Source organism: Sinohyriopsis cumingii, chromosome 6 (genome assembly GCF_028554795.1).
Source record: "Sinohyriopsis cumingii isolate HCF-2022 chromosome 6, ASM2855479v2, whole genome shotgun sequence".
Taxonomy (NCBI): domain Eukaryota; kingdom Metazoa; phylum Mollusca; class Bivalvia; order Unionida; family Unionidae; genus Sinohyriopsis; species Sinohyriopsis cumingii.
This window is the reverse complement of record NC_142966.1, coordinates 61,625,679-61,747,478: the sequence shown is the minus strand read 5'-3', so window position 1 is coordinate 61,747,478 and position 121,800 is coordinate 61,625,679. Positions and strand designations below refer to the sequence as shown.

General features: G+C 36.8%; 1 protein-coding gene across 1 annotated transcript; it reads right to left on the bottom strand.

Annotated features, from left to right (window-relative positions):
- Positions 1–9,396: 9,396 nt before the first annotated feature.
- Positions 9,397–109,337, bottom strand: LOC149797064 (scavenger receptor cysteine-rich domain superfamily protein-like). The gene is made up of 24 exons (XM_089961736.1): positions 109,167–109,337; positions 104,004–104,055; positions 101,331–101,487; positions 99,068–99,228; positions 97,818–97,977; positions 95,077–95,252; positions 92,612–92,759; positions 91,903–92,063; positions 91,443–91,593; positions 88,997–89,148; positions 80,707–80,866; positions 75,502–75,662; positions 71,689–71,848; positions 48,261–48,448; positions 36,757–36,901; positions 35,065–35,222; positions 33,814–33,955; positions 30,351–30,505; positions 29,604–29,782; positions 22,604–22,760; positions 22,041–22,243; positions 17,303–17,718; positions 10,733–11,013; positions 9,397–9,695 (listed from the first exon to the last, which is right to left on the bottom strand). The coding sequence occupies exons 1-24, from the start codon at positions 109,206–109,208 to the stop codon at positions 9,634–9,636; spliced, it is 3,927 nt and encodes a 1,308-aa protein (XP_089817862.1). The 5' UTR covers positions 109,209–109,337; the 3' UTR covers positions 9,397–9,633.
- Between the last annotated feature and the right edge of the window lie 12,463 nt (positions 109,338–121,800).

Here is a 121,800-nt window from a genome sequence, read left to right as displayed (position 1 = left end):
GTAGAGTTTTAAACAAGGATTATTGATTACTGTTATATTTGTCTTTCCCTCTGCAGTGACACATATCCATGATAAATCATTGTGGACCTCCACTAAACTCTTATTCGTGTGTGCTTTTATCAGGGTTCACGCAAGAAAGCACCCATAGACCCTCAGCTTTTCAGCCTAGTGTTCTTATCGATCGCGGCTTCCCAATCCAGTACTGTTGCAGATAACTGTTCTGCCCGCAACATAAACTTATTGATAATATTTTCTGGCCATACGTTTGGTGGTGTTGTACTTTAATTAATCTGAAATAAATTTTGATTTTGCGCTAATTCTCAAATTAGATTTGAAAATTTCTTGGACTGGCTATCCAACAACCAAACTGTTTGATGTGAAAACAAATTGAATTATTGTACGTGCCTAGTTAATAAATTTCGAGATACAGAAGTGTTATACCATCCATGACTGCATGCGTGTGGATACGTAAACGATCTACATCATTATTTCGGAGAGTTACTGTTAATTAAACTACGTACGCGACATGAACAATTTTTTGAGAGGTCGTCTGGTATGAAACATACTCTGAGCCGGAAGCTAGCAGGAACATTTTGAAATTCACGGATGTGCAAGGGAAGATAAAACACTCATATGTCATTTACGCACACTCTGAATTCAAAAACGTCCCCGTGGAAACTGTTCCCTCTGTTCCATGGAATACAAGACAAGTTGGCGAACAGGTCCCATGCTTATTTACGCTGTTATCCGATGCGACAGAGTAATTGAGCCGCTTTTGTTGTACTGCAGCTCGAGGTCGGAGAAATTAAGTCTACAAAGCATTTCCCGCCAGCAAACACGATTATTACCCGCGTTGATATTTTCAAGTTCTACGCGACGACTCATTGCTGGTTTTGTGGTTGTCCCTTTAACACCAGTAAATGAGTTCATGATCCCCGTCACATCACTGGCGAGTGCAGAGAGTATCATTAGAGCTATTGTTCTGCAGCTGCTAAGTCAGCTGAGCAAAATAAGAATCCAGGCTCTGCTTCAATTCATCGAAACGACATCGATTTCAACAACAAGTATAATTCCAAACAACATCGAAACTACATTGCGTTTCAATTGGATCAAGTGGAGTTCATTCACCCATGGTAAGGTCTCAATTCCGAAAGGGATAAACTCGTCAGCACCTCTGCGGCTAGATGCAATGATCGCTCACACGTCGATAAGATCACACATTGCCCCGATGAATATGGATTTGTCAAGCTGTTTTCGTGCCAAGGAATCTACCTCTATGAATACACCAACCACCATAAGAAAATTTATAAAACTTAGTTCCCACCCATTCATGCTCCATTATGCGCCCTCATGCGAATGTATTTCCAACGACGATTCGTATGTCGAAATGCCCGTGACTACCACTACATGTATCTGTGCATTGACGTGCTGCTGCTTGCAAAATATATTTTCGTGATATATCTATGCATACGCAAGGTAATCGTAGTTATAGGTTCTTCTATTGGTTTTGGTCTGTTATAGCTTGATCCCTTGTACTCCTTTCAACTTTGGCCATGCTTTTCGGGGTTTGTTGCTGTCGAAAATTAAGATCTAGTTGGAACATCGATCGATATTTGTTTCTTGACCTTGGTATCCTTGGCGGAATTTCAATGATGATTCATCGATACGATCGTGTGAACAACTCGTGTATGGGCGGATAAGATCCTACGTTTCCGAACAGCTGCATTATTTACATCTTTTTAAACGACATAAAGATGTTGGCGATATTTCATCCTATGTGGGTATGTGACCTTTCGTGGATCAATCCGTGCAAGCGTGTGTAAAAATGGAGTACGAGAGAAACATGTGGGGGGGATGCAAGTTATCTGACTAGTGAACTTCGTTGGGTTTCTCACATTAAGACACCTCGGGATAGTTTTCTTGGCGCAGGTAGGTAAATCTGTCACAACACTTGTTTGTCCAATCATGCTTTGGCGAACCCGTAATTAACTTTTGCCGCGCTCGCCAACTTCCCAATGTCTGCATTTGCCTTGCAATAACAGCATGGACTTAATATATCATCGACATTGGCTGTTTGGATTCCATGTTTGTTTCTTGAGGTCATCTCTCCAGCTTTAAGCTTGGCTTTCATTCTTCTTCTGACAATCCCTCGATCATATTTAAGTCATGGATAAGATCCACGTCAGGGTTTGGACGTCCACGACGATCAATTGATGCATTATACGATAGATCATGTTTATAGCATGCGGTATCGACGTGGTTATTGGTTAGTCTCCTGGTTTTGGTCTGTATTTTTAATCCAGTTGTACATAGAGCCATGTTACAGGTTCCCAATAAGTTTATCCAGAGATATGTATTTCGCTATTAAATACATGCCACGATACAGTGTGCTGTTCGATATACTCGGTCACAGCACGGCGATGTTGATCTCGTCAATGAAACCAGAAATCTACATGGTTTTTTAATGACACTCACTACAGCGGCAAATCCTCCACTCTCGAGAGAGCACTTGCGCCTTTGCGACTTTATCATAGTTTGAGTGATATTCAGTCGATGCCATTTAGGAGTTTCACCACGAATAACTCGTGTTGGTCGAACTCTGGTTCAGCTTGGAAATTTGTTGGATTTCTCACAGGCGTGTATGACATTACATCAATCAATGACGTGATGCAGGGGGATTTGATTTGGTGACCGCAACGTTCCACAATTTTCGCACGTACATAAACCCATGCTCAGATTTGTAATGTCGATTGAATATTCACAGTACACCGTGGATATTGCACAGTTGTCACTGATAATGGTTCTTGGTAGTTGCAAAGATATTATAAAGATTCTTGAGCGCGAGCGAATCTTATCGCGGAATACAATATCGAAGCATGCATTGACAGAATCATATATACATATCAGGTTAATCTAGCTTGAGACGCCATAAACCGGTAGCTAATGTTCAGATGTGGAAAGCATAACTGCTACTGACATAGCCTAATAGGAATAGATAGTGTTCAGATCTGCCCAGAATGTGTCACTGATGATATATTCTCAATCAATGAAACAACGCAACACTGTGTAGATGAGTTTATATAAACAAATACTGATTCGCTGATTGCAAATTTGGCAGTGTGAAGCAAAGTTAAGTGTTGGACGGGCATGGGCGACTCTGCTGTCCGAAGAATGTATTAGACGAAAGAGATAATATGCAAATATTCACCGTTTCGAGATCGAATGAGACTTGGACGCACCTGAGTTGCGAGATCTAAGCATCTGAGATTTTCTGTATTATTTTACAGAGTCTGGATCCTCAATGACCATGGACGAATATAATTAGAAGTGCCTGACACGCGTCTAGATATGTTTTCCCGTGTGATGCAATCTTGGCAATTGATGAAAACTTGTACAAGCCGACTGTAACGATTGTGGAGACTGTACAAGGGTTTGGTTTGCCAGTATCGGCATCACGGCCTCATTCAACAACACACGTTATTCCATGGACGGAAAGGATAGCGATGCATGTTTGGACTCGACAGATCTGCGGCGTGGATTCACACGGATGGAGTCGATCATGCTGTGCATATCCTATATATTTTTAGTCAGTTTTCAATGGTTATATTTCTGGCAATTTGAAAGAGTACCATTCGAATCTGAATTTAAGGGCTAGAATTTAAACAAAAATGAAATAGTTAGTGTAATGCAGAATAAAATATACTTATGGGACTTTTAGAAATACGTTTTCATAAAGATATTACCTGACCAATCATGTAATAAAGTTATCTTAACGAAAGAAAAGAATATTACTTTTGCTTTTGGTTTAATCTTTATGCCAAAATCTCAAACCACATTAACATATATCTTAGAATATAATCTTATAGAATATAATCTTGACATTCAAAAATGGAGTTTAGTGAGGGTTTATGAGGAAAGACATATAAGTATTATTAATTGAATTATCATATATAAAGACTTACAATTGGCTGGGTGTTGCGATCGACAAACAAGAGGTCGTAGGTTCGAAATTCGCTGCGGCATCCAGATGTGTGTCACCTTTTCGCATTTTAGCTTCAAACTCTCTTTTACAATTGCTCATCCCAATTTTGTAAATTTATTTTCAACTTTTTTATGTTGCAACTTTATTTCATGAGTCCCGTTCTAGGACGGGCAAGTAAGCTAAATAAATACCCATAATTGCCTTTCCGTATGTCAAGGCTGTCAAGCATGAGGAAAATTTCAGCTGTATCCCAATCTTTTTTTTTTTTTTTGTTTTTACATTTGCAGATTTGTAACTTCAAGCAGTAATTCATTTTATAATTCATGAAACGTTTCTTCACTTTCTACATATTGTGAGATCTTATTAGCAGGCTTACATTCATTTGGGCCTAAGTTATCTTCAAGTTATCCATCTCCGAAACAACAGTTTTGTCATATAACGTTTTGCAATATTTTGTTTTTGTTATGAGAAACGTTTTGCATTTTTTCAGATTCCTCTATCAGCAATGACATCATCTCATTAGTAGAATTGCAAATGTTCTAAAGAAATATTCAGTTATTGTACCCATAGGCAAGCAGCTTGCATTGCATCAGTTTCAAACCTCTTTTTTTCTCTTTTTCTCATCAACTGCAATTTAATCTTTTATTCTCAAAAGCGTGCAGTTTATAACTACTTCTGCTATTGTATTTTTGATATATTTCATTTCAAAATAGTCTATGTTATTACCATTTTTTTCTTCAGGAAGTTTCATTGCTTCCTTATATAAAGCATATTGTACAGTGTTTCCTAAGGTAATAAGTAATATGGTCTCTACGAATAATTAAAATAATTGATCACATACTGCGCTTACGATCAAAAGGTTTGATGTGTCTTTGACATCGATGCACCAGCATATGTTTATTTTTCTTCATATATTCTTTTATTTAGTATCTTAATACTTTTCACCCTTTAATAAAGACTTATTCATTTTCCATCTTCAGTCCCTATATCTATATTCTCTTTAAATTTAAACAATAGTATTATTATAGTGCAGAAGATGCATTTAAATGTTTGATACGCTAACAAAAATCGGTTGCTTGCTATGGGTCAGAAATTTGGGGACATGAATGTAATAGGGATATTGAAATTGTGCAATTCAAATTTTGCAAACAGTACTGAGGTTTTCCTAAATGTACCAATAATGCGATTGTGCTAGTGGAGTGCGGAAGATACCCACCTTGTACTTCAAATTGTTTGCGTTGCATTAAATATTGGCTGACGGTCCTTTTATGGAGTTTATCGATTCTTGACAGATTTTAATTGGATGTGTTTCCCAATATGGTAGAAGTAGAAACGTAATCTATCAGTGGTAGTATATATCCCAAAAAATAAAGTTCAAGTGAATGGAGAGGTCGCTTCCTGAATGTGTGGTCTCCTTTAATGTTTCCGTTGTACGTACCAAATGATTCTTGAGAATTTTGTGTCTACGATTCGCCACCACGGGAACCTGCTGCTATGTATCCTTCTGACGTTCGGGTGATGCATTACAGTGTCAACGCTTCCGACTAATATGTTGTAGGTTTGGGGTATCGGGGTTTGACAAATACCATGAATGTTTTGCTTACTTTTATATTTCAGTAGGGCTGCTATATCGAGGAGTCAAGTTTTGTTAATAGCCTCATCAATATAGCTCCTTCTTTAACCTCTCCTTCTAATGTGCCTATGGAGCTTTCCGAGTCTCTTTTCAAAGGGTCGGGCTTAGAGCATATGCGCTGGTACGAACGCACATAACTTAAGGAACATTGTTGCATTACGTGTTGGGGGTGGCAGCTGGTCGGGATTCGATACAAGTCACAGGCAATAGGTTCAGAATAATGGACAATGGCCATGCTCCTCTCCGAAAGAATAGATCGAGAATCCAAAAGAGATACTGGCATTGTTTGATGACTCCAACGTAAATTTAATCGTAGGATGGAAGTTAATGGCAAATTCAAAAACTATTTAAAACTGGCAACCGTTGCGATCCACACTGAGTATATATCTTCACTGAATATGCAACAGCTTAAAGGTATAAAGTATATAGGGTCCCTCGATAAGATAAGAAGGTTTTTATCGAGTCTAACCCATGCAAATATTGTCACGCGAAGTGTTATTTTAGTGTCCTTTGCAGTCCATGTAATTGGTAGGAAGTGTTTGTTGTTGAATACAAAATTGATAAACTTGCAATGGTAATTTCTTGGCCTGGGACGTTAATAGGTGTGGAACATTATTGCGTGTCGACCGAATCTGTGGGACGCATCAGTAAAGCTGCTGACTTCACAAGTATCGTCACCAAACTTTCCACCCAGTTTCGTTCTTCCTGTTTGCCGGAAGGTCTTTCCTGCTAGACTTGTTTCTATTCCTTTTCGGGGGTTTTCCGTCCGTGACGAAACCACGTTATGGATTTCTCCGTATAACGTGGTCGGTGGAACATTTGTCGTTATGTTTGTCGATTGGTTACCTTTTGAATCTCATTACAAATGTGCTCAGTTTTCCTACATAGCTATATAGACACATATTTTGTTTTGATCGCCGTCTTCAAAGCGACGACGTTCATTATGAAATTGAATACCTACCTCCAATTTTCTCGTCTGACGGAGCGATTTAATAATATATATACATATACATAAATATATATATATATATATATATATATATATATATATATATATATATATATATATATATATATATATATATATATATATATATATAAACGATAGCTATCAATATGAACCTTTTCTATTTTTGGATACAATTAAACGTGTTTGCTCTGGAAACAATCGGCTCAATTTGGCTTGCTCTAATCCATTTTTATTTTTCCCCATTTCGTTTTAACACTACTTTCGGCATTCATTTTACAATGGGGCCCCTGAACGAAAACAAAATTTAAATATATGGCTTAGTATTAGTAGTAGTGGTTGCATTTATTTGCATAGTCACAAATTCCATCAGAGGGAGTTATTTTGAGGTTAATTGTTTTTTGAGCTTATTATAGGGGACCTTGGATGGCCGAGTGGTCTAAGGCGCTCGCACGTGACGAATGCTTTTCATCTAACTTCTGTCTTCATGAGTTCTAGTCTCGGCTAGACCACGTCGGTATGTGAGAAAGCTTGCAAGAAGTTTCCGATGGATCGGCGGTGCCTGATTTCTTCCTCCTCTAAATATTCTGTCCGCCATATAGCCGAACATTTTCTGAAAAATGTCAACCCCACAAATCCAAAACCAAAGAACCTTATCATTCCCACCGCACTACTTCAAAATTGTCTTGCTGCTTTAAAATCGTTCTAGCATTTAGTCAGTGTTATGATTATGGTTATTATAGGTGGCTACGTCACTGATCAATATTGGTCTCAAAACGGATGACACACCATGTTTATTTATCCCGTTGGTCACCTTGGGGAATTTGTGTCTGAATTGTGCTTATCCTCAAGAGAACTAGATGCCCACCTACGAAGACATTTCAAATTGATTGTGCTACTGACCTATATATGACATTAAAATTATCACCATTTATGTCAGGAAATGTACTTATGGTCGGAAGCTCCCATCAGTTATTATTACTGGTATTTCTTCAGCTAAATACGTTCTCGTGTTTGAGTCACCATGCGCTTATCAGTCTTGCCGCGTTATAACATTAAATCTTTAATTAATGTTTCCAACGTCATATTTAAATCATAGAGTTTATGACATTTTCAATATATGATGGGACACCACGCCTAATTCTCATTATGGAATTGCATATTGTGGTCTATTGGCTTTTTATAATATACAAAACTATACACATGTCATAATGTGGAATGGACGGGATGGAAAACAAGGTTTTCTAAGATATTTACTTATAAATGGTTTTACGCAGAAGACAGTGAGAAGGAAAGAAAAAAAACAAGCTTCGAATAATTTAACCACAAGTTAAACAATCAGTCAATTTATGCGTATGACACCAAAGAAAACCAAATCAGTTGAAAGCAATTATTACCTTAAAACAATGATGCCACAACTTAGAAGGATTTACTTTATGCCCTAAACGATATTACTGTGTGGCGCGTTTTATAGTAATGAGATGATGTTCAACCAGATTACAATCTAAATTAAGAAGAAATTGGTATCCACTTTAACTACTCAAACGTCCCTCTTGGGGCACACAGGTCAGCTTTTGGCGCCATATCATGGCTTTTTTATTTTGGCTTGGAGTATAAAGTCCTGGATAACCTTAAGACGATGCGAAATAAAGATGTCAAGGTAATTACATTGCAAAAGAAAATTATACGTTTGCTAATAATAATAATAATAATAATAGCAATAATGGAAAATGAATAAGCATGAGTCAACAAACATACACCGACATATGTCACTATCTATGTTACCGGGATGTAAATATAGAATATGTATGCTGATGATGTACCACCTGATAAAATCTTGGCCATGTTTAGTTAATGCGGTTAATATAATAAAATGATTCCTTGTTTGTAAGACGTTATTTACGTTACCGTATTCTTATTTTATATCTATTTTAACGAAAGTACACTCCTTTACGTTGTATATTGTACTTTGTCTGTGCAGTCTACTTTTGCATATATCGAACTTGCCTTTAGTTGGTATCATGCAACCGCTATGTGATGTTGTGATGTAAATCTATACATACATCCATGCATGCACGCACGCACGCACGCACACAGACAGACAGACAAACACACATACATGTAAACATACATGCGTACATACATACATACATACATACATACATAAATCGCCATTTTCATCGATAATATGTCATTTTCCAAACATCTAGTTCTTTCTTCACTGATTATGTGCTTTTGTATTTACTAAAGACCTATTCAATGTCCCGAATAGTTAATTTGATTTGCCAAATGAAATATATCTCTTCACACAAATGCCACTCTTTGCCTGTGCGTGTGCTTTTGTGTGTCTGTGTATGTGTGTGTGTGCCTTTGTGTATAGTCCTTTGTGTCCCATAACAAAGACTCTGCTTCAAGTGGAAACGTTCGTAAACTTTGTTATTTCATCCAGGACTAGGTCACAGCTTTTGTGTCACGTTTGTTTGTGTTTGTGTGTGTGTGTGTGTAAACTCAAACAGACAGGGTACAGTTAAACAATATTAAGATGTCATATGTTTAAAAGTGATAGTCCTCCTTGGTACTTGAAAAGTATGCATCCTTTACTATCTACAGAAACAAACAATTCAGAACCAGAAAATAACTATGCTTCTGTTTTCACCTAGAAGAAACCTAGGGTGTATTTTTAGCTTCATGGAGCATATGGTTTTTGTCGAAAATGTTTGCAATTATTGCAGATTTTACAAACAGAACAACACATAAAAATCATAAATTATTTTTTATTTTAACCTCAGAAAAAAAATTAAATATCTTAAACTGATAATAGAAGGCAAATTACATAAAAAAACAATTTAATACCTTTTTAAAACATTTACCAGATCCTCGTTTCGTTTTGTAAATCAAAACTTCTTTAATTATTATCATATCATTGACAAATAATTTCTGCATGATTTTATCATATTATTTTTTTCCATTTAATGGTTAATACCAATTTTTTTTTTATATAAAAAAAAATCGATTCGTCTATCATCGGTGTCGTGTGAATAACTTGTCAGCCTATGGTTTGTGATTTGTATCAGGAGGAGAATCCGGAATATCACGCCTTAGATCCTTTGTGCCTGGAAAAAATATAACACATAGGTTAATAAATAATCATGAAACAAAGGTTGTCATTAGTTTTAACAAATAATGTCTGTTGTAACCTGACGATAATTGTAATACATTTATTTCGCAATGTCAAACAGGTATAAGGCAAAATAAGTCATTACCTTGGGGGGTATATGTTGGTGTTTTGTTGGGGGTGGCCGTATAAAATTAGACGTATTATAAATGTGAGAACTGCGTATGAAATAAGAACTAATGGTTATTACGTGGAGAAAGATTTAACTATTGGGTATCAACGATATTCAGAATGTTAAAAAGTAATGGATAAGATTTAAGCATGACGTGCAAATGACTCTCAGAAAATCCATTAAGTAAGTGTATTTCGATCATTTGTCACACAGTACTGGCTTACAGCAACGCAACTAAATTGAGGTATATTTGGATGCTTTGATCACAGATATCTAAATCACATAAAATAAAAAAGTTTATTAAACTGAAGCAATTCTTTCACATACAAGCCGACTAAATATGAAAACTTTGGCGACACCTTGTTTGCTATCTTGTTTCAATATATAAATTAAGGCAGAAATGGTGAATTGGTGTTCACCATCTTCCTTCTGCACTATTTGATGATCATTGACGTAATACGACAACCATCAATTTGACCAAAATTGTAACCTCCTCGTCAGATCACCGAAGAAGCACATAACAGGTCGAGTTCGCTTGGAGACTTTCCTTCGAATTTGAAATTCAGTAGGGGGAGAGGGATTTATTTGGAAGAAAGGCTAAAATTACATAAATATCATTTATTATTCACAACTCACGAACATGCTTATTACATTGTTTAATAGCTTTTCTTGCATATTTTTACCTTAAAACCATTATCTACCTCACCTTATAGTTAATGTCCCGAAGATTTGTTTTGACGCATCTCCACAGGCAGTTATCATCCCCCCCCCCCCCATTCTTGAATACATATTTTCTTTAAATGTGGTTCACGCGAGATTAGGTCTAAAGCATGTGTTTGATGCTTCTATTTTCTGATAATTACCTGCGGACAATACAGCATCCGGGACATCCAGTTTTAATATCATCGTTTTGCTTTTTACTTCATACGTAGCATTTGGACCTGATTCTTGTGACGGAAGCATTGCCCGTTTTGTCGTACATCCCTGGGTACATCTGTGACTGTTGTCATTGTAAGCACATATTGAAACATTGCAATTTACCGTCAAACCGTGGCTGCTGTCCTGGAATTCAAACACTTGATACGAAAACCGTGTCTCGTGCTGTTGCGTCAAAATGAGGTGAACCATTGCGCTTGCGGGGCAACTGTAAAAGAATTAGAACGGAGAAAAGAACGGAATAAATTTAAGGCAGTGAATCTCACAAACATTAAAAGCCAGTTTAATGCTTACATTAGACACCAACGAATTAACTATTTGAAAAGGATCTGACAGTATGTTTGGACGAGATATATCCAAAAGATCCAATCTCGATGAACTAATTTTAAACTCTTCGTTCCATTTTTATAATGCCACGAGCATTCCAACGGATGAATAAAAACGCTTTCAACACATTTTTCTAAACAAAAACACTTTGGCCATGTAATGGAAGTGGAAAATATACAGCGGTTCAATAATCATTAGAGTGGTCTTTATGAACTAAAATATATGACTTGCCTATCGCATACATAAATATCAAATTAGGAACGTTTCACTTGAATGCTACACATAGTTATCGCAGAGAGAACCTGGCCATTATATTCATTCTACCAAATTGATTTCCGAAATGAATTTCATATAAGTTTGTTCCAGCACAATGTGCTTCCCTCTCATAGTTTTCTGTTTAATTAGGAATATAATTTTTATATAAAATCAAAAATAGCGTCTGCTATTTTACTTTTGCATTACCGTGAAAGGATATTTGTCTGATTTAATTTATTACTTTCAAACGAAATTTAAAGTCGATCCCTGCTTCAATATTTTCTGATGATATGCCTTATCCCATCTTCCCTGGTGCCGGGCATAAATTGACAGGTCAATGCCCAATTGAACAACCCCAGGTGGGCTGAGCTTAAAATGTAAGAAACAGTATATTCAGAAATACACAACAAAATTAGCTGTGATTCGTGCATTATGTACGAGTTATAGTTTCTGTCAGGTTTGCACAAATGTTGAGTGTCTTTGCGACACGTGAGATTATGCTAATTCATATCTAGATCATATTTTTTATTTTTTATTATGTTTTTATGTCATACGCATCGCAGAAAATGCATCCGTCGACCTGTTGTAACTTGATAAATCTTACCCCTGTTTAGTTGCAGCAGAGTTACCTTTCTTTTATGCAATTAGTTGCTGGTTCTGCCCTTGTCAAATTGGCAACTGAACATTGTTGTCTTTGACAGTGTGTGACACGAATGCTGAGGTAGGAAAGAAACTATATTTATTTCACAAAACATTAGCATTGCGGTCTATTGCAAAACAATTGGTACCGTGATACCATAATCAGTACAGTCTGTGCCACTTGATTATTTGGTCCAGTAGCTGAGTGAGTAGTAGGCCCTATATATATATATATATATATATATATATATATATATATATATATATATCAAACGAAATGGGCGCTATGCATTCAGTACTTTGACTAAACTGGAGAATGTTCGTTTTTACTAGTCTTACGAGCAACGGTAGAGTGACGCAGCTGTCATCGAATATATTATCTATTTTGTCGTATGTCCAGTGTGTGTGTGTCTGTGTGTTCATTTAACTATGAATCAGAGTAACAGAGACATACTTTACTCCTTCCAGCGCTTTCGCATCATCGCCGAAATTTGATAACATATCCATACTTTACTTTTACGAGCACTGTCGCATCATGGTCAATGGATGCCTTGAAATCGTGTACGTAATAATTTCAATGTATTTTGCAACTGAATAATTCATAGTTATGTAAACTACTTCATCGTTGACAGGGCGAGATTAATAGAATCATTCATATGCTGACGTGTAGGACAGGGCAATTCCACCCGAGAATCGTATTTTCCCGTCAGATACCAGGCTTTGCCCAGTGATGAAAGTCTTAAATCATGTACCGATGTACACTGAATAATTATATTTTGAGATGTCGGAAAATAAAAGGAGGACCAAGGTTAAAATGGTATGTTGTGAACAGGATGTAACGTTCCAACATCAAAGAACCCATTCGAAAAGTCCTCATCTTAAGATAGCATATATCATTCGGATTTCATTGAAATTCTGAGTGATATTCTCGTCCATGAATGCACTAAGCTATAATCTAATGACCGCTCCGGTGGCTTAAGTGATAGAGTGTCCGCCTTGGATGCGGGAGGTCGCGGGCTCGAACCCCGGCCGAGTGATATCAAAGACTTATAAAAGTGTGTTTGCAGCTACCTCGCTTGGCGCACAGCATTAAGAGGTTAGTGTTAGTACTAGTCGGCCTGGTGTCACTATAATATGACTGGGTGGGCCATGATGCTACATGTCCGCGGCATGATGCCCCATTATTATACATCACTATAAGCTGTCACACTGTGGACATAATAGAGTTTTGACTGAACATGTTTTAAAGTTACGTTACAAATCCAAATCACACACACATACATATGACATAATCTAGGGCTCGTTTTGTTAATGAGAGTTGGTCGTGTTTCTTTCTATTCTTCGAGCCATGGTTAGGTTTTCTGTATTGGACAAAACTGAAGTAACTGGCTCAAACAAATTAAGAATTCTGTGACTCAGAGTTACGCTCGCTTGCAGTAAAATCTACCTATAGCACACTGTTACCAAAGCATGAAGAGAAAAATATTATGAGACAAATGAAAGATCGTTTTCATAGAATAAAATCGATGCAGTTAGATTAAATTGAGTAATATAGGCAAACTGAAGAACTTGTTATTTAAAACAATGCAGTACGACAGAGCTGGAGACGAAGGATGCACATAATAAACAGGCAGCAAAGAACCAAGTCAGGGCGTGTCAGACAACGAGAAGACAAATGTGAAAATAGAAGAACACAGACGCGAACAGAGGTGAGCTCAGTAAAGACGAGTGCTTTGGATTGCTCGCCCAACCGAAGCCCAGGAAAACTAGGTTCATCCGAAAGTAATATAACTTTACATTAGAAAGATAACTTTAGTGAATAAAGGTCATGAATTTATCCTATATCTAAAATAATTATAACAGAACTACGGAGAGACCTAATAATATTCGGTCGTAAACTGAGACAAAGCGACAAATATTTACACAAGTATGGAAGAAGAAGAAATACAAACAAACCATTGTAAGAAATAAAACGGGATGCAATCCAACTAAAAGTACAAACAAAGTCTTAAAAGATGCTTGACAAAATATAAAAGAATATCCGCTAGAAAAATCCTAATGCTTAAAAGAACTTCTTAAAAGGCACGGACAAAGCTTGTATATCTTTGTTAGATGACAGGTCAATTTTTTATCAAAGGCGCATACAGTTATAATTATGGACAGCGATTTTTTTTTATAGAGGAAATATAATATAAATGTTCAATGACACGAACATGGGAATACTATCAAACCACGTAACTGATGAATAAGGACGAACAAAACTTAATTTACGAATTTAAAACATTTAAAGGTACCATTACGGCCTCCCCAAATTCCACCAAAGTAATACCTTCACCGAATTAATCCATAAGCAAAATAATAACCAGGCTTAAAACTTTAAAATGTCCACATATTATAGGAGAACCTGACAGTTGAAGCTTAAGACTAAGTCATTAGCTTGATATGATATTACAACCACTTTGCAATGAACTTCTTAGTTTCCTAATATATTATATTGATTTTCTCAGTCATTTCTCAGACATCGTGAACGAAAGATCAATATGTGCTACTTTTGATACAGTAAACCTATAGACAAATATTCTACATGATCTTGGAATAGAAGCAGTAAAATTATGGCTAAAGAAGAAAAGTGAAAGCACATATTCACGGTTCGACTTGGCTCCATCCTATGTTACATTAGTATTTGAGTACATGGATGAAACAATAGCTGACAAAATGAGGGAGAAATACTGACACGAATTATGTGATAATTTATTGCATTACAGACGAATTCTTCAACAAACTGAGTAACTCACATTCAGCTTTAAAATTCAAAAACATGAGAGTGAAATAAGTAATTTTATATTGCACATACTATTCAAATTACTGGGACTTATTTGTCTATTAATATTTATAGCAAATGCACTGATACAAGTTACAATCTTAGCTTAAATCCTGTCATGCAAACACTTTTAGTTAAATCGCTACACAATGTCGGATTACTAAATAGGCAAAATAGGCACTGGCCTAGAGACCCATCGACAACGGATCAAAATAATATTTATAAAACGTATTAGGAGATAATTTTCGAAGGGGTCCCCAAGACTTCGCCTGACTAAGGGCCTCCACAGGGTTTAATGTGGCATTGATCGCTATGATGTCTGCAGCGTAAAAATTTATAGTGATATCTAACGTAAGCTCAACATGCCTCAGACTTGTAGCATCATGTCCCATCTCACATTATCATGACACCAAGCCGACCAGTCATAACATTAAACGCTTAATACTGCTCATCAAGCGAGGCAACTGCTAGTACCATGATTCTAAACATTTGGTATGACTCAGCCGTGATTTGAACCCGCGACCTCCCGCATCTGAGGTAGACGCTCTAACCGCCCGAGCGGTCCTATTAATCTTGTACAGAGGACCAATGAATTACAGCAATTACTTGACATTCAAAAACTGCCCAGAGGAAATTATCAATCAATCAATACGAATGGTGGAAAGAAATTAACCAGTCAAGATAATAATCGTGAAAACTAGTGAACCATCATCAACTGTAATTATATTAATAACAACTTACAAGCAACACAACACTAATATGATCCCTATCGTACGAATATTTGAACAATTTCTTCGATGTAGCGATTTGGAGCGAATAAAAACTTCAAACCATATATGCAACCTAATAATTGGAAACAAATTCTTACTAGTCCTAAATTAACTTTCTTGAAAATGGAAAACAACAAACCAAATGTTTGTACGAGTAGATGTAAGGTTTGTTCTAATATAGAAAAAGAAAACGCAGTTAAATTTATAATAAGCAAGATATTAAAATATGTTATGTATGTATCGATATGTTTTAAATGCGAAGCATTCTATTTAGATCAGACGAAACACAAACTACGAAAGAGAATGACAGTATGATCGCAGCAAACAAGAAAATAATATCGCTTATTATTGAAAGTTAACAGACATCTGCACGAGTGTTCAAGAGGAAACTTCAAGGTTCTTCCCATTTAAATGAGTTGCTGATAACGAATATTTTTAGGAAATACGGAAATAAAGAACTGTATTTCATACACACTCGTCAGTTAGACGATAACAAATGTAAATAATTATTCGAGATTCTTAAAAAATGAAAGCTTGATGATTGCTACATTGCGTCAATACAATGATACGTTTTCACAACATGACCATATATTGATGCACCTTCACAACGTGCCTTACAGGTATTGTATTAAATGCTGTATTAAATGCAGTTCTGTGCAGTTTGTTTGGATTCATTTAGCGTCGGGCTATGAAGGATGCTTCATCTTTTCTAATTTGTTGCAAATATGTTTTTCTATACAAGTGTTGTATATAATTAGAGAAGTTATCTCACCCTGCAGAAAAATATGCAATTGACGTAACAACTAAGTTACTGATGTACGGATGCATTTTTAAAGTATTATATACATACCTTACGAGTATCAATGACGATGTTTGAAATTATGATATACATGCCACACGAGTATCCATGACGATGTTTGAAATTATGATATACATACCACACGAGTATCCATGACGATGTTTGAAATTATGATATACATACCACACGAGTATCCATGACGATGTTGAAATTATGATATACACACCTTACGAGTATCAATGACGATGTTTGAAATTATGATATACATACCACACGAGTATCCATGACGATGTTTGAAATTATGATATACATACCACACGAGTATCCATGACGATTTTTGAAATAATGATATACATACCACACGAGTATCCATGACGATGTTGAAATTATGATATACACACCTTACGAGTATCAATGACGATGTTTGAAATTATGATATACACACCACACGAGTATCCATGACGATGTTTGAAATTATGATATACATACCACACGAGTATCCATGACGATGTTTGAAATTATGATATACATACCATACGAGTATCCATGACGAAGATGCCAAAGCTATTGGAGGAATAAGATATGAATATATTGCTGATTTCCTCTTGTACACACACACACACACACACACGCACTGACACGCATATATATATATATATATATATATATATATATATATATATATATATATATATATATATATATATATATATATATTGTGTGTGTTACGTTACTACCATGCTATTGATATTAAAATCAATTGTCTGTATGTAAATCGTATAAATAATAATATTGATGATGATTATGTTAATGATATTGCTACTGCTACCACCACGACTACTACTACCATCACCACCACCACCACTATTACTACTATTCAACATACCCATCTTTAATCAGGGTGAAACTGCGCGATGGCGATGTTGAATCAAATACAGTGCATGTATCTACTCTCATCTTCACATTGCTGTTCTGAGAAGGATAGACGACTTTCACATACAATTCATGTCCGAATGGCACGTATGCATTGCTTATTTCATTATGAAAAGCTGGATCCGTATAAAAGTGGTATGCAAAGCTGACCCCCTGGGAGCTGCTAGTGAGATTATGGTGACCGTTATCAATAATTGAACCTGCCTGACCTTCGGACGGATGTATGCCGATTGAAGAACTTTGATCAGGGAGAGGAACAGTGCAACGCGTTTCAACTCGCCACTTGTGGTTGAATACAATAAACGGGAAATTGGGGTCAGTAATTGGCTGTATTAGTTGATTTGTGTAGATGATTTCATTGGTCGAAGTCTGGAACAGAGGAAAGATATATTTAATAGATCTTATGAAGATATTTAGTGTAGTTTTCATTAAGTGTTACACTGTCTAAAACGGTGAAATAGAGATCTACAACAATGCATTTGATAGGCACAACATCGACAACTGGTGGTTAACATTTTGAAGTGAACATGAAGTATTATATTCATCAAAACAAAATTCTGTAATTAATTCTTTACATCATTTAGTTGAAGAAAGTTTATTATTTTTTAGCAAAACAAAGAAAAACCCTTGAAATTCAATTTTAATCTGGAAGACGATTACGACACTATGACGTCGCATATTTATTAAAACGTCACAATGATGCGCTATGCATATTTGGTATACCCCATAATACATTGCCGATTTCCACTTGGCTGACAACAGGGTCTTTGTTAGAACGGTTTCCATATCCCCTTTACAACTATATGCTATATTTGACTGCGTAAATTATAACTAGTCCAGTGGCATGAATGTAATACGTATAGGTGAAGGAAACTCTTCAAATATATCACCAATTACATTTTCTCTTTGAAACTGATGAATAATTATATCTTGAATGCAACGGATCTTTTCACTTTTGATCCTATTCCTGAATAATGTAAACACGTATAAGATGACGGTATAAGATGACGGAATATATCTCAGAAGATGTGTTTTTAGTTGAAACCAATGTTTAAGAGAGCTGCTTGACATGCGATGGACAATTTTATGTAGGCCTACATTTACTGTTGTTCTGACTGAAATTATCTTAGTAATTGTTTGTGTAGAAAATCGACAAGGGTGGTAAGTTAGACATATAAAATTTACAGTTGTTACAGATGTTTGAATCAGGCCTATGTAATAATATAACCCTCTGCAATAAAGGTGCAAGCATATCAAACCTGTGCAGGCTGCTAAATCGTATTTCGATAATCTTATCCTGTTAGCTATTGAATAGTTCCTTCAGTATTGACAATGAACAAGGGAGGCAAGTTACAACGAACTTACACTGACAAACACCTTCGACCAACACAAAGTGTTACGTGTTTAAGCTCAAATAAACAGTAACACAAGAACAATATGAAAACAAGAAGCTTTAAAAAGTATAATAATTCATTTCCCTGGAAATAATTATGTACATATGACAACATATGAACTTACGGTTTTAAGAATCAAATCCAAAAATAATCCAAGAATAATCCTCAAAAGTTCACATTGATATCCACTGAATAAAAATAATTGATCTGAGCCATGGAAGACGAAAGAGTCTGACATACATTGCATCCCGGATAAAACATGTGAAACAGCTTAAACTGGCTAAAACAGCCTGTAATGGTCTTTTTATTGTATAACTAACAATTTTGAGAATCTTTATTTATTTCTATAAATGGAGGAAATATACAATTTCAGAATGTTAGTACAGTTTTGCTAAGAGAATATTAAACATTATTTGGAGAATCAAGCTATCCAAAATGAGTTTCCTCAAAATAAATTTAAAGCACAATTGTTTCAAAGAGTGTTCTGGAGATTGGATCATAGCAAATACATATTTGCAAAAGTAGTTTAAAATTCTGTATTTGATAGGTAAAATATGGTACGTTTCAAGTAAAACCTTGGGCAGTATCTTGGTTCCCAAAATCTGGCTTATATTTGGATTAAGTCTATTCGTAGGATGCTTGCAGTCCATTATACAATTGTCAACCAGAAAATATTTGATTCAAATAGAAGAGAAGAAATGAAATATGAAATAACATTTTTATTGTCTTTAAATTTGTTTTGATTTTTAAGTAGATTTTTACAGACACAACACGAGTCTTTCTGGGTTATGAATGATTCATATCAGCTGTTCTCGATACATCTTCGCTAAGCACGGTTCCGATAGCCATATCTACACTTAGTCGGATCGAAAAGTTATTTAGCTATATCAGTGCTTTGTCCTAGCGACGTCTATTCGATTTCATGTGTTGCCTCCCTTAATAGGTAGTGCCAACTAATCAATAGCGTCGTGCATTGTACATCCAGTGGGTGAAAATGATTAAGTTTTTCACCCACGAAATGAAAATATATTCGTTATACACTCGTTGCAATTAAATTTTCTTTTTAGTTTATGCTCAGACGTATTGGCTAGAAGGATGTGCTGTTTGTGTGGTCTGTAGAAAAAATTTAAAAATCATATTTCTTACCGAATCCCTCGCGATGTTCGCGGTTTACCGTTAATGTTCTGCTTTGTTTTGTGATTATTCACACGATACATGTAAACAGTTACATAATTATCCTTCCCAATTCAAAGGAAAATATCAAATAAAGAAGAAAGAAGAAAAAAACACATTTATTCACGCTTTGAATTATTCGAACTGGAGTTGGCATTAGCAAGATATACCCTTTTTATCACGCGGACCAGGATAGCATCTAAAAATAACTTCGAATGTCACTGTTATCTAGTTTACGCAGCAGTGAGCTTATTGATCTTGATTCACTCCAGTAAAGTATCACAATTATTTTACTCTGAAAATCCAGTAATTCACGATTTTGCATAACATAAACGTGGGTGTTAATTATTTTATAATATTACCATTTGTATAGCTTGATTTTAGAAGTGTACATTCTAATATAATGCATGACAGCGGATGTAAATTAAAATAATACATCAGCAAATCTTTCACCTGCAGATACATAGGCAAAAACAGCTCAACTAATGTGCATTTACTTAGTTTCATGTCCATAAGCATATTAAGAAGAACCATTTTATGTTTTGAATATGTGTACCGTAGTTTCTGGTAAATAGTGGAATATGTCTCGAATGATGGCAACTGTATTGCACCACTGGTCATTTTAATACATGCTTGAAGCAAGGTTAATAATGTTGTAGCTAATATTGAAGTATACTTGATGTTCTTGATATTTGTTTCGTTTACTTAGTTAATTTTGTAAAGAAAGCATTTTTACTTCTTGTTCTGTTTATTCGTTTTCTTCTAACTCTTTTATCCTGTTTATTTGTTTCCTTTTCTTGTTTTTCTTAGTATTGTTTTCACTTTTTGCTTCTTATTCGTGCTCATATTGTTATTATTGATATTATTATTATTATTATTATTATTATAACCCAAATGGGTGTCCATTCAATTATTAAGCCCAATTTCTGCCTCAAAGACTAACATATTGCTCATGCGGCGCTCGTAACCGAGAATGCGTTTACAATTCGGTTTACGGAACTTTTATTCTCTTGTTCTCTTGATTTAATCGAAAGCTACCACTAATCTACTCATTTGGCCGTTTCAGTGGATTTCATTTATTTATTTATTTTTGGGGTGGTGGTGGTGGAGGGGAGGGAGTTAATTTAGACAAAGACAGGAATGTTCGATGATCAAGACTGATAGCCAATGACCATTGATTATAATGTGCCCGTCTTAATTAATAATATTAAAGATTGATACCTACAGATCATTCATTTTTCTTGATTCTCACCTTAATGAGAAGTTGTATGTTTGGACATTAAATATTAAATAAAAACGTTTTGAATTAGATATTTATGGTAATTTATAAATATATAACGATTCCCTTGTGTTCGACAGTTTTTCATGAATGTATCGTTACTTATAGTACACTTCTGCTGAACAAGTCTATAGCATCATTAGTCAAGGTGCACTTAAACTATTAAATCATTTTAAGGCCAAATGCAAAGTAAATTATGTCCACGGTAGTATTACAGATCACATTTACCTGTGCGGATCAAATATCAACCATTAGAAACACTTAACGTACGTGTTATGAGAACCAGTCTGAGGCAAACGTCATAAGGACATTTTCTATTGATTGTGAAAAATCTGCGAGTTTTCTTGTGGTATGTCATTTGTAGTTTATGCTAAAACGTTGAATAAAAAGATGACGTTTGCATATGTTTTAAAATGTTAATAGTTATTGAATTGAGCATTATTACTCAAACCTGCGTCTTGGACTATTTTTTGTATTCCCCAAAAATTGACTCGTGCATCATCTGTGTCAGAAAGAACTAAATTAGTCCTTCTTGTTTTTCTAATATATTTCCATTAAAACAAAACCTTTGATAAAAAAATTCAAATGAATAATAATTTAATATTAAATTTATGAAACCCGTTGAACAATGTCCAGGTTTTTCAGCTTTAGCTCACACAAGCTGGACATTATTTAACTCATTGAATACATTCATTATTAAATCATTCCATCCTTTGAGAGCCTCCATATATTACAAAGCACATGTATTTAATTCACACGTGTGTAAATTAAACGCTCCAGCATCATCATTTGCATACATGTTGCTAATGTAAAGCTTATCAGATTTACCGTCACCTAGAAAATACCTGTGTCAGAGTGTTACACCCTGAATAGGAATGTAGGAACTGCAGTCCATCATCGACCACTTTTCCTGTGCACGACCTCAGAGTCATGTATATATCTGAAGGATTTGCGTCGGGATAAAGCATTCGTAGAATCGTAGCGTTGATCTTAATGTTCCATCCAGATGATAAGCAACCTGCTGTTAATGCATCGTCGAGTATCAGTGCTTTAAAAACAAAATGGAATGACTTATGAACAATTACGGTATGATGGGCACTTGAATCAGTAAACCATAACATTTTCTAATTAAAGTATTCAAACGAAACAAACGATTGTCTGCAGCCATCACAAAATCAGAACCAACATTGTAAATGGTAGGAGGATGGTCAGAGTATTGCAATTTACATATTTATGTCCATCTGAGTCTTTACATGTACATTCATATCGAACGAGCGTTGCAACCTATCAAACAACAATTAACGAAATGAAGACCAAATAAAATCTTTTTATTTTTATTTTAGCTTTTTCACTTTTGTCTTTAGCTTACAGGAGAACCTCATCTAATTAATTCGCACTGAATACATACGTGTCCATTGTGCCCTAAATCCTGGATGCTCATTGGAACTGTCGGAATGAAATAGAATGCCGAATTCTTTTGCAATAATTGGTCCTGTGTTTGGCCGTCCGTCCACGTGACCTTTCCAGCTATACAGTCTAGTTGTGCCAGGAAATCCGTCGCGTACCTGCCAAAATAAATTGTTTGGATTTATTTATATATGACCTGTATATATACAATTATGCTTCCCCAGGTTGGCCCACATGTTAAACTCTTTCTACATAGATACAATCCCTGTGTCTTTGAGGGGTATGGAAATAGGGCTTTTGCGTCATTTGCTACCTTGACCAACTTTCTCGCCTCCAACCCCCATGACAGTCTTTCCCTTGTGCGGTCAATGATGTTTTAGTTACTTTTTGGGGAGGGGATGGCAGTGGTGTGAACATCCACGTGACACGCGTGACACAGTCATTGGGATTAGAGTCACGTACGGCTGTCCTTGACCTCATAGGATATACTATAATGTCAAAACACCCAATTTATTCTACTCGCTATGCTTGTCTGCAGTGATTGTGAAAAGGAACAAAAATTCAGCACGGGAGAGATAGAAAGAGAGAGACAAAGAGAGAGGGAGAAAAGGGGAGAAGTTGCATGGTAGCGATTGATATACACACTGCATAATGAACATGTTTTTCATCGCTATACGCAAGTTGGCAAGCCTACTATAAGGAATGAAAAGAATGTATTATATTGACACTGCTGTGTATTCATTTTACATAGTGCGTCGTATGCATATTGTTCAGTTAATGCTGGTGAAAATTGGAAAATATAGCAGAGTTGTGAAAATAGTTTGTATTAAATGCTAAAAGTCTCTAATATTTAAAATGTTGGGTGACAGAGAAGATATTGATTGTCATAGCATTATTAATAAGTGTACTGCTGTCGCCAGCAATTACGTAATCCTGTCAAAAGATTCGAAGATCAGATATATAGCAGAAAAATATTTTTTTTTCACATTATTGTTTTCAATGCATCATATAGATTCATAAAAGAGGCCCCCATAAAAATGTTGTACAACAATTATCCGAAACAGAGCCAGAGTACACTGAACAAGTAGTAAATTTGTCACTGATCTTAGACATAGGAACAAGATAAACGTAGGTAGATTAATGATGAAAATAACGCAAAAAGAAACTGCAGAATATCGTGCATGAAACAGGTATAGCATCCAATGAAACAAGTTAACTCGCCCACTGCGTCTAAAGCGAATTACATTTTTAACGATGTCAGCGACGAAGATGGTTCAGAGCAGGTTAATTCGACATAAGGTTTAGGACCATAGGTATACGAATGACATTAGAACTCGCTTCTCTTTATACGACAGTACTATACCGACGCAGAATAGGAGAGAGAGAGAGAGAGAGGGAGAGAGAGAGAGAGAGAGAGAGAGAGCAAAAGACAGACAGACAGAGAGAGGCACATGAATCAGTTGAATAAGATTGTTGTTAAAAGTGGCGAAGCAAAAACAATTGATGAAATTACCAACGCTCTAAGACAATTGATGTAACTGCAAACAAGAGCACAACATCTGGTTGAAAACCAGGAGAAACTACTATGAGTATTGTCTTTTTCAACTGGATAAACACCTGCACGTATAACAATAGGAATATCCATGGTATTGGAACGCAACAGCCACGTTGTATTAGGAAGCAACAAATGTAAAGCAACCTGCCTTGGAAAATACGAACGTGTGGCAGGATATGCCTTTATGAGTACTGCAGAACACACACGGAAATACTGGGCTAGGGATTAGGGGCACGACGTTGTTTGTAATGTGGCACCGGAGTCAAATCGCGCATCCAACTTTATCAGTCCTGTAGATCTGTTCAAAAGTCCTATAGATTGTGCAAGACAGAAATCAAAGTCAGAAACGCCTATGGCTGCCCATGCACAAGCACAATCATATACCACCACCACAACAACAAGAACGAAAACAAGAAAAGAAATAAATACAAATATTACCAGCATTGAAGCGACCACAATGTCTGATTCTGGTAAAATAAAACAAATCATCGACAAAATTTCCAAATTTGAAACACACCTCCCCTCCCTTTAGTATAGATATGCCGATAGTGCCACGTCTTAGATATCTCGCACAGCTGAAAAGCATACGCATACCAAGTCGTATGAGAAAAGCAGACACACTTTAATTGCTGAGGCACATATTTGCCTTGTACCACAACCGCTACCACAACCAGACGTCATTGCTACTGAGCCAGCAGCAGTAACAACAGAACCAGCTGTAAAACAAGACGAGTTTGGCGCGAGCACGATATCTGAATACCCAGTGGATCAATAATAACTAACATCCTTGCGATAATAGACTCGTATGAACAAAGCCGTCTTCGTGCCGAGGAAGAACAAACACGTCGTCTCTCTTCAGCTGTGGCTACTGAAGCCAGAACATTCGTGAATAAAACATAACAATCACAAGTGCCCGCGTTCAAATTTAGAAAAGTAGTGCTGAGTTGGAAAACCACGTGGCCATTATCCTGCCCATCTACACACCAGATAAAGACACTTGAGAACTGCTAACAAATCTGATTCCTGGAATGATAGTGGTGTTACAAAACTTTGCTCACGTCCCGGAATGTACTTGGTTGTGGTCCGTCCAAAATCTTCAAACAGTCCAAATGTGACTGTGCTGCAAGATCTCAAGCACGCGATGTAAATATAATGTCTCCGAGACCGTCGAGACTTTAAGCACACGGCACACATGATCCAGCAAAAGAACCATTGGATGTACACATGCACCAAGGCGAGTGTTTACCCACTAGATATCAAGCCATGGATCATCTCTGATGACATCGACACTTATACGTTTAGTCATTGTGCTATTGTAAATGACACATGCTAATGACGTGTCTATGCAATTCCTGGTGACTGTTCTGTGTCTGCTGGAACGACTTGCACTTCCTCTCACGCAAATGCATGGATGTGAGGTATTGCTCCAATGGACGATGATGGTCCCGATCGGTATCGGGTAGGTTGTCTTGGTGTATCAATCCGTTCCGCAAGGGCACTCTAATTCGCCAAACGCATACAAATACCCAATAATCTTGTCTTCGAGCGGTTGCAACGGTACTGGCTATAAAATATTTTCTGAGTACCCATCGCAGTCTTTTGCCGAATAGCATTGGCTGGTTTTAATCGCTTCGTACCTGTGGATACCTTGTCAAATGCTTCTATGACAATTGGAAATGGGGTTACCCATTCTTGAGACCAGTCTGGTCTTATCAGCAATTTTGTGAATACTGATGACCAAATAACCGTTCTCCAAGTGTGTGATTAAACAGTTCCATAATAACTTGGTCGCGATGAACTCTGACGTCCCCGACACGTGCTCGCAAACGGTGTTGTGTCAACAATGGAACCACCGATCCTAGAACTTCTTTACCATGATCCACTTGTAACAAAGGCGGTTATGCGAGTGGGCCTTGTGCATAAATGCGCTCGAGCGCACCAGTGACACTAACAGAATATTTGAACGTCAACTTCTCTTCTTCTTTGTGTCGGCTAGCCACATCGACAAAGATGGACAAGTATTTGTAGGTGGGTAACTTACCTTGTCGATCACGGAAACGATCGTGTGGAAGAAATAACAAATTAGACTGATAAACTTCATTCAGTGTTAGGACATCAATCATCCACGCGAAGTCTTTCAGGGTATGGTAAATATATTTTCCTCAGGGTTTGTTTGGCCACCCACGCTCGGGCAATTCCATGAGTGAACTTGGCCGAACTAGCTGACAGCTTCACGGCAGATTCACCTCTCCAGTACTCAAGCATACTGTATTCTAGTTTGAATAAGTAACGGCTTTTTGTGTCTCTTGTTTATACTGGTTTACGTTTTGTTTCTAATGACAGACGCGCAAGGCAAACTTGGATTTCATACTTCTCTTGACAACACATCGTGTGATTCGTTTTCCCAGTGTTTGATTAATCGCATTCAAGTCATGGATGAGATCTACTTCGGCACAATGACGCCCATGGATATAATAGGATGTTGTATATGCAAGGTCATGTCAGTAGCACGCCGAATCGACGCGATTGTTAGGTGGTTTAACCGCCTGTTTGTCGATCTCTTATTTACGCCACGGTGTCCTGGTAACATTGTTAAGGCAGCTGCGATATCACCGACACCAGTGACATTTTTTATCTGGACCGTACACACGTGAAGTTTTTTGGCTCGATATCAAGTACAAACCCCATAACCGCAGCTCGTCCATTACGGGTCGAAAGACAAGACGCATTTCCTGTCTTGATTTTGCACCACATTGCAAACAATATGAAGACATGATTGTATTATAACAACAGACAATAATTTAATGGCAAAACGCAAAAGAAAATTCGCTGATGCTTTCAACGTCATTTATTTCTCAGCACAAGCAACGCCTAAGAATGCCAAGCATGGCGATGGTGCCTTGTTTATAAACTCAGTTTGGGCACTCATCATTGGCCCTGCGGTAATCGGTAAAACAACTGTTGCTGACCATCGTTTTACGATGGTTAACCTGGGATAGCTTGTACGTGGCTGCGTCATCAGCTGATGATCATCCGTTTTATAATGTGCACAAAGATGTTTAAAAAAAATCGTCAAGAAGCGGTAACAATGATTCTTTCGATTTCTTTTCCACCATCGACGAAGCCTCTACCATAGACAATTTTGATGCCAGAAAAACAAATCTGGTGTTGTACGATGATACGATGCTAGAGTATGAAGTGAATCTCGCACATATGTTTCATGAGGCCAGCACAAAAATACGGACGTGATTTCTTTGACTCATGTGCCTAAAGAGATACGTGACAACTGTAACATGCTGACGATATTTCGTGGCATTGATGCTCATGGTCTTGGAAATATTCAAATGAACTTGATGAGCTGCCGACCACACGTGGGATGAATAATCATGGTGTGCTAGTTGGGATTATTATAAACAAGCGCATACTGTACTTACAGAAGTAGAAACTAAAGAATGCGAAGCGTAATGCAGAGAATTGTTTCAAATTAGAGCACCACCACCACCACAAAACGCGCTAGAACAAAGTCATATGTCACGAATACCTGAACATAACAAAGACAGCGTAAACAAGAATAAGCATCGGCACCTGTCCAAAAATATCGTAATAAGGAAGAAGCAACTGAGTCGAAGATCGAACAATCGCAACTTTCTGGCCAGGCGGTAGTAAAACCTAAAATGGGAAACGGTCTGACCAAATCTGAACCGAAGCAACAACCCTAACCTGGACGTAAAACACCTCGAATAGTTAACCACAAACGTTAAGGAACAAAAGCGCAAAAACATAAACACACAGAAAGAAAAAGAATGGTAGAGATCGATGAACGAACAAGAAAATAAGGGAAGCGGCCTTGACGTGTTGGCAGAGTCTCTCAAATTTCCATACGTGCCAATGAGTCAACACTCAATTTTTGCATTGCTATATAATCTCAAATGTATGCGGCGGATATTGCACGGTCCTCCATAAGGTCAGCGTTAGGTTGGCTTGGTTACATTCCAGAGGATAAACAATTATTGCATATGGGATATCACACCTGATATTGTGGTAATTACCTTGACGAACCAAGTCAATGTAACGTTTGATGCTATCAGTAGTAGTTAGGGAAGCCGGTCCGACACGGCGGGAGTAGTAGTGCAGGGGTATATTTTGTTTGGATTGTCACCCACCGTGGAACCAGGTGATTTGATCTCGATTGTGCCCACTGGACCTGTTTATCTACAATGCCATAATACTCGGCTGACACATATTTGCTTTTCCTTGGTGGATTAAGACCGGCACGTGATAGATCTGCGGAGTGCAATATTGTCGATACAACTGTAAAAAACTGACAGTAGTGCATGGACGTATGAAGCCCATTCGCGTAGTGAAGACGTGAAAACCAGTGTACATGACCTATTATGGTGAGTTTGTTCAGAGATTATTTGGGAGCGCACCAGACACTCTCAAAGATATGACCTCGCGCTCTGCACCTGTCGCCAAGCAAATGGCCATGAGGGTCGTGGATAGTACTAACTGTGCCGCTCTGAAGCGATTAAACCAACTTGGCTTGCACGCGTCTCAGTCTATTCGAGATCGAATACGGCGATTAGTCACACCAGCACAATCACACACGACTCTAGTTACATTGCCATCGACTAAATCCATGCCGCCTGATGTTATAAAAATCATTAAGAAATCCGCTCAACAGTGGTTATAAGATTCTAAGATGGCAAACAAATAATATTCTGATAAGCTAATACCTTTGAGATATTACGTCACAATTTCCGTGAAATTTGATTTAAAAAAAAAAAAAACGTCTTGGAATTATGATGCTCAAAACTCCAAACATCGAGTGTTTCAATGTCAAGTAAGTTTTTCTTTAATTTTATTTATAAAATGGCACATCACATATTCATGTATGTGATAATGTGACACATTGGAAGGGGTGGGTAATTATCTGATAGCAGGATAATTTTGCAAAGTAAAATATGTTAAAGGGTTTCATTAAAAAAAACAATATTCCTGTAAGAATATACTCACTCCTTGTCGAATAATTGTTATATTTAGATAAAAATATTAAGTTCTTCAGCATTATGCTTAATTTAACAAACTAAAATATTGACCTTAATCGCGGGGGTTAACGGACAGACGGACACACTTAAGGTCCCCAAACTTTCATCATGGCTTTATCTTATTTTCAATAAAATAAATGCAATATTGCGATTATAGGGAAACGTATGATTTCAGACCTAACGAATTAATTATACTATTCCGCTTACATTTTCAGCTACATGTGAAATCTTGGTTATCCTACAATCAATTTCTAAATTTAAAACTATGCTTCAATTAATTCACATAATTCCAGGCAATAAAAGTTCATATTGCAACTGCGTGATGCAATTTGACTAAATATTGTAGCAAAAGGTCGATTAATTGCATCGGAATGTATGCATTCGTGTTTGTTATTTACCTGAACCTCATCTCCTTCATTACCTAGGCCCATCAAATCGAAACTCAATTTGTACAGACTCGATCTTGAAGGTTCATATGGTCGTATAATGTAAAGACAGCTCCAGTTTGGTGGATAATATGATGGATAATTTGGAGATACCAACGTGCCCGTAGTGTTGTTATATTCGTAAAGACATTCTGAAATTCAAGTAAAAGACGTAACAAAGGAGTTATTACAATTACCGAAAACCATTAATGCAGTAAAATACATATCTCAGCGAAAAACGATCTCCCTTATGAAATGCAATATTTAAATTGTGTCACAGTCTGCTTGACCACATAGTGCATATGTATGGTATATCGCACATACATTTGGTACCGTACGCCGAAAACAAATTAGAATACTAAACACGCACGTTAGCCACACAATGGTTACCAAATAGTCAACACTTGCATTGATATTTTAGGCAGAAATAACATAATTCTAGAAACTCAGCAAAACAAATCTGCACAATCAAGTTCCATATATTTGTCATGATATTTTTCCGCCATTCAATGTTATGCATGCAGTGTTTTCAAATAGGTTAGGCCTCAGATATAAGCTTTCTAAAGGTAAATGATGTCCAGGAAATGAATTTCAATCATTTAAATTGAATCTGTACTTGTGGTGTATTCTTCTCTATTTCTGTAATTAAGACAAACATGTACTTCATGCTGACAAATCTGTGTATATTGTCAGTAAGAAAATTAGTGAAATCGTACTCACTCAAACAATTAACCGCAGCATAGCCACAGTTTACTGGTGGATTTTGTAACCGACATTGGCCGATATGATCTTCCCATCCACTGCAATCTATTGATCTGTAATCGGTGGCTGAAACTCCATTACTTAGAGTCACATTTGTTGTTGCAACGGCCACACTGTAATAATAATGATGATAATGATGATGATAATGATGATGATGAGGAGGAGGAGGATATCCTTACCGATAAAGACGAGTTCAAAACATATACTGGTATTATTACTAGTACTACTTATTATGAGTATTAGTACAGCGCTTTGTTTACTACAATCATGTAATAGACGAAGTTAAAAAAAGCATAGATGTATGTGTCTGCAAAACATCCATACCCGCGCATTGCCGTTTTGATCTCTACACTGAAGCAAAAACTTACTGAGTAGGTCCCTGACTCTTGAAAAACTATAAAGTACAACAAAAGACAGTCATGGGGAAAATATCAGACGGGAACATAAGTTTGTCTTTTCATGCCCAAAAAATCTGGGATAATGATCTTAATAATTTCCATTTAAATTGTGAGTTGCATGAATAAAATTAGTCTTTTCATGTAAAGTAAAAGGATATATGGCCATAGGGTAGCAATCTGAATAGTTTCGATGTTAGTTCATCTGGTGACTCATAACACTGTGACATCACATACGTGTCCAACTCAAAAATGTGTTGCCACTGAGGCAATTGATAATTTATATACATATCATACATACAAATCATGATTTAAAGGAATCGTGTAACGTGTTTGAACAATCAACAACCGTGAGACTATCATTGGCCTAAGTATAATGTGTCACGTTTAAACTTTATAAGATGAATTTAAGGGCATTTGATATGTACTTCTATCCGTACGAACGTACATAAAACGGATGGAAGAAATATATCACAATACCCTTACACTGTATTGAAAGAGCCGGTATAATAACATACTGTGTTTTTAAAGACAACCAAATTTTATTAATAGAAAAATAATATAATTCCTAGAAAAATCGTCAAACTAAAAGACCGTAACATCCATACTGCCACCAATCATAATAATATTTATATTAATAATAATAATAATAATAATAATAATAACAATAATGACGATGATTATGACCACAATGATCATGATGATACTAATTATGCAGAATACGAATTCAATAGATAGTGCCTCTACTGCAAAACCTAGTGATATTACTGCAAATACTACAACTATCATCAATGCTATAAGAATGATTATGTTTCTTTACGTACAACAAGCATGTTAATAATCAAGATTCAAATTCAAAACATGCACCACTAAACTTCAGTCGATGAAAATCACATTTTAATCGTCAACCCGACGATTGGGCCCGCCGAGAATTGTCAGTATGGTAAGTGCATTTGTTCTTGCATTCCCAATAAGCATGACCATGACTATATCGTGGGTATCCAGATTGTCACGACCAACTAAGTCCCACATTGCAGTGAGGATTGACATAGTGACAAATGTCAATTTCATGAATCACTTTAGATCTTTTAATGCAGTAAATATATTTGCATATAGGGCATGGAAATCAGTAAAGAAGCAGAGGCCATACTATTATATGACATGGAACAACACTTAACAAATACCAAATAAGATTCAAATACGACTGAAAATACAGGTCGGACTTGGTCAAGATTGTTTGATAATCTTCTAGTGGTTTGGAGTATCAGCCATGTGTTGATGTATTACAATAAGACAGTAATACACATTTATGTATGAAATGAAAGATTCATAACTAGCTGAAGGATTTGAAATCATGACTTATAGACTCATGTCATTCAAAGGCAGAATATCGTGGTATCACGCATACAAATTCCTCCAACAAATTTATTAAACTTGAAGTGTGCCTTACCAATCTATCGAATTTGAGATCGTCGCTTATCTAGTCTCGATCTGGTTGTTATTTGTCAGTTACCACGCGAACAACAGATTAATGATGCCATAATATCGCGAGGCTCACTTTAATGATGATACTGAATATGTTTGCAAGTAGGGGGCATCATTAATTTCATGGAATGCAGAACTTCATCTTCTCTGAAGAGCGAGTGGGCGAGGAGTTGAATTACTTGTATTCCCTTCGACTGATTAACGTAGAAGACAATTAAGGTAACCTTTGAACAGGATTTTCTTATCATAACACTAAAACCACAGATACGCCCACACACTCCATCACACTCATATATATATATATATATATATATATATATATATATATATATATATATATAAACACTGCAAATATAGTGATAACTGATTTTATCTTTCATTCCTACACTGGAAAATCATATTTCATCATAAATCCGGAACTGTTCGAAACAAATGCAATTGAGGACCTGTCTTGTAAATACGCCTGACACATCTAATTTTCTGTTACTTACATTTGTGCTGTTATCCTTTGTACAGCCATCTTCACTTACCAACCACCTAATTGTGACCTCTTATCTATGGCTTTTTTAAAACAGGACTTAAATATGCGATACTATGACAAGGTACATGAGAAGGACTTGGACTTAATACTAATGAGGCTATGAGCTTGTTTAAACATCACGTTTTATAATTCTTTCCAAAAGACCTTAAAGGCATTGCTACAGATCCAATTCAATAGGTGTTTACCCTTGACTGACGATTTTAAGCAGTATTTTTACATCTCCTAAACTTAAATTTAAAAATGAATTAAAACGACCATTGTATTAGATATCCTAATGATATAAAATAAATGCGTGGTTTTGGATAATAATCCCCAATACGTGCGGTACAACAAAACAGCTTTTGTACGTTTATGATTTTTTTTAAAATTTAGAAGGTAGCTGTGACAGATACGTTTTTTTTTTTTTTAAAAATCCATGCACCAGAATCATTAAGTTGATTACATAACAACAGATTTCGTTTCCAAACGAAAGTCATGTAATGGTTTGTTTCAAACTGTGATGATCTGTAAGATTGTCAGATAGAATTCGTTACCCAAATCAGATAAAACAATTTTTGTATTTGTAGCCACATTAAAAATAAAGTCAGTCACATGTTATCTAATGCAGGAATAAATATGTTATACTGCACCCGTGTTTAGATTGCCTAAATTAATGTTTAACTTATGATTAATGGGAAGCTGAATGTCGACGAAATTGCCTAATGCAAACTATATTTAAATTGTTTTTGGATATTGATACGATTTGTACCTATTCGGGAATATACTATGTCTGCTATAGATACGATATATACTGAACGATGATTCATCCAGAATTTACAATCTAGATGATGAAGATCTAGTTGATATAGTTGAATCCTTCATATTTAGAACGATTACATCATTTCGCTTTTTAAAGAGTTTCGAGAATAATTAGTAAAGCAGTCCATATTGCTCAACTAATGGTGATGATGCATTTATTAGGTACATTTAAACGTTCACAGGCAAAAACAAAAAGCCATACCTGAATCCAAGAGTTCTGCAGAAAACGGCTGCTTCTTCGTTGTTCCATCCTGAGGAACAGATTTGTTTCCAGCTTCCGTTTTCCTGCAGCTGAGCGTAACCCATAGACGAGTTACCCCCAGTCAGTCGTGCTTGCAATCCGTCTAGAAGAAAATGGAAATTAAATAACATTTACTAATTAAATAATTAGTTATTCTGGATCGTGTGTTGAAGATATGTAAATGTAATATATTCATATCAAGCTCTAAAGGTGCAAGTTACCAAATACAGTTTTAGTAAAACCCAGATTTCAACCTAAACTACAGACTGTATTTTAATAGCCACATTTAACAAAATTGTCCAGTTCTCATAAGATCAGACAGTAAAATAAGAACAAAGCAATGTTTGGTATCAATGATTAAGAGCTGTATAGCATTTATTCAAAAGGAGGTGAGACCGTTAAATCTATTTCGGCCCATGGATCATATTAATGAAGGTTGATATTAGGGGCTTCAATTTGAAAATGACTTAAGACGTAAACATTATTATAGGTCAGCACCCTCTGATAGATAAGGCCTTTACTATTTTCAGCTTTTCTCTCGGCCTGTCTGTCCCTTTCCCCTAAGCGATTGGTATGTAGAATAGGCCTAGTGCACCCGCACATATATAGTACCATACACATAATCGAGACGACAGCTGCATTTGTTAGCATGCCGGACATGTGACGAAAATGGTAGGAGTTCCGATTATACGATAGGATCAGTCTGGCTCGGATACTGTGCTGTGTTCTTGGACAAAGTATATTACTATGATAAATAACCTATATGTGTTGATGTGGCATAAAATACCAGACCAAACACCCCCACTTTATCTGTCTCTACAGCAGGAGTTAAGATCCATCGTGTGCAAATATTCGAAATCATTTCTAATCATCAATACAGATCTGTAACACCTTGTTTGAATCAACGAAATTAGTATATTCGACCGAAACTATGGTTTAAATATACAGATTTCTGAACTTCATAATTAGCCTTTAAGTTTGTAAGTGTACAATAAGAATCACCAATGACTGTGAAACAAATCACAAACCAGTCCTCAGAAACTTGCAAAACAAAATCTAATTTTTATTCCCATATACCTAATCTTATCCTAGAAAGATATGTACAAGTACACATACGCAAATAATGCAACAACTAGACGAAAACTGTGTTTGTCCATATATGGGGTTCAAATTTCTAAGAATGAGTGCTCGACTCTTTTCGTCACAACCTACCCGAACAATCGATTCCCACAACCTGATCAGTACAGTTTTCTTTATCCAGAAAAGCCTTACAGAGCCCGACGTCTGTTTCGTTACCATGACACTGAAGATCTCCAATTAGTATGGTCGTACTTGTGCCATGGAAGACGTAGTGATTTGGTCTTGATGAGCTACGTGACGAAAAACGTATATGTCTCTATTTGAATAGTAATAAGAATGCTAATTAAGACACTGTAATACTATTTCTCCATAATATGAACCGTTATTTTACCACTAGAATAATCTGCGACCTTGTATGCTCAGGCCTTATGACTTTGTCCTCAACTGCCAGTGAATTGGGTAAAAATAGTTGTGCACCATTTACTTCGTGATACAACCGATCACTTATCAACAAGCAAGAGGAATAGTCAATTCATATATTTATTTCCAGCCTTCCTCGACCTTGACTGATATAAGGTCTAGTTTTTAATTTATTTCGCCTTTGTTTATCATATTTGATGTATGAGATATAGTATATGAAATGTTTACTTTAGTAAGTGCTTTAGTCTAATATGGGAGTATCTGATAATATTAGACACGATGATAACTGATTGACATTATTTTGCCGCATCTTGCGAACCATACAATATGCCAGACATATTGTTAAAAATCGCTCCCGTTGATCACTTCAGGTGGAATCACAGTACTAAGAAGAAAGTATTACAGTATATTCAAGTATTTGAAAATGATGACTAGCTATGATTTTAATAAACTGTAAATTTTAAAAAATTAAAATAGCTGATATTCATATTGGGACGTATGAAACATTGAGACTTTTGGTAAGGAATTTGTCATGTTAACGTATTATGAATAATGAAAACTTGGTAATTTTATTTAACACTTTGAATAATCAGAATTTCTAATATTTGTACAATGTTCAAATTTTCATATTTATCTACAAGCATTGAAAGGTGAATGATCTTTGCCTAATTTTCAAAAGGTAGAACTTTCGAGTATTACCTTTTTTCCCAACTACCGGTATATTTCTGTGCAAGATTTTTCAACGTCATTTATGTCATACGTTTGTTTCAGAAAAGTTGATTGATATGGGAGAAAAGAAATTGTCATGGTTATTATTTATCTTAAAGAACAGAAAATTGCATGAAGGTTTAGATAACCTTATTTAAAAAAGGCAAATGGTCGTTTTTATGAAGATCGAAGATTACGAACTCAAAATGAAACGAAAACGAAACAAACACCACCATAATTAGGGCCGATACCTGCATTAACGGTAATAATTATCTCGTGAAGGTACATTATGACTTTCTAATAGTAAATACGAACAAATGTGAGAACGTAACACTGTATTAAAGACCAACGGTTGCCGTGTATTGATACATATTTTTGTTATAGGTCACACAAATAACGAAATCAATGGTCTACCAAATAATCCGAGAAGAAATAAAGAGCTATAATGAGATTTTAGGTAATGCGATATAGATTTGTGATGGAAAAAGATCATATTGAAGGAAATAATATGCAGAACTCCTCTGTGTAATCAGTTAACCGTGACCTTAGAAAATGTTTTCCAATTGGAAAGTAGGTTAACCCAAACGATAAGCATATATCAAATATTAAAGATAATAAGCTTTAGGTGACACAAGGATATTTCGCTGAAAATATATATTTGATTCTTCATGTAAACTATTTACAATCCTGACTTACTTGTACAACATCATTCGGCATACAACATCTGTATTCCTTTGGCTCCATGACTTCATGCATACTCCACCCCATTGGTTGTTATAAAATACTTCCAACTTTCCCTTCCATGGACCCGGTCCGTAAGCAAGACGTATTTTGTTCCTTCCTGGCAAAATATTCGTCAAATGCATAAAAAAGGTATAAATGAAACACTAGAACTAACAGAGACATAGTGAAATTATGATCAAATATCTTGTATAAAAGGTAAAAGCATTACTTCGGTTGTAGATTTAGAATATACGTTTAAATATTATCAAGTCACTCCAAAAATAAGAGACACGTAAAAAGGAAACAAAATCCCACAATAATGAATACTTTAAATGGTGGAAACAACAAGCAGCATAGCTTTCATGAGCACTGTGATAATGTCCTTGATAATACAATAAATTGTGTCATGCTTAGGAAGTGTTCTTTGTTACACTTCCATATGCTTTCCGCTTTATGTGCAAAACTTTGTCATCAAAGATAGAAAAATTATGAATCCAAAATTTTCAACAATGTAAGCTTTTAAATATTTTAATAGCTTTTATCAAGAGTCGATCAACATGGCTGATGCTCTACTGATTAACACGACTTTACTGGAGTCTACGATAAACAGCTGATTTGTCCATTCGTTCTTTTGAACTGCTGATTATTGAAATTGCCTCTAATATTCCAGAGAAACTCATACATGTTCGAATTATCACGTTCACAAGACACGTTTAAGTGCAGTATAATATTATTTGCCATTGTTTTAATTTTTAACATAATATCCTGGAAAGAAGATCATGGTACCTAATCGACTCCATCATTATTAAGATACCCCAACATGACAGTTATGATCAAATCCATACTTATTTATTTTCGCTGGGGAAAATTCATATTAAGCGATCGAAATGGCGCCATTCACGCATGTATATCCACAATATGTATTTAAAAAAGTAAGTTCATACTTGTTTATGTTATCAAATAGGTTAGATGAACACAATTTTCATTTAGAACTATGTAAATGTTCCGTCCTAGGATGAGCATTTTTAAAAATTTAAACAATCACAAAAAATATTTAACAAATAAAATGAGCGAGTTTGAAAGAAATTTTGAAGTTAAAAGTACACAACGTAGAAGAAATCTGGGATGTCACCACGAGGTTTGAACTTGTGAACTTTTGCTTGAGAGCGGTTCCATAGCAAATGATAAATGTGGGTCTTGATATACAAGACAAGATACAAATTGGTATTCTGCTATTAGTGAAGCCCATGTCAATATGACCAGAAGAGGTAGACGGAATAACGTTCTTAAGATGGCCGTCAAGACAGACAGTTTTATGATCATCATCTTCAATTTAGCATAGGAGCAAGTACATACTGCAAGTTGAAGTGTTGTATTTTAAATGTTGGTATGACCATCTGTTAAGGAAAATACCTATGACGAAATGTTTCAATTCTCGGAAGGTTCGGTCCACATCATTTAGATGAAGGACCAACTACATAAAATTAGAAGTGTTTTAATGAAAGACTTTTTGTCGATATGACCAGTCTTAAAGATGCAAAAGTAGTACATGGCAGAAATAACTAGAAATCTGATCAGCACCATTAGAACCTTCTAAACATCATAAGAAGTGTTTAAGTGAAATCCCCATGCCTCAAAATAATCAGTTAACAAGCAAAAGCGACAAGGTTTTTAATATGGCCGCCATGGAAGTGATATTGTATGTCAGATCAGCACCGTCTTTTGAAGTTTCAACTCGACCTCAATAACCGTCTTAAAGTACAATATTCGTGCCTCTAGATTCGTGCATTCAGACGAATCAGCGAAAACACCTTTTTGGTAGCAGTTTGAAGGACAGAATCGCACTTTATAATTATTTTCAAACTAGACGTCATAATAGGTCATTTTTAAACATCCCACATCGATACGACCATCTTAAAAAGGGTGGTGGTACCACACTTTTCAAGTTAGCCACTGTGTTTCTCCTATTGGATGACCAAGGGGTACCAGTTTTATTTGGCACCAGCTAGATTTGTGGTTGAATGTTTAGAAGGAGTATAAATGAATGTTACTGACGGCCGAGAAGAAATTTCATAAAATGTTCTGTTCAATTATAAGTACAACTAATACTTCTTATATCCCCGGGGCATGTCAGAACTGATTACAACCATGGTTAAGTCTAATGTTTGTAAGATTAATTTATAACTACACACTTATGTAGAGTCATGCTGAACTATGTAACACCCGATGTATTTACATAATTAAATCCTAATTGTACATAGCGAACTTTTGTTGTTACAATTTGGATAAAAATATATAGTGTTGGTGCATACGGCTACTGTAAAGTTGACATCTGAATATGATGTGTTACTGCTGTTTTGTATTGTCAATATTAAATGACGAGGCTGAACCATAAGTAGGAGGGTTTGTGCTTTTCCTTTAGTCTGAATTTTGCTTTCTTAGAGAAAGCAGTGTCGCATGATAAGATTGGCAAATAGACAAACAAAATTGAAGCGATTGCAAGATGAAGTTTAGCAAGTAATTAATCACATGTCACTTTTAACAATTTGATAACGAGACAAATTACACCACTATTCTGCACCCCATTTTCTTCTCACACACTGCTTGTTCCATCTGCACAACAAATATTAAGTCACAAGTAACACGTGCTATATTTAGCCTACTAGCGAACGACCGGTTTTTGGGAAATCGACCATAAAATATGCAGATCAGCAATAGCACAATGAGGAATATCACGGTCCAAATTTTTAGATGTTCCTTGATAACGATTTTTCATATTACATTACTTAGAATTTCAGTAAGCAAATTTACAAGAAAAACAAAATAAAGAACGGAACTTTGTTTAATCAAGATTGTTGCTAGATGTACTCAACTATAAGAATGTAATGCATCGGTACTGTAGAACACATTGATATATCAATTTCACGTTGAGCTAGAGTTAGTACTCTTTGTTCCAGGGTCTTTATTTTGTAAGTACATGTAAACTACGACAATTTGTATTATTCCACCTAGTACATACGGATTCCTACACATAATGTATGCGGTGCAATAAATGCTGTAATATTCTTCGTGGACAGTTTTAATTTCCACCATATTGTATTATAGAAAGTAAACACGTATTAATATTGCTTGCTAATATATCATTATTATATAATTATACAATATATTTTCACAACCATAAAATCCAGCTAAGAAAAGGATTAGAGAAATGTCATAGTTTCGTTATCTTCCTGATTATAATAACCACAATGTTTGTTTCCTTATGAAACTGTGTTAAACACAAAAATGTCGCATCCCCTTACATACACATATACAAAGGAAATTAAGGCTTTGTGGAACATCAGTTTTTACGGAAACGATCTGCTCATGGTTCACATTCTGGTAACCGGTAAATTACTATTGTAAATGTATGTGTGGTGTTTGTTTGATTATCTTTTACTACTGCTATTTGGTATTCAGTTTAAATATGGCACAATATATATATATATATATATATATATATATATATATATATATATATATATATATATATATATATATATATATATATATATATATATATATATATTGTGATTTTCACTTAATGTTGGAGGGTGGATAAGTCTGAAAATAAATGAGTGATATAACATTGGGAAAAGCTTCTTTTACAATTATGTTACATTCAGTTTTTCGTTTCTCTTGTGAACCTAAAAATACATACAATGCTGATGATTGCATTGTAATGTATTACAAATGGTGTATTTTTATACGATAGGGTAGTGTCAGGGGCACCTACCTTGACAGGCTTTATTTAGCGCAACTACAGGAGTGACAAAGGTGGACCACCACGAATATGTCAATTCTTCCTCAAATCACTCACAATCCCAGACCCATACCACACACACACACACACACACACAACCCCATCCCGTCTCCCTTTTAGTGGACAGTATTGTCAAGTTGGTCAAACGTGCCTCGCTCATTGTGGTCCAAAAATATATCTTAATTACTTTGATGTTTGAAAAGCTCCTCTCGCAGGTAGCTATGCTGCACACATTGTTATAATATGCGTAGTACAATGGTGTGGTTTTGGTGATTTTCTGCGTACCCCACTTGGCAGTCTAATGTAAAAGTTCCTATGATTCCCAGTGTTTAGCGTCCTTGCCTATAATTACCTTCTAACTAATTACGGCTGAGTAAGAATTGCACTTGCATTACGAATTTCTCATTATTTGCAGGAATAATACAATGGTCAAATTGTGTGAGAAATCAGAATTTAAGATGATTTTTGCGCAGTTGCCTGAGATTTACACTTATTTTTCTCATGATGATGATCGATAATCTATATGTGTTCGCGATTAATTTCTTGTTGCCAAATTAGTCCAACATTGTCATCCTTTTCCTAAAACATTCTACGTGTTTTCTGAACATGATGTCCTGTACTTAAATCACTGTCTTTTCAAAAACATTCAGAGGTTGTCTGGCCTTCGTAATTAGATTGTCTCCATCTTCGTTGAATTATATACGTATGTCGTTCATCTTAGTTGCGCAACGATCCATTCCGATACCTTTTGTTTGTAGATGCTTCTGTGTTTTGTCTATTTCTCCCAGTATGACGTTCCACAATACAGATATGATATGAAGGAGCATGAAAATGTTACAGGAGTAGATGCGTCACTTTTGGTTTCAGCTGTCACTGATTCCCCATATCTTAGCTCCCCTGGAAATTAAACAATTTCAAGAAAATGTGAAGCAACAGCCTCCACAATGTTATTTTTTTTGTTGCAATTTTTCTGCATCAACTACAACTAAATTTAAGCTATGGTTTGTGCATGGAATAAATATTTCTTCATGGTTTAACTGCACAATTAGCTGCTTAACTCTAGTCTGAAATCCCTGCCTCTGCAGTCTGACAAATTTAGAATATCCTCTTCAAGTTTTGTCACAATTCGATCCGTTACAGCAACAGCTGTCTTTTCATCAAGATGAAATAAATCAATACAAGACTCTTAATCTCCATCTCTCTTTCATTAATATGGACATAACGAAGTATATGACACAATAGGTCGACACGTGAAATATCGAGAGCACCATCAAACATGATACCGGCACCTCCTTAAGGCAGCGGCAACATCAAGGTTGGCATCACCCAATTTTCATGATAGTATCCTCTTTTACCACCTATCTTTCCTTTTCTTTCCTTTTCCTTTCTTTGATGCACTTTTTAATTTTTTCTTTGCTTTTCCTGTATTGTCGCCCTTACAAATGTGCCACCAGGCCGATTTGCCCAAGTTGCCTTTATTCGGTACACCAGTGTTTACATCTTTGTTTTTTTCTACCTGTCAAACAACGCAAACCAGGAATGAACCGGTATGGGATATATATTTGGCGTTTAGAGTACTACAAGGATTGTTTCGAGTCAAAAGGATGTAACCAAACAGACTTTTGTAAATGCTATTTAAAACAGCAATTTAAATAGCAGTAAAATGACTTCCTAAAATATCGATTACCTGTCTTACGTATCAATAATGGATGTTAGGCCATATATCACCTGATTTTGTTATCACTTGAGCTAGCAATAATTTTAACTCAAACTTTATGTCTTTTTCACCATGCTATATTGCTGTTATCAGCACTGTGATTCTGAAATCATATGTGAAAAGTTTACCTTCATTAATTATTGTATAACGTTACTTGGCCTTTACAATTGTTACGTATATTTAATTTGTACTGTATGGTTGACCTTTGTCAGTAATTGAGTGCACAAAGTTTGGCCTACCTGACTACCTTCATGTTTTTTGCTGTGTTTGGAAGCTATAAATAACTTGTTTACTAATATTTTATTTACAAACTGAGAGTGTTATAGAAGAGACATTTTGACCCACGTTCAGGTTATTGTATTCAGTTTTTGGTTTTCAAATAAGAATTATTAATTACGGTTTTAATTTTGGACTATGTAATACCTTTGCTGTCGTGTTCAGATATAATTTGATATGAATCACTTATGCAAATTAATCGTTGGAAACACAAAGTGCTCATTGACGTTTTGGCTGAAGCAATAATTGAGAAATATTGTAAATTCATTCAGTGACATTGTGGATTATGTCATTGTAATGCCGCAAGACTTTTGGTGCACACACCTATTCGACAATATTGGTACATTAAACATTGAAATTCATTCTTATTTTGGATGTCTGATATAACGTTTATGATTTTGGGAGATTTAATTCAAAATAACGTAAGTTCTTTTTAGCGTTTCACTTTTTATTCGATAGAAATATATTGTTTGTTAAATTTTACAACAATAGTCGTAACGCTGTCATTTTTCAAAATCGAATCTAAAGATTTCCTACCTTTACGTTGATGTAGTACTGTATGTAGTATGTAAAACATCTCCGTTGATATTCATATATAATTAATAGTTTTACCATGCTAAAGTTGTGGCACTTCACGGTGAACTCGCACGTAGCTAACTCTGTATATTTAAATCATCCACTAAAAGTACAGTTAACGTAGCGAAGGATCCAATCATGAAGTGGATATTTTAAAGTTATTATTATTTGTTGCTGTTCTCTATTCCTATTATTATTATTATTATTATTATTATTATATGGATGTACGACTAGATATACACTTCGATGCACTGGGTATCTGGAAAATAAACCCTAGCAGCTTAATGCAAAACTATTACTTAAAGGCTTATAGAAAATCTACTGTCAAAAGTGTATTTCATGCTTTTAAGTATAGTGTTACAAGCCAAGTGTCTTTACTTGACCAAGCGGTGTCAAATCCTTGCGTGATTCCAGCTAGAAGTTACCCCAAATTTCCAGAGACTTCCATACATAAATTTGTATATAATAAGTTCAAGATCACAGATATATAATATCAACCTCATATCTGCATGTTTCTCTGTATTAGGTTTTCGTACCGCCAGCAGTTCACGCAGTAGAAACTATAAAACTAACCCTTAACTCAGAGAACTATTTTAACCACGCCACCTTTGGCCAGTAAAACTATGGTGTTTGGCACATTTCGCCGGTACAACTGCTTCATATTTGCCACCATGGCGACATAAACGGTATCTGCCGAGTCCCTTCTTATTGATTCCATTGTGTAATTTAACGGTTTCTTACCGTAAATACTGCCACTGCAGTCACACCACGAATGTACAGCACTAGATTTTAATATGGACTTTGTTATTTCAATGACACTCATTTGGTTTGGACCTCAGTTGACAACTAGTGAACCACGACATCATGAAAACCCACTCACGCTTTACTCCGTGAAGTTTGCTCTAAGTAACTGGCTAATTGTTTTGGGCAAAGGAATATTCCTATTGCACCTGATTCCAATAACTAGACTAGTAATGACAAAAGTCTAAGAATTCCTTAAAACGGGGCGCTATAATAATAAGCATGCTCCAGATTTATTAAAATATTTACATTTCACGTTTCTATACTTTTTGTCAAACTATAACAGATGCCGGAATTAAGACAAGTTTTAGTAAAATTCTGTTTAGTTAATTTATAAAGACCAATACTTAGCACACATTAGATATTTGCAACTTTGAAAGTCAATGTAGCCTTAACTCAAGCTAGGAAGTACATTAATAATACACGAAAAGCTATGTTCTATTGGCCATGTTTTGGAATGCACGAGGAGGTCACGATAATATTAGCATAGATGACTGGCATTTATACATTGTTTACATTTACAAAGTTTGTTATTTCTTACTCAGGCGGACTAACTTGATCCACAAGTAAAACGCGTTTTAAATAATAATTGTCATCTCTACATAACAATAAATATGATTGACTATGTGGAGATTTTTTCTCAGGGTGGAATGCAATAGTTTATCATAAAAATTGAATAGGGGCCCTGAGTGGCGGGGTGGTCTAAAGCGCTCACCGTTCCGGATCACTGCAATCTCACCTCTGTCTGCGTGGGTTCGATTCCAAGGCTGGGCTAACGTGGGTATGTGGGAAAGCCTGCCAGTAGCTTGTCCTGGGTCGGTGGTTCTTCCCTGGGTTTTCCAGGGTTCTTCCTAAACCAGTTATACTGGCCGCCAAGTATAAACTATTCTGTGCTGAAAAATGGCGTAAAACCCTAGAGCTACAACATAAATAATAATTGAATAAGATGATTACAGTATTCACTGATGATGATAAGATGACCCATGAAGCCATTGTTATATGTAGAAAATTGGACCATTTTCACTGTTATAAATCTGTAGTGAGTGTTGGTATATAATATTAATGAAAGATGATAAGCTTCTTAACTGATACACTCATTCTTTATAGACCTTATAAACAATAATGATACATCCACGTCACAAAGAATCATTATAAGATTCAAAGAAATATAATGATCATTTTGTCCTCATAGAAAACTGTCTCACTTGTAACATAGTTATTTCAGATAGATCACTGCTCTGCAAGCTATATCCAAACGTTTGGGAATGTTAAACGTTTGGGAATGACACATACCACCAGCAATAATTCAATCGCCACATTTAAATAGTTAGCTCTTCATTTTGTGGTAATGTTTGAAATACAACTATCAATAGTTGTACATTCGTACTTATATAATATAAGGGCCTAACTTGGAAGGTGACTTGTGTTTTTAATCTAACATTCTAGAATGTTAGAAATCGATACGTCACTCAGAACCACTTAAAACGTATTATTGTGGTATAGCCGGACCTATGACATTATATTTAAAAAGAAAGGTGAGTGCATTATCTCTGTTACATTTTGATATAAATATAGTTGAACGTGCATTTGCGAAAACGTTATTGTATGAAGTTCATATTTTTTGTTACATGGGTCTCTTGTAATGAGAGAGAAAGAACCTAAATCCACATTTCAAAGACCTTCACAGGGGAGTTTACTGTTCCAAATAGTCAAATCTGGTAGATAAAATCAAGATCAACACCACTACAACAACTGCTAATACTACCACGACTACTACTACTACTACCACCACTACTACAACAACTACTACCACTACTACTAATAATAATAATTTCATTTAAAGAGGGTAATACAATTGGCTGGAGAACTACATTGAAACCTTCATACAAAAGAAACTTATAAATATAAAAACGCACACATACATACATGATAGATAGATAAATAGATAGATAGTTAGATAGATCGATAGATAGATAGATAGAGAGAGAGAAAGAGAGAGAGATAAATAGATAGATAGGCAGGCAGGCAGGCAGGCAGGCAGGCATGCAACCGTCCATCCATCTTCCATCCATCCATCCATTCATTCATCCATCCATCCATCCATCCATCCATCCATCCATCCATACATACATACATACATACATAGATATATACATACATACTACAAACATACATACATACATAGCAATATATTTACATTCGACTAGTTCCCTCCACCATACAAGCACTGAAGAATAAATATTGAACCCAAACAGTCAATAGAGCTGCAATATGCAATTGGCGTAAACTAGATGGGTAGTATACTTTTTGATGACCAGAGGCATTCATCAATACCAATACAGTTGTTTTTGTTCTCTTTTTAAATACATATCTCAAGTCACTGGTAAGACTGAGAATGGAAGAAGAAACTGAGTGGACATTTGTAATCACATCTGGAATACTATTCCAAGGCAAAATTCCAGAGTGTAATAAAACCTTTCTAGACAACCCTAACAATTCCTGGAATGCTATACTGTTTGGTAGATATAAATCGCAGGTGGTGAGTATTGCTAGGCTGCCTATACTGGAATAGTGACTGATCGTCTTATACATTAGCTTAGCCTTTCGTAAATGGATCCAGTCTTTAGAAGTTAATATTTTTAACTTGCCAGTTAAGTTATCCATGTTCTCTCTTTGCACTGATATTTGCCCGAATGCTCTCTTTCGAAGAGTGATAACTTTGCATCTGTATTACCCTGTATTATATTACAGTAAGTTTCATCAAGGTTGTATGTAAATATCAAAAGTATCATGTGTGTTTCTGGGAGAAAATGTATTATCGAACTGAGGAGCCATAAACTTGAATTAACTTTATTTACTGACAAATTGTTTATATTCAATTCATGATATATTTATCATCTACAAAACACAAAATTAAGTACTCTATCATGACTGAAAATTGACAAATTTGTACCTTTCCATATTAGACAAAGTTAATGTCTATCAAGATTTGATCATTTTTTCCGTACTGAGATAAGTAATAATTTAGTTTTATCAGTACTAAAAAGTAATCCATTGCTAGTACACAAGTTGTCCAGTTCATTTAGGACTGCCTATAAAGAAATCTCAAAATCCATGATTTGTGTTTTAGATGTATGCTATATAAAAATGAGTAGATGGATAAATGTGGCAGGTCATTAATTAGAACTATAAATGGTAATGGACGTTGAATTGAGCCTTGTCGTACTCTTTATATAACTGTTCCATGTTCATAAACAACCTCATTTATATATACATATTGTGGTCTCTTATTTCAGTGTGACGTGAACCATTTAGTTGTGTTGTCATCTTACTCGTACATCGTAACTTAGCTCAAAAGGATTTCATGATCCACCATGTCAAAGACGCTCCTGAAATCTATAAGTACGGATCATTTCAATCGACATTGATCAAGTGCTTGAATCCATTGATCACATATGGAGATCAAGGCAGTCTCGTGTGAATTGTTCTGGTTCTGATCGATTGAAACGATTTTGAGAAAATGCAACAATTGTGACTATTGATGTAAAGTTGACATTACATTGTGACAGATACACATTATACGCATACAGTTTTAACGCCTTTAAGATGTGCTTACAACAATTTGGTCGACCTTTGCAAGTGGGTTTGCGATACAACCATACATACACATGTTTGCTATTGTAGCCACGCCGGTGACATTACAAGCTAAGTGTATACAATTTCGACGCATTTTGTACATTCAAGAGAGAGGTATGCTGTCCTGCAAATTCAGTTACAAATTCAGTCCCAATTAAGAGAGCACGCTGCTTTATAACGTGGTTCAAAACGTTACAATTTTAGCCAGAGCCACCATGTTTGATATCAAAGGCTTCGTTGTATAACACAAATATGTCTATGCAAACATACATTTTATCTGCCATACGGGTCAAGAGGTTTTATTCATAACCTGGATAAACGTTGTTTGTGGTTTGAAAACATAATCGTTCCTAGGTTGTACTCTTAATAATATCGGCCATCGGTTATTAAAGCTCAGCCTCATTTGTGAGGAAACAAAACTTTTCAATGCCATCAATACTGGAAAAAAGAGGTTCATATTACTTCTACCATTTTTGTACAGATTAAAGAAAGTTTTTGGTTTGGACATTGATGGGCTCAATCTTGGCCCTTAAATTGTCTTACGAATTATATCAAGGGTTTATGTTATATGTTGTTCTGAATATCTCTTATTTCAAGTTCTTTATACACAGAGAAACTTTATATACTGTGCAATGCATTTGTATGTACATCAAGACGTTCGTGACTTACCAAGAGATATAGAAGTACATCTGACACCAGCATCCTTTGAATGAGGACAGGAAGTATAATCCCAGGTGTAGGCTGTCCGACATTCAAATATTGACCTCTCATCGCCACTACAGTATGGATTAACGGCTGTAGACGGCACCGATCCCTGACCAAACCATGCATTCCTATATGCTGTAGATGATGAAACCCTGTTGATAATGAAAGAAATAAAAGAGTCATCATTTACTTATACTTTCATCGCACGCCAAGTTAAAAGGCTATATTGTTAAACAATGGCAAGGGATAATCATGGAGACATATGTTATTAAGATATAACAAATAACCATCCCCAGATTGTCATCTGAGTAGAACACTAACTAAAGCTTCAGAGTATCAGACACTATGGCATTAAGTGCAGTAGAACATTACGATCTTTGATGCTATATGTTTTCGCATCTACGTCGGAATTAATTTTCTCCTTCAATATTCCTTCACGTCCTCCTCTCCCCTGCCCTTTTGTTGATAAAAGTAGACACTCCGATGAAGTCACGCATGATATTAAGCTATGATCTTAACTGAATAGTTTGTGTCCAACTTAAATTCTGATTCGACAAGAGCAGATAGTGCATATAAGCCTTCATTTCAGTGACGAAAGATACCGGAGTGTAAAGTTCACATTCCTTTCTATTACAATAATCCAAGAGTTATATTTTAGTCCAATGAGAACAGTAAAATTCCATTGAATAATCCAAACAAGTGTATCCCCCAAATTGTATCTAAACGCAACATTAAGCACATCTGCAGATTGATATTATCCCAAATACATAGGAATTAGGATGTTGATTATTAGCCGTATTGATGACTGAAGGTGAGAATGCATTTGGGAATCAACCTAATACCGTGTAAAAATATGCGGGCGTAGATCCCAGAATCGGCCTACAATACGTTATTCGCAACGTGAACACCCGCAGATTTAGTTTGGGTTTCTCCAAAGCAAATTCGTGAAAATCTTCAACAACAATTACATAAACTTCACTTCGTAGACTATAAAAGTGAACTTGTCCCGGCGATTATTCAATCAGTGGATACTCGTCGTGAAAACATTCATGTTAAAATATTTGAAAGGATTGCTTTCTGCCCAAATGAAACGCCAAGGCTGGTTTTTAACTATATAGTTTATGTTCCACTGTATGAAGTTGAATGCGTTAAGTAGGCCGGTGAATGGCAATCACAGCAATACATCGCCATTGTGTCTTGGATACAAAATGACTTTTCATATTTCACAGGGATTAACAAAACAAAATCCTCAGTACATCTAGATTATTGACGATCAAATTCAATGAGTGTCAAACCGCCGCATGTAGTCCTTGACGCAACATCGTTCGATGACGTTTCCACCAGCGACATGGTGCCAAAACAAGTACTTTCACAACAGAGTGCACAAAATGCGAACCACGATAGCAAACATAGTGCGTTACCGACGTTGCAACATCAACGGTGCGAAGCGTTCCAAAGACCACTTTAACTCTCTATTGTGATCTCACCGTGAAAGATGTCACCGAGCTGGATCAGCAACAAAACAATCATTGCAACCTAAGGTCTAAATGTTATAAGATTACCCCGCTGCCGATTGTCGAAAATTTAGGAGATATCATATTGATAACAAACGAGGTCATCTGTGTGGTAAGGTCATGCTGACATCTCTCAAGGTTAATTCTTTACGAACAAAACCACGTTGAGGTGCTGATACTTAAAGGTAATAAATCGCCTGGGCATTGCTGAGACGGATTGCGTATGAAATTGTATGATAGTATTAGTAGTACTTCTTGTTCCGTCTTCTACTTCCCGGGTGAATATAAATATCTCATGACAATACTATTTCGAGGTAACTAGTCACGGTGGCGACGCATAGTGGAGCTATTTGTGTTGGCCGCCATAGCTGGTTTTATATGGATCGCGCGCGTAACTTCATATTTTCAACGAGGCATCGACCTCAACAAGACTTGATACCCATAACGTTATCATGCACTGGAACTATTGCTGTGCATCAACATTTCTGGCATGTATTGATGTCCACATACTCGTTCTTCCGTAATATGAAATCATTCAAAGATGGTTTTATTGATGAACACCAACATGCACCTGAATACTTTTAACCACGTTACACTTCACTAATGCGACTACTTATCCTAGAAATTCACGGCCAGGATCAACCTACAAAATATTTGGTAAAAGCAATGGAATACAAATGTATATAAGCCCAAATAACTTTGCGACCTCGGTGACTGTTTTGGATGTCAACGGTTCAGATACCTTGTATTGACTGCTATATTGACGACGGTCCGCTCGTATTTTTGTAGTGCTTGAGAAATAAAATATTAGCCTGGTGAACCTCGTTCAGTGTTCTGACGTAAATTCACACATGTGGACTTTTTGTTCGTGCCAGTAAAACGCCTGCCACAATGCTTGTGGCGAAAAACCAACCCGCGACAATTTTTCATCACTGCGGTTCATTTTTGATAACCACTGAAACTGTAATTAATTAATTACATTATGAGCATACTAGTATTATAGCGTTCACACTCTAATGCTATGATCAAAGTCCAAGGACTCCGAACACTAGAATTATCATGGGATAATTCATTGTCCCACCAATAATGTTCTCGTCATAGAGGTTATTATTGACTATGTTAAAGTCATTATCAAATCGTTGGTGATGTAATGGCAATTAACGAGTCAATAAGCTTGCGGTTAGTATATGTCGGTGCTTCAAGGCGATGTTCCTGTACGCGAGATCATTACGATAACATGCGACTTCCACCTCTTTGACTGGATTCTTGGCGGTTCTCGGACTATTGACAGGATTAAATCGAATATCCAGGCAAGTCCCATGGCCAGAGTAATTATATACCCCATTAAATGTTGCTCTCTTCGGGATTTCGCTCAATGCTACAACACTGATGCGATATTGCCGACATATGTAACTTTACCACAATTCATCATGTTGGGCGCTGCCATTAATTTCTAAGTCTAAGCGGTCGAGCGAGTGTATTTTTTTCTTGGAATCAACGCAAGGATTTCTTGTATCCGTTTGAGTCTATGGTTGAGTTCAACATAACTGACGTTTCGGCGATAAATCTAACCCCACCGGTAAAACATCAGGAGGCCTTGCCAAATAGATTTCGTATAATAATCATAATTTGAATGTGACAAAACTAGGTTGTTACTTCACAACGTTATGAGAATGCCCAAAAAGGATACGTTATACCTGGTGGCGCCACCTGCATATGACCATGTGTGTTATGACGTCCTGCGAGATTTCAACAATGAATTATGTTTGTCGGAACAAATACAAAGAGAACTTGTGTCAGCAGTAGTAAGGTGGGGCACCCTAGGGACAATGGGACTTAGCATTAAAAAGACCCCTGGGCAACTCTAGGGACAATGGAAATTTAACATGGAGAAAAATCGTGGGTTACTCTAGGGACAATGGGAATTTGACATAGAGTTTGGGTCTGTCTAGGGACAAGGGAAATTAACATGGGGAATAGAGTTTGGGCTTTTGGGATTTTTTTTATTTTTTTTTTTAAATTTTTTTAAATTTAAATTTAAATTTAAATTTAAATTTAAAAAAAAGGGGTAGGCAATGGAAAGGCTATCTCTTTTCGAGAAATATGGCTGACCCTGAAAAGGGCCTTTGGGTTTATGTTAATGTATTCATTAACATAAATGGTACCGCATTGGTCTTCTTCTTGTCCTTAGGCTACGTCTCACTGTTGGTCCGTAAATCAGCACTCTTTTCAGGCATCCTTGTCTTTCTACGTAGATCCTACGTATCCACAGGCTGGTGTTTGTCCTGTGGACAACGGCCCACTTGGATCGGACATACATGGGTATGTCCGTCCGGAACATCACGGAAGACACAAGCGTAGAAGATTGCACATCGGTCCACATCTTGAAGCGACGAGAACAGGTGAATCAATGCACTGAACTGCGCTTATTTATAGGTAGAGGCAGGATTGAAACGGATTGAGTTCATTCACCAATCCAAACACGCGTTACAAAATTCAGTCAGCCCGCATTCAATCCGAAGAGAGTAGTCTGTGACGTCAGTTGGTCTATATAGATTCGCTAGCGCTTGTGTGCAGTCAATCTATGCGACAGTGATTCAACATGACGGAAACTCAGAAAACGATCCATTGGGGTGCACCAGCAGGGGAGACTGCCCAAGGGAACCCGGACTTACTTTCAGAAGAGGTACATTGGGATTTTGTGGATTTTCTTACCTCGCAAGAATTTGTTCCGGAACCTTCGTTACCTTCTTCATTACCGCAAGTGGAGAATTTTAGACAGACACAGAAAGAAGAATTGGAGAAATTTATGCAACGACAAAAGGAAGCGGAACAAGCTTTTCTCCTACAGCAACAGCAACAGCAACAAGAAGAGGTAAGAAAAAAACAACAGCAGCAACAGCAAGAAGAAGTAGCAGCAAAGAAACAAGAGGGTGAAAATCAAACGGCTACGGTACTGTTGGACATTTTAGCGGAGTTAAGAAGTCTGAAACAAATGTATCAGACTTCTCGATCACGACCGAAGAGAATACGACCTTCCCGAGCTAAACACGCCAACCCTGTGACTAAGCCTGTCGTACCACCCTTAGTGATTTCAACCCAATCATCAGAAGTAGGCCTTGGCCGTGGCAAAGGCTTAAGGCAGTTAAAGTTGATTGGTCAAACTCACCCCTACACCAAAATAAAAAGGCCCTTTTCAGGGCCACCCACATTTCTCGAAAAGAAATACAATTTCAATTTGCCAATAACTCAAAAATAAACCCCACCCATTTTACCCTTATAGTACGTGTCTGTGTATGAGTGCGTGAGTGTAGCTTCTTATTTTAAAATCAAAACTCAAAGACACTTACCTTATATCATTCATGTATTCTTTTATCCATTTTTTACAATCCAATTCACAATTCACCACAGAACACTTTAATTAAAAGTTCATTGACTTCTTCTTTCTCCTTGTTTAGTCTCTCTGTTTTTTGAATTTCTTCACCGTTTTTTCCTCATTTTCTTCCCTTCTTCTTTTCTTCTCCTGTTTCTTTGCTTCTTTTAAATAGAATTGTCTTCTTTCTTCCTCTTCTTCCTCTGAAGAATCCCTCTCTTCTTTCGAAGAATCCCTCTCTTCTTCCGAAGAATCCCTCTCTTCTTCTGAAGAATCCTTCTTTTCTTCTGACTCCTCTTGTTTCTTTTTTGGGCAATCTGGAGACCAATGTCCTTTTTCTTTACAATAATAACAGGTATCTTGACTTTTGTCTTTTTTAGCCCCTGTTTTTTTTTTCTTTTTTGACGGTCTGGACACTCTGAAGACCAATGCCCTTTCTTCTGACAGATATAGCAAGCATCCTGACTCTTATCTCGAAAGGAAGGAGAGTAGTCCGTCGGCTGGTCTGAAGAGAATTTTCTAATGACCCCTCGCAAAGCTCTGACGAAAATTTCCATCTGGGTAGTCTCTTCCATCGTTCTCCTCGGTTTGAGAGTGAAATGAATAGTGAAAGGACAAGACACGCCCTTTTTATATACGCTGGTTTGCCATGACTATAAATTAGTCTATGGTGTTTGAACTTGAGTCATTTGACGTTTTGCACTCAAGATGAAACGATCATATTCATTCGAGAAGAAAGAAGAAGAAGAAAGTAAGAGGCAGAAACGTGATCTATCGCCTCGTACCAGTGACGAAATCTTGGCACAAATTCATGCCAGTGATTTTGAAGAGGACATGAGTGAACCAGAATCCGAACCCTCTAAACCAAGTTCACCACCCTTAGTCAACCCTGAAAAGTACTATTCCATTCGAGAGACGGAAAAGCGCTCCTCTAGAAAATTTAGAACCACGGCTTACACCTACACGGTGAAGTTTAAAGATTTCAAGGCCCACGTACCCTTGGAGAAAGCAGAAGGGTTTATCACCGAGATGTTGGATTCTTTGCTCACCGCACTCAAGCGACAATGTCAACTCAAAGAAGACGATCGCTTGACACTATCCATAGATCACGACGGTTTGAAATCCCCTGTTTGGATCGAGTTTAGCAGACCCGCAGAACTAACCCCTTCCAAAGTCATGGACAAGATTCAACACGTACAACAATCTAATGACCAGTTTGACATCACCGATGGTAAAGCCACACTGAAAATGGCTCACGTCTCTCTTCCTCAAGGGACAGGACGCAAAAAGATGTTATTGGTCTCGTCCGAATTAACAACCCTCAAGACCAGATGTGCTTAACCCGTGCCATCGTGGTGGGACGAACCTATGCCAACAAGAACGACACGGTAGAATGGAAAAGAACCTGGGAGAACATTCGAAAATCGAACCGAACCAAACAACGAAACGAAGCAGAACTCCTGTTGCAACAAGCTGGCCTGTCCAAAGACACACCCTGTGGCATTCCTGAGATGCAAAAATTGCAAGATGCCCTAGCTCCACGCTATACCTTGAAAGTGCACCCTCAAGAAATGCGCGGGTCTCTGTTGTTTCGAGGCCAGGATTTTAAGGACGGAAAATACATTCATCTTTATTATCACGATGACCATTTCGATACCATTACCAGTATCACCGGATTCCTGGGATACAGTTATTATTGTGAGAAATGTGATTATGGTTATAACAATCGAGAGCAACACGAGCATTGTGGATTGAAATGCCCAGGATGTTTGGCCTCTCCACCCTGTCTGAGCGAAGAACCAGTGCCTTGTTCGACTTGTCTGCGCATGTTTGTCAGCCCTGCCTGTTACCAGCAACATTTGAAAACACAAGGTTCACAGAAGAAATGTGCTTGTCAACTCCTGAGATTGTGCCCTACGTGTGGACAAGGCATACTTACCAACAATGCCAAGGCACACGTATGTCGAGGAAAGAAAAAATGTCACATTTGTCACCACATCGTGGACTTGGAACACCAATGTTACGTGCAAAAATACCAACCCCCACCAGAGAAAGAGGACGGTCACAAGAAGAAAGGCAATTTCATCTTTTTCGATTTCGAATGCATGCAAGAGACTGGCATTCACATCCCTAATTTCTGCGTGGCTCATCGAGCGTGCGAGAAGTGCATTCAAGAACCTATCTTCAGTCATTGCCCTCACTGCAGCAAGATTCCTGGAGGACGTGAAAAAATCTTTCGGGGACCAAACACGTTAGCCGATTTTGCCCAATGGGTCTTAGACCCCATCGACAAGACGTGGAGCCAAGAGGACATCGAACGTTACGGAGATTGTCATCGTCATGCCACGGTGATGGCTCACAATTTCTCCGGATACGATGGACAGTTTCTTTTGAGGTACTATGCGGAACAAGGCACCGAGCGTCCTAAAGTGACTTTGAACGGAGCCAAAATCATTTTTATGCAAGTGGGACAAGTACAGTTTAAAGATTCGATGAGTTACTTGGCCATGCCTTTGAGTCGAATGCCTAAAACGTTTGGAATGACAGAAATGGCTAAAGGGTACTTTCCACACTTTTTCAATACGGAAGTCAATCAATATGCCGTTCTACCCCATTTACCCGAGGCTCACTATTACGACCCCGACAACATGCGTACCGAACAACGAGAAGATTTCTACGCTTGGTACCAGGCTCATGCCTCTGACCCCTTCGACTTTCAGGAAGAAATGTTAAAGTATTGTCGTTCCGACGTGGACATTTTACGACGTTGCTGTGGAAAATTTCGAGAACTATTCATGGAACACGGAGGGGTCGATCCTTTGAAAGAAGCTTGCACCATTGCCAAAGCGTGTTCCTTAGTGTACCGCCAACGATTCATGCCTGAAAAGACCGTGGCTGTCATCAGTCCTCAAACGACCCACTATGTCAAGTGTCAATACTCGGTCAAAGCCCTACGTTGGTTACATTACTTGTGCGACAAGGAAGACAAATGGATTCAACATTCCCGCAATGGAGGAGGCGAAAAGACCATCGGAACGTATTCGGTCGATGGCTGGGACTTAGAAAACCCCAAGATCGTGTACGAGTTTAACGGTTGCTTATTTCACGGATGTCCCGTCTGTTACCCTGACCGTGACACTAAAAATCAGTTTTTGCAACGAACCATGGAAGACTTGTACCAGGACACTTGTCAGCGACGCCTAAAGTTAGAACATCAAGGATACCAAGTGGTGGAAATGTGGGAACACGAGTACGATCACCGTTTGAAAACCGATCCCGAGTTTAAACGTCTCGTGGAAAGTTACCAGTTCATGGACCCGCTGAACCCGAGGGATAGTTTGTACGGAGGAAGGACCAATGCCACCTGTTTGCTGTACCAAGCCGACGAAGAGAAAGGAGAAGAAATCAAATACTTGGACGTGTGTTCGCTGTATCCCTACGTGTGCAAATATTGTCGCTTTCCTGTAGGGCACCCGCAATTGTTCACGGAACACATCGACCTGAAAAACATTCGACAATACGAAGGCTTGATCAAGTGTAAAGTTTTGCCTCCCACGAACCTATACCATCCCGTCTTACCTCACCATTGTCAAGGCAAACTGATGTTTCCCTTGTGCCGTACTTGTGCCGAAACGTGCAACCAGGACCAACCTTGCCATCACAGCCAGGAAGAACGTGCCTTGACGGGAACCTGGGTCAGCGTGGAATTGTTCAAAGCTCTGGACATGGGATACCAACTGTTAGAAGTGTACGAAATTTGCCACTTTCCCAAGACACAACAGTACCACAAGGGTGACCCTACTCAGAAAGGCATTTTCGCCGACTACGTGGATGCCTTTTTGAAACTGAAACAAGAAGGCAGCGGCTATCCTTCCTGGTGTCACACTCCCGAAGACCAAATACAATTCAAAGAGAAATACTACGCACAAGAAGGCATCTCTTTAGACCACATCGAAAAAAAACGAACGCAGGCGATCGTTTGCAAAAGTGATGTTAAATTGCTTCTGGGGTAAAATGGCACAACGACCGTGTTTACCCAAGACGGAATATTTGACAGAACCTTCCCGCTACTTCCAGATGATTCACGACAAAACCAAATACATGAAACACGTGGACGTCGTTCGAGAGGATTTGACCTTGGTCAATTACGAAGAAGATCTGGACTTTGTACAAGACGACCCTTTTGGAAATGTCATCATTGCGGCTTACGTGACAGCTCATGCTCGCTTAAAATTGTACGAAGCTTTAGAACTGTTAGAAGAACGCGTCCTGTACTTTGACACGGACAGTTGCATTTACATCCATCACCCGATTCAACAGCACCCTGACATCGAAGGAGACCGTTTAGGAGCCTGGACAGACGAGCATCCCGACGACAAGATTCTAAGTTTCGTCAGTGGTGGTCCCAAAAATTACGGCTACGAATACCGGGACAAACAAGGAGAAGTGCACACGACGTGCAAAGTGAAAGGACTGACTCTGAATCATCGTACCAGTCGAGTGGTCAACTTTGGGGTATTGAAAGAAGCCTTGCAATCGGGAGAGGATGGAAACTTTAAAGTGACCACCTATCAACCGAACAAGATTGTACGTTTACCCACTCACCACATCGTCAGTCGACCCTTGGAAAAAGTCTATCAAATTGTATACCAGAAGCGAGTGCGACTTCCCAATCACTTCACCTTACCGTACGGTCACGTCGGTATTGGTATGTATATGAAAAGGAACCCTAGGCAAGATCGATAGTTCATTGTTCATTGAAGTAACTTACCATGTCGTTGACGAAGAAGAAACCAGATTGGTTAGGAGTCAAATGTTGGACATCACCGAGACCAGGGTTTTGAGGCTTGGACACAAGAGGTGGCCCAGTATGCACGAGAGTTATTCAAGGAAAAAAGTTACTTTTCAACCTGTGTTAGTGACGGTACCAGAAGAACCCGTCACCCAGGACAGAACTGTCGTGGACAGGCCTGAAAGACCCTTTCGGGAGGACACTTGTGTGACCTTACCACTACTATAGAACTGGTTAGAACTTTACCCAAAACATGTTGTACAGACACTTGTGTTTATTCCACGTTCATGGTTATCATGTGCCTTTTATTCTTGTACTTAAGCCTTTGGCTTTTATGCATTTTTGTCTTTCATATTCATGTTTGAAACATTCAATAAACGTGTTCTGAAAAAGTATATAAACTCTTGTGTTGTTTGTTTTTCGTGTCACAAGTGACATTTCCCACACCATGGCTACCTCTGCTGTCTCTGCTCCCTCTTCCTCTACTGTCAAAGTCATCGACGAACACTTAGATCGTGCCAGTTGGGAGGCTTTGTATCTTCGCCATCCCTTTAACATGCTCATTGCTGGACCTAGCGGTTCAGGCAAAACCGAATTCGTCAAACGTTTGATCGAACATAAACACCATTTGATCGATCGACCCCCTCAACGAATCGTGTGGTGTTACAAAGAGTGGCAATCGGCGTACAGCCTCTTGCGAGAAAGTCAAGGCGATTCCATCGTGTTTGTGGAAGGCATTCCTAAAGAAGACGACGGCATCGTCTCTGACTTCCGTCTAACCCATTTGGTCATTTTCGACGACATGTTAGGAGAAGACGAAGAAGAAATTAAACTGTGGTTCACGCGCAAAGGGCATCACCGTAATGCCAGTGTCGTTTACATCACCCAAAATTTGTTTCAACAAAGTAAAGCCCATCGCACCATCAGTCTCAATGCGCATTACGTGGTCTTGTTTAAAAGCCCTCGAGATAAATCGCAAGTGCAAGTCTTAGCCAAACAGTTAGGAACGCCTTGGCTGACTCAGGCGTACGACGATGCCACTCAAACTCCACACGCCTATTTACTCGTCGATTTGAAACCTACGACTCCCGAGGATTTGCGATTTCGTACCCACCTGTTTCACCACTGGTGCCAAGACGGAGGGCCTGTCCTGTACACGTCTCCGTCCTCGACTTCATTTCACTCCCCATAAAAAAATCTATAAAAATCTCAGACCCTTTTTCGTCTGTCTCACTCTCAGTGCGAACATGACGTCCCTTCAGTCGCATCTTCCCGTCAAATTGATTCGTGCCTTGTATGGCATCAGTCGAGAAAAAGATCCACAAACACGAGCTCGTGTGTTAGAAGCTAGTCTCAAAGAAGTCTTACGATGGTTCACGGTGACGGCACGTCAATTACTCCAAGGAATCATTCAGATTCCTCATCAAACCAAACGCTTTTTCGATCGAAACAAAGTCGCTTTGGTCCAACTGGCCGATCCCCGCATCGACACTCAAACCAAAAAACAAATCATTTTGAAACCTGGAGGGAGCGATACTCTAGGAGGGGTCATCATCCGCTCACTCTTAAGATGGGATCCTAATGCCCCCAAAGTTATACCCAAGACAAAAGTCCAATGAACCCCCAAGAAGAAAAAGACCAGGTCCCCAAGGAGAACTTCTCCTGTGGCAGGACCCTCCTCTGACCAGACACCACCACCCCGGAAAAAGAAAAGAAGCCCCCAGAAAAAGAAAAGTCCACAGAAAACTAGCCGCAAGAGAGGCACTTCGGCCAGGAAGCAACCTTACACTCGCAAACCACGACCTGCCACGGCAGTGACTGCGTCTCCGGCAGCTTCACGTTTGTCCACTTCTCCGCTAATGACACCCAGAACTGAAGAGTACTTGGAGACGTTGATCACACCAAGAACTTCTCCGTTGATGACCCCCAAAAGAACTTCCCCAGTGGTAGGACCTTCCAATTTAGTGGCAGTGGCTGCTCCTCACAAAGTACCTTCTCCCAAAATCAAAGTTCAAGAAAGATCGGACATGTTACAAAGTTTACTGGATTTGTCCAAGCAAGAACTGGCTCGATTTAGTCCGTTACGTACCCCTGCACGACGTGTCATGCCTGTCCTCAAACTAATACGACGTCAAGACAATCAGTGGCGACGCGTTCCAGTATAAAAAAGGCCTGTGACCAAGTCGGGTATCAGTGTTTTTTGGTGCTCCTGAAGACTCAAAGATGTCACCCTCCAGAAAACCCCAAGGAAAGAAAAGGAAAGGACTGCCACCACGTTTAGCCAAACATGGGGACATGTTATCTGTCCTGTCCAAAGCTTCTCCACCCCTACGAAAAAAACTCATTCAAACAGCCTCCAAAGAGGTCATCGATACCGTGTGCGAATGTTGTTTGAACGTTTTGAAAGGCACGATCCCTTTGTCCAAACACCAGAAACAATGCTTAGGCAAACATCGTCACGTTCTTCGCCAAATGGTTCAAAAGAAAATTTCCATTCGTCAAAAAAAGAAGATGTTAGTGCAACGTGGAGGTATTTTACCTCTCTTGTTAGGCCCCATACTGAAAGGAGTCTTGGGAACCATGTTGGGAGGACTGGTGGGAGCAAAATAAAAAGGCCTCGGAAGTTCCAAGATCTCAGAATCGACCCCTGACAACCCCATGGAAGGACGAAAACTAGCTTTAGTGCCTTACAAACGATGGATGGAATACCATCGGTGGCAAGAACAACACACCCCGCATTTACCTCCCAATCCGAATTTGAGCGAGATGTCCCAGTTACAACACGAATTGCAGTCCTTGATGGATCGCCAAGATTTGTCTGAAACAGAAAAATCACAAAAGTACGGTCAACTCTTGCAACGACTGCAACTCTTTCACCAGAAAGCTTTAGACGAAACAGCTCTACCCACTCTGAAAGATTTTAAGACCTTGATGAAAAGTCCAGCACCAGTTCCAGTACCAGTACCAGTACCACCAGTACCCGTGACCAAGACAGAAAAAGGAGAAGAAGAGGAAGGGTTTCAAACTCCACCAGAAAAAGTACGCAAGTTAACAACACCACCTACCTCCAGAATTGGATGGATTAAAAAGATGATGGCCGCCCCTTCTTCCTCACAAGAGAAAAAGAAAGTGAAGACAGAAGTGAAGACAGAAGTGAAACAAGAACCGATATCCCCCGCTCAGACATCCTTCTCCTCTTCGACACCTATTGCTGGCCGCACACGCAAAGCATTGCAATCCAAGAAAGTACCCCAAGAGAAAAAGAGTAGCATCCTCCAAGAGTGGGTGTCTTATTAACACACCAACCAACACAAAAAAGTGGAAAAAGTCTTAGCCAGCATTTACTACGATCCCTCCCATCCTGCAGGTTACGCAGGAGTTCAAAAATTGTATCGTGCTGCCAAAACGCGACTGAAAAGTCTCCGTTTACCTCAAGTGCAACGATGGTTACAAGAACAAGCTACCTACACTTTACACAAACCCATTCGACGCAAGTTTGCCAGAAGTCGCACCCGAGTGGAAGGCATCGATCATCAATGGCAAGCCGATTTAGCCGATGTCTCTCATTTGGCCAGCTACAATCGTGGCTACAAATATTTGTTTTGTGTCATCGACGTCTTTTCCAAATTTGCTTGGGTCGTACCCTTGACTTCCAAATCGAGCAGCGAGTTAGTGCGAGCCCTGCAACGGGTGTTGAAACAAAGCGGTCGTCACCCTCTTCGATGGCAAACGGACAAAGGCACCGAATTTCTGAACCAAGCTTTCCAAAAAGAATTAAAGAAACGTGACATTCATTTTTTACCACCGAGAATCCCGAAACCAAAGCCAGCATCGTGGAACGTTTTCAACGCACTTTGAAAGAACGCATGTGGAAATATTTTACGCATCACCACACTCTGAAGTACATCGACATCTTACCGCACCTGGTGCAAGCGTACAACCAATCTTACCATCGAAGCATCGGACGTGCCCCGCAAGACGTGACTCCCGACAACGAAGTGCTGGTGTTTGAGCGCCTGTTTGGTACGTCCCCGACGAGGGCTGTCCCCAAGAAAAGTGGAGTGTTGGCCGTAGGAGATTGGGTGCGCATTGGCAAAACCAAACGCACTTTCGACAAAGGTTACTTACCTAACTGGACGACCGAATTGTTTCGCGTCACTGGACGAGTGCATGGCCGTCATCGTGCCGTCTATAAATTGGAAGACATGAACGGAGAAGTGCTCAAAGGAACGTTTTATTTGCCCGAGTTACAACGTGTCACCAAAAAAGAAGACGACGTGTACGACATCGAAAGCGTTCTCGAACGCAGAACCCGTAAAGTGGGCAAACGACGTGTCAAAGAAGTCAAAGTACGTTGGAAAGGATATCCACCCAGTTTTGATTCTTGGATCGACGCTTCGCAAGTCATCGACTATAAAAAGAAGTGACCATCATGTGCTTTCACACAGCAGACGCAGCTACGTCGACCACTCCTCCTTCACCTAGTTCTTCTGTGCAAGATTTACAAAAACAACCCTTGTGGGTGTGGTGTGGAGAACGTGTGCCTAAAACGCAAATCGTCTTTTTCTGCCAAATCTTCGTGGTGTATTGTGTCATCGGGGCAGCCATCGCCAATTTGAGTTTGCAACAAGGAGACAAACAGTTGTGGACCATTTTATTGAGCAGTTGCATCGGTTACCTGCTTCCCAATCCCTCCCTGAAATTCACCTCGAACGGGAACCCCGGGAACCTTGTGTCCAGTGCCAGTGCCAGTCACCACTTCAATCACAACCAGAACCCCATTTTAGACGGAGACACGCCTCTGACGTCCAGTAACCCCTCGCACAGCCACAGAACTCTGGAATTATGAGTCACCAAAACCAATTTTACTTAACCTTACCCAGTGACAGTTCCATGGAGGTGTTTCCCAAGAACACGTTGTGCTGTTACACGGCCAAATTACCTCAAGCCATCCAGTTAGATCACGAAGCCCATTGGGAAGTGGCTTTAGTAGAAATGATTCACCCGACCCAAGTCCTCAATGTCCTTCCCAATCAAAATTTTTTTGATGTGGAAGTTCATGACGAGCAAATGCAACAGTGGATGGATAGCAATGTCAAATATGACAAGAAAACCCGTACACAAAAGTACACCACCTATCACTTGTTCATTCCCCCAGGCTATTATTTTAGTGGTCAATATTTGGTGAGCACCATAACCTCCAGGTTTAATGTCGTGTTTCTGAAAGCTTTGGAGCATGTCAACAAAAATGTCGCCATGGAGTACCACAAAGCAGCTCGTCGCTTCTTGATGAAATTTGAACGGAGTAAACTCCTGTCCATTTTATTTTGTCCTGAATTGTTTGACATGTTGGGCGGAGACATGGACATGAGAAAGACCATGATCAAGAAAAACGAATTACCCATCGTTTACGACAACGAGTCTTTTAGCAAGTTATTTCGTGCCCCGGTAGAACTGAACCAAGGACTGAATTTGATGTTCGTGTATTCCGATGTGGTGGAGTACAACGTGGTGGGACACACCTCCGTACCGTTACTGCGTGTCATTCCTTTCAAAGTGGATTCTGCCACGAACACTGACGAGGAAGGTGGAAACACTTACCACGTCCACCGCGAATTTGTCCATCCTCACTATTTGCCTGTCAGTAAGTCGTATTTGGACACGGTCAATATTGCTATAAAAGGAGATCTGGGACAAAATATTCCATTTACCAAAGGAAAAGTCACCGTGAAACTCCATTTTCGAAAACGGTTCTCTCACGACTCTTAAGTCATGTATCCAGTGTACCGAGGGGTTGCTCGACAGCGAGGACACGGCTTAGGAGATATGTTAAAATCGGCCTTTCGTTCGGTGGCCCCGGTGTTGAAACCGATGGTGACACGCGGATTGCACCTTGAAAGATGCGGCACTGACGCAAGGCAAAGAATTTCTCAAAAATGTCATCATCGACAAACAAAACCCTAAAGAAGCCTTCATGAGGGCAGGCAAAAATGTCTTGCTGCAAACGGGCAAAGACATTTTAGGCCAACGAGAAACACCTATAAATGCCCTGCACGCTACCGAGTCAGGCATTCAGCAAGGACAAGGCAGAAAGAGACGACGAAGAAAACACCCTTTCACCAGACTTCAAGCGAGAAAGGCCAAGAAAAGAAGAACCGTTCGAGACTTAGACGTTTTCGATTTTTGAGAAAAGAGACAAAAAATGATGCACCGAGAATCTTGCGCTTGTTCCAAGACGGAACTGGATCTGTTTGCCATGCCCCCCACAATGATGACGATGCAAGAATCCCAGTGGGTGGAATTTCACCCCATCTCCTCACTGACCGATTCCGCTCCCATCGAGTTTGAAATCAAAGGACAGCCCGAAGATTACATCGATCTGAATAGCAGTTACTTGTACCTGAAAGTCAAAATTCTAGATAAGACTGGAGGTGCTATAGACGATGAAGCAGTAGCTCCCGTCAACAATTTCATGCATTCCTTGTTCAGTGGAGTGGACTTGTATTTGAATAACAAACTGGTCAGTAGCAGCATGGATACTTACCCTTATCGTGCCTACCTGGAAAATCTCTTGACGTACGGAATAGATGCCAAGAACACTCATCTCAATGCCTGTGTGGATGGGAAGCTGACGAACCTACCAAGTTTGAAATATTGGAAACTGATGAAAAGAAAGACAACAATGATGGATTTGTAGAACGAAGAAAGAGAATCACGGGAGCCGACACAAGTTTAGAACTGATGGATCGTTTGCATTTGGACATGTGGTTGCAAGAAAAGTATTTGCTGAACGGGGTGGATGTCCGCCTGAGACTGAATCGTAGCAGTGCCGCTTTCCATTTGACGCCGTGTGGAAGTGTTACCTAAAGTGGGAAACGACATCAGTCAGACGTTGAGCAGAACGACCGCCAAGTATCCCATACGACGCGTGGAAGTGAAAACCTTCACCATTCCCAAGGGACAGCGATCCATGATCGAAGATCATCTGTTCCAAGGACAGTTACCCAAACGTTTGATCGTTGGTATCGTCGAGAATACAGCCTTCAACGGAGCTGCCGAAAAAAATCCTTTCTACTTTCAACACTTTAGCGTGTCCAAAATCGAAGTCAGTCGCGATGGCAAGACCTTGTGTACCCAGCCTTTCGAACCTGACTTTAAAAAGAAGAATTACTTGAGATCGTACTTGTCCTTGTACGAAGCCACCGGACAGTTAGGAACCAATACCAGTCACGGTATTACGTACGAGGATTATGCAGGAGGCTACGCTTTGTGGGCTTTCGATTTCACTCCAGACCAAGGCAGCGACGAGGGACATTTCCACCCTATAAAATCCGGCCAGATTCGTGTGGAAATTCAGTTTAAAGACCGAGACCCTGATGAAACGGTGAACGTCATCCTGTATGCAGAATTCGATAATACCATAGAAATCAACAGTTTGAGAGAAGTCATCCTAGATTACTAGAAACCATGGAAGACTGTTATCCCTCTTTACCTAGTGGAGAAACTTTTAGTGTTGCATTGTTGTTAAAAAAATGTTAGAGTTGTTGTTGTTTAGTGTTAAGTAATTTTTGAATAAAAAATGTTGTGTTTTGAAAAAATTGTTTGATGTTATATTGTTGGATTATTGTTAAAAATGTTAGAGTTGTTGTTTAGTGTTAAGTGATTTTTGAATAAAAAATGTTGTGTTTTGAAAAAAATGCCTTTGTCTTTTGTTTAGCTATAAGAATGTTGGATTGATGCTCTTTCATTTCTTACTATCCCTCTCATGACACTCACTAAACGTTGCGACTCAAAAACCGTGTGGGGGATGTTTTCCTTCACGTCCGCGCTTTGACTTTAAGAACCGGGTTGTTTCAGTCTAACCATCCATTGTCGACTCATCCTCCTAAGAAGATGTGCTCCAAACTAGCTAAACTCAACGAAGCCTACGTGAATTTGCATAGGGTCAGACACAGTCTGATACCGAAGCCAGAAGAAATAGAGAATGTGAGAATGTTAAAAATCACTGAAGACCTGATAGAAGAGCTCTTCAGAGAAGAAATGAACAGGGAAAAAGAAGAATGGACAGAGAAGTACAGACTTCAGAGACAGCAGCAACAACAACAACAAGAGCAGCAGCAGCAACCTGAAGCTGATAGAGGCTTTGTCGATTGTCGTATCGACACCAAAGAGTTCTTCTTCTCTTTCCGAAGAAGCAGACCTATCGCCAGAAAGTCTATCCTCAGAGGACATCGCATTCTTAGAAACTAACAAGAATGCCATAGCAAACAAAAAAAACAGCCCTTTTCAGGGCTACCCAATACTCTAGAAAAGAAATAACAATCGATTTGCCAATGTGTGTAGGTAGAGTAGTGTGAAAATAAACACTAACTCTTTTTTTAAAAAAAATGTGAGGGTATGTGTTTGTGTGTTTGTGTTTGTAAGTGGTTAAGTAAGTTGGTATGGATAGTAGATTAAAATGATGTCTTTTTTTTTTTTTTTTTTTGGTGTTTGAGGTGTAAATTTGGGGTTAGATTGGATTGCTTTGCGTATGTGGATAGTCTATTGAAGTGATTTATAAAAAATTTTAAAATAGTGATGGGTAGCATAAAAAGTGAGTGAGTGTTTCTTTTAGGTCCACGCGTTGTTGTTTTTTGGTCATGATGTAGGTAAGATCAATTTTATGTTTTTAGGGGATGTTTTCCTTCACGTCCGCGCTTTCACTATAAATTGAAACTCGTTCGGCAGTCCAGCTACCCTTGTTGATTGATCAACACCAAAAATGAACACGAGACTGGAGAAACTGTTGGAACTTCATGTGCATCTGGAATATGCCAGGCGCATATTAAATGAACTGGCCGCGGAAGCCATTGTGGAGGAGGGAAGGATAAGAGAGGAGGAGGAAAGAAGAAACAAAGAAGAGGAGTAGAGAAGATATAAAGAAGAAGAGGAAAGAAGATACAAAGAGGAGGAGAGAAGATACAAAGAAGAGGAGGAGGAGGAAAAGGAGAGAAGAAGAAGAAATTTCAGAATCCCAGAGAGCGAAAATTGGGATTCTGAAGCGACATATCCTGCCTCTGCTCTCTCCCCCAAAAAGGTAAAAAGTAACTGGGGGACAAGATGTGTATGCGGCGCCAGGCCTGGAAGGTGCCACCATTAACCAGGTGTCCATGAAGTTCCAATAAAAAAAAACAGCCCTTTTCAGGGCTACCCAATACTCTAGAAAAGAAATAACGATCGATTTGCCAATGTGTGTAGGTAGAGTAGTGTGATTATAAACACTAACTCTTTTTTAAGATAGTGTGAGGGTATGTGTTTGTGTGTTGGTGCTTGTAAGAGCTAAGGTATGTTTGTGGGAATAGTAGATTATGGGTTTCTTTATTGTTTCTTAGCATAGGTGAAGAGTATAGTTAGGGTTCTGTAAGCGCTCACGTACGATTGTGTGGATAGTAGATTATGGATTAGTTTATTGTTCTTAGCGTATATGGAGAGTATAGTTTGGGTTTTGTAACCGCTCACGTACGATTGTGTGGATAGTAGATTATGGATTTGTTTATTGTTTCTTAGCGTATGTGTTTGTGTGTTTGTGTTTGTGTGTTTGTGTTTGTGTTTGTACCCGCTCACGTACGATTGTGTGAATAGTAGATTATGGATTTGTTTATTGTTCTTAGCGTATGTGAAGAGTATAGTTTGGGTTTTGTAAGCGCTCACGTAAGATTGTGTGGATAGTAGATTATGGATTTTGTTTATTGTTTCTTAGCGTATGTGGAGAGTATAGTTTGGGTTTTTATTATATGAAATGAGAAAGTATAGTTTGGGTTTTATTATATGAAATGAAAAAGTAGGGGGATGTTTTCCTTCACGTCCGCGTTTTTCGTATAAGAACCCACAGTATTCGTCGTTCAAACCATTCTGCAAAGAATAAAAAAAGAAGATGGCTTCTAACCAAATGGACAAAATGGAAAAATTGCAAAACGTCCTCGACAATTTAGGAATGATAGAGCAAATGTTGGTTAACCTAAACGAGGATCACTATTCTTATAGTCCCCATCGAGTGAAGATGGAGATAAACAATTTACGAAAAATGAAGGTAATCATCAGTGATCTGTTGAAAGAAATAAAGGAGGAGAAGGAGGATGAAGAGGAAAGGATAAGGATGAGAGCATGGAATGAAAAAATTGAAAAAGAAGAAGAAAATGAAAAGAGGAAGAAAGAAGAGGAGAAAGAGAAGAAGAAAGAAGAGCAGGAGAAAAAAAGAAAGAAAAGAAGAGAAAGAGTGTTGAAGATAAAATAAGAACTTGGTGGAGAAAAAGAAGAAACTAGAAGCAGAAGAAGAAGAAGAAAACCCAAAGGCCCTTTTCAGGGCCAGCCATATTTCTCGAAAAGAGATAGCCTTTCCATTGCCTACCCCTTTTTTTAAATTTAAATTTAAATTTAAATTTAAATTTAAAAAAATTTAAAAAAAAAAAAAAAAATCCCAAAAGCCCATACTCTATTCCCCATGTTAATTTCCCTTGTCCCTAGACAGACCCAAACTCTATGTTAAATTCCCATTGTCCCTAGAGTAACCCACGATTTTTCTCCATGTTAAATTTCCATTGTCCCTAGAGTTGCCCAGGGGTCTTTTTAATGCTAAGTCCCATTGTCCCTAGGGTGCCCCACCTTACTACTGTCAGCAGGCATACTAGGAAAATAAGTATAACAATTGGAACATTAGCCACAGGAAACACGCGAAGAAGCAAGAGAAGAACCAGAAAAGTTTCGGGAACAACCTCAATATATAATAACGAGTATGTCCGCCTGAAAATTCTTGAAAACACATGCGCGTTTTTCCAGGAATGAGTACGGCTGCAAAAGTACGCTTTTATTGCAAGGAAAAAATCATACGCCACACGAGAATTGATAAAATGGGCTTATCGCGAAATTTATCGTGCCAATAAGGTGATTAAGGATGATCCGAATTGATTATATTTATTGTACACGTAAATAACCCGGTAGTTCGTGTCATGCACGACCCACTAGTGTACCCAGATCCACCCACCACGGTATAGTCCTCGGACTACAAGCTTGGCGCAGCAGCAACATAGGTGCCCGCCAAAAGAAAAGATGGCAGACACTAGGTGGTGTTAACACCACGGTCATTCAAAGCTGTTGGCATGAACAAAGTCAAGACAATAAATTAACAAAGTTCTCCACGCAGCGGTTTCATTAGATATATCCTGATAATGTTATCGGTCAGGTCAATCAATTAGAAAATCTTATTTGGAGTTTGTGCACCTGCAACAATGTTCATCATGTCGTTAACGAAACAACGGCAATCAGCGAGAGGTTGTACACAAGTAATGTCCTGGGACCAATGGTGTATCTCGAGCTGATCAAAACGTTAATCTATGATCTGTACAGCGATTAATCGCCGCGATTCATATGGGCTGGCACCACTACATCAATGTACCAATTATGTTGCCAAAGCGCGAGAGCCTCATGCACCATTATATGGATATCAAATATCGAGACGGTGCGCACCAACACGATTTTTTACATATTTGATGGCGTTCTTGAAGACAGACCAATCAGCATTCAACTTTCTGATATTGCCACGAAAATAGTTACGATTGCAAACGTCGCGGCGACAGCTATTGCATCGCCAAAGGAGAAATTAAATCGCTAAAAGAACAATTAAATCTGGCCAGCGCTAATATAAAAAATTACAGACTAAAATGGTGATTTTCTACGCCCGGATCACCAATCAATATTTTCTGAGAAAATCTAAACGGACTTTTTAAAATATTGTCAGTTTTTTCTTCATACTACCCAAATATGTAGCAACTACATTATTTAGGGTTATTAGTAATGTGATTAGGCTTGCTCAAATTGTTTCTTTAAATGTAGAACATTTAGTTTTACGTGTCCTGACATTAATGGGTTTGCTATTTGCGTCTTTGATTGAGATATACAGAGAGCATGTAGCAGAATTTACAATGCTGGTTTGCAAATTTGAGATTTCTTGCTAGAGAATATTACCCTGGTTTGTCTGAGGATTAGTAGCATATTTCAAGACGTAAGGTTAAACAGTTCCTACAACTAGTATATGAAAACAAATTATTGTTAATTTCATGATAAATATTGATATTTAACATTTTTAAAACATCGTAGCATTTCAAAGCCCGAATATTGATAGAAGTAGCAGATTTGATAGTTGGAATACTTCTTGTTTCCCTTTTTGACTTATGCCCCTGGTCATATGCCGCTATACGAAGCCTTATATTGATTTAGCGTTTTTTTACTTCTTCTTTGCCTCGTCTTCACTACTTATCAGCACTCTTCATCGATCTTTCTTGGAAGGTACATCTTGTTTACATCATAATTTGGATGCAGTCTACATGGACTGACATTAGACTTCTATCATTTTAGCCATGGATTTGTTGTTGTATTTTTTAATCCACGGTTTCTGCTGTGTATCTGACACATTTTCTAACAATACATATTGTTAACTAAGTAACAGAAAAAAATATTTTCAAGCACCTCACTCTTATGAGGAAAATGTGTATTTAAACGTTATTAATTTGAATTTATTATTGTATAATTGATTGTGTATCCACTTTTATGGTCAGAACATTTTTAATGAGCGTTTTCTGTTTGAACGTTGTACAAGTATCCTCAAATACTATCATACTGACTTCGAACTTAACTTTCGTCAAGAATGTGAGAATAATACTCAGTCATAATGTATCGGTGTTGAGAGAGACATTTCACTAGAAAGCACATTCACGTTTCTGACGCACAATTCTGACCCTCGAGTGTAATGTCCTTTCCTACACCGATACATATGAACAATTATATTAATCTCACTCGTCTTCTAAGCATGTTTCATGCAGACATTTTTAGGAACTACATGATATTTATAATATACTTGCTTCCCTAGTTGAGTCAGCCCCTGATTATAAGATATATATGTACTTCGTACTTTTTCTTCCAGCTAGTCTGCCATTGTGATACGTAGAACCATGATCGTGTCAAATGTATAACTCCAGTTGTATGTGAGTGGTGATAATCATTGCTATGTTGACCATGATTGGGTTTTTTCTCAAATGAAAATAATTAATATGCATGAAGGTCTTCATTGGTAAGTTTGCATTTATGCTCTATCAGCACATTAGTTCGGGATAATCAGTGCTATCGCGAGCAGCCTTATTGAAACTGAGTTTCTGACTTGCTTCTGTATATTATTTCTTCTTTGACCTCTTTTTGACAGTTGTTTTGTCTTTTTCCATCTATTTTCTTCGATAGCCAATATGCAGCGTTTGGGGTAGGGCTTTTCGTGCTAGGTTGGCACTCATTCTGGATTAAGTTCTGTGAAAAAATTCTGTATGATTGCAAAGAAATTTATTTACCTATGATTCTTAATTTACCTAATTTCAAAGTTAAGCAAACTGGATGTTACATACCAATACCGCAGGCGCGTGCATTATAATATACCTTTCCATTATATTTGTGTAATATCTGGAAACCGACAACGCGCTTAAGATCATATATTACCAACAAATGATGAATATAAATATGTAATTCTAGTGACATTGCACAGAATAACAAAGTGCGTCAGATCAAATGTATTTAGTTTCCGTTCACCTTGCAAATGAGGCAAGCTAAGGTACGTAAATGTTAACGTATGTAGTACCCTTGATCTAATGAATCAATGAGCTGATTGTGTAAATTACCAAACCGCAGAAAACTTACCAATAACCAAGAGAGCGACAAACGGCAGCGGCATCGTTCTGATCCCAGTTATCGTCGCATAAGGTGTACCACCGACTGTTGACTTTAATCTCTATTCTACCTTCGTATTCAGCCTGTCCACCCACCAGTCGTACAGAGTGTTGTGAGTCTCCCTCAACATCTATAAAAGCAGAAACAGAGATACACTAAAGACTTTGTGTCTTCCAGACAGATTCATAAAATTGTGAAACAATATATTAATCAATAGCTAGTAAATGTTTACAAATAACACTGGAACTACCTCGTTCTGGTTACAGCAATTCGCAGTGAAAGATTGCGCATCAATGGTATCCTCATCTACAAACTCACAGTGTTCTGTTTGTGGCTTGGTAACGGCAATAGCAGACCCTGCAACTGCAGATGAAGGGGAGGGCATGTGATATGTACAGTGCGCAATAATTCATATAGAAAGTCTCTAAACATATATAAATATTATGCAGGATGCCATGGCTAAAAATGTCAACCACGCCATGGCTAATAAGGTCAACCACGCCATGGCTAATAATGTCAACCACGCCATGGCTAATAATGTCAACCACGTCATGGCTAATTATGTCAACCACGTCATGGCTAATAATGTCAACCACGCTATGGCTAATAATGTCAACCACGCCATGGATAATAATGTCCACCACGCCGTCGCTAATAATGTCCACTACGCCATGGCTAATAATATCAACCACGCCATGGCTAATAATATCAACTACGCCATGGCTAATAATGTTAACCACGCCATGCCTAATAATGTCAACCATGCAATGGCTAATAACGTCAACCATGCCATGACTAATAATGTCCACTACGCCATGGCTAATAGTGTCAACCATGCCATGGCTAATAATGTCAACCATTAACCACGCCATGCCTAATAATGTTAACCATGCCATGGATAATAATGTCCACCACGCCATGGCTAATAGTGTCAACCACGACATGGCTAATAATATCAACCACGCCATGGCTAATAATGTCAACTACGCCATGGCTAATAATGTTAACCACGCCATGACTAATAATGTCCACTACGCCATGGCTAATAATATCAACCACGCCATGGCTAATAATGTCCACCACGCCATGGCTAATAATGTTAACCACGCTATGCCTAATAATGTCAACCACGCCATGGCTAATAATATCAACCACGCCATGGCTAATAATGTCAACCACGAAATGGCTAATTATATCAATCACAAGATGGCTAATTATGTCAACCACGTCATGGCTAATAATGTCAACCACGCCATGACTAATAATGTCCACCACGCCATGGCTAATTATATCAACCACGAAATGGCTAATTATATCAATCACGCCATGGCTAATAATTTCAACCAAGCCATGGCTAATAATGTCCACCACGCCATGACTAATAATGTCCACCACGCCAGGGCTAATTAGCTCAACCACGCCATGGCTAATAATGTCAACCACGCCGTGGCTAATAATGTCAACCACGCCATGGATAACAATGTCATCCACGCCATGGCTAATATTGTCACCCACGCCATGGATAATAATGTCAAACACGCCATGGCTAATAATATCAACCACGCCATGGTTAATAATATCAACCACGCCATGGCTAATTATCTCAACCACGCTATAGCTAATAATGTCAACCACGCCATGGCTAATAATGTCAACCACGTCGTGGTTAATTATGTCAACCACGCCATGGCTAATTATGTCAAACACGCCATGGCTAATAATGTCAACCACGCCATGGCTAATAATGTCCACCACGCCATGGCTAATAATGTCAACCACGCTATGGCTAATAATGTCAACCACGCCATGGATAATAATGTCCACCACGCCGTCGCTAATAATGTCCACTACGCCATGGCTAATAATATCAACCACGCCATGGCTAATAATATCAACTACGCCATGGCTAATAATGTTAACCACGCCATGCCTAATAATGTCAACCATGCAATGGCTAATAACGTCAACCATGCCATGACTAATAATGTCCACTACGCCATGGCTAATAGTGTCAACCATGCCATGGCTAATAATGTCAACCATTAACCACGCCATGCCTAATAATGTTAACCATGCCATGGATAATAATGTCCACCACGCCATGGCTAATAGTGTCAACCACGACATGGCTAATAATATCAACCACGCCATGGCTAATAATGTCAACTACGCCATGGCTAATAATGTTAACCACGCCATGACTAATAATGTCCACTACGCCATGGCTAATAATATCAACCACGCCATGGCTAATAATGTCCACCACGCCATGGCTAATAATGTTAACCACGCTATGCCTAATAATGTCAACCACGCCATGGCTAATAATATCAACCACGCCATGGCTAATAATGTCAACCACGAAATGGCTAATTATATCAATCACAAGATGGCTAATTATGTCAACCACGTCATGGCTAATAATGTCAACCACGCCATGACTAATAATGTCCACCACGCCATGGCTAATTATATCAACCACGAAATGGCTAATTATATCAATCACGCCATGGCTAATAATTTCAACCAAGCCATGGCTAATAATGTCCACCACGCCATGACTAATAATGTCCACCACGCCAGGGCTAATTAGCTCAACCACGCCATGGCTAATAATGTCAACCACGCCATGGCTAATAATGTCAACCACGCCATGGATAACAATGTCATCCACGCCATGGCTAATATTGTCACCCACGCCATGGATAATAATGTCAAACACGCCATGGCTAATAATATCAACCACGCCATGGTTAATAATATCAACCACGCCATGGCTAATTATCTCAACCACGCTATAGCTAATAATGTCAACCACGCCATGGCTAATAATGTCAACCACGTCGTGGTTAATTATGTCAACCACGCCATGGCTAATTATGTCAAACACGCCATGGCTAATAATGTCAACCACGCCATGGCTAATAATGTCCACCACGCCATGGCTAATAATGTCCACCACGCCATGGCTAATAATATCAACCACGCCATGGCTAATAATGTCCACCACGCCATGGTTAATAATGTCAACCACGCCATGGCTAATAATGTCCACCACGCCATGGCTAATAATGTCAGCCACGCCATGGCTAATAATGTCCACCACGCCATGGCTAATATTGTCAAGGATGCCATGGCTAATAATGTCAAGGACGCCATGGCTAATAATGTCAACCACGCCATGGCTAATAATGTCCACCACGCCATAGTTAATTAACGCTTAACAATAAGACAGAGCAAAGCTACATTTTAAACTGTTAGACGTAAAAGGCAAGAGTTGTATTACACCATTCTATAAAATTCACAGGGCTATTCAGATGCGTTAAATCTACTGTTTACGGACATCGAACTTCCACTATAACTAGTATGTATTCATGAGGTACTTGAACACACATTGTCAGTTTGCTCTTCAAAAACACTCTGGCTTGCGCTCGTAACCCACACCGTTTTCAATACTAGAAAGTCATTATTTACATGTAGATCTTAAGATGTTAAAAAAGACCTTACTACCTTTACCATTATACAGCGATGGATTTCACGAACGAGCGTATCAAATGTCTGATCCTGAATGGAGATTCAATTCAATCACTGAACAACAATGGCGTTGACCGACTAGCAAACGTCGTACAGTAGTCAATTATTTTAGCTGGACATCTTTTTATTGATAATGTAAAAATATATAAATGTTTTATAGTCTGCAAAATCTAAGAAAAATCTGACTTCATCGTTAAGTCCAGAATATCCACTTTTAAAACTAAATACTAAAAGCATACAATTACGTACGTTCACAAGACATTGCTATATCGGCATAAGGACAGCTTTCTGTAGTATTTACTTCAAAGATACAGAAAGGTAACCCGCCATTGCAATGTGTCGACAGGAAAACAAATGAGCCGGGCTGCTGGTCAAACGCAGTACTCATAAGTACTCTTCCGTAGACTTTCCTGTATGAATGAAAAGTATCCTTATCACATAGGTTATGCACAAATTAACTTATACAAGTATTTTTTGAAATGGATATATTGTGATATGAAGGTGACCTATGAATGGTACAGAGTTAAAATCTAAATATGTGCTCGTGTAAATATGTACTTATGTTCATAAGTACACATATGTACGCATATTCAAGTACAAAGACGATATAAATTTATAAAGGTGCAAACTATTTTGTCATACCTCTGCAAACATCCATGTATTTTCATTTATGTGTGAGTGTGTATCTGTCTTCAATTTGAGACGAAATAGACATGGTGATGGAGGTGGTAGTATTGGCGTTTAAGGTGGTGGTGATGATTAGGTGATAAATACGAAGAAGAATAAGAAGGGTCCTTCATCAATACAAAAATTATCATCATCAACAATGTACTTATTGATGCGATTTTGTATCACTTACCTCATGTCCTTATGCTAATGTTAATTATTTGGTCATACAGATACACCTTTGTAATTTAGAATATGTAACTTACATACCGGTCTCTAATCACCATATGAATGCACTCAAGTGTGGCCAATACTGTATTGTGCAAACTGTATGTGTGCAAAGATCAATACTGAGTGCTACTTATGTCAATGTGAATGGGGCATCATGTTACCTTTGCTGGACAGTATACATATATATTAGAATGAATGAAACGCCATGTCAGTTTGGAAATCATCATTGAATGGGATAATTCATATTGCTATCGCCAGAGAAAATAACATTCTGTGTTTGTAAAATATGTATATGAATCTACACGTTTCCCTGTTTTAATCTAAATCTCAAACGTTTAGTCTCTCAGGTAAGAACAAATCACCATTGTGAATGTGCATTTTCTTTTTCTGCAAATTGAGTATGTATATCGAAATCTCTGAATAGTCTACGGGCTATGAAGGAGCCTAGTCTCTTTGAGTGTACAGATGAATTTCGGTACAAGCGTCAGTTAAATGTGGAAATATATTTCTAATGCCGAGCAAGTATATGCATGTATGTATATATATATATATATATATATATATATATATATATATATATATATATATATATATATATATATATATATATATATTGAGTTCATCCACTGATGCATGAGTAAATTTCCAGCATTGAGAAATCATATTACCGCGAAATCCGTGTATTTCACCTTAACCAGGGCACATATGGAGTTACTTCTCACTGTAATATTGGAATAAAATCTGGATTTGTAAGAAATCTCTTTACGGATGCAGTCTTCAACTTTATTGCTGTTTCACGAAGAGTTATATAACTTTGTGTGGTTTTGTGTAACCCGGATGCTGCGTCGATGATGGTGTTGGTCCGGGGGAAGCAATTGGTTTCAAGATGGATTCTTCTGGACCATGCGTGGTTACTCTTTGGCCATTCGAAAAGCTGTGAAATCCACAATATCGCGTGATTGTTCCGTAGGAGTCACATCATAGATAATATAATATGTTCCATATTTAAATCAATTTAATTCAATATCACTACATGGGTTAAAATTATATTTACATGTGTCTTACTTGTCGATAAACCATACAAGTTTCATACTTGTGAATACATTTTATCCATTGATCATCTCTGATGATAGAGCCATTTATTAATCATATTCGTTCAGAAGATCTACATATCGATTAAGAGGTCTCGAGTGGCCGAGTGGTCTAAAGCGCCCACCGTTAAGGATCACTGCCATCTCACCTCTATCTGCGTGGGTTCGAGTCTCGAATTCAGCCAATGGGGGTATGTAAGAAAGCCTATCGTGTGCTGAAAAATGGCGTTAAATCCCGCAACAAAAACAACAACTGTCTGCGTGGGTTTGGGTCTCGGGCTCGGCTAATGTGGGTATGTGAAAAATCTTTCCGGTAGCTTCTCGTTGGTCATTGGTTCTTTTCAGGGTTTTCCCGTGTTCTTCCTCCACCATTAATACTGGCCGTCATGTATAACCTATCTTGTGCTTAAACATGGTGTTAAACCCCATTACAACAACAATACATTGATTGAAGCTGGTGATAGGCCCATACAGTACTCTTGTTACATTTGTTTATAAGTTCCATACCTTGATTGTTGTCTCATTATTTGTTAATGTTCTCATTAATTTCCCTGAAGAACAATATCACTCTACTATATACATTCGTGATTTCTGTGATCCTCATTCTCAACGGCGTCAGATTCAGTCATTGTTCATTTGCATTACATATATAGCTCATTCGCAAAGTTGTTTTCACAGTCTTTGTTGGATCCAATCCCACAAGTGTTCCATCCTGTTTATTGCAAATCGAACCTGTCCTTCTATCGCTACCCTCAGATGAGAAACTTCAAATTCCAAAAGTATTGGTACACTTTATACTCGTAAGACTAATACTGTCGAAGATTCATTTTATTTCACTCAAACGATATAGAAGGAGTTCAAGATCATTACACCTTACACACGTACGTACACAAGAACATACACTTGCTAACGTAATTTAACAGTAGACGATAATATCTAGGACTGTTGACCCATGGTAGAGATCTACACCTGGATTCCTCTGGGAGTCTTCTTTGGTTGATCAGGAGTCAGTACAGTTATTCATAATCACAGTCTATAAAGACAGATGGCAAGAGATATGTGGACAGAACAGAGCATCTGCTCGGGTGCAACATGGCCCGTTTGATCAGCCTTTGCAAACGGACGCGTCTCACTATGTTGCAATATTGTCGGGCGACTGGATTAAACAGTTCTGAACGAGAGGCTGCGGTTGACTATGTGCAGCATTCTCGAGCTTAAATCATTCTCACGTGCAAGTTATTATATCATTACCCTCCAACGCCTAATAGACTCAGGTGATATGACAGTGAGGGAGTAGAAAAAAAGCAGTTTGTTGTAGTTGGAGACCAGCACACAAGCAGGCCAGGGCACATTTTGCATTACACTGAACTAAATCAGTAATATAAACTTACAGCCCTTTGTGCGACTGAATAACCATATTTAGAAGTTCGCTGCGCATGAGGAAGGGGTTATAAAAGGTGTTCTAAGCATTGCCTACTTCACTTTAAAACTGGATAGCATATTGTGGTAGGTGGCTATCTCGCCTAAGTGGTAGTAAATCACACAAGAAAAGAAAGGTGACACCGCACTGCACCAGGGAGACATTAAGTTGGCGAGTGATAACCGGATGAAGTTGGAGCCGTCTATACCTACTTCTTAAGTGGCGGATGTAAAGAAAACCAACATGGTGTTGGGTTTGCCACTAAATCATGGCTAATCAGCAAGTTTTAACATGTTCCGAATGACGTGAAGAATAGACTCGTACAAACGAGACTCCAACATCTGGAATAAGAGAGCAAACAACTTTCAGCATGCGTGATGTGCGCAATGACTAACTTAGATGAAATCAAAAGCAAATGATATGAATCCCTGTAATATGTTATCGATGAAGTGTCGAAGGCATAAAACCTCTTTATAGTTGCTTGTTTCACCGTAAGAGTTGGCAAAGATCACCACATGATCAGGCATCATTGTCATAAATGGCTTTCGCACATGTAACAACATTGGACTTGTCCAACTGAGGAAACACAATCAATTAATCACCAACAACGTCTTCCGCCAGCTAAACGCCATTGAGATGTCTTGGATGCATCTGCACTTTAAGCAATAGTATTTCACTGATAGGCAGGATGTCCAGTAGACAAAGGCCAGGAGAGGTGCAAGATGTTGGAGTGATCACGGACTTACAGTTTCCAAGATCAAACCTCATATTTAGTCTAGCAGACGACCAAGGGTACGAAAACGCGACCAAACGTTCAGTGTCTCCAAAATTGAAATAGGACATTATGAAGCAGGCATTCGTTTAACAACAATCCAAGAATGTTGAGGTGAATTGGGTATCCTTTGTATGCATGGTGTACTCGGCAGCATCCAAAAGGCACAAGTTTTGTTTGATGATAACAATGTTTTCCGACATACGGAAACTAAAAGAACGAGACACACAGAGGAAAGTACATGATCATCGAAGACGGCATAGTTCAACAACAATAAGAGGACTGTCCAGTGCCTGATATATCTGAAAAATGAAATGTGTCTGTGTGTGTGTATGTAAGTGTGTGTGTCTGTGTGTGTTGATGTGTGTTTAGGGTTGATAATCTCCCAATGTATACTCTAAATGGGCATAGTGGAAAGAAAAGAGTTTTCTAAATGAAACATGCACTGGCATTTACCTTTCGGTACTTCTCTAGCATCGCAGTATCTAGTCCTTGGTCACTATTTGCAGCTTATTCCCACCACAACTCCAACGTAACACACACACACATGTGTGTGTGTGTGTGTGTGTGTGTGTGTGTGTGTGTGTGTGTGTGTGTGTATATATATATATATATATATATATATATATATATATATATATATATATATATATATTTAATGGAACAATACATATTTGCCCCTGGATGAATCCTTAATCCACCTACAGCCAACACCACCCGTATTTATACACAGCATTAAATTTATCATAATCTCCAGTATATAGACGGTTATTAAATATTGGGCATAAAAGAAGAAATATCCGTATCTGTCTGTCATTTTACATTGCCCTAGAGGTAGTACTTACCCTCAGGAACTTGCCCAGACGGCTCAAACGGGTATCCGCAAAAACAAGCTTTCCACAAATACAGAATCATAGTTATCTTGTTTCAGTTTCTCAAATACAGGTTAAATTGTATGACATTTATCTAGTGATGTGTTTCATTTGAAGCCAAATTAGTTTTTATTTTTAAAGTAAATCCTAAGCGTAGAATTATCATTCATAGGCTTCTGATTTAAAAGAAATATAGAATGACTTGAATATTACATGGAAAAAAAACATTTAAGTCGTTAAAATGATATTAATCTTTTATACTTTCACATTACCTTTAAACTTAAGGATTATCTTATTTAATAACTTATGATTGATGAAATTAATACTGTCAAAGAAAGCTAAAAAAAAAATCTTAAATTCAATATTCAACATCACGAAAGATGACTACTTCTTAATGCATACCCTTTCATATCGCTTGAGAGTGACTGGCAAAATAGTGTGGCTTCTGTGTCCGTCCATACATCGGTACAAACTCTGTGCCCTGTGTTATCCAAATTGTTCTGTATCTGCAGCTTCCCCTCCCAGTTGTGAGCACCGCCTACGAGTCTACCATTTAGACTTCCTAAAATTAAGAAAAGGACACACAAAGTATAATTCACAATAACAGCTAAAGTTCTATCAATGAACATACCAAACATTGTGTTAGTGCCCTCAGATGCATGCTAATATTTACTTTAAAGAATTCACATGCTTTTACTTGCTGACATTTTAGTATGTCTTGGTAGAACTTGTACACAATTTAATATCATGCCCTTAGCCAACTAACTGTAGAATTCATATCTTCGGTTATTTTGTCGCATGCAGTTGTTTCATACAGATCAACATCTCAGATCCTTTAAAAATGTAGAGAGCTCACAGTAACGACACACACCAAATACTCTGGCTATGACAATCATCTCCTTAAACTGCTTACAATACTGCAACTATGTGGACTTGTTCTTTGACTTTGCCTCAACTATATATTGCGCTTCTTTACGCATAGTATGCACAAGGGTACGTTCGCCTATGCAAAGTAAAATGATTATGATTATTTTAGAACATCCAAGGATATGAAATCCATGATTTTATATCTTGATTACAGTAAGTCCTCGATCTAATTCATCCCACATCATAAGGGTAGGTGTACATTTGAACTAGAGCATGCACTTTCTAAGGTTTTTAAAGGTCAGTTAAACTAAACAAATATATCAATAGCCGGAAGCAGGCCAAGGTTACCCCTGTGCTCAAAAGGCTATAATAATAATGGTATCAATTGCTATAAATACAATTATTTGCAGAATGTCATTGGGTTAATAGTATACTGAAAAATGTTTAAACTAATTTTTAATTTCTTCTCCACAAGAATTGTATTGTTACGTTCCATTTTGTTATTTTGCCCAGAGCTTTTACTGTTAGATGTCTTTTATCATGCTTTTGATGATGAGAAGGATATCAAAACGATACATTTAGAAAAAAGAAAACCTTTAACAGTGTATAATATTAATGTCATCTCTTTACGCTATATTGATATGCTGTTGTAGATCAGGTACTTAGCTGAACAAACGAAAATGTCTATCTAACCGAGACAAATGACAGTTCTGAATCGCCATTACTCAGAGTAGATAGATACTGGTGTTCATGTCCCGTAAGGAAGGATATTAGTTACGCTAATATATCATGACTATGTAGATGAAGTTAATCCTTTGATTGGTTTATTTTGCAGACGACACGTTTATGTAGAATTATGCCACAAACTACCTAACGAGAGATCTTTTCAAAACTGATACTTGGTTAAAACAAGTATATTGAGGATAGCGTGAAGGATGTCCAGAGAAGCCTGATCATCGTCCTATATTTGTGGATCAGACGCAAATTCACGAAGAATCACCATATCAACAGTCCGGTTCAGTTCTGTCAAACAGTTAGAGTTCGTCTGAATACGTCTGATATATCCTCATTACAGTTTACAAACTGCTTCATGTTTTATGAAATTATGACTCCGCCCTGGATTGAAAATCCATAGAATGTTTATTTTCTACAACCAAAGACCACTTCTGTACTATGTATACGTAGTATGTGATATTTGTACCAAGGAAGGAAATGTCGTCTACATGAAGTTCATACTGAAAACGTAAATATTATATCAAGAGCAAAGGGACTAATTAATATAAACTAACTATTTTCCGATGTAGAATGGAATACTTTGGAGGAAAGGAGTCAAACAAATTGATTTCTGCATTCCTCAGAAGTTCATATTCCATCTCCCGCTATGATTGATATTCTTGCTTATAGCAGAACTGTGAAAAGCTCAGGTCAGCTGAATTTCTTCTGATGTTTTGCTCTTTCCCCAATATATATATATATATATATATATATATATATATATATATATATATATATATATATATATATATATATATATATATATATATATATATATATATATGGCGTTTGGTAGAGTTCAGGTGAGTTGTTCCCAATATAATATTTAAATTACTATGGAAGTCCCACCCAGGATCGATTTTGTAGGAAGTGAAATCAGTCATAGATAGAGGTAAAGCTCCGAGCGCCCAGTCAGAAATGAAGACAGTTAAATCATTGAGGACAAAAAGGTGAAATTCAAAGGAAAAACAATTTAATACAATTTACTATTCAAAGGATAATAATTTACAAATCACTCTTCTTCCTCTCAACCAAGTGATCGCCTAGTGTATCCTGTGATTTAAAGCGTGAGATCAATTTTCCACCTGTCCTTGTGTTCTACTCATCTGTATCTCTCCTATCCCGCCAATTCATTTTCTCCTTCAGACTTCTCTCCTAACTCCTTCTCCTTGTCTGCTCCTTCTCCAATTTCTCCTCCTCGACTTCATTTCATCCTCCTCCACGACTCTGCTCTCCGATTAATCTTCGATTCACAATCGACTTTTCCACTAGTCTCTATTTCGTCTCTCTCCTAGAGACTCGGGACTAATCACTCAGGCAGTCGGTCCCCTAAAAGCTCCCTTTACGAAGCTTTGTCTTTCTTTATAATTTCCAAAGTTTTCCCCCCAGTTCACGAGTGGTTTCCCGGAGTTATTGCTACAACTTCTAAGCATGATGTTTCACAGTGACTGGGGTTTCTAGTCTAAAGTACTCAGTTAAATTCGGGTTGAAATGGTGACCACACCCTCTCTAAGTTCCGAGTGGATATCGATTCTACACTGTTCTATTCAACTTAGCAGACAATGCTTCGGCCTTCTGTCAACGTGGTGAGATTTACGACGTCATTAAGGGTCCTTTGTTCTTGAACAAAACTTGCATTGTCCACATGTGAATTTTGACACCCAACAAAGCTGGGCTCTTGTAACAATTACGAACAGGACCACTATAGCCGCGGGATATAACATATATGTATGGCTTCTAACCAATTCCTTTGTTCTTGACTATCGTAATTGCGGGCAGGCAACGTGACTATATATAACATTGACAGATTTAGATAGATAATGTTGTTCGGACCACATAATTTATAGTTTACACCCATTATATTTGAATCTCAACCAGTTGTTCCTCTGTAAATTTGCATCCAATGTAAAGCTAACAACCTTGTCAGTAATGTGACGAAATTTAAACTCATGATTCTCGTAATCCAAGGGTCGTGGATTCAATACCTTCCCAGACCAGACCATGCAATGTATGCCGTTGGGAAAGGTATGTTGCTTCTTTTTCTTCGACAAAATCTTGACAGTGTCATAAAAATCAACCACCTCTTCGTTTGTTATCATTTATGGCCATAAAATTTATAAAATGCAACAATCCTGAATGAAACAAATTAGGTTAAAAAAGTATTAGAAAAATTTAAGTAGCAAGCTGGTGGAAAGAGCACTCCAGTATGCACATTCCCACTGTTGTTAAATGATGATACATCGCACAAGATATTGCAAGATTTTAACTACAGGTACAGTCGTGCTATAGGGCCCGGTCGAATTTGGGACCCGGCCCAGACAGGACAGGTCTAACAGGACAGCAATGTGCGGGGTGGTACAAAAAGTGTGTTGTGGGGCCCTTGTTGAGATAGTTATAACACCGGTTTGATTGTTTTGCCTTTTCAAAGCATTTTAAAATGGAACACATGCACGTAAAATGACTAAAATTTGCAATAGAATAATAATCTTCATACAAAACATTTAGATATATCAATCTCTTACAATACAATGTATTAAATGGTGACAAAATGAATATCTCATAAACGCTGTACAGCCTTTTAAACGTTCTGTCTCCACCAAGTTGTAGCATTTTTTAGAGAAATTATACTTAGTTATTGAAAGCTATTCTCTTTTAGAGAAACGACTTTTACGGGAAATCTCTAGATCATATTCTCAATGACGAACTATAAAACATGATTGGCCAGAATAAAATATGATTACAGGAGGGGGGATAAAAAATGTCATGGAAAATTCCCATTAATAAAAGCTCGATATTCCAAAGTTGACATTGTGTCCTCAATGAAAATAAAATACCTTTAGCTATATTATGGTTGTACCATTTTAATTATAACTCTGTGACTTAAGATTTTTCTGACAATTTATTTTTTCTAAAGGGGCATCGGAGCTGGGGCGGCAGTGCGTATGCATACTGATGACGTGTTATTTGTCACCTTGGTGATGATATTGGAACAAGGCCAGTGCATGCAGTACGTGTTAAACAGTGAATAACCATGGATTGGATAACTGTAAGTGACTAACGCTCTCTCTCTCTCTCTCTCTCTCTCTCTCTCAATCCGTGCAAAATATATGATATTTCATTATTAAAATTGATTCCATGTTAGAAAATAAGAAATGCAAAACATGCTTCTGAAATGTGTTACTGGCGGTGCAAAGTCCATTGACGATATGGACTATGTCGTTGCCTTGTACAAAGACGACGTTGATACGACCAACCTTGCAACACAGCTAGAGTCCTCGAAAGAGCTCGTCAAAAGTGATGGTGAGGATGTGAATAGACTCATTGTGCAGAACATTGTTGTAATGATACAAGATACGAAAACAGACTCTCGCCAACTCTTCTCCGAAGTTGCGATTGCGTTAAAGCTGATCTTCGTAATTCTAGCTATACATGCCACAAGAGAAAGATCATTTTCCACTTTATGAAGAATAAAAACATATATGCATCAGCATGACCCCGCATTAATGATGATATACGTTCACAGTCAGGTTACGGACAGCATGGACATACGTGCTTTCGCACATGACTTTCTGAAATCTAAGGAAACAAACCAGGCCAATTTTGGGACACTTTTAATCAGAAGTGAAGTACTAATGTGCTGATGTAAATGTATGGTCTTAATTAAATTTTCAAATAATTGTTTTTATTTTTTTAAGTAGTAAATTAAACAAAGAAAAATAACCGATTAAATGTTACTTTGACTATGCTCATAATGTTCCAAAATGCTCATTTGCCCGTGTTAATCAAAACCAAATCAACGGAGAAGAAACATGGATCTCCTCAAGCCAACAGGAGGGGGGAAACACCCTCCCGCATCCAATACCAATGTCCGTCGGAGTCCTAGTTCCGGCGCCCCTGATTGAGACTACAATTATTCATTTCATTTAGTTTAAAATTTCACAACTTTTGAATTAGAATGGATGTAATAATGAATGGATGTAATACTGAATGAATGGATGCAACACTGAATGAATGAATGAATGAATGACTGAATGAATGAATGAATGAATGAATGAACAAATGAACCAATGAATGAACAAATGAACAAATGAGCGAACGAACAAACACATGAACACATGAATGAACGAATGAACAAACGAACCCACGAACGCACGCACGCATGCACGAACCAACGAACGAACGAAGAAATGAATGAATGAATGAATGAATGAATGAATGAATGAACGAACAAGCCAAGAAACAACCGAACAATAAAAACAATAATAAACCAAATAAATAAATTATGAAACATATGAATTTATAAACAAACGAGACTGAATTAAAAAAACTAATTCGACATTACAAAAGTATATAATTGCAATATTAAATATAAAACTCGCTTGATGTATTTACAAAAGCACTCATTATTGTATGTTAGAAGACAAAATGGACATTACTTTTAAATCAGTGTTTATTCGGTGTTTTATTAGACCAAGTCATAAAACAATTTAACCTCTTAGAGGACTTGTTTACAATACAACACATTTTTATTGCATTTAATCAACTGCAGTCAGTGTTTTCTCCATGTGTTCTGTCTAAAATTACTTACTAGCAGAGCAAATGAATTCAATTGAAATCTTGGATGACTTTAAACAGAAATATGAAAAATAAAGTCTTGGTTTAAATACTTTTGACCCAGATCCTGGATATTTAAGCGTGTCTTTGGTTTTTGTATAAAATTGAGGTACACACAATTATTCATTCCTGCTTTAAGTTCAGTCTGTGAAATTATGTAATGTGTAATGTCTTTTCCAGAAATAATTTAAAACGAATTAGTTATTCAAATTATTCATTATATTCGCAAAGTGCTTATTGATGTTTTGCACTGAAACACTACTTTCTGGTTATTGAGGACTAATTTAAAGACCTTCTGGAGCATAGCATGGTGGAACATCAATGCTATTGGTAGATCAACTCGTTGAAATTGTATCAATACATCAGCAAATTCAAGATTTATATTCACTGTATTCTCAATACTGCAAGTTACTATAAAATTTTCATTTAATAACTTAAAAAATTAAATTATGTGTTGCTTTAGCCAAACTTGTAGGTTTATCTTCTTTCTGTTACTTAATCAAAGACCATAGAGTCGTGACAGATTGATCATTCGTAAATTTAACAATTTTGTTATTTGTATTTTTTCTTGTACAGTCAATATTTCTTTCGTGTGCTCACCTCTCAATCGGCACATTCGCCCATATGTGTGTTTGTTTCCTTTTTAAATTTATACCATTTTAAATGAAAACTAATGAGCTCTCAAATGAAATCAATGAGACAATGTTTATATGTCGCACTAAAACATGTCCAGAGAATAACAAAACCTCAGGATGTCTTTTTAAATAGTTCTGCACAGATATAAATCTCTGTCTCTCTGTCTCTGTCTGTCTGTCTCTCTCTCTCTCTCTCTCTCCCATGAATAATTTGTGTCCTGGTAAATTACGTTTTATTCATCACTGATAAAACGACAATGAAGATTACTTTTTATGGTCAAATTGGTAATGAAGTGACTCTTTTAAATTGTTGGTTGGCAATATACTGAAAATTCCTAGTGATTCTGGTTTACATGAGATATCAATGGCATAACTAAAATATTATCAGCAACATTTTGTTACGAGAGGTCATATCATTCATGAATGGGTTAAGAGTTTTTAAACCTTTATTTGAAAGAAAAATGAAGTATAATTTGTATAATATAGTTGCACGTTAAGCATAGTTTTTGTTCAAAGTCGTACTCATGCCATCTATGCCTATTTACATTTTTGCAGCTGATTTATAAAGCACCTTTTTTTCTTTCTCAAAGAAACAATTAACTGGCTTATTGTATTTCAAAATCTATTTATTCATTCATTTTGAACGTTCACACAACAGGATAATCTGGAACAATACCGTTCGCTGTTATGCTTCATTATTTCGTTAGAAGTGGAAAGAAATGGTAGTGAGAGGTAACACTGATAATATTACTAGGCTTTAGAAATATATAATATATTTACAACAACTATTTCCTATAATCAAACAAATAATCAATAGCATATATTGAATTTTCACACGGAGAAGTAAATGCAAATAACAAAAACATTAGGTTTGCTACAATATGGTTCTTTCAAATCACTGTTATTTTTACGATGAAACCTTACACTATTGAAATTAGGTTGAATTTACAAATGGATAGGATGCTAAATGATGAGTTTTAATCCGGTAGATAACAAAAAATAAAAAATCTTTACGGTGTTAATTCCATATATATATTTCATCCATCACAAAATATTTAAAATGGTAGATTCGCCATTGGTTTAGATAATATATCGTTGTACCACATACTTAGATATATCCAGTGTTGCATATAAAACAAATGTCTATTATATGGTATGGGGTAGTAAGAGATTCAGACAGACTGAAGACACAAACGTTTGCTTTATGTTCCTGCATAATTTTACACGCAGCAAACCGTGTTTGATCGCCATCCTTATACGGTAAATTATGAAGTCCGTAGATTATATGCATTTTCGTTAACATAAAATATACATAAACACAACAGTCTGTAAACAATCAATTCTTGCGATTTTACTTTTTTTACGGCTGACATTACAAAATTGCACATACGTCAATCCGTTCAAACCTAATTGTTAGATGGAAGCGGAGACACTATTTCAGTACGTGAAACCGATCAATAAGGTCACTTGACAACTCATGTGCATAAAGGGGTGCTGGAATAAGTGTGCCAGTTTCGATCAAGAATAGAGATGCGTCACCCAAGTGAGAATATATTTGTAATTCGAATTACTGATATCCGAATGACTAAATAGAATATTATATACCGAACATAATTGTTGTCCTTTGATCAGTCAATTCTAACATTTCCAGTCTTGAATTAGGCTGTAGAGAAATGTAGCTTGGAGACAGAAGATGCATGTGCTACTGGGGAACTAAATACAGTTGTCAGCTAGTTTGACAGACATATCGATATGTAGATAGACATACTCCAGTTTGCAGTCAGCTTGATAGATAGACATACCTGTGCAGTTGACGTAAAGTCCATAACCACTGCTGCAATATTTGCTTGATCCTTGCTTGCATTCGGCAACATTTGATTCCGTTCCGCGAATACATTTTATGGTGGGCCTCGAAGCAGTCACAGATCGCAGTAGATTGTAAAATGTTGGGTTCCTGAAACGTCATAAAAGTGTTACCTTCAAGTTTAGAAAGTTGCAGAACAATATCGAATTGTGTGCATGGGTTTATTTTGTAACCACGTGGAATAATATGGAGTGATAGGTATACCGTTACATATATATAAGGTACAATGGATGAAGATGGAATGAGACAGGTCATGATCTACTGAAGAACATAAAATGAACTGGCGAGAGAAATGCAGCAGTAAGTTTCGTGAAAAGCTGTATGTGTCAGTTTGTTAACATCGGCAACGCTTAGTTATTCTTAACTAAAGTATCCAGAATTTCAAATCGGAATTCCTCATTCTAAATGTTAAATCAACGTAACTACGTTAGTTGCCCCTTTAATAAAGAAAAAACATTATATTGAGTTTATATTGGCTAATTGGATGCATTTAATTTTTTGTATTCAATACTTCAAAACTTACACAAGGTGTTTCCACAATTAGCTTATGCAGCATTCAATCCGATAGTATAGCAAGAGGTAGTTAGATTTGTCATTCTTATTACGTATGCAATAGTGTCTAGCATAATGGTACATGAGAAAACTAGTTTTATATTTATCGCTATGTAATATTATGATCAGTGGCGGCACGAACGTGGGGGTTGAGTGATTGGAGGTAGGGAGGGGGTGCCATCAGGAGTTTTTTTTATTAATTCGGCAGTTGAAATTAGTATAGTATTGCACCTTTCATTTTGTTGTATCGGAGTCAATTCTTCACAAAACTTATATTTTGTAGAGGGAGGAGGGAGGTTGGCAACTGACATAAAAACTGTTATCTGTAGCAAAGAAGGGGAGCTACTAAAGAACATTGCCAACGGCGGGCGCCTTGAACCCCTTCCTTGGCCATTGAGTATGGCCGCTTTAGGAAAGGATTCCCTGAAGTCATCGCCTGACATATGGGTGTCACTGAGATATATAAGTCAACATTCAATATAGCGGACAGTAAACCTACCAAATCTTTGCGAAAGTATCGAAGGATGAGTTGTCAGAGTAATCCGCACAATATAATTACATGTCATTTTGTAACATCACCATCATTAACATCGTTGTAGCCATCATCATCATCTCATCATCATGGTATTGCTGAAGCAACAAACCAATAATGAAAAGGATCGACTACTTACTTTTCCGTGGGCTATGCTTTTGGAGAAAAAGGTAACACCCAAATAACTTGAAAAAGGTACTCTTGCTCTGATTTGTAAGAGCTCTAAATCAGTCATATTCTGTTGTTTTATCTTGGTATTAAGGAACAAAACACTATCTTCGTCTGATCATGAAAAAGTCGGTCCATAAATATCGATAATGGGCCATAAATTGAGTGTACACGTATTCCATTATGGAAGTTACCAATATATGATAACTAAATAAAAACAATAAATGTCAATTTAACAATTCGCAAATGATTTATAAAATGTCGTTTCAATATTTGTGAATTTCGTTTTCAAACTATATTGCGGTTTGAAAACTGTTATCGTATCCGCACACCCTCCCGGTTGTTTGCATCCCCCCCCCTCGACTTTAAAAACAAAACGCAACAGGAGCAAAACAAATAAACAAAATTAGTCATTTAATGTATTGATCTATAATTCTAACCCGGTTGTCGCCTGGGGTGGGGGTCTTAAACAGTCAGTTTGTTGGCATTTCGAAACGAATTAGAGTTTCTTCAGTAACACGACCGCTATATTTGCATGGGCATATCTATCATTTCAAGCCTAAAATGTGATGTAATTATCTGTCTTTATCAACATTAGTCCAACTACTCCCTTGCATTAGCGCCTTAGTAAACTGTTTCAGCAGATGAGCATTAACAAACTGACTGTTAGCATAAACCCTCATCATCATCCATATTCGTGGTCTTTAATTTTATATTTTCTTTTTGGAGGAGACGAAACTATACCTTCTTTAGAATAACCTTAATGAAACAATCAACAATATCCTATTATATAGATAATTTAACATGCCGGAGACATTTCTTGAGTTTACTTCATTTCCATGGTATCTTACCTATATATGATTAACGCTACCGCAATGCTCTCATCCATTATTAAAGTATTTATAATCCGTTGTGTGTATATGAAACATTATGATTAAGAAGGAATCAACTAAGCGCAATTTTTTGCTTCCTTAAAGACGATAATACCACCAGTACCAAAAGTGTGTTTATTCAAATAATTCTTACGCTAACGTTTGCCAGTGGGTACTTGTGATACGATACCCTGTGTTTGTATTCTTAATTATTGTTAAACTTATATTTGCGGAAGAAGGTTTAATGCTGAAATACATACCAATAATAAGTGTTCAAGCCTAGACTTCGACAAATTACTCGAGCTAAATTTCCATCAGCATTATCTAAGCATATTGTTTTCCAGTCATTTCCAATCTGTGCGTATCCCTCTGATGGGTAACGTCCTCCAGAGAGTCTCACGCTCTGATGACCTGTATATTTTAAAATGTAATTATTGCCCAGACAAAGAAATCAAAAACTATTCTTCCATCCACCCTTCTATCTATATATATACACACACATAAACACACACACACACATACATACATACATACATACATACATACATAAAAGAGGCAGATAAATAGATGACCATCACCTTAGCTTTTGTCCTAAGTCCTCATAGAGAAGAATAAAGTGATATTTTTGTGATAATCAAAAACGTCTGAAAACTAGCAGATAAACTTTCGATAATAGTTAGCTAAATTATTTAAACATAATTGTCACTGGACCGAGCTTACAATCTATTCCAACGTCTTGGCGGTGAGAGCAGCTGTTAGGACCCCACGTTAGTGATGGACATTGATCTAGCCTAGCTTCTGTCCCATTACATGATAAGTTGTTCAGCCATATCTGCCCTGTTCCCATGCCATATTGAGTGTACGTATATAGCTGAATTGAGCTAGAATGTGAAAAATAGGATGACTTGATTCTCATACTGAATTTAATATTGAAACAGTGATTGCGAAAATTTTTAATTTGATGCTGAAATAGTTAACTATGTGTAAATTATGACTGTCCATGTGTTCATTATAATTATTTCCTAGTTATTCTTTTAGATAATGATTTAACGAGGAAAAGTAATATTGCATGATATTCCGTCCTGTATATAAAGAATTTGAGGGTTTTCCACCTGACATTGGTATAGCCAATGTGATATTCCTAATCAGTATCAATTAGGTGATTTAAATGCTACGGGGCATTTGAATAAATAGACTCATCATAGAAAAGTACAAACATATTTCATTTTGTTGTCACACATTTGATACGATTTAAGTTACCGAAATTGTTTCAAATTGTTTTGTTTTTAATTAGTCTAAATAATACGTCGTGATCAGGATCATCTATCGTTTAGAAAAATCTTTATGGCGAAGTATGCATTTATTATAAAGAATGTTTTGAAGTAGCTACCACAATCCATTTGTATCGATACCAATAACTTTCTTTTACCTTGTGTCGTAGCCCAACATGTAGCAAATGACTTCAGCTTCCCTAGAATCAAATCCATTGTTGCACACTGTTCCCCATACACCATTGTGATACACTTCAACCCGGCCTTCGAGTTCACTGTTCCCCCCAACAAGTCGTATGTTATTATCTAAATATTGAGACGAAATTAAGAGTAAATTAATACATGAATGGTCTTATCATGGCGAGACAAACGAGGTTGATATTTTAAATACAAATAGCAGAGATCTACTACAAACGTTTAGTGCCTAAAGAACAGTGCCTAAGAAATGTTACTGCTCTGAATATTTCGTGTTGTTGAAGTCACTTTACAATAATATTATAAGATTTCAGCATATTTTTTAATTTGAACTGAAGAGGTCCATGTGTAAGTAAAGTAGCAGCAGAAGAAAATATTGATTCTAATGAAGTGAGTTCATATTAAGCCAGAATCCTAGATATGCCTTCATTTTGATTCTTTCGAATAAGAAACCATCTCTTTTTTGACAGTTGCAAAATATACAATGATATATAAGTATTTTGTTAGTACATGCATATGAGACTTTATAAACAAGAACTATTTATGAATCTTAAATTTATGGCAGAAGAATCATTTATGATGTTTATATTTATTACTCAGTTTGGTTCTTTCTACCTCCATCATTTAATTTAAAACATATATGATATATGCTCTGCGTATTTATGTCCTCGTTTACAAGTTGGCCATATTATACTGATTATTTGTTTAATGATAGGCAGTCGGTGTTGGGATAATATTTTGCTAACCGAGTAACCAGCTAATTGGTGGATACAGTCATCATACTCGTGTTTATTTTCTTTCATAAATTGTTACTTCTCAGAATACTTAAAGGATCTTTAAGGTTTTTCTCACCAATAAAGTGCTTAGTATTTAGATATATTGACAATTATTTCCATTGGGTGTTTGGCAATTGTTTATGTTACTTAGACTGTAGTACCGATATCCAGTTTAAATTGTGTATTGATATATCGACACAATGTAAAGTAAGATAAAATAAGCATACAAATTGTGAAATTAGAAGCTTGTGTAAATGTGATCCCTAGTTTAATTGGAGGAAAGTTATAAGTGTTTTTGTCACTTATTTTAGAACCCTTAAGAGGCAGCGTCAGTTCAAGCACGGTCATTGAAATATAAACGAAACAATGACATTAAGCCAAACTCATTCGTTATGTCTGACGCTATATGAGGTTATGTTTATCTCCACCGGTTCTAAAATGAATGTATGAACTAGAATGGCATACTAATTCCTCGTGATTGGCTGATTCCTGACCTATGCATAGTCTGCTGCAATGGTGGTATACTGGATGACTTTATAACATTTAATTTTCATATTGACTGTTTTTGAGACAGCTATATTTCGAGGTATGGTCTGACTATCTGACATGGTAAAATGAAGAAATACATACTAGTAACTGAAGTTCGAAAGGGAGTATACTTGTATCATATGATCAGATTGATCATAAAAGAAGATATGTATTTGTTTAGTCCGCATTTACATGTGACCCCTAGTGATAGACATCGTTATAAACTGTTACACTGCAGATATCGTAGCGATATGACAGAACAATTGTTAAAGCTACGTTAAAAATCCAAATAATACACACACACCACACATACACACAAACGATTATTTTTTTCTGCTGCTTATTTTTTCATTGTCATCGAAATAATTAAGGAACCATTAGGAACTACATTTTGGTCATGCTAAACGTATAAAGGACGTTGTTTTCTCAAATATATGTAGCATTTTTGATACGTTAGAACGTTTTAAATAACATTTTCAAACAAGCAAACTACAGCAACATAAAGAGCTTTGACACGAAATACCAGTCTACCGTTAAAAAGTGTGTACCAGTAATATCGGAGAAATGTTAAGTAAGAAACACCATGCAAAGGGGAATTAAAATCTTATGAATGTTTGGTCCTTAGTGTGATGGAGAAAAATTATATGTGTTATTAACAAGTTTAAGATCCAATAAGTGACAGCGCCTGTTGTCATAATGTCGATGGAACTATGGGAAAAACAATGACCTCAATCTAAACTCACGCATTATGTTGTACATTGTGTTTATCTCTGCTCATTCGTTTGTTTGTCTTGGGTTGAATGTTTCTATGTACATCCTTAAAGAGGCACTAATGACACATTTTGTCAAACAAATCACAATAAAGTTTATACCCTGATCCTTCGATGATTTAAACGAAAACCTATTACGATAATAATAAACTCTGAGCCGCTGTATGCCAGGATGTTGATGTATATGATTATAAAAAACTAAAACAATATCCCATTTCATTTCAGTATATATGATAAAACAACACAGATAGACATGAACATATAAACATTGCATATAACAAATTGCATATACTAAACAGGGTAGTTTTGATGTGACGGCATTATATGTAACAAGTATCGAACATTTTGTCTTACCTTTGTTGCAGCTAATACCCATATCATTGTTGTGTTCGGTATAATAGTTCACAAAGATGTCAGGTGTCGCACAGTCCGTAATGCTTGCCTCTCTTCCTGTGCATCCGAAATTCTGAAAATAATATAGGGGACCGGATCCTTGCCCAAAATGGGAGTAATAAAACACACTCACATCGCTGAAACAAAACAGTTTATATCATTAGTCAAATGAGCTAAATTATGTAAACTTAATCTACATAGATACATATTTGGAATCAAATTGTTAAATCTACAAAGATATTTTCAGTCACGTAGAGGAGGGAAACCTGCACTTCTTTGCACATGATGGTTAATTGTTATGCATAAAATACCATTTCATATAACATAAAGTAGTTATTGCGTTGATGGTAATTAACATCAGTGGCCTTGTTGTGAGTGTAGTATTTTAAACACTCACGTTTCTTAACAAAATATGATATATATGAGCAACAGAGAAAGAAGACCCTCAATTCTACATTAGGTCTGAACGGACTGGTGGTATGAAGCATGCGTGACATGGTCATAGATTACTGTTGACGAACATAGTATACGTCTTAGTACCAAATGAACTGAGCACTATTCCGGTATATATTGGTCATTTTCGAACCAGAAAATTACAAGAGCAACCTCTCTCATCAAAGTCAGTGACAACAACTTCTAGAGACTCTTTCTTAGTTTATTTACTATGAGCCTTTACATTCGTTACAAACAAAGACCAGACTATTTTAAAGGGTTGCAGTCTTCGTGTGTGCAGAGCCAAATCAAATATGCATAATACATCTCTGAAGTAAAGTCTTGACACGTAAATGTTTTTGGACACATTTTTTCCTCGCCTTGAAAGCCTAACTTTATTCGGCGTTGTCACTTCTTGCGAGCCGGGCTGATTTTCATAGACTGTCAATGTACAAGCTGAACTAACTGTAATACATTATCAACTGTTCATACTTGCAGTCCAACTGGCTTTCTGGCCTTGCTGCTAGCAAAACAACATTCCAGTTGTAAAGGAAACTAGAGAGGAGTCACTAAAAATATTGTTCCACATTTTTGACAAACCTATATCATAGTACCACGTTTCAACATAGTACATACATGGGCTGTGAATATTCTCTCTCTCTCTCTCTCTCTCTCTCTCTCTCTCTCTCTCTCTCTCGTGGTTTGCACAAAACACGATTGGACTTGTAACTTCTAAAGTGAGAGCAGATCCTATATTGCAAAACATGGTAGACGCCCAACTGGGATCTGAATAGAAAACCCATGACATATCCTACGATATCCCTATTATTTGCCATGGAAGAGGACTCAGTTTTCTGCATCTAGATATATCCCTCAACTATTCCTGCCACAAATTGTAACTTCATGGGATACTAGTCTGTTTGTAAGCCAGCCATGTTTGTCTGTACGCCAACCTAAGCTGAAGTTTTATATTCAAAGCTCACATTTCTTTCGCTAAACTGGACACTCATCATCACCAAAGCCTAACTATTCAAAACTATAATTGCTCAGCGTGTTTACGCCACTGCTGATCCAGTACTGCTTAATTCTTATTATAATTAATACAATAAACCATCTGATCTTGCTAGAACCATCTTTTTACAAATTGGCCCGTTCTGTCATGGCAATGCAATGTTGCATAAACGTTATGGTTCAAGCTAAAGGTCATAAATTATGTGAACAACCCTCATTTAACAGTGTTGAATTATTCATATTCCCAAAATAGACTTCGAGACTCCTGAGAACGATTCATTATCACATGGTGCCTAGTGCTTGCTGATCATTAGATTTGAAACGTATTTTTCTCATACATGACTCCACGAACATAAGTAAAAGGTAGCTGCATTATGTCCTGAATTAACAGCTAATGACGCAAATTACTTGCAACGTCTTGTTGCATGATATTTCCATTTTAAGGCATGAATATCATTGTGTGAACGTTATATGTTTTGATGACATTTATGATTGCCTTAGGAATAAAAGATACTTCGTTAATTTTGGACAACACCTCATATACAGACAGGCACATGCAGATAAAAACGACCGGCGTTGTCATATGTGCAAATATTTGCTCCAGATAAAATATTCCCGAAGTTAAGAGAAGGAGCTAGATGTTTTATCAATCAGAAGTTAGTATGTTAATTCAGAAATATATCTCCTTACATGCCAAGTCTGTGTCATCTGTTCAACTCATTGATTCCCACAAACAAATGAATAACCACATGAACACCTTCGCAAGAAAATCCAAACAAATCTCGCCAACCAATACAACTGGACATTTAATGGACTTCATCGAGTTGATAGAAGAAACATTGGTAACGGGGCGTACTTACAATACATTCCACCAAAGTTTCGATCTATTGAAGCTCTTATCAAGCCAACAAACGACTTACATCCATTAAACAAGAACTAAACACAAAATCCTAGAGAAAACCTAGACTAGTATATGATTGAATGACTTGGGGAAAGAGCAGACAAGAGTTACCTAATAGAAAACACATTGATAAATGGTCTTTAAACTGAGAAGGCGCATGTGGTGTTGTCAGATTAATGTAGTTTATACCAGAGCCCAAAGGCGGATGATCGTAGTTGTCGTACTGATCCACATTATATACCGCATGATATATGGATATGTATCATGGGCCAGTGGCCTATATTATAAATAAACACTATATATATGTACAAATTATAATACCTAATTTTACAGTCAAGTACAATGCGCTTTGAATTACCCTGTTGTTTCAAATCCCAACATTCTACAAAAAACTTTGGCTGCATTCCCATCCAAAGAACCCGCAATAGTTCCCCACATTCCATCTGGACCTAGAACTTGAACTGTTCCTTCGTGAGTTCCTCGACGACCAACAAGGCTAACATTTTGTATCACCGCACCTGAAATTAAATTGTGTGTGTGTTGCCTGAAACAAGAATCCGTCAAACCGAAAAATGAAAGGAGAGTAAATTATTAAAATTTTGCAATATTAAAGGGGTTCAGTTTCCATGAAGTATATCATGCCATATAATCCTTTGTAGAACTTGATTAGTACCATGTTTATTTATGAAATCATTCAACGTTCTAAATTGATGAATGCCAAATATAGTACTAAATATATAGTGGAATTTCATGAATGATTTTATTGTTTTCTCCGACAAATACTAAATATATTTAAAAGATACAATTACTTTTCAGTAGTTTTCAAAGGTTCTTTGATCAGAACCTTATTACAATATACTTGAAGCATACATTTCATATATGTCTAAACTTATTTCTTGTAATAGAATGGTCCACAAACTTAGGATAACTCATATATTGGGTTCTCTTTAATTTCAACTAGCAGCAAAATTGTACCAAACTGTGTTTCTATGTTCCATCCACCCATTCGTCTTTTCAATTTAAATGCATTTAATTTAGAAAAATGACTACACCTCTTCCACTTTACTAGTGGGCGAGATCATTATACATCAGTGACTTGAATTCTTTGGGCTTCATAGGCCTGATTGTTTTTGGCGTATTCAGATTATGCATATCACATTCCAATTATGCCATTTAGTACCTAATTCTTTTTCTTAGCATATATATATATATATATATATATATATATATATATATATATATATATATATATATATATATATATATATATATATATATATATATATATATATCCTGCAACATGTCATTAATCTTTAGAGTTATTTCATTTCTATTGATCAGCCCAGTACAATTTATGTTCATTTTTTACTATGCGCATATTTATACTTCTTTTGCATAACCTATTTGTAAATTCCTCACTCATTTGAAAACTCGCGTGCAAATTAAGCGAGTGAAATCCTCACTGACCTGAAAAATCCCAGACAATTTACGCGAGTAAAACAGCATAGTCATAATTTTCGCTGAGATAATACGGTACATGTTAATTTAAAAAATGCACGGACAAAGTCCATCTTGGTTGTATAACCAGATAAAACTATAATTTCTTACCAATCCCACACGCAACACCTGCATCATAGGAATGGCTATAAGGGGTGCCATCACTCGTACATTGATCGAGATGTGTCTCATATCCCCGACATCCAAGGTAGCTAAGCCAAACTGGTCCAGATCCGGCGCCAAAGTATGCGTTTTGGTAAACAATTACTCTACTGAAAATGTGGATAACGCAATAAACATCTCTTATGTCATGTGTTTAGGCTCGAATAAAGAGTAACACAAGAAAGAATGAAAACATCAAGCTTTGGAAAAAAATACAATAATTTACCTCTCTGGAAAAATTCTGTAAACATTAAAACAAATATGACCATACGGTTTTATAAAATCAAATCCCAAAATAATCCAAGAAAAAATCCAAGAATTAAAACGTCCTAATAACAAAATATTCTACTGTTTTCAAGCTTCAATCCTGATGAAGAATCCAAGAAGGATGACGATGACGTATGCTGCAATCTATAGTGTTGAAGTCTACAGTTACTTGTAGAAACAAGAATTAACAATCCGTATTTTGACAGCTGAATAATTTTTTTTATAAAACAGCTGTCCTTGTTCAACAATTGTACATGAGCACACGTATTTTCCTGAATAATAACAGAATTAATCCTTTTGAATCCAAGTAATTTTAAATAATTCCAATCCAAGTAATTTGAAATAACTCCAAACAGCATAACACACAACTTCCAGTGTAACAGCCCAATTTATATTGAGAATAATTCTCCAAACCATAGGTTACATGGTCTTCTAAAATGGAAACAAGGGGGTCTCGTGATCATGTTTTGGAAGTTTATCAAATTATGTACTTGCTAAAGGTCACGTGCACCCAGTGTGACCCTGACTAAAACCAATCATTGTACTCTAAGAAATAAAAATTAAACAAAATTCTTTGCATCTTAAACACGAAGTCACATCATGACTTCGACAACAGCCAATCATTTTAAAATAATTAAAACTTGTTTACGTGGTTGCTACTAATTTTCAATCAATTTCAGGATCTAGATCAACACCTGGTGTTTATAAAACAAATAGTCAAAGTCAAACTATTTTCTGAAAATAATATCATCTCTAGAGAATAACTTTACATTACAATAGCATGTAATATAAAAAATATTAAAACTGACAATCAGTTGAATTGAAATAAATATATAATAAATCATACATAACACTTCGGATAATTTCTTCTTGACATGCCTAAATGACGAGATGGGAATTTGATCGCGATCCGTAAAGAAAGACATGATATGAAAGATGAAACATGATTCCTTGAATTAAAACATAATTGTTATATCTCATTATCAGCAGGTGTCATGCACAAGTGATGATAATGATATATGCGCTAAAATATATACACTGAATGTATACTACAAAATAATTTTCTATTGAGTCGACACAACTGGAAGATTCAAATCTTATTTTCATAAAATAGGTAAATCTTTTGGGTACATTAAGACTGATGCTTCTTGTTAATATTAGTGCTTGACCAAAAATTAGCCTGCCAGTATATTAAACTTCCACTATAATTGCAACACTTAAATTGCATGTTTATGGAAAATTATCTTTCTGATACTGTGAAATAAATAAAATCGATGATATTAAAAAAATAAATTGAATTTGCTTGGTATTGGAAGCCTAGATGGGTTTCTTCTTATTAATTACTGTGCTCATTATATGCTCAGTGTGGAGTTTTGGACAACATGCACACCTTGAAATAATGAACTGCATATAATTCAAGACAAACGATAATTCCTATTCAATCCATCGAAGAATTATTCTTTCTTTCTTGAAACATTGTTTTGTTTTTATTTTACTAGCATTGCTTAGTTTCGGTGGTTCTTGGTTTCTGAAATCAGAATTGATGCTTCTATAAAGATGCAGTTTAGTAATATAGTCTAATACAGAACGTTTTAATTTCCAGTATGTAACCTGCAATAAAATCGTAATTTATTCAGTAGCAATAAGTAAATATGAACTTTCGTAAGTTATTCTGGGTGGGTCGACACATTTTTCATTCTTAATCTCTCTGCTTCAATTTAATTTAATTGTCCTTTTTTAACTAACAATCGATCCGATTTCCATGAAGGAATAGCATGTTGATCCTACATTAATACCATATTAATATTCTATTTATTATTATATTATTTATAAATAACTTTTCGCGAGCTCGTTTTTAATTTAGTCAAGAAATAAACACTGACATTAATCTTTAAACTTTAAGATTGAGAGAAAGAGAGAAAATGTCGATTATGTTATTGATTACCCGGTATTGAATCCAAGCATTCTACAAACAACAATAGCATCAGGCGAGTCAAAGCCAAGATGACTTATTGTTCCCCATGTCCCGTTGGAGCTCACAACTTCCACCCTCCCTCGGGAACTTGTACTTCCGTTGCCAGCAAGACGAATATTCAATACCTCTGTAAGTTGATGAGCAGAGCATGAATATATTTATAGATATGTATTATTTTGCAATATAAGGTTCTAAAATCACAGAGATTACCTTTCTAGCTGATAAAATACTGTGTTAATATAATTAAACAATAAAGTTACAGTAAGGATACAAAATCATTGTCTTTGTTAAATATATGTAGGTCAAGACAATATGATTGGAGTTGTCTTAAAATATTAAGGAAAAAAATGCAGTAAATGCTGCAGTTCTTATTTAATCCTCGGTTTATTATAAATGTCTAATGAATAGTAATGCCTCACAATATAAAATGCCCTTCTGAAAAAATGAAAATAAATGTAATAATCTCAATGATTTACACTTGATACCATTGCATGTGCGCTGGTAAATTATCCGTAGTAGATGGAACGCAGAATGAATGTTCCTTGACTCATCTCGATGTTGTGTTTGTAGAGCGTTCAAACGATTGTCTGAGAGACAAACGCGGATCTTTACACGTATTCTAATAGTCTGCCTGGCTGATACCCAACTAGTCTTTGTTCTGTGCATGAGGGGCGTAATAACATGGTCATACTATATCACCTGCAGGGGTTCACATGGATGATTAAAGCGTGGATTAAGGAAGGAAATGCCCCTCCAAGAAATCGTTCACTGAGGTACGGATCAATTTATAATTTAGCGTACCACTATAATTTGATCAATCAGAGACTGATAAATAGATCCCCCAAAAAATTTGCGTACGTGCATCTATGTTATCCAACTGACTGTATGTTCACATACGATTCATCGAATGTTTTAATGTTTTGTTATATACGTTTTTTCGAATTATCGAGCCACGTTTTGTAGTACTTTTACAGTTGGATCACTATTTTGATTTCTGAATCAGGAACGCGAATTTCTGATTTATTGGAGCAAATTAACGTTTAGGAATTTCGTTCGCGCTGAAATATGTTCGGATAGCGAGGTTATTTATATTTAATTTGCATTATATGCCTTTATATTTTTAAGAAATTTATTTCTTTATATGTTATGGAAAATTGTATTTTGGACTTGACCTTGTCCAAAATCAAATTCATTTTCTACTTGACCTGAATGACTGACTTATCTTATTCTGTAAATAACAAATACATATAAAATATTAGTGTCCTTTGAGTAAGGTTTAACTGTTATGATTATTATCTTAGCCTGAGCTAAGGGCATTGTGTTTGCAACATTTCATATTTCAATTATAACTAAGATTTTATTTTGTAAACATTCGGAACCTTCTGGAAACTTATTTACCAGTAAGTAATAGTTTTTTTTTGTTATTATATAGAAAATGCTAATACTGATCTGTAGTCAAGTACAGGACTATAATAACTTTTCTTTTCTATAAATTATTCACTCGTGCTTTAAGATCTGAGCAAAATCAATTTTATTATTGTGTCGAACAGTTCATTTTGGCTGGAAATGTATTTATTTAAATCATTTATTTACTGGAAATACAAAGTGCTCATCAACAATAACATTCTTGGAAATAGCGACTTGAATGCATAATGAAATTTCAAATAACATATTCGTGGGTTGTATTATTGTGATCCAGCAAACGACTGTTGGCACATCACCATTGCACGGGCCAACACAGACACAACAATACTTCCAGCGTTGGAACTAATATGGATTTCAGCCAAAGTTTATTCAGAACTTTGATCATTATTACTTGTGTCTGTAATTCTATGATTATTTGGGATTTAATTATTTTTCTGGATCATAATAATAGAACAGCCCTTGACTTTCTAGTAATTGTTGCATTTACAGTGACGCTTTCAATAATTTAGTCGTCGTTTTTATTTGGAATAAGATATCCTTTCAATGAGCAGTCACTCATCTTTATGAGTCAGACTTCTTTGAAGTTAAGAGACAGAGAATGACAATTTTTTGATGATTTTTTAATTGTTGATGCATGTTTATCATTGCCGCAGGTAACCAGTATTTTCAAGGTTGAAGATCTAGTGATACACAGAAACTCTCTATTAAGTTTGCATTAGCTGGGGCTGCATGCAAAATCACATATGTACTATGGTATAATCAATAATAATAAGCATCATTTGGAATTAAGGGTTGATACAAAACTCAGTATGGCTAAGAATTCAATCATTTTATCCCTTGGTTGACATCAAGAATTCTTTGACTGGTACTCAATGATTGGTTTTTGTATAGGAGACGCTAATAAAGCTGATGGTTAGTTACTTTTGTTTCAATTCAGGAAAACACATTTGGTAATGAAAATATTTACTGAAAGTATGGTGAAAATCGGCATCGGTATTTATGGATGCAGTAAAAACAAATGATGAAACTCGCGTTTAGAAATTTTTTACAAAAAATGTAGATCAGCGAAGAGTCCTAATTACAAAATACATAAAGAGGAAGAGAAAACCTCATGCATGAAAAATATCCACACCAATATTTTTTTAATAGTGTTTTCATGTAATAGGTGGGTTGTACACTATCACTGAAAATGAAGCAAATTTGTGAGAATGTACTTACTAGGAGACCGTCGATCTCTCTTGAGCTGGATTAAACTTGCATCTATCATTTGCTGAAATAAAATCTAAATAAATATAACATCCGGAAATAAAAAACATAATATGATGTTTCCTCTTCTATTTTAGAAAGATAATATTAAAATAACTTGTCGTACTTAAAATATTTCCCAAACTCGGTATATGTGTATCCGCTGAAGCTTAAAAAGAACAGCTTTAGTTTAAATCTAACTTTCAGATAAAAACTACCGAAGCAACTCTTTGAGGAAAGCTTATGATTCCTCAAAGTTTTCTTTTCCCTTCAGTATTTTCATTCACATAAAATTCACACATCTTTACCATCACAATTATAGATGATTCCGTGATAAAAATGATAAACATTAAGGTTTAAAAAACAGAAGAAAAAAAATCTAAATTTAGGAGAACACACACAGACTCACGTTATTTACATACCTTACAATATTGTGACTTTCATGATGCGCACATGCCTTGACTTGAAAACATAAAACACTGATGAATGTTTAAAATGAGAAACAAACACATGCGACACATGGAACAGCATGTTTCAGGTGCATCCAACCAGGCATAAGAGAGACAGATACAAGTTTGGATAGTTACTTATGCAAATGGTCGACGTGGAACGTGTGCCATCAAGAAGATGGTACTGACAACACATTTACATAATTCGACTATACTAGAGCAAACATGTCTCCCATAATTATATTTACTTGCATTAAGGCAAATGTGCGCTTTTGCCGTGAATACTGTGCTATTATCAGTTACGTTGCCATGGATTTGGCAGTCCTTTGCAAACACAAGTCTACTTCGTGCATGAGGCTATCGTACAGCCTCACAAGGATTGGGGTCATACCGACCACAGCATGGGTACGGGATGTGCCACTCCGATAGGTCATACAGTCATCCTGCGGCTTTGTGTTGTGGTGGCATCTGTTGCGGCAAGGCAATTGCCCAAATTAGACACAAGTCAATTTTGTACAACTTTACCATGAGTGGTGCGTAAACAGTCTTTTGCTAAGGCAGCTGAGAGTCAACAAACTCGTGTTTAAATGTTTCTTGTAGCACAGGATGGGTTACAAAAAAATAAGTTGAAGAAATGTTTCGTTATTGGTACATTTATAGCAAAATGAAAGAATATAATTGCTGCATCTGGTTTATGGTCTGGAAGTCGGCTTGCTGCCAAAAAATCAGATAAGAAAAATAGCAGTAAATCTACTCGTGTGCACTTTATAAAACTTTAGTAAATGTTGAATCTAATTTGTTACACAGAGAATGAATATTACTTGTGTTTATGTACGTATATTTATATGTAGGTATTTGTATATGTAATCATGTATTAAATAATAATTTTTATCTTTTTTCGACAGGCATGTCTGGCAAAATGTTTATAGGAGAGGTGAGCATGCCCAATGATAGCTATACAAATGGGAGGTACATATTGAAACACAGTCTTCAATTATGTACACGTCTGAGAAACCATTGGTCTCATTCGGCGTTATTATTAGCTCAAGATACCGTTCTGTACATTATCAAAGAAAAACTCTTTTCAAACAATTGCACCATTGTCAATAACGTAGAGACAAATCCATCCGTAATAAAACCAATCAAATATTCGATGAAATGAATAAATTAGGAAAAAACGCAGGAAAACCATTATGAAGCATAAATGGCGAAGTTATAGAAGTTAGATACCAAACTCAACATGTTTCAGTGGTCCCTGTTTTGGGGGAAATGTTTATTTTCTCGGGTACACAAAATAGGAAAAATGCAATATTCAATAACAGTACATTTTCTTCCCTAACTGTTATTAACTGCAATAATCTGGTTTCACTTTTGAAAGTGGACGATTATTATTCATACAGTTATGTGCTCAAACTTTCTACACATTTGCTTGGAACAATCATTATTAAACGCGATCCTAAAATTTGGTACCGTAGTAAAAGTAACTTACATATACACAGTATATAGCTTAATCTTAAAACATCAACATTACACCCTGTAGCAATTGCATGGCGACGGCAATTAAAGCAGAATGGCACTACGTTCAAGCCTACTATTTGCAATTTACTCATGCGAAGATTAATTTTGAAAATAAGACAATCGCTCATTTTTTCAGGTATTTATTTCGAGCCAGTTAGCAACATTCATTATTCAAATGCCGTAATTAATTGTCCACTACACAAAGGATAGTCCACATTGAGACAATTAATGGGAAACCAAACAGCTACATGTGAAATTAAAACCTTTCGCAAAGGAAATATTCAATAGAAAACAAAACCCGTTTTCGGCACAATCTCCTTCGCAAAGAACTTTTCATATTTTTTTAAAGAGCAAGATAATATTAGAAATGAACTATCAGCAAGAATTGTTTTTAAAATTCAAATTGATTATTTGTCAATATTGTATATGGCTCACATCCCGAAGTAAAAGAAATCGCAAAAATAATGATCTTTAAATATTGTTTTCCCAGTACTTTATAATATTAATAAATAATGCGATCAATAATAATATGGAGAGAGAGAGAGAAAATGTCAGTTCTTCCCTCCGTGATGGATATGTAGGTTTCATAATATAGAAAAACCTGTACGATATACAACTTGTTTTAAAGACTATTACATTGTAGATAGTAACATTTATCTTTTTATTTCATTCAAACAAATCAAACATAGACCTCGTCGCTTGTTCATAACAACATAAGGCAAATTAGCAACTTTCGAATAAAGTGAAAGGCATTAAAATTGTTGTTAGATGTACACTTTACAATCACAAAAATAAATGTGTAAAAGACTAGACTAGTGAATCCTTTGTGAGTTATTAAATACATAAACGAAAGACCGAATGTTGAAATATATAAATCTACATAAACGCTACAAATTGTTCACCGTTTGCATATTGATAAGTTGATTGTTTTCTTTTTTATATCCACTTTGATTAAATCAATGCAAGATACATTTAGGATTTAAGCATGAAAAAAATGGTTTTAATGAAGAAAGCAGAGCACTACAAACACTGAACGCTCAGCCATTCAACTACCAGCGCATGGAAATACGTGTGGCGTAAAAACTAAGCGAAATGATTAATCAACAAGAGGTATTTAAAATATGTAATATATTTCTATCTGATCTTAGTTATTAGTCTGCTTTAATTAACATTACTACGGACCATAAAACTGTTTCTCTTCTTGTCTATGTATGTATGTATGTATGTATGTATGTTTGTATGAATGTATGCATGCATGCATGCATGTATGTCTGTCTATCTCTCTCTCACACACTGGTGGGCTTGACTTAAATTTTACCATCATTCATTTGACACAAGCGAAAATCCTCTACGCTCGTCATTTCATCGATTAACGTAGCTTTAAAAAATTTCAGTCATATCGCTACGATGTCTGCAGTGTGGCAGTTTAGTTATGTGTAGTACTGGGGCATCGTGCTGCAGACATGTATGTCCCACCCAGTCATATTATCCTGACACCAGGCCGACCGGTCCTAACATTAACCTTTCTTAATGCTGAACGCCTAAAGAGGCAGCCGTTAGTATCATTTTTATAAATCTATGGTATGACTCAACTGGGATTCGAACCAAAGACCTCCCGCACCCGAGGCGGACGCTCTAACCACTACGCCCCCGGGAGAGAGAGAGAGAGAGAGAGAGAGAGAGAGAGAGAGAGAGAGAGAGAGAGAGAGAGCGTGGCGGCCTTTGAACATGTTCATGCTTAATTACTAGTAATCGATTCTTACAACATTATAATACGTTTAAGAAACAACAACAACAATAAAGCATTAGATACATTAGAGCATGTGTGCCTTGTAATCAAGAATTTACCGTATATTGTGGACAGGTTGTTGCAACTTTGTATCATTCATTGTATATAAACTGAATATAAATCCCAAGGAAAGTGTACACATACTGTTACGACGAATCATATTCTTGTAAGTTCAATTTCAAGGTTTCCATCCAGCCCAAATTCTTTTTCTCTTTCACTCCACATTTCTGTGTATTTTGTCCCTTATGTGTGAGGGGGAGGAGGGAACGAAACGCAGAGAGGATTGCGATGAAACTGTACATATTACATTCATTTAGAAATTGGGATATTGATACTTTTTATCGTTATTTTCATACGTCACTAATGATTAATGAGTGGAAATTCATCATTGATCTACAGAATCAATAGAATCAACAGCATAAGTTACACGAATGTTTATATATGTTTACCACTGCGCAATGAGCGGATCACAAATTAATGTCACAATAGTTTTGGTATATCAAATTGCTATATACGAACACTTTAAAAGCCATGTTATTTGTAATGTATGTGGTTATATATATATATAACTCAATTTTGTGTTGGCCCCCTTATAATCAGAATAATGTTGCTGACTTAACGGATTGTAACGTATACACCCAAGTAGCAAATCTCATATTGTGTCTCTTGAGAACCCTAAATCACTAATCGACGACGTGCGACAAATGCTCAGTATGATATATTTTGTGCCTATTCTGAAATCTGAATGTGCATACTAGATAGTGACCATGATTATTCAAGTTTAAATACAAATAGACTCAAAATGATAATATACTTAAAACATGGAAAAATTATGAAAAATGACGAAAATAATGAACTTTATAGAACCGATCCTGCAAACGTTGAAGTTTAAGTATAACCTTCAATGAAATAATTTTAGTTGTTCTATTTATGGACGAAATATATAAAATATATCATTCTCCCCTTTTAACATGAACAACAATTAGAATACGCATGACCGATATCTGCACTGAATCATATGTTGAAATTTTTTCTATACAGCATACTGGAAATATAACTCTCAGTAATAGTCATTACATCAGAATGGAGTCAATCTTTCAGACAGTACATACGGTGTTTCCTACTGCAAAATGGAAACAAATAACCAGTCAAAAAGAGCGTTTCCCTCATGATATGTTTCAAATTAGTTATTTGTTTCTTTTGTTTTCTTTTGTTTTCTTTTCTTGGGGGGGGGGGGTATTTGGCGGATCAGATTAGTTTGCATTATATTAAGCAGAGTCAACTCATTAGCTTTAATTGTGATGATTAATCACATCATCCTCGTCAAGAAATGTATAAATAATAAATGATAATAAACTAGAATAATAAAAGAGTACATACCAACATCAACAATACTGCACTAAGCACTCGAAGGATATGCATTGTGACGGACTATCAGACCAAATTCTCATCTCCCATCATACAAGATCAATATGTGCTTTGAATTCAGGCTGTACGTGGATCCTTTTATGGTCAAAGTATCATACCTATTGTCAATCCTGAAACGTCGCCTTTCGCTACCTTGAAGTGCGCCAAATGACAGACGCTTCTAGCATAGACCGACCCACTGGGCGTTTCTTATTTGCGATGTCTTTGGCGGAGATCTGCCGTTGTCAACTGACAATATGCCCAACGTCTGATAGGAGTCTTCTAGAGATAAACAAAATGGGCGAATGACAAATTTTATTAAACAATAAATTCTAATTGTATTGCATGTGTGAGACATTTACTGAAGAGTTACCTATATGGCACGCGATTTTCGTCGAGGCATAAGAGATTTAAATAAAAATGGGTCATACGCATTCCAAACTTGTACTGGTTAATTTGAAGGAGTGGTGTTTGTCCAAAACTAGGCTGTTAGTTTAACTTTAAATGAGTAATAACGTTTAAAACTTGGCCGAAAGAAAGCCGTTTTCATTGGTAAGCAGTTAACGCAGTCATCTTGTAATAGGTAATTGTTTCACAAATCTTGCTCAGGTGGCTAAGATTGCAGCAACAAAGTAGCGGCTACCCTAATCTAACATACAACATGTAGTCACAATCTAACATCCATTAAATCGTTCTTATTTCAATAATTTATTCCTTTGTATTAAGACTGAACTATTGTGTGTACTACATAAGGATCATACCCGTACTTAGTACCAGTCTACAGTACAATTCAAATCACACCTCAGATACGAACCATTTTAATAAATTCATTATACGCTGTGTGCAAGGTTACATGTATAAGTCTATTTACAAATGTATATAACAAATGTTATGTGAATGGATTTGCAAATATATGTAAATTTGCTTGGTGTGTAAATTTGTACTTTTTTCTGGAGCAAGTGCAAAGGTTACATTTATAAGTATTTAAATATGTATATAACAAACGTTATGCGAATGGATTTGCAAATATATGTCAATTTGATTGGTGTATAAATTGGTACCTTTTCTGGAGCAAGTGCAAAGGTTATTTTGCGCATATGCAACTGTGCATCGTGTGAAAATGTCTGCATACGATGACATTATATCTTTTTTACAGAACGTTTAAACAAAATACGTAGGAGAAACAATTGAGACATCTAGCCTATATCTACATATACATTTAATGGTTATAACAAATTAAATTATACATGACCCCAGAGTAAGTTCTTACTGCCGAGAATGTGCGTAAAAATCATTAAAAAAGCTTTTGGATCTTCTTTCTTTCATCATCATCATCATCATCATCATCACCACTTTTATTTCAAAGATAATTTCCGAGCGTGCTTCTGGTCCTGCAAAATTATCTTTAAATCTAAAAATGACGAATTTACTTCTCCGTGTTAAAATTCAAGTACCCATTCTGCAAATTTGATAATATCTACATCTGTAAATTTACCCTTGTGAAAACTCTATGCACCTGAATGGAGTATAAAATAATTTTCAAATTGCCGAGCCCAGTACACAAGCTAATATCCACATATCTTGATATTTAAGAGATTAACTTTCCACAATTCTAAAGAGATATAAAGTTTCAAAAATGTTGAGACTAGGACGAATCCTACATTTTAAGTAAGACCAGTAATAATTATGAATCAAATGAAAATCATCTGGAAAGCGTCTGATTTCATTAAATAGATAATCGAGGTTTACTGTGAATTTCTGCTGGTCCAGCAAGAAGGTTCTAATGCATTTGGAGCCTTCGCACTTGACATTAATATTCTTTCACATGTAAACTAGAAACAAAATAAACATACATAATTTGTACCTGGTCATAAATCACGCTATATTTCAAGCTTAGGAAACAAATCTAGACTTAAACGAAGTTTAGAGCGTCCCGATTTCTCTGTGCATAACAACGAAGATGCCTAGATAAAATTCGAGGTCTGTCAGACTATCAATTTAAACGTAAATTCCTGAGGAAACTCGTGTTCCATTCTTGTGTATAACATTTTCTAGCTAGCGAACAAAGTCAAGGCAATCTTCCTTTTAATCTGTGTTTGATTTATCCGAGTGACTCGTAAATATATAATTTATTGTCAAAATTATTCAGCTAGTTTTCCTTTTCGCTACTTAGTTTATTTGCACATTCATACTTTGCCATGTTACAGAAAAAACTATTTCTCTCCGTAACTGTTTAGGTCTGGTATGCAAACTATATAATCCCTTGCTTTTATTTCGCGGGTCATATAAGATAAAATCTTGATAAGTAGCATGACAAGTAATTCATATCAATAACAAGAACGACAATAATTATAATAGAACTAACAAGGATGATTTTTTAAAGGTGGTTCAATATTAATGCATATGATATTTCTCGTGATCACACCACCACCACCACCATCATCATAATTATTATCACCACGAATTATCAGTGGAGCAACTTGAAAGATGTCCGTACCTACCCATTCTTGCCCAGAATTTAATATATATACATATATATATATATATATATATATATATATATATATATATATATATATATATATATATATATATATATATATATATATATATATATATATATATATATATATTCTCGCACAGAGGGTGTGTGATTTATATTTTTAACGTAGCTCTAACAATTTGTCAGTCGTATCGCAACGATGTCTGCAGTGTGGCAGTTTATAGTGATGTCTAGCACTGGGGCATCAAGCCGCAGATATGTGGCATGATGTCCAACCCAGTAACCAGGCCGATCAGTGCCAACACTATCCTCTTAATGCAAAGCGCCATGCGAGGCAACTGATTGTACCATTTTTTATAAGTCTTTGATATGACACGGCCGTGGATCAAACCCACGACCTCCCGAATCAGAGGCTGACGCTCTAACCACTAGGCTACATGAGGGTCTCTCGCACAGAACTTATATTGTTATTTCTCTTGATCACCACCGTCACACACACACACACACACACACACACACACACACGCACACACACACACACACACACACACATATATATATATATATATATATATATATAGAGAGAGAGAGAGAGAGAGAGAGAGAGAGAGAAAACACGGCTCTACGGCTCTTAATTGCCTTATTTTCATAAACGCTTATGTAACAATAGTTGTAGTACGAAATACGGCTAAAGTAAATTATACTTATTTTGCTTCCAGTTTTTTCCCTCGTTTTCTGAATACATGTGAGTTGCGGACCAAGCCAACCATGTAAACAATGTTATAATTTTGTGCATCTTTCAACCCTAGTGCCCTGTGATGCTTTTCAAACAATAAAACCTAATTCTCATTACTTTTGTCTTGTGATATTAAACTTTGGTGCAAGGTATAAAACATGGAATGATTTATTTGACTCTTAGTCTAATTTGATATATTTGCTGTTGTCCTTGCTCCATGAATGTACATATTTCAATTATCATATTACCATAAAGTTATTATCACTGTTGTTACATGTTGACGTTATAACATAGAGAAAAGGCACTAGCATGCGTGTCTCTCTCTCTGTCTGTGTGTGTGTGTGTGTGTGTGAGAGAGAGAGAGAGAGAGAGAGACCTTTCTCAAAGGCGAACATTACTTCGGCCCAAAAAATGTCTTGCAATTGTAACGGTTTAGCATTTGAGATATTGAGAAACCCTACATTCGTCCTTCCGACTTTCTGTCAATAACTCAGTCACATCCATAACAAGTGAGCGGAATTTCGCTCAATTTTGAATACTGCTAATACGAGAAGAACCTGAAAGAAAGGTGAGTATTTTTATCCTCCTGCCCTAAATGACCCGAAATGGGGCGGAGTGAAAGGACAATTATACAAATATCGAAATTAGTGACACTTCGGACCAAACATTATACACGAGAAGTCACAGGAGGAAGATACACTATATATATATATATATATATATATATATATATATATATATATATATATATATATATAACAGATTGCAGGTTTAGACCCTTTGAAATATATATGGAACAAATATGTACTACCCTTTGTTATATGCACATCTTTCTGACACTATTTGACTTACATTAGCGGCATGAGAACTGAACAGATTCTACCGTGCATCAGAAAATTACTTCAGAGAAAAAAATCAGTGGATGTTTAACTCTGTGGATTCTCGTATAAATTATTTAAAAATTGTTGATCAAATCAAGAAACAGCTTTGTAATGCATTTTCTTTTAATGTAAATTGCAACCCGTAGCCATTCCACATATATACTGATAATATAATAATACCAACCACTTCAATTACGTAACTATGTCTATACAAAGACATTGGTAACTTCTGTACTATTACTGCTCCTTCGTGACATAATTATTTATTCATAGCGTAACTAGACATGCGAACAGACAGGCACGTGCTCAATTGGGAAAAATGCATAATCACCTGTTTAACTTTACTGCTTGCCTATTATTAATGACCCTGCCGATGAATTCCAAGCGCACGTTTGCGTTTGAGTTTAAAACGATTTTTTTTTGTATTTTATACTTGAAATTGGTTATTTCCTTCCACGGGTGTGGATTCTGTTTGAGGGTATTCTTTATTGGCATTTGTTCAAAGTCTCAGGTTTCTATTTGCACATAAGCATTCACAATCTTAATTTCTAATTGCAGGCATCTGTGAAAATTCTCAATGAAATATATACATTTAAAAACTTGAAAGGTTGATAATAACATTATCTAGTAACAGATCTCCATATGTGTATTTAGTGCTAAATAAATGACTAAGTCCAAAAACTTCATGCAGTTGGAATGATTTTCAAATTTTACATTCTCGTAAACGTTGATCATATGCAAACGTCAAGAAGCTTCTTGATGTTTGAATATGGTCGACGTTTCCGAACCTGTAGTTTTTTGTCATGCATTGGATATACTGCACCAAATCCAGTTTGACTAAACAATTCTGATTTGGCTGTTTTGCACTTTAATTTCAAGAGTGTTCACCCTGAGATGAATTATAGAAATGACACAATCACCAATTTCAAAGTAGTCTTCAGGCGAGATTCATGGCGATTATTTAGGATTATTATGAGAGGTAGTAAGCCTGGAAATCTTTTTGTCCCTGAAAAAAAAAGATTTTACTAATTCATCAAATTTGATGAAATCATCAATTTGTCTATGGAGATATATCAAGACTAATTCCAGGACAAAGCAGGATATTATGATTGCAGTTTAGTCCTCTCGTGCTTGTGTAATGTTTGGCGAATAACGCCGAAGCAAGAAATATATTTAAAAACCTCACTGTAAGGAACGAGTTTGGACAATGAAACATATTTCTAGTCTGAGATTTCAATATATGTTAAAATTTCAAGAATATAATTAAAAGATAAATCAAACCCGTTAATATACACAATTCCAACCGTTTATAAATTATGTCATCTAACTGTTTTAAAACCGATCGTTGTAGGTAAAAACACTAACGATAAGGATGTTACAGGTTTATGATAATCATGTCACAAGCATTTAAGTGACGACTCTAACGATATGGATGTTACAGGCATGTAAGTGACTATACTAATGATAGGGATGTTACAGGCCTGTAAATGATTACACTCATGATATGGATGTTACAGACCTGTGAGTTACTTCACCAGTGATAGGTATGTTACAGACCTGTAAATGATTACACTCATGAGAGGGATGTTACAGACCTGTGAGTTATTTCACCAGTGATAGGTATGTTACAGACCTGTAAATGATTACACTCATGAGTGGGATGTTACAGACCTGTGAATTACTTCACTAATGATTGGGATGTTACAGGTCTGTTAGTGAGCGTACTGTTCCCTGTTTTATCATTTTCACATCGCCAAGAATGTAAAGGCATTTTTCCGTAATACACACTCACACTCACACGCTCATGTACAGCACATGCACACGCACGTGCTTTTACAGCACTGTAACACTTTGCTGGTTTATACTAAACCGAAGTAAGTAGAGTGACGTGTGTTGCCAAAAGACACGACATGGTAGTATGTCTGCGATGATCCGACAGTTGTTGTTGTTGTTGTTGTGGGGTTTAACGCCATTTTCCAGCACACGATAGGCTATACATAGCGGCCAGTATTAATGGTGGAGGAAGAAGCCGGGAAGACACGGAAAGAACCACCGACCCACGAGAAGCTACTGGCAAGCTTTCTCACATACCCACATTGGCTGAATCCGAGACTCGATGATCCGACAGTGATAATCGAATCCTTACCCTAATGGTCACGAATCCAACACCGTAGCTACTGGGCAATCATTGCTTTCGAGGAGGTTATTTAGACTTACGAAGTTTTAAAAATTCAGCGATGATATAGCTTTGATTGATTGATATGATCAATATTATCTAATTTTAAATCATAGTATGGAACTTTGTATTAATTTCTTCTGGAGATTATGCATAAAAGGATACGCTCATCTTGCTCGAAAATTAGACTGAAAGATTCACACGGGTTTGAGTCATCCTTACGAAAGTTCATATAACAACCCTCCCACCCCCAACAGTAAACTGAAAATAAAGGAATGCCCTCTTGAAAGGTAGAGAGTCAGATTGCTGCAAATATAACTCAGTACAAAATCAAGCCAATACAATAATAAAGAGCAAAATAAAGTTCTATATAAAACAATATCGTATCGATTTTAATTGTAATTAGTAAGTCTAACACGAACCACCCCCCACTCCATTCCCAACAATCCCACAACAGTCTGGAAATTTACACCTGTGCTCAACACATATACTAGTCGTTCTGGCTGTATTCTTCCTCTGGAATCAATGGATTAACAGGTTTATCTGGGAATACTTTATAATGATGTATTTTCCCACGATTAAGAAAGGGTAAGCAGAAGGAAAAACTTTTAAATGTGAATGATGACAATGGCCAGAATATGTCACCTACTTCTATTTATTTTACTTCTTTTGATGTAAAGGTATGTCGAGTTTAAAATATATAAGACGATGTGTCTGAAATTACACATTCTTTGTTTGCACTGAAGCAACGCAATTTTCAGGACACCTGTTAACAACAGTGTGTGTTTATCTGAAATGGAGTGTTAGCTTTACGATTATGACGTCATTTTGTCCTTCTTTTACTTGTAGACCCTAGGCTCCAATAACTAGTTAGAAGCTGAAAAACTCAAGTATCTTGAGCTAAATTGATAGTGGTTGGTGCATACAAAACATTCTTTCAAGATGGTGACCGGAACAATAGATAGGCCTCGATTCTTTTATCGTTTTCGTTGCTTACACGTTAACCAACCTTCATTCTTCTATAGCACTCGTAACTTCTCGGTCGATCCTACGGATCCTTCTCAATGTATGCTGATAACTGTCACTCAGACCACATTAGATCTTTCTAAATCAAGGATTAACCGAGAAGTTGTCAATGCATTGAACTATTATTTTCATTCACAACGTCACAGTCTGTCTTACAGTTACTACAATTGCAATAAGGTAGTTGCACAAATAGAATGCGGTTCCATGTTTGCAAAGAACGTTCAGGCTAACCAACTGTACTATTTCTTTTGAAAAATACTACATCGAAATATATCAGAAAAACGTATTTATGTTCTCTAAAATAGCCGACATTGTCCGAAATTCTTCAGTAGTATTCGTAACTATCTCGGCTACTTCTGTGAGAACTTTTGTTGTTGTTGTAGGGTTTAACGCCATTTTTCAGCACACGATAGGCTATACATGGCGGCCAGTATTAATGGTGGAGGAAGAACCCGGGAAAACCCCAGAAAGAACACCGACCCACGAGAAACTACTGGCAAGCTTTCTCACATAGCCACATTGGCTGAATCCGAGACTCGAACCCACGCAGACAGAGGTTTCTGCGATAAAACATTATGCCTTCAATCTATGCCGGCTCAGAATCACACATTTTCTTCGCCGTAAATTTCTCCACAAAAAAGAAACTCAGTCTATTCTGATCACTTCGGCTGTTTATATGATTTCATTCATTATTTGATTATGCGAGAGGTTACTAATGAAAAACAATTTGAGCATTCGTAGCATCTAGGTCAATCCTTGTTTCCTAAATCCTAATGCCAGCTATCGTCATACATTCGAAGTAGCGGTGCACGATATTACCGGTATACTGGCTTACCGCGATATTTTTCTCTTTACCGATACTTCGGCAGTTTCCGTCAGTGAGGAATGTTCAGAAAGTTCCAAGTAATCTTATCACAAATATAACGATGTTAACAGCCTGTTTTCGTTGTTCGAGGTCAAACAAAAATAAAATATTATTTTTCGTATACAACAGATGCATGTGGTACACATTGATTTTGTATAATTACAATTATAATTACAATAATGAGCATGTGATTACATATTTGAGACATGTCGCATATACAATCATTGTGGCCAAATGGAATGTTGTGAACTATATTCGGGACAAACATGTCAGATGTAAAACAAAATGAAAACTATTTGTTGACGTCTTTACTAAATTGTTAACGTGATAAGTATATATATATATATATATATATATATATATATATATATATATATATATATATATATATATATATATATATTCCTTTGTAAGACTGATATTCATCCTAATTTTTATTCAGGAGATAAATTGGTTTAGATTAGGATATTCAGTAATTTCTTAAGTTCATTAAACATTTTATATTTTCTTGAGTAAGTGTTTTATATTAGCTTTCTCTCTCCCTCTCAAAGTTTCCCTGCCTACTATATTAGTAATAGCAAATTGTAGACTTCAGGGTAAACATTTCCTTTTCATATCAACGAGCTTGCTAATCTCAGCACAATGTCTTTCAAAGGATGTCAGCTATGGCCTTAGCTTAATTTTACAGTATTTGTATTATAATATATACAACACTTGATGTACATGAATTTATCTATCCGTAGGGAACTTATATTTTAATGGGGGTGGTGGGGTGGTTAGTTTTCAATTAAAGTAATGGACATCAGAGTAAGATTTTTGTTCCAACTATGGACAGACGGGAATTTAAAAACAAGCGCCAGACTTCTGCAACAAAATATTAAATTGTTGGCCCCTAACATAAGTACAATATACCGTGGTATGAACAGAAATACCGTGGAACAGAAGTGTTTATGGTAGCGAGCTCTAATTCGAGGTAACAGACGTATGATTCACCTCGAAGTTGCAAATGTCTTTTTAGGTGTAATCAATCTAAATATCCTCTAATTTCGTCAAGTCGAGATAGAAACCTCTGATTTACTTTGTCGCCATTGAGAACTTTATTCAGAACTTGTTTTATTCACGTAGCACAACATGGCGGAAGACGATAAAGCACTACTTGGTAAAATGTCGGCCTCATATGTCCCAACATACGTGGTGCACTCTGCCAGAAGCGAATCATCAATTTATCAACACTTACATCGGAGCTTATTTGAAGACTAGTGGGGAATAGCTGAGAGGTCGTTTAATTGTAGATCTAATATATCAGTACATAACTAGGTATTGTCAATATGTGTTAATAATGTATTGATAATCATGTATGTTTCCAGAAAATGATACAAATCAGACAAGTCCACGATGATTATACTCTAAAATGGTATAAATGAGAGAAGTCCACTTTAGATTGTACTCTTAAGCGGAAATTATTTCAGTTGCCGCTCACATTTCAAACGCGCCTTATTACAGCTGTCTGTATTTTCTATTCAGAGAAATATGGTTGCAACTAATACATTGAAAGGATTCTAGTTAATCCAATAATTCAGACATTATACAAATATGTTTTACCATGTGTATTATTATAGAGACACGTGTACAAAATAATGGTATGGATTAGAAAAAAGATTTTGAAGTTATATCAATGAGAGCTAGATCAATGTACAAAGTTGCAATACATATCAGGTTTTAAAAGCTCTTCATAATCTGAAATTATTTATGAGATTGAATTTTGTAAAAGTAAGAGTTAAGTTGGTGATGGAGTTATTTAATGATTTTAAAATACAATTGAGTAAAATATATCACAATTTTAAAGCCTAGTTTATCAATGTGTTCCCAGACATATTGTCTCTAACAAAGGCGAGGAGATGACCACTGCAGTTAATCCCAATGGTTGGCTCATTCTTCCGGTTTTAGAGAACTGAATAAATCACATGGTAAAATCCTCGAGTTCCGATTAGTAAAATATAGGGAATTATTTTAGGACTGTACGCATTTCCCATTTACTCAGTGATCCTATATCTGGCTAAATTCATTGGTTCCGCTCTGCATCGATCAAGTACATCTGAAAGAGCGACAGGTATAAGGTGAAGTTGTTTGCAGCAAACACAATGGAGAGAATGTTGATCTACCTCTACGCTTATTTCATGTGATTTGACTGAGATAGGGAAACACACGTGTACCCACCAGACAACACTGCAGGTGAACATCTTTATCGAAAAGTTACGGTTGTCTATGACAACGTATCGAGCTTATTTTCATCGACGGGGAAGGGGAGGGTGAGAGGAGGAGTATAGAAACAACCTACAAAAAACAGAGCAGTATGTGACATGAAAGCCTAAAGATAATTTAATGGCATCTTTGAATGACCTTTATAAATTTTGAGAAAGAGGTTACATAATGGGGAGCACAAATCTGATGAAAAACGGTCAAATGTTTTGCAAACCCAGAGAAAATGGATGTGTCGAGTTGTTACGTATTTAGGCTCGAATAAACAGTAACACAAGAAAGAGTGAAAACAACAAGCTTTGAAAAATATAACAAATAGTTTATTTCCCTGGAAAAATACTTTACAGATGAAGAAATACGAGAACTTACGGTTTCCAGAATCAAATCCAAAAATATTACAAGAATAATCCACGAATAAAATTTATGCAGTCCTAATATTGAAATGTTCTAATGATTTCAAGTTTGAGTCCCGACGAAGAATCCAAGGCGGAAGGCGATGACGCATGCTGTAGCCTGTACTGTGCTGACGTCTACAGTTCCTTGTACAAACACAATAATTTATCCTCCGGTCTTGGAAATACACAATTTTCAATAAATATCCTTGTTCAAGAATTCTGTATAAATACAATAATATTTCCAGAATGACTATTTCATCATTTAGAGCCCAACTAATTTGGAGAAAAATTAACTAATAACTCAAAAAGTCAAAAGTTCATTTCCGGTCACAACAGAAGAAAACAATTTGACATCAAGTATTTATAAGCCCTGGACTCTGTGATCTCTCTCCCTAAACAACACTATTAATAATAAGTATTTCGCAATTTCGGAAATGTCTAATTGAGAAATATATTGCGAAATAGACGACGACGTGATCATGTTTACATGTAAAAGTCACATAACTCCTATATGTCCTTGATAAGAACCAATCATTTTACTGCTAGAAAACATTGCTTACTTGACCCTCAATCAAGGCCAGGAACCATGTAAAAATAGAAAAACGTGTTTCTATTTTTAGGTATCTAGGTTATAACTCAGGTCAAACTGAATTTTCTGGAAAATATCAAATTCCTAGTAAACAAAATTACATTATATTGACATGTAAAGAAAGCAAAAAGATTCCAAAACCCACACACAATTAAACCAAATCAAATACAACTTAAATCGAAAAATATAAATTAAATCTAATATATGTAACAGAGTGTATTGCAGCATGAACTGTCTATGCGTCGTAATGAGCTATATCAAATATTGACAGAATCCATAATATGACAGCAGAAGAAAAGGTTTAACCAAACCTTTAACCCAAATCTTCTTTGACAATGACATTGACCCTGCTGTCGAGGAGTCAAGTAAGTATGTCGCAAGATTAATAGGCTTTGCTTAATAGTGTTTCATCTCAAGCATTAACTGACTTTAATTAGGGGTTTAGAATAATTAATAGAAAGTTTAAGCCGAAACCTTCACACCATGGTAGCACACCTGCAACAGATATTTATGTAGTGAAAGTGGATGTAAATAAATTAATACGACATAATTCAAAAGAGTATTGTTTCTACTCCATCCAGTATACACGTGACCTATCCATTGTTCTCGATCGCCTGCGCCTTTTAAGAACAACCACCGTTCCAATAACGGATTCAAGTGGAAGACTCTCCTGCATACGATGCAGAAGGCCCATTTCTGGTCAATACAAATAGCGTCGTGGACCATTCCGTTTTGCCTCTTCAGCAGACTAACGAAAGCTACACCGTACTATCCAGAACCTGCAGCAAGTTAGTCTCTAAATTTGAGATTCGGGAACTTCATGAATTGTTTGGAAGACTGCGCCGACTGTCCAAATTTGCACCTACGTGATGCTTTGTACGAGGAGGTAAAACGTGGATATATACTTATCGAAGTATCTTTGCATGTGTGCAGTTGTGAATGAAGCTATTGCGATTGGTTTTTCTCACCAAAGAAATAATGTTCGTTGTACAACTACCATCTCTGCAGTAGACAAACCTCGCCAATGTGCTGCACTGCTGAATTGTGCTAGCTGACCGGCCCAAAGGTACAATATACATAGTTTGGTACGCACTCGCACAACCAGGCCGTGTGGAATACGACCCACCAACAGGAACGTCGACGATATTACATGGGGCGGTCACTCGTTTGGTCCCTG

What these genes read in the sequence shown, in the direction of transcription:
- LOC149797064 (XM_089961736.1), bottom strand. Translation starts at nt 109,208, where the DNA reads ATGCATATCCTTCGAGTGCTTAGTGCAGTATTGTTGATGTTG. An exon ending in GAGAGATCGACGGTCTCCTA is followed by an intron (nt 101,488 to 104,003) that starts GTAAGTACATTC and finishes ATCAACTTACAG; the next exon opens with AGGTATTGAATATTCGTCTT. An exon ending in TGTCGCTCTCTTGGTTATTG is followed by an intron (nt 48,449 to 71,688) that starts GTAAGTTTTCTG and finishes CATTATCAACAG; the next exon opens with GGTTTCATCATCTACAGCAT.